The sequence below is a fragment of the Equus asinus genome, chromosome 26, assembly GCF_041296235.1.
Source record: "Equus asinus isolate D_3611 breed Donkey chromosome 26, EquAss-T2T_v2, whole genome shotgun sequence".
NCBI classification, from domain to species: Eukaryota; Metazoa; Chordata; class Mammalia; order Perissodactyla; family Equidae; genus Equus; species Equus asinus.
Window position 1 is genome coordinate 41,185,931 of NC_091815.1, and position 128,616 is coordinate 41,314,546.

The following is a 128,616-nucleotide window of genomic DNA, read 5'->3' on the forward strand; positions in this document are numbered from 1 at the left end:
TCCATAGCCATGTTCTACACCAAAAACCTGTGACAGATGATCACACCAGCTGAATCAGGAGGAATCAGAAATGGACATGGAGTTTCTTACCTACAGGCTCTCTTCAGAAGTCTAATTCATGCTTTAGAAAATATCCTTCCTCTTTGTGTGGAAGCTTATGTCAGTACCAGGACCAACTCTGCTAAGCAGAGTTACTTTTCCAGATGTTACACATTGCTTGTTATCCCAGTACAGAGCCCTTTTCTTCTGAGTCTCTCTCAGACTCAGTCATATAGAGAATCATCCAAAATATTGTCTTTTGTCAGGAGGATGGACAAGTGGTGACAGCCAGAACAATCAGAGAAGGGGTAGCAGGGGGGCAGCAAAACCCTAAGATATCATTTGAAATTCTCTGATCTCACCTCCCTCTACAGCTGTGGTTATCCAGTCACCTGGTGCAGTGATGGCAGTCCCTGCTTGGGGAGTTGAGAATAACACTGAAAAACTTTTGTTTCTTCTATCAATTAGCAGAAACAGTTACTAGTGATAAATAAGGCTCTCCCAAGGAGCAGAGAGAAACATTAGTCAGAGAAACTTTCCTGTGGTCCAGGGGGGCTGACAGTCCCTCTCTCACCTGGAAGGGAGCAGAAAAAGAGTGAGACCTGGGTCATGAAATCCTGCAAACCCAGGAGATGGTCTAAGTGGATTATGTGCTTCCGTGATAAGGTATTAACACACGATTCTCCAGATCCCAGAGAAACATCTTTAGTCATGATGTGGGCAGAGACATCACATCTTATTAAAAAGAAAATGAGCTGTTAATAGGTAAGGGGAAAAGGAAGAATGGGAGAGTATAGAAGCAATTTCAAGGAAAGAGAGAGTCTAAAATCATCAACAGATACTAGGATGCCTATTTTTAAATGGCTCAGAAGTGACCATTGCCTTTAGTGACCATAAACTTTTGTTGACAGGCTAACTGTACTTGTAAAGGAAGTGTAGGCAGAGCCCAGTGGCAGTGGAGCAGCCTGCAATGAGAAGGGGAATGGAGAGACAGGGTGCAGATAACTACTTTCAGTTATCAAAGGAAAAGACGTGAAAATCTCTTTCTCTCCCTCAGACCCTACCATACAACTAATTCAAGCGCGCAAGAAGTGAGGAGAGGAAAAAATGGGCAATTCTCAACCCACCAGCCAACATGGTTCTCAGTGTATGAGTCAGAAAATGACAATCTTTTGGTTAAAACCCTGCAATTTTTCTGAGAAAAGGCAAGATCCCTGCAACGTCCTATTGAGCCTTACAGGACTTGGCCCCATGTCGCCCCTCCAACCTTTCTCTGACAAGCTCCTTCTCCCTCCCCTGGTTCCACGTTCCCTGGCCGCCAGACTTTGCTGGAACATGGCCCTACCTGTTTCCATTGCTTCGACCATGTCTCGCCAACCACTCGCATGACCCTCTCCCTTCTCTATTGTCAAGTCTCACCTCACATATCTCATCAAGAAGGCCTCAGCTATTACCATACTTAATATCTCATCCCCAACCCTACGCTACTCTTTCCCCAAGTGGTTTGCTGCCAGTTTTGTTCCGTGGTCTTTCTCACGCACCAAGAATAACGGGTAACACATGAGGTGCTTAACATGTGTTCATTGAAACAGGGACTACAACTTTCTCCACTTTCTGCAAGTTTATTTCTAACATTCTGGCAAGTCTTTCTCGTTCTTCCTCCCTTCTTTTCCTCTTCAAGGCTGCTATTGTACATGGTTCTCAGAAATAAACATGATCATAGTTGGGAAACAAAACTCTCAGGTTGGCCAGAAACACAGCCCAGCCATGTTCTCAGCTTCCTTCTCTCCCCTTCTATACCTCACTGCACTCATCTCACCTGTCCTTTTCAGGTGTTACAAATATGCCTTGCCCTACCTCTTCCTGCCTCATCCCTCTCTTTGGATAAATTAGTCACTATTAATAGCATTTGTAATTTAAACACTTTGCAAGTGTTTTGTCTGAGATTGTCTTTAAGTCCTGATACAGACATGGTCATTACAGTTACAGATGAAATGGTCATCACTTCCCAGCAAGAACGTGACCTCATGGTGGTCCAAACCTTTATCTTATGGATAAAATGCCCGCTTTCCACATGTGTTTTGTGATCATGACAGCCACTGTCCCCACATGAAATGTAATTTGGTAGATGGACTTTCCTTTTTGGGCAAAACACAGATTTTTAGGTAAATAGAATATTTCTTAGAAAATCTAATTAAATATTCTAAGAATATTTCTTAGAAAATCTAATTAAATATTCTAAGAATATATCTTAGAAAATCTAAAATCTTGGGGTTGCAATATGAGCCCTGATAAATATCGGTGGGAAGCATATTTTCTGAGGGTTCTGAAATGTTCAATCCTTCTCACCTTCCTGTCCCAGAGGTGCCTGACCTCTAACCTCTGTCTTCTCTGCTCAGCTCTTAACTCCTGAGTGTGCACCTATTTTCTGAGGATAGCTTATGGTTCATAGTATGTACGTGTGTTGTAAATGGGGGAGTAAGTCTCCCTCGTGGGAACTTCAAGGATCATTCCAATAAGGCTGCAGAAATTACACTCATAGAGGCATATGAAATTAAAGGACTTATTAAACTCACATGTCCTAGAGGAGGGAGACACTGCACCCCACAAAGGGGGCCTTATGGGAGGAGCACCCAGAGATCTGGCTCAACCAAGCATGCGGGGAGCCCAGAGAGAAGTGAGGACCGAGGGCAAGTGCCTTTTTAGGGGGTCTGGAGGGAGTATGCAAGCAAAAGGTGTGAGGGGATTTTATTGGTGTATTTGGATGTCACTAGGTCACAGTCAGGGGGAGGACAGACAGGAAGGGGAACTTGTGGCAAGGACCAGCCTTATCACACTGGTGCATGTGGTCGTCTGGGTGGGGCGCTCACAGTCTGTTTGTGGGGATGTTGGAGCATCAGAAAAATTTGAAGTTTTACAAATTTGTAATACAATCTATCCTGTGATGCCTCAACAACATTAACAATATTAATTGGGATGGATACCACTTGTCACCTGGGTTGTGGTTAAAGGTGAATGGGCCAGAGTAGGCAAACTTTGATAAAGTTGACAACTAGGAAGAGTCCTATGAGCATATGACGAGGGTGTGGAACCCTGAGGATGAAGAACTATGGGAATCCTCAGTGTAACCACTGCACACGGGGCTGTGATTTCACTGGGCAAAACAGGTGGGGGAGGCGGCAAAGAACAATATACAAGGTGCTGTCCTGTGAGTTTGGGTCACAACAGGGCTCAAACATTATTAGAGCAGAATGTTCCTGTGACAATGTGGTGTTGTGTTTAAGCAGTGGGAAAGAGTGGTTGTGGTGGTCATGGTCGGAGATTGTGGTGGGAAGCTGGAGGGGGCAGTAGGAAAAGGCATCTGGGAGTGGGTGGTCCTCTCCCCAGGGAGTCAAAAGGGTTGACTGATACGAGGCAAGTGTCTCCTGAGGGAAGTAATCATTTCCATGAATTTTTGGAACGGCACAGACAGTAATAGCCTCTACCAGATTTCCTGTTAGGCATGGGAGTGTAGGGGTGGATGTTTTTGCAGAGAGTAAGGACTATACCAGGATGGAAAGCAGAAAGCAAGCTCAGGAACATACTAGGATCCCTAATCTCAGAGCAAGAAAAACAAACTGTCCTGTGTCCAGTTTATGCCTTAGGAGAGGCAGCCCACGGGTGTTGCTGGGGTGGAGGTTTTAGTGGCTAGGGTGTAGCCGCCTCTGGCACAGGGGGTGAAGTGATCTCCACTGCTGAGGACTTGGGGTAGGCCAATGTCATCTGAGGTGATGTCATCTCTAGCAGTGAGATTTTGGGTCAGTGGTGAGTCCCTGGTTTGAGGGACTGGGGTGTCCTTTTTAAGTGGGTAGCCACTTGAGCTGATGTTGGCCCCTGGATTGTAAACCAATGAAAGCCCTCAGACCTGTAGTAAGAGGATGCATAGTCTACAGAATGGTGTGCACTTGTACCTGGCAAGGTTTTGTTTTGTTTTTGTGGAAGTTTATTTTCCACTGGATACCATATCAGATGAGCAGCCGTCTGGCCTGTGGGGCAGGGAGAGTTTGGGCCCTCCCCACCTGGCCTCTGACATTATGGGATGGGGGTAAGATTGAAAATTTATAAAAATAGGTTAAGACTGTGGTAAGGTAGAGAACTTTAGGGGTTTATTTCTTGGACTGGAATTTGCAAAGGAGTTATTTGAGGAGACCATTATGTCTCTCAATTAAGCCAGTTGTCAGGGACCTAATCTCAAAAGGGACATGAAAGTTATATTGAATGTCTGTCCCAAGAGCCCAGCATTGTGTATTTTGAAAAGTGAAAATGAGTGTCTTGGTTTAGTAATGGTTTTTATTTAGGACTTTTAAATTTTTTTAATTGAGGTATAATTGACATATAACATTATATTAGTTTCAGAGGTACAACATAATGATTCAATATTTGTATACATTGCAAAATGATCACCACAATAAGTCTAGCTAACATCTGTCACCATACATAGTTATAGAATTTTTTTTCTTACAATAAGAACTTAGCAACTTCCAAATATGTAAAACAGTCTTAACTATTGTCGCCATGCTATACATTACATCCCATGTCTTACTTATTTTATAACTGGAAATTTGTACCTTTTGACTTCCTTCACGCACTTGGCCACCCCCTACCCCTGTCTCTGTTGTCTGTATCTATGAGCTTGGCTTATTTTTTTTTAATTCTGCATATAAGTGAGATAATACTATATTTGTCTTTCTCTATCTGACTTATTTCACTTAGCATAATGCTCCCAAGGTCCATCCATATTGTTGCAAATACGATTTCATTCTTTTTTTATGGCTGAATAGTGTTCCATTGTATTCATATACATACCACCTTCTCTCTAACATTCATCCGTCGATGGACACTTGGGTTGTTTCCATGTCTTGGCTGTTGTAAATAACACTGCAGTGAACAAGAGAGTGCAGATATCTTTTTAAATTAGTTTAGTAATGTTTTTAACTCTAAATGGAATAAGGAGAGTATCCTGGCAAGACTTTGTATTGTGGTGTTAGTATATGTAAAGACATGTGTGACTTTGATTCATATTTTTGGCATCTGTGGGGCAGCAGATCCCCAGAACTTTTTACCCTGAAGTGGACAATTATCAGGTAATGACCCAATAGTTTATAATAAATGTGAAGATGGGGTCATTTGTTGGCCAGGGCATCTGGCACTAAGAAGACTGCCTGAAGTCCGGTTGAGTGTCTTGTTTTTTGGGTCCCATCCTTTCTCAGGGACATCCTGGCTAAAGGATGGAGAGCAGCAACATTCCTCTGAGCTCCATCACCTATGATGGTTAGCAGTGCTGTGTGCATGATCCACAAACTCCCATAACTATTCACTCAGTTAATCCCAAGGGGCTCCGCAGGTAGCCAAGGGATCTAGAGGAGAGGTGACCTCCTCTGGCACCACGGCATCTGTCAGGAGACTGAGGACAGGGGAGGCCACCCCTGCTACAGGTGGAATACACCAAAGGGCCCAAATTGGGCTCCATCCTGCCTTAGAAGGCCTCTGAGTAACTGTGCCAAGCTTGTGGAGTACTGATTCCATGACCCGAAGCATAGTGGGGAGCTGGGTGTGGAGGGTCACAGCTCAAGGTCTGTGACAGCCTCTATTTCGGGGAAAGCCCAGTAGGCAGCCAGTCATTTGTTGTTTAATGGCGTATAGCACGAGGCTGAGAGGGGCAGTTTCTTGTATCAGAAGCCCTGAGGCACCTAATGGCCATCATAAGTGTCCAGACTCCAGGAAGCATGAGAAGAGGTTGCTAAAGGCTCTCCAGGAAAGGAGTCTCTGAGGACACTAGCAGGAGTGTGTGGATTTTAATTTGGAAGTAAAATTTGTAATGAGGAATATGTCACCACCAGAACCCTAAAAGGACTAAATGATGTTGGACAGATAGGGCCTTAATAAGTGTGTCAAATGAATCTCCTTGGAGGAGGATGTTATCAGTGTAATGTCACACATGCTTTTGGAGAAAGGTGGATGTGGTTGAGATTTGTCCGCACAGATCGTGTGTGATGGTAGAGCTGTTGCGGTAGCCCAGGGGTAGCCCAGTAAAGGTATATTGTGTCCCTTTGGAGGAGGAAGCAAACTGCAGTTGAGAGGCTGGTGAAAGAGGCGCTGAACAGAGCATGTTAGCTAAATCTATAGAAGATATTTACCAGTTGTTGATTGAACACATTTAATAATTTTAATAACATTGAGTATTGGCTATGGGGCCTTGATGGATGGGAGCACAGCATTAGTTTGTTAAAATCCATCATGAGTTTCTTTTTATTTTCTCCACGTTTAAAAACAGGTAAGATTGGGCTGTAAATGGAGAAGCAGTGGGGATAATCACCCCTTATTGACTAGGTTTCATATAGTAAGTTTTAATCCTGAAGCTCTGGTTTAACTCATATTGGGCCATAGTCAGTCTTTTAACTGGATGTTCATGGGGTCTCATTTATCAAGCCAATTTGCAAGTGTCAAAAACGTACTTTAATTCAATTTTATTATTACGTTAGAGCATATATACCTATCATGGAATCTTTTAAGGAAATGGGAACTGTGACTGTGGAAAATGTAGGAAAGGCAACAGTGAAAGTGAGGCATAACCATTCTTTCCATTTTCTCTTTACTTTCTTCAGGTTATGGGAGGCACAATGTTTAAACTGAATGGGCTCCGCAGGTAAAGCTATAATTTCAGTCCCAGTATTGATTAACTCCATAAAGTTTTGTCAATTAGTGCATTTTAGCAAATGTTCATTTCATTTTAGAACTAGGTTTTAGAGGCAGAAAAGCCAATCAGTGTCCTTTTAATCTTTTTTTGTTATGGAAATTCTTTGGTATATAAACTTTGGATTTCCGGTTGGATCCAATTATGGAACCTTGTTTTAACTTAGTCATGCATACATATATACGTACACGTACATAAATACACACACACCTCATTTGATTACCTTTCATCTGCTCCCCCTGTATGTGTTTTTCAGCCAATAGGTAATCTAGAGCTGGCATTATGTTGCTAGACCTGGCGTTTGCTCAGTACATAAGGTTTAAAGAAATTCCCTTTTTCACCCCGCCTTGGGTTCACAGCCGCTTAAAGCTGCAGACTTTTTTCTTTTCTTTCTTTCTTCTTTTTTTTTAAGCTTTTAGCCGCCTGAAGCGCCCTGTCTCTCCGGGCAGCAGCCTCTTCCTCCAAAGGCCCCAACCGGAGGAAAATCAGTTTCTTTCTGTTCTTCTTCTTTTTTTCTCTTCTTCAAAAGCTTTTAGAAACGTTTTATTCTCTAGGCGGCTAGTTGTTTTTTTCCCTTCTCCTTGGATGTCTACCTGACCGTCTCCGGGTGGTCCGAGTGGTCCACTGTGCGCAGTGGTCTCCCTCTCTGGTTTGTCCCCATCCGCCTCAGTGGAGCGGGGGACCAAGAATGACGGCAGGAGGGATGCGGCGCGGAGGAGGGCTGGGAAACCTAGACGCTTAGGAGGGCCCTGGAGGACTGTCGCGGGGGGAGAGCCAGTTACCCTCCTCCCAAGTGCTACGGGAGGACACGCTGAGCTGTGTGGGTCGCCCACTCCGCCGCCGCCCCCGGACCGTCAGCGCTCTAGGCGAGGCGCCGTGGTTTGCACCTGGGTGATGTGTGACCCAGCGTGACCCGGTCCTTCCTGAAATCGCTGTCACCAGAGGTGCGCGGAAAAGTATCGATTCACATGGCCCAGTGACTCAGCTCCCAGGATGTAAATAGAGAATAATTAGCCCCTATTGCCGATCATGGCTGGGAAGCGGCATTCTGGGTGCGTTGCTGGGATTGGACAGGATGTGGACCTTAGGACGCAGAGTCTTGGCAGCCCTTGGAAGGAAGTGGCAGCGCAGAGCAGGGCACAGAACGCCAACAAGGCAGGCAGCTGCCCCAGACGGTGAAGCCAATCGGGAGAGCCACTCAGTAAGCCCCGCGCAGTCGAGGGCGTCTCCCAGTGACCTTCCTCAGAGTTTAGAATGGTCCCATCCCCGTGGCCAATGGTGGTGTAAGTGAGAGAGCAAGTCGCCCTTGTGGGGTCTTTATGGATCACTCCAACACGGTGGCAGATATTACCCTTGCAGAGGCACATGAAATTAAAGAACTTATACTCACAGGTCCTAGAAGAGGGAGGCCTGGCCCATCTTGCCAGGTGGGAGAAGTGCCCAGGGAGCCCAGAGAGACGGCGAGAGAGAGACAGACAGACAGACAGACAAACAGAGACAGAGAGAACCCTGGGCAAGTGTCTTTATTGGAGGTCAACGTGGACAAGCAGAAGGCATGAGGAGATTTTATTGGTGTGTTTGGATGTCACTAGGTCATAGTCACAGGAGGACAAGAAGGGGAACTTGTGGCAGGGACCAGCCTTATCACACTGGTGCACCTGGTCATCTGGGCCAGGTGCTCACAGCCTGTTTGTAGGGGTGTTGAAGTGTCAGAAAAATATAGTTTTAAAAATGTAACATACAGTGTGCGTGTGTTTATGTGTGTGTGCATTGTTTGATTTTTTTATCCTAGAGATAAACCACACCACACTGTGCCGTGGGTGTCTATAATAGTTTGTCTCTAAAACAAAAGTCAATGATAAGCACAAGACTGAAAACCTCCTTCTTCTTTCTCTTTTGTTTATGGGTGCAGGGTTCCCTTTATTGTGTCCATAACATTATGTTTGTAGTGAATATCTCTGGCCAGTACAAAGAAGCTAAACTTGATCTCCTGTTTAGAGCAATAGAAGTCATGTTAAATAAAAAAAGTGATTAAAAGTTTGCAAGAGTTGGCGAGCAGGAATGACCAGGAACGTTAAGGTCTAAATGTGACCCTGTAACCAATTGGAAAAGTGTTTTGTTAGATCCTGAACTTAGTACCTGCTTTGAATCCTTTGGGTTTGTTGGGATTTCCAAAGCTATTGCATCCTCTCAGCTTTTGAGCAGTGATAATTTAGAGAGTTCTAACTGCTTAAATCCCTTCCAGAAGGACTGTGGGGTGGACATTTTTCTATCACTATCCCTGAAAGAAAGATTTACCTAACTTAGTCCCTAATTGTGCCTCCACAGTAACTACTCTAATCAAGAAAATGAGATGGGACTTGACTTGTTTGTGAATGACTGCCTTTCTTGAAGGCCATGTTCATCTATGATTCACAGAGACTCAAAGAGTTTTTATGGACTCAATTCGTCTTTTTATTTTTCAATTTTTTGATGTCTTTCATCTTACATAGATTGTACCTTTTTGCATACTCTGATTTGGTTAAATTATTTTTAGCTCCTATTTTTTACACTGCTTACTAAGTATTTGGCATAACTCGTTGTAAGAAATACAATTCTACATGGTTTCTTGATGTGCTCAGTGAACATTCGTTAGAGCAGTGAATAAACACGACATGTGAGATTCCCTGTTTGTGTCTACTCTTCTGGCTACTCTAAATGTCCTCGTTCACTCTCCCTCCAAGCTAGTATTGCTCAACGTGCTCATAAAAGAAAAAGAATCACATTTTGGAGACAATATCCTCAGAGTGACCAAGGTTCCAGCACAGTCACATGCTCAACTGGATTCTAGCTCTTCTTAGACTTCCATGACTTCTCAAATTCCACTGAGTTCTTACATTTTTTCACCCTTCACCCTTCCACAGAGCTTTCCACCACCGTCTTTAAAGAACTACATACATATTATTAATAACTTTCTGTAATTTCCATTTCACAACTGTCTTTCTGAGATAATCTGAATTTCCCATGATCATTATTTCCCAGCAAGGCGATGAGATCATGGGATTCAGATGCCTCCTTTGCACATATGCTGTGACTATGAATACTGCAGCCACTGTTCCATATGAAAATAGCGTTTGTTAATTCTCCATTTGGGATACTTGTCAGATTCCTGAAAGGAATTGAATATATCTTAGAATATGGAGAAGGAAATGGTATATGGATAAAACGGTGTTCCTCACTGAGTAGGAGAAAATCACTGAACCTACAGGAAGGAGAGATGTTTTCCGTAGGAACCAGAGGCAGAGCTTCACCCTTGGCCATCTGCTTCAGCGCAGCTCAACATCCCTCTTCTATCTTCCCATCATGGCCCTATCTAGTCTTTTCCTCCTGTTCTTGCCAGAACATAGAGATACTCACAAAGCTGACTCTAGTGCTTCAGGTTTCATATATATGAAGAACAATAAGATGATCTTTATTAGTTTACAGATAAAAATGTACATATTTTATGTCTGAATGAATTTATGGAATGATCTGTCCACTTGTATCTGTAGCCTCTGGGAGCGTCTAAAATATTTTTAGTTTCTGGGAGCTGCTGAGCTCCATGGGGCCTAAAATAATGATTCTAAAAACTTTTGCTGATCGCTTGCAGACAACGCTCCCCACACACGTGCGTGCAGCCCCTTGTTCAAGAAGTAGCGAAGGCCTCTCCCAACCTATCAGAACCCTCGCCGTGCTTCCGGGCCTTTGGGAAGGTCCAGTTGAGAGCTCTGGGAACTACACTACGCAGAGGACTCTGCGCCGAGAGACATCAGGATTAAGCCAATGAAGGATCAGGATAAAGACGGTTGTGTGCGTACGCATCGCGGGGGGGGGGGGGGGGGGGTGTGGGGTGGGACTTCCGGCATTCTGCTGGTGGTGCTCATTTTGGCTGCTCGCGGGTCTGTTTTCGCTGGAGCGCCGGGTCGGGGCTGAGGGGACGACGAGGAGGCGCGGGAGGAGGCGCCGTCCCCGCGGCCCAGGCGGCTCTGAGGCTCGGCGACGCCGCCCGGGGCCCCGCGCCAGGCCCGGGCCAGGGAGCGCCGCGCCCGGCGCCTCGTCTCCCGCCGCTCCCGGCTGCGCTCCGCCCCCGAGGCCGATGGCGGCGGCCGCGCGGAGGGAGCCGGCTCAGGTGAGCGCTCGGCTCCGGCCCGCCCCGCCCGCAGCGCAGCCCGAGCTCCAGCCCGAGGGCGGGCGCTGCTCCCGGGCCTGCAGCCCAGGCCCCGGGGCCGGGCCGGGGAGGCGCTCGTGGGGCCGGGCTGCGGGCGAGGGTCCCGGGCGGAGGGGCCCCGGGTCCACGTTGTGTCCGCAGGGAACAGTGTGAGGTGGGGTCCAGCCTGGACTGGCAGGGGAGGGGCTGCTCCTTCAGTCCGAGGGGCTTCAGCCGGGAGGGCTGTGAACAGAGAGGGACGCGGTGCGTGTTGGGGTTTAAAAAGTTCTCCAAGAGCTGCTCGGAGAGAACGGACAGGAAGGGGTCGTGAGGACGGTGAGGTTCAGGGAGTGGAGTCTTCGTCCATAATAGAACTTGGAAGAGGTAGCGCTGAGGAGTGAAACACAGAGTCTAGGCATTCAGCCCAAGGTCACTTTGTCTCCAGGGCTGGGCAGAGGTACAGGGGAGATTTGAGCTCACTGAAACACCCCGTGGTTCCAGCTTCTGTGGCTTGCTTCTGCCCACCAGTCCCTGTGGCTGAAGAAGCATTTGTGGAACCTACACAGGGAAGTGGAGAGTGTGCCAGGCCCTCACTGATTGAGACGCCACCTATATGAGCTTTGGGATTGTGGTGTCCTGGGGCTCTTTGCGTTCTCCTAGCCCTTGGTTTTGGGGACCTGGGAGAAATCCCCGAGACTCCTGCTGAGGGCTGTTTGGAGGAGTTCCTGTTTCTGGCCACCAGTGGAAAGAGTTAGAGAAGATCTTCCCAGGAACAGGTACCAACATATGCAAATACTTGGTACTGTGGCTGAGCTGGGAACAGGGTATAGTAGGTCTCCTTTCAGGTAGGAGCAAAGAGCAGGGGGACAGGAATCAGTCGTGTAATGTGGTTGCCTGAGAGGCTGAGCATCTATTTTGGAGGTAATGGGAGATTTGGAACAGAGGAGGGAGGTGATCTTACTCAGATGTGAACAGATTCCATCTGGTTGCAGAGTGGAAAACAGACTTTGGAGGTGAGGGAGGAGGCTACTGTAATAGTTCAGATGAGTGCTTATGGACCAGATTGGTGATCGTGGAGGTGGGAGAAATGGTTGGATTCTGGATCCATTTTTCTAAGGATAGTTACCCAGATTTCCTGATTTTAAAGGTAAGAAAGAGAAAGGCAAGAGTTAGAGATGACAGTAAAGTTTTGGTTCTAGCAGATAGAGGGATGGGGAAGCTTCAGGTGGGATAATCAGTAGTAGGAGTGATTTTCATGGGGATTATTGGGAGTTTTGTTTTTGGCCATATTAAGATTCTGAGGTATTTTGGAGAACAAATGAGTGGAGGCATTAAGTGGGCAGCTGGACCCAGAGGTCTGGAAATCTGAGGAGGGGTTCAGCATGGAGACATCCAAAAGTGGTGGCTATTGTATGTTCCAGGGTGGAGCTGTGATTCATATTTAGAAGAGGAATTCAGGTCATGGTGGTAATGCTATTAGTGGGTCATAAAGAAGAGTGTGAGTTGTGAGGACCAGGTCTATTGCTTGGGCACGTGGTTGGGGTTATCAGCATCATAAACACACATGGGAGAGAAGTAGCTGTGAAAGGAGTATGTGTGGGGAGGACAGTCTTGACAGGTGGCAAAGACTTCCAAGGGGAGAGTAAACATGAGGCAGGTTTGGAGGCACAGGACAAATTGAGATAAGATGGATTTACTAGAATTTTATGGTGAGCTTTGATGGGATTTGGGGAGTGTTTCAGTCTTGCTGGTGGATAAGGTCATGGGCAAATGTGCTCATCTGTGAGAATCACTATGCCTGGTGTGAGTACCAGTGTTGCTGGGCTTACAATGAAGGTTATGTGGAGAGAAGAGGATCGTGGCTGCTGAGGGGGCAGCAAATGCAGAGTAGAAGGGGAAGAGGGCCATGGGTATCTGAAATTCACATTTGGGTGTGTGTGACTAATGTTGAAACAAGGACTAGAGAGAGGCAGAGAGTCCTTCAAAGCAGCATCCAGGGTTCCCCCTGGTGTTGAGATCTGTTGGATGTCTTGGGTAGTGCTGGATCATGTTTGAATTTGCCAAGCTCTCTCAATGCCATGTGCTAAGTCCATGTGTGAGTCCAGGGAGATGACTCTGGTGTGGGGCAGGGAGTTGGCAGTGACTGTGGGAGGCAACTGTGGGGTCTGAAGATGTGAGAGAGGTGCTTGTAGAGAGAGAGCGAGCGTGAATTGATGGCCTCTGAGCCCTGGTACTGAAGACTTAAGGGTGATGTGTGACCCATATGGAAGACCCCAAGGAAATTGCCTGGAAGGAAGGTATGGGGCCCTGCAGTCCTGTCCCTGACCTTGGATGGCCTCTTTCTGCCTACCTGCCTGTAGTTCCTGAGGGCTGGGTACATTGATTAATGGAAGCATAAGGAGAGAGCAGCACCAGTCACATCAGTTCCTGGTATCTCCTCTAAGGTGAGGAGCTTGGGAGGAGGATGGGCATGGGGTAGATGTCAAGGGGATGGATTGTGTGTCCTCAGGAGAGAGGCTGTGGTTTCATCTGTCCTCATCATGACAGGGCAATGTGACTTGGGAGGATGTGGCTGTGTACTTCTCCTGGGAGGAATGGAGGCTCCTTGATGAGGCTCAGAGACACCTGTACCAGGATGTGATGCTGGAGAACTTGGCACTCATATCCTCACTAGGTAAGACTCCTTCCCCGTGACCTAAGATAGACTTTGCCTTTCTGCTTTTCCCTAGGGGCTGCTCTGTCCTTACATCCAGACCATGGCACTCCTTCCTTTCCTAGTTCTGTGGGTCATTGCTGTGTTGCTAGGGCTGGAGTGTTTGTACTGCCCTCTTCTCTCTCTGCAGCCCCAATACCTGCTACCCTGAGGCCTAATAGGGAAGGATTTTGGGTAATCCTTCTGCGTAGTCTTGCAATCAGCCAGATGGATCCCACCTCACTTGCCCCCTCCCCAGCTGGGTGACTTTCCAGATCCATGGTACCTACATAGTTCAGGTTTTGTTCTTTTCTTCCAACTAACAGTTCTTCATGCCTGCCTGTGCTGGAAATTGCCATCACTGACATGGTCACTACTTACATGCACCTCAGGCTGTTCAAATAATCTCATCTGAGGTTATTTTTGTAACATTTAGTTTTCTTTCCTGTGGTCTGTCATGTGGTAAGTTGCTCTGGGCTGGCACTAGGCACTTACCTGTCCTGCCTTTCTCTTAGGACTTACATTATCCAAGTCCTGTATAATTGCTCAACTCAGGTTGGGAGGGGAGAGAGTTCTGGGTGCTTCATAAAATGGATATCACTCCCACCATGGCAAGATGGGCTAGAGGGGGCCTGGCCCTGCTGAGTGGCAGCTGAGGGAGGACATGACATCAAGGGTTCTGTTCACGTTATACTAGGAACCTGTTCTAACTAGTGTTTTGGTGCCATTGCTGGTGGCCTCACCTCATTTCTAACTCTCTTTCCCCATTCTTTATACTTGGCCAACTTGTCATTTATATTCTACTTCTAGCCCCTGGCTGTTCCCAACTTGCCTGCCTTCACTGGTTACCCGTTCCTCTCCACTGCTGCCTCTGCAGTGTTCTCCAACATTGGCTCATGCATAACAGGTGGTGTGCATATATCCTTAATAGTCCTTGACCACCAGCTACTCATTTACAATCAGATTCTTCTGTTCCTGGACAAAAACTTCTGCACAATGCTCCCATGGCAGCAGCAACTAAGGCCCTGCTGAAGGTGATTCTCAGAGGAATAAGTTGGAAACTCTGCCTGCCTCTCCCTCACTTTATGCGTCCCTTGCTTAATGCCATTCGTATTGTGAGGCCTCCCTATTTCTGTGACCTTTTATTAGAGTCCTAGTACTGTAGAGCAGCCCTTTATCCTCACTCCAACTCCCTCATCCTGAAAACAACCTCATGCATTCATTCTTTAGTATGTCAGACACATATTTGTGATGTGGTTGCCACTTGTCCCCAAAGACAACGTGTATTTCACTGGCATTTCTCTGTTTTCAGGTTGTTTGTGTGGCATAGAGAATGAGGATGCACCTTCTGGACAGAGTGTTTCTCTGGAAAGAATGCCACAAATCAGGGCTTCGAAGCCAGATCAGTCAACTCAGAAGGCTCATCTTTGTGAGATGTGTGTTCCTGTCATGAAAGATATTTTGTACCTGACTGAGCATCAAGGAATATATATTGGACAGAAATCTTACACATGTGTGGTATGTGGGAAACAATTCTGTTTCCGTGTGGATCTTCACCAACACCAGAAGGAGCACAGTAGGAAAAAACCCTACAGCAAGGCCGTAGACAGGGCCTCCTTTGTGAAGAGCTATGGAAGCCATTCGTCACGGAATCCTTTCACCTGTCGAGAGGTTGGAAAGGACTTCTTGGTCAACGGGGGCCTTCTCCAGCACCAGGCTACTCCCAAAGCGATACTGAGTATACATAACAGTACTGAGCTTGAGGAGGCTCTTCACAGTGGAAAAAGTCCTTACAAGTGTGGTGAATGTGGGAAAGCCTTCCGCCGCAAATGTACGCTTATTCAGCACCAGAGAATCCACACTGGAGAAGGACTGTATGAGTGCAGTGAATGTGGGAAAACCTTCAGTTACAAGCACACGTTTGTTCAGCATAAGACAGTCCACACTGGAGAAAGGCCTTTTGGGTGTAGTGAATGTGAGAAGTCCTTCAGGTTCAAATATAAACTTGTTCAGCACCAGCGTATCCACACAGGAGAAAGACCTTATGAGTGCAGTGAATGTGGGAAAGCTTTTGGGTGCAAATCCAAACTTGTTCGGCACCAGAGAATTCACACTGGAGCAAGGCCTTATGAGTGTGCTGAATGTGGTAAATTCTTTAGACAAAGTTCCAGCCTTGTTCAACATCAGAGAATTCACACTGGAGCAAGGCCTTATGAATGTGGTGAATGTGGGAAATCTTTTAGCCAAAGCTCCATCCTCATTCAGCACCGGAGAGTTCACACTGGAGAAAGGCCATATGAGTGCAGTGAATGTGGGAAATCCTTTAGATAAAGCTCTAGCCTCATTCAACACAGAAGAGTTCATACAGGAGCAAGGCCTTATGAGTGCAGCGAATGTGGGAAATCCTTTAGCCAAAGCTTCAGCCTCATTCTACATCGGAGAATTCACACTGGAGAAAGGCCTTATGAGTGCAGTGAATGTGGAAAGTCCTTTAGCCAAAACTACAGCCTCATTCAACACCATAAACTTCACACTAGGTAAAGGCCTCAAGAGTGCAGCCAACATGAGAAAGCATACTGTTAACAGTCTCCTCTGATTCAATGCCAAAAACTTCACAACCAGGATAATTTTCTGAATTTGGCAAATGTGGGAAAGCCTTTAGCCAAAGATCTAAACTCATTGAGCATGAGAAATACTGCATAAGCTATTGGCCTTAGATCTTCGGGGAATGTGCTATCTCTTTGTTTAGTGTGATGTCACTAGAGAGCCTCTGTGAGGAGCTGTCCGCCATGAGTTCCAGGTATGTGAGAAGTTTTCAGGAGCTGCATTTCATATTTTAACCCGCTCAGGACCCTTGCCACTGCCAGGTGCTATGGTAGAAGTTGTCTCACCTCTACCACCTGGCAGGTCCTTGTGGCATGCATCATTCACCACAGCATGCTCAGAGAAGACAGATGTTTGTGTTCTCTCTGACAGGTTTTGGTGTGGACCTGACCTACTTTGGGCCCAAGGACCCAGTCTGGGAACTGCTGGTGGCTTGTAAAGTTTTACTTCCTTCATGGCATCGTTGGTCTTGTGTGATTTTTTTTTTTTTTTGATAGATTTTCTAGTCCCCAAGTCACTGACCTTTGATCTCTTTGCGTCACATTGCTCTAGTTTGTGCAATAATAAAAGTCTTATTGTTTAAGTCACCTTTAATCTGAAGAAGTTTATTCACTGTATGGGATGGGTTGAAAACAGAATTGAGCTCTGCCAGTGTGAAGGGGTAGATAACTTTCATGAGGGCCTGGGAGGAGACAGTATGATGTCAGAGAATACGTCTCTCTACAGTTGTTGCATAATCTGCATTTCCATCTGTGGTAGAATAAAAAAGTAAATATTTGGTATTTGTCCAAGTTCCTGGCACAGAGCTTCTAAAACCCTTGGAATTTCCTGAGTGATAAGAGTGTCTTTTGTATGATAATGAGATGACTCATGGTGGAGGCCAGTAAAGAGCTTCAGGATGAGAGCTGGTCACCAAACATTAGAAGGTTAGAACTTTAAGCTTCACCCCTGACATCTGGGGAGAAGGAGCTGAAGATGGAGTTCAGTCACCAATGGCTAATGATTTAGTCAACCATGCCGGTATAATGACACCTTGATAAAAATCCCTAAACAGTGGGGTTTGAGGAGCTTCCCTAGAGCCATGTAACTCCCTGGGCTCAGCAATCACTGCTGTAACATTTACTGCTCCTGTTGGCTAAAAAAAACTCAATATTTTGGTTAGTACTGGTTAGTCTACTAATTTCCACCACCTTCAAACCTCATGTCACTTAGTTGAGGAATGTCCAGATAATCTAGGACTTGTAGCCTGAGTTGTCCTAATTATCTCTAAATAGTTCAGTCCATCTACTCAAAGAGCTGTCATCACTGATCTATCCCTTAAAATCTTCCCAAATTCTGGTCAAGGACTTTACATGAATCCCTCAGCTGTCATCTGTTCTGGCACCCCCTTCCCCTCTTCTGTTCCTTGCCTGTGCAGTTTGGTATTCCTTGCTCATTATATTCACTAAAATCGTAAGAATGCCAAATAAATCTATCTATTACTTTATAAAGTTCCTCCAGGATTACTTCTGTCTATATTAACATTCTGCCACCTTTACACAGAATAGAAAATTATTTGATTCTTTTTTGACAACACCCTCTGCCTCCTAAATCTAAAATAAATCTCTTGTGGGCTCCATTCTGTTGAAATGGAAATGATGCCTCCCCTCAGTTTAGGGTCAATCCCTCCTTTAATGCCGCCTAAGGATGACTTCCCCATGTCTTAGCTTCTGAGGGGTTTTGTTCTTGGTTTATCAAATTTCTTGACTAATAAGCCACCCACCACTGATCTTTAGTCTCTTAATCTCTTTTACAAGTAACATTGATAGATTTCGTGTACTTCATGAAATAACTACCCTTCACTCTATGATCTAGTACATTTTCTGTTCTACCATTTCTCTCCCTCACTCTTTATGGTTAGACTTTTATGAACTTTTTCTCTCTGTTTCTGTTACCTCAACTCCTGTGTAGTCATATGCTGCATAATGATATTTCAGTCAATGATGGACTGTATTTCCCATGGTGGTCCCATAAGGTAGTACCATATAGCTTACTGTGTAGTAGACACATTTCTCAGAATGTAGCCCCATTGTTAAGTGACACACGACTAGTTCTCATTCAAATGAGAGTTTTTATCTTCACAACTTTGTCATTAATGAATTTCTAAACAATAATGAAAATCTAAGATTTTCCTTAAAGTTATTTTCATTGGCTTTTGACAACACTGATTTTTTTTGTGTATTCTTAACTGAATATAATGGCTTTAGAAAAAAAACGCATTCCCTTAATACTGTGAAGAACAAGAGCTCAATCCTCAGTCATTTCTCTCTTTGTGGTCTATACACATTCTCTTGGTGATCTTGTGCAATGACGTGGTTGTAAATATAAGCTCAAAACTTCCAAGTGTGTATCTCCTTCCAGAAATCCGGTGATAATTATCTAATGATCTATCTGCAACCTATTCCTGGACATCTAGTAGATACCACGGACTTAACACCTTCACACTTCTCCTGAGCTTTCTTTTTTAAAAAAAATTTTTGGTAGGGGCTGGCCGGGTGGCGCAGTGGTTAAGTTTGCACGTTCTTCTTGGCGGCCCGGGGTTCGCCGGTTCGGATCCTGGCTGCAGACATGGCACCACTTGGCAAAGGCCATGCTGTGGTAGGCGTTCCACGTATAAAGTAGAGGAAGATGGGCATGGATGTTAGCTCACGGCCTGTCTTCCTCAGCAAAAAGAGGAGGATTGGCAGTAGTTAGCTCAGGGCTAATCTTCCTCAAAAAAAAAAAAATTTAAACTTTATTTTTTTAGAGCAGTTTTAGGTTCACAGCAAAATTGATAGGAAGGTGCAGAGATTTCCCATATACCTCATGCCCGCACATGCATAGCCTCCCCCATTATCAACATCCCCCATTAGAGTGGTATATTTGTTACAACTGGTGAACCTCCAGTGACATCACCCAAAGACCCTGGTTTGCTTTAGGGTTCACTCTTGGTGTACATTTTATGGGTTTGAATAAAGGTATAGTGACATGTACCATTATAGTTCAATGCATACAGATTAGTTTCACTGCCCTAAGATTTCTCCATATCATTGCCCTAAAAATTCTCCACCTATTCATCCCTCCCTCCCTCTTAACCCCTCACAACCACTGATCTTTATACTGTCTCCATAGTTTCACCTTTTCCAGAATGTCATATAGTTGGAATCATACAGTATATAGCCTTTTCAGTTTGACTTAGTAATATGCAGTTAAGTTTCTTCTATGTCTTTTCATGGCTTGATAGCTCACTTCTTTTTAGTGCTGAATAATATTCTATTTTCTGGATGTACCACAGTTTGTTTATCCATTCACCTACTGAAGGACATCTTGGTTGCTTCCTAGTTTTGGCAATTTTGAATAAAGCCACTATAAATAGATATGTGCAGATTTTTGTGTGGACATAAATTTTCAGCTTCCTTGGGTAAATACCAAGGGATGCGATTGCTGGATTGTATGGTAAGTGTATGTTTAGATTTGTAAAAACCTGCCAGACTGTCTTCCAAAGTGGCTGTACCATTTTCCATCCCCACCAGCAATGATGAGAGTTCCTATTACTCCACATCCTCACCAGCAATTCCTGTTGTCAGTGTGAGCTTTCTTTTAACTCTGCTCTGGCCACAGCTTTCTAAAAATCTAAGGGTCATCCTTGACTCATTTTTCTCATACCTCAGAACCAGGCCTACAGAAAATCTGATTGGGTCTGCTTTCAATATACATCATGAATCTGACCACTTTTCATCACCATGCCTGCCCCCAGCCCAATTAGAGCCACCATCCTCTACCTCGGTTTCTGCATCTATCTGATCTTCTTTATCCCATGCTTATTCTTTTTCAGTCTATTCTCAACTCTCCAGCCAACATGACCCTTTCAAAGTATGAATCAGGTAATGTCCATCTTTTTTTTCCCCCTTGAGAAAGATTTGCTCTAAGCTAACATCTGTTACCAATCTTCCCCTCTCTTTTTTTTCCCCCAAAGCCCCAGTACATAGATGTATATTCTAGTTGTAAGTCGTTCTAGTTCTGTGTGAGCTGCTACCACAGTATGGCTACCGACAGATGAGTAATGTGGTTCCATTCCCAGGAACTGAACCCAGGCCGCCAAAGTGGAGCACACTGAGCTTTAACCACCAGGCCATCAAGGCTGGCTCAGGTAATGTCCATCCTTGATCAAAACCCTGGAAAGGCTCCTCATTTTACTTAGAGAAAATTCCAAATTTTTACAAGACCCTGAGGAGCTTCACAGGTCTCTAGCCCGTTTTCCTCTTGAACCTCTTTTAAACTCTGCCTTCCTCACTCATCTAGTTCCGTGGGCATCAGCACCTGGCTTTGCATGTGATATGACCCTGGCTGATCCCTGTGCTTGTATCATATGCACAAAAATGCCACATGGCTCAATTCTTCACCTTTTTTCAAGTCTTGCCTGAAGTATCCACTTGTCCATGAGGTCTCCTGTTACTACCCCATTTAATATTGCACCCTCTCGTTCCCTGCTCTTCCCCAAATCCAACTTTTGTCCCCCCAGGGCACCAATCATCATATAGCATGTTGTATACCTTATTCACTATTGTCTAATGTCTGCTTTTCTCAACTTCAATAGAACAAGTTCTTCCCCCCACACACCTCATACATCACATACACGGAGAATAATGTGTGATGTACTTTAGGTGCTTTTTATTGAAATTTTTATTGAACATTTCAATAAAAGTGTTTATTGAGGTATTTATTGAAGTAGGAAATAAAAGTTGCCTCACTTTCTTCATGTTCATTTGTAACACTTTGTCAATTATTACTTAATAGTTCTTTTCCTCTGCCTTCTAGGCTACAATTGGGCAGTGTCCTCAGAAATGAAAAAGAATTGTATTTGGGAGGCAAAATCCTCAGGTTGGCCAGAAACGCAGTGCAACCTTGGGCTAAGCTTCTTTCTCTTATTTCATATACCTTAGTGTCCTTGTCTCATCTGTCTTCTCCACCTGATACTTTTCAGACAACTTAACTTTGTTTTCCCCTAGATGTTCCTGCTTCTCTTTCTTTCTAAAGTAATTAATCACTACTAATAGCTTCTAGTAATTTGTACATTTTACAATTTTTTTTTCTAGAGATAATCTCCAGTCCCCATGCAGACACTGTCCCTGTACTTCCAGGTGAAATGATAATCACTCCCCAGAAGGGAGATGAGATCATGGAACCCACACCTTTATCTCAGAGATAAGATGCCCCCTTTACACACATGCTCCAAATCTGACCACGACGCCTGCTGTCCCAGCACGGAATGACATTTGGTAAGTAGAACTTACTTTTATATAAAAGAGAGATTCTTAGAGAAATATGATATTGCTTAGAAAACATTTTAAGAAGTATTATGTGTAAATATAATCTTATTTCCTGAGGTGAGAACATGGACACAAATATATGCAGAAGGGATATTTTCTGAGGGTTCCCAAAAAGTGGAGACCCAACATTCCTGTCCCTGGGCTCTCTGACGTCTGTCCTCTGCCTTCTCTGTCATAGCCCTCTCTGAATTTCTGGGGTTAGGGAGCAGGAATCATCAGATAATATTACCACATTAAATTCTACATGTGACCTTGTGATTTAACTGGTGGTAAAGGTTCTTTGATACTCCCCTGATATTAGCAGCTGCTTTGAATCCATTGTAGTTTCTAAAGTCATTACCCAAACTCAACTCACAAGCAGTAATAACTTGGTCTGTTCTAGCCACCAAGATCCCAGTCAGAGGAGCTGTTGGTAGGGATTATCCTGCCACTTTCCCAGGAAGTAAAATATGCTTCCTCATTGTGCCTTCACAGAAAGCAATTTGATCAAAGAAATGACATGGGACTTTATTTGTACATGAATGTCTGCATTTCTTAAAGGACATGTAGGACCAGAATTCACAGAATGTTTGTGTCCACGTTATTTACCCAAACTCTGTTGTTCTCCCTCCTGCTCAATTGAAATATGTAGTTGTTATTAAAATTCATTTTTATGATTTATCTTTATTATGATTATGATTCATGGGCAATCCTCATATCTCTTTCTCTTAGTTGAATTTGTTAATGAATTTTGTGTTTTTTTGAGGAAGATTAGCTCTGAGCTGACATCTGCCCCCAATCCTCCTCTTTTTGCTGAGGAAGACTGGCCCTGAGCTAACATCCATGCCCATGTGTGTTTTTTTAAAATTTTACCAGTTATTTCCTAAATTTTTCAATTGGTGTTATAAATCCTCTACTTTTTTTCCTAAGGAATAATTTAACAAAGTTATGTGCATATATATAAAATAAATGTTCTTTTCTCCTTCACTGTCCCACTTCCCTAAACTCACGACACTGGGTTAATGATCTGTTATCAATTATTGTATATCCTTCCAGAAATGTTTTGATTCATTAGCATTTACTTTTCTTAATTAATCTGTATTTTACCAAGATTCCAATGTTTCCCAAACTTTAATGCCATTACACAATTTATTATATTTTAATAATTTATTGCCTATTAATGTAAATAAGTGAAATATTTTTACAAAAATGAAGACAGTTCTTGTGTGATGAATCCTAATTTAATTGTCTGGAAAACATCTAACATTCAGGTGGTATTAGATATAAAAAATTGATATCAGGGCCAGCCGGTGGCAAAGTGATTAAGTTTGTGTGTTCCACTTTGGTGGCCCGGGTTCACAGGTTTGGATCCTGGGCACAGACCTATCATCACTCATCAAACCATACTGTGGCAGCACCCCACATAAAATAGAGGAAGGTTGGCACAGATGTTCACTCAACAACAATCTTCCTCAAGCAAAAAGAGGAAGATTGGCAATGGATGTTAGCTCAGGGCCAACCTTCCCCACAAAAAAATAAATAAAAATTGATATCTAATTAAATGTGGATAACGAAAAAAGACATTTTTATCTAATAATATTTTATAAACCAGAAAGATCCTACTCTTAAACCGTTATACACATTTTCCAACTGGGAAACCATAATTAATTCATTTTATGTTTCTCTAGATAAGGTCATGTGAGATTCCAATAAGACCATTTATTACTCAGAGTGAGGATGTGAACTTGAATTAAATATTTGGCAAATGAGTGTATTTTTACATATAAATGGTGTCTCCTTTTAAATTTATTATTCATTTGCCTGATAATTTCTAAGAAAAACCACATTTTATATTTGTTTTCTCTTCAGAAATGCTTATTTGTATAACTTTCAGTGTTAGAAAATATGTGATCATTTGGCTCATTGAGTAGGGTGAGCTCTTAGAATATAATTGATGGCCTCCCCTTTCCGTGGTTCTTATGTAAAGTATTTTCCATTATTTTGTGCATTTTTACATTGTAACTTTTTCATGCCTTTCATTTATATAAGTTGTATATTTTCACATATTCTAATAAGTTTAAAGTACTGTATGTCTTCTGTTTTATACATTGCTTAGTAAGTACTTAGCACAATCATGATTTCAAAGAATATATACACTCCCATAGGGTTTATTTGTTAGATTTAGATTTTTGTATTTATATACGTTTTTATTTTAAAAATTTTAAAGATTCTATTTTTTTCTGTTTTCTCCCCAAAGTTCCCCGGTACGTAGTTGTATATTCTTAGTTGTGGGTCCTTCTAGTTGTGGCATGTGGGACACTGCCTCAGTGTGGTTTGATGAGCAGTGCCATGTCCGCGCCCAGGATTCGAACTGACGAAACACTGGGCCGCCTGCAGCGGAGCGCGCAAACTTAACCACTCGGCCACGGGGCCAGCCCCTATTTTTAAAATTTTAAAACGTATATAAATGTTTTTGTCTGAATGGCATGCAGTAGAAATTTAGCTTTATTTTTCAAATGTATGTAAATATTTTAATAACATGTATTGAATAAACTTTCATTTTCCAACTAATTTTTAAGTTCATTTTTACTCACACTAAGTTCTTACTGTTTTTCATACCTGTAAATTTTTGTCTATCTTATATATAAAAAAATCTATCCAATTTTATCTCTCTCTTTCTATTTACCTGCATATCTCCCTACATATCAAATACTTTGCAACGTTTTGTACATCTGTTCATAATCTATTCCATCGCCTCAATTTGACTCTCTAATTATTGGCTAAAACAAGATATAATTGCATTTTTTTTAATAACTGATAGAATTAATCCTCGCATTAAACTCAATTTCATTTATTTCTTTTCTTTTTTACTAGCTCAGGAAACTTGTAAATATTATTATTTGGATATAAGTTACAGTATTTGAGCATACTTTTATTTATTTTGTGGATTTATTTACAATGTTAAAGCTTCCCATGTGGGACCATGGCTTGTTTCTGCTTTATTTAGATCTTTTTTTAAGTCATGCATTTTCTTTCAATGTTTCTTCTACATTTCTGTGATTTTATGGTTGAATCACATAATTAAGCATATCTTTCATAATATTTTTTGCTCGTCATATTTTTAAACACCATCTCTAGAAAAAATTCTAAATTACTACTTTTAAAAATTTTTATTTTTCCTTTTTCTCCCCAAAGCCCCTTGTTACAAAGTTGTATATTTTTAGTTGTGGGTCCTTCTAGTTGTGGCATGTGGGATGCCACCTCAGCGTGGCTTGATGAGGGGCACCATGTCCACGCCCAGGATCCAAACTGGCAAAACCCTGGGCCGCAGAAGCGGAGCGTGTGAACTTAACAACTCAGCCACCGGGGTGGCTCCAATTACTACTTGTTAAACATAGCATTTGTATATATATTAAATACTAGTATTAATAAGAATTCATTTTATTTATAGCGTTTAGCAATTATGCACCTGCATCCTTTCTGAATGTTAGGCATGTGATTTTGTGATTTCCATAAATACATCCAGGACTGTATTTCATCTTATTGATGGACTATGCCTGAAATATACTGAACAAAAATGGTGGCATGCAGCATTGCGATCTTATTTCTGACCAATTTTTAAGTGCTACTAATATTTAACCACTGTAATACAAAAAGAAAAAATAAAAGAAAGGCAAAACAACCAATACCCAGTAATTTTGGAAGAAATAAAAGTTGTGCATGAGGTGGTGTCCCCTTAGTAAACTGCATCTTTATTGCTAAGGCCTGTGACTGGGAGCCCAGGTATTACTCCTAAACAATAGATGTGTTTTGCCTGCCTGTATAGTGTTTTCATTGGAAGCTGATTTTTGTAAAAATTGAGAATATTGCAGAAACCAACCTGGATTTGTTGGTGTGATAATACAAGTAAAAAATTGCTCAGAGCAGAAAACACCAACCTACTTGGTTGGGTCTTGCGTTCTGTACTTTGCAACTCTACTTTTGTGGCTGGCTTTGCTTTTTTCACTTCCTTCTGATAATGAAGACATTTAAATTGTTAGTGCTGGCTTAGGAAAAATGGTGAGGAAAAGACTAAATATGAAGAGATTTCAGTGAACGCTTATCTGAAAATAACAGGGTTAAGTATGCAAAATAAAGTATGGTGCTGTAGAGAATAAAAGAACAAAGTTATAGCAAACGGTCAACAAACTCAGTATTTGTCAATTATTGCAACAAATACTTTCCAACTTTAATGCAGACCTTTTCAAACATCTACAAAAGAGAAGAGGGTAAAGGTACAAACCACATGAACCCATCACACAGATACAACAGAAATCACCCAGAGTCACAATCATTTTTAATCCATGAACCTCCCTCATCTCCCCTCCAGCAAATATTTGTAGGTTCTTGTATTTCCCTGTGGACCTCTGGACCCACCCATTAGGACATTCATCATGTACCTGTCACCTATGGGGTCCTACAGTCATATAATTATTGCCTCAATTTAGGTCATGTTCCACTTCTATTCCCCTTTTCTTTCATTATGTTTTTATTAGAAAGTTCATGGAGGAAAAGTTTAGATAGAAAAAAAGATCTTAATTCATTCCCCTTTATTTTCCCCTTTTTTAGTGTGTTGTTTTGGTCTTCTATCATCCTCCGAATGTAAGGTTATTTTTTAAAAATAGTGGTAGGGGCCGGCCCCGTGGCCGAGTGGTTAAGTTCTCACGCTCCACTTCGGCGGCCCAGGGTTTCACTGGTTTGAAGCCTGTGTGTGGACATGGCACCACTCATCAAGCCATGCTGAGGTGGCGTCCCACATGCCACAACTAGAAGGACCCACAACTAAAAAATACACAACTATGTACAGGGGGGCTTTGGGGAGAAAAAGAAAAAATAAAATCTTTAAAATAGTGATAAAAATGTATTTTTAAAACATGTTTATTTGTTTTAATTCTTTAATGAATTTAATTCTTTAATCACTATTTGATGCTGAAAATGTTATACGCTTTGCCACTGGGAATCCTTCATGTTAACTTTTGGGTCCTGTTTACATAACACCAGTGGTTTGGGGTGGCTCCTTTGTTTTCTTATACAGTAGGAATTCTGAGATCATTTTCTATACCTTCTACCCTAGATGTGAATTCATTCATTTCTTTAGCAAGCTCTGAAATATTTTAATAAAATGGTATGTGTACACTATATGTGTGTGTATATATATAATTACAGAATTAAGATACCAATTATTTTACTCAATATTATAACTGCAATAATTTGCTCTTATTTTGTTCACATATTTTTTAATATAGAATATATGTTCAAATTATGGTGTTTAAAACACAATAGAAGTAATTTCTTTTGGCTAAACCTGAATTTGGCACACATTTAGGTTTATTTATTTATTTTTTTGTTTTTATGTCTGAGTTGTTTTATAATATTTTTGTGACCATATTTAGTTAGAACGTGTAAAAAATTTCAAACCAAAGTCATAAACCAGATATATTGAGAGCAGTCTAACTTCATACTTTCTCTTCTACCCTGTCTCCACTGTCACCTACAGGTACTCATTTTTATAATTTTTAAATGCATTCTTCTATTTAAAAAATAGAACCATATACACATAGGAAAATGGATAATATATTAGTTATACTCCCTTTATTAGGAAAATAAGGCTAACTGCACACAATATTTTGACACTTTCTATTTTTCACTTAGTTGTATGTCCTGGAAATGCAGCAGTAGAGAGAACTTTACTCATCATGGCTGCCTAGTGCTCCATCGTGAAGATGTGCTATGATTCATTCAATCAGTCTCCCATTGTTTGACATTGGGTTCGTTCCAATCTTTGTTATTACAAATAATTCTGCAGGAAATTGTTTTGCACATATGAAACGTATGTGTAAATAGTCATATTGAGTTGAAAAATTATGTGATCAAAGAAATTTTCTTGTTATAGTGAGAGTAATCCAATTTTCTATTTAGGCTCCAAATTCCTGTGATTTGAATAAAATCAGCCACCAATATCCCCTTTAAATTGATGAAATGGTTTCTACTACCCTAAATTTGGAAATTATTTTCCTCACTCGGACTGGAGTTGGGATCTTTGGAAATTCCACACTTTTTTTGTCTTTGTATCTTTACTTTGCTCACTAGGCACATATTGAGACCCACAGACTTGATTCTCATCCAGCTAGTCATAGCTAACAACTTGGTTCTTTTTAATAAAGGCATTCCTTGGGCAATGGCAACATTTGAGTTGAAATATTTCCTGGATGATGTTGGATGTAAACTTGTCTTCTGTTTCCCACAGAGTGGCTAAAGGCATTTCCCTCAGCACCACCTGCCTCCTCAGTGGCTTCCAGACCATTAAGCTCAACCCCAATACCTCTAAGTGGATAGAGCTCAAGAGTAGAATCCCAAAGTGCATTGGCTTCTGCTGTTTCCTCTGCTGGATCCTGCCTCTCCTATTAAATATTTTTATTTCTATGAATGTTACTGGACCAAGAAAGAAAACATGTATGGAGAAAATTTGTGGATACTGTAATTCACCAATTCCAAACAAATTTGTAGTCTCACTACATTCAGTCATGTTCTCCTTCATTGATGTTACATGTTTGGGCTTCATGGCCTGGTCTAATAGCTCCATCGTCCTTGTCCTGCACAGGCACAAGCAGCGAGTCCAACCAATTCACAGCAACAGCCTTTCCCCAAGAACTTCCCATAAGGCCAGAGCCACGTTCACCATCCTGTTCTTGTGAGCATATTCGTCTCCTTTTATTTTCTTTCTTCCATTTTGTCTTTTTGGGTAACACTGATTGTGAAGCCAAGCCATGGGCTAATGAACACCTCTGCACTGATGTCTTCATGCTTCCAACATTTAGCCCCTTTGTGCTCCTTGGCAGTGACACCTTGCCTCTCAGTTCTGCTCTGCCTTCTGGGGAAGAAAAATAATTTTTCCAAGTATGGTTTCTGGACAGTAAGTTCCCTCTAGAACATCCTATCATTCATTTAATCAACGTTTGTATATTCGTAGGCTTGTGTTTTATGCCATATAATCTGTCACCACGTTGGGATTAAGTATGGGATAACAGCAAAAATAACCCTGGCCTCATACTGCTTTTAAAATTGCCAAAAAATGAACATGGCGTAAATAACAACTCAAAGAGGACTTTCCAAAATTGTGTAATGCTATTCACTAGAGAATATCAGGCAGTAATGATAATGACCGGGAGATTTTCAGGGTTTGGAAATTCTGGAGTAGAAACTCACTGTTGATTCAAACTTTGAAGTGACATCCAAAAGATTTATTTGCATTGTCAAAGCATGTTGAGTGAAAGGTGTTTCAAGTGAAAAGAAAATGACCTGGGAATACCCTGAATTGGTATGGCACAGGTGAACTTCAAAGAGTTAAAGAAAGTTCCTGGCATTTGGCAAAAAGTATCTCGTATTCAGTGTGGCAGGAAAGGAAAGTAGGAGATATCTTCTGGCAGGTGTTGGAGGTCATGTCAATAATCAAAACTTATCATAGGCAAGATCATGGATCTCTGAAAATTTTTGTCCAGTCAGTGAAATAATCAAAATTGCTCGTGATAAAATAATAAATGACTCAATTAAAATAAATTTATTTTGATACACGTTATAGTTTAGCACTCTTTTACCTTAGTTAACAATATTTTTTTCATTTAAAAAAATAAGGGGCTGGCCCGGTGGTGCAGCGGTTAAGTGCGCACGTTCCGCTTCTCAGCAGCCCAGGGTTCCCCGGTTCGGATGCCAGGTGCGGATATGGCACCGCTTGGCAAAAGCCATGCTGTGGTAGGCGTCCCACATATAAAGTGGAGGAGGATGAGCATGGATGTTAGCTCAGGGCCGATCTTCCTCAGCAGAAAGAGGAGGATTGGCAGTAGTTAGCTCAGAGCTAATCTTCCTCAAAAAAATAAAAATAAAAAAAATAAGTAGTAAAATAATTTCCGATTTACCGATATTTAGGAGTCAGATCTGACAAAGAGTCTCTTCTTGACCAAACTTTAGTCAGACTCCTCTGAATCCTCTTCCCAAATAGGTTTCAACTTTTGAACTTTGGTGACCAACTTTACATTGCTCAATTGTAGCAAGAATTCTATCAACTGAGTTTAGCCAGAATCCACCCCCCTTAATATCTGATCACCCTTGGTGTCTGATCAATTTCTTCCTCCCCACCATCCTCCAGGTGATAGCTGACCACCCTGTTCTACCTTCAGCAAGAGTCCTTTTAGGTCAGTTTAGCAAGAATCCTCCTTTACCCCTCAGATTTCCTCTTAGTAATTTTCCATCCACTCACCCCTACCCTGCTCCTTGGCTATAAATCCCTACTTGTTCACTCTGTATTTGGAATTGAGCAGGGTTCTATACTGAGGTCTATTTCCCCCCATTGCAGTTGTTCCTGATTAAAACCTGCTTTTACCACTTTAACTATTGTCCCGCTCTGGTTTTCTTTAACAAATATTGAAAACTATTATTTTTTACTAAATAAAATTAATTTTTAGGAAATTTTGTCAGTCATTGGTACTTAAAGGAAACTTTTGAAGAGTTTCATTTTCATTTCACCTGTATTTTTCCATTTTTAATAATCATTTGACTTTTATTAACACTAGCTTTACAAACATAATACTAGATCATTAAAAAGTATCTTATGTGGCTAAACATACAATTTTGCACTTCTATGATGTCTATTTAGTTGAAATTGTATTGAAAATTTGTTAGATTTTTGAAAATGTCTCATGTAAAATACAGTTTAACATATATAAATATAAAATCTGTACCTGAGTTATCTCAATATCATTTTAATACAATATATTTAGATAACATGGTTGTTATGAATGATAAATTATGATGAAATAAATTTCTGGCCTTTAATAACTTAAGAGAAACTCTGTGTCTCATAGAAAGAGCTATTTCTTTTTTTCTTTGGCCTGTGGTCCTCTAGTTGAAAATCTGCACATTTTCTTTAAGGAATTTAATTTGTATTAATATTTTTCATGGGCTCGAGGTTTTACATAAGCACTCAGTGGCTTACCTTGAATGGGGCTCTACTACTTAGTAAAGTAGAATCTTTAAATGCTTCCTGAACAAAACTGTGTGCTCTATATTGTCCCAGGGCGAAGTACCAGGCAAGTAGAGACCACTCCTATAACCCAAAACCCAGTGGAATTGTTGGAACTAGCCCATCCTCAACTGTTTACTTTGCCATGCCTTGCCTTTCCTGCAGAAGACACAATAAAGCCTCTGGCCTAGGCTTTCCCTTGGCTCCTGCCTCTGCCCCCTAACCAAAAACTGGTACTCCTTCTCTGGCTTTGCATGGTATGCTGTGCCTCTCGTTTCGAGGGGAAGTGTGAGTAACATTAGACTTTTCTTTCAATGACATCTACCTATCCATGTTGTCACTCAGTCACCTTTATAAATTAAGACCCAGGCACATATCAGCCTCCCTTGGCTGCATAATATTACATCTCACCCTCCCACTTCTCAGTGCCTTCACCTTCTCTCTTTTCTGTTGTGCCTACTGTAGGGGGGAAGAATATTCCTTTACCCTCTAGGTTATTCTGGCTGATCTAAGAATTAAATTGACATGAGACAGAATAACAGGAGAAAATCAAACAAACTTAATAACATGTATACATGGGAGAAACCCAGGAAAACTGAGTTACTCCACAAAATGGCTGAAGCCACCACCTTAAATACCATCTTCAGCTAAAGACAAAGGAGGATGTTGAGGGTAATGATTTGGGACTTTGAAGAGGAGGAAGGCAATTCACATGGAGATGGAAAAGTAAAAGTTTGGTAAACAAATATTTGCCATGCCTTGCAAAGACAATGTGACATGGGAGGACTTTGATCAAATGGGCCTTGCTAGGTTCCTCCTTATCTACTTTACCTAGGTTATTTTGTATTATAGGTATCTATGGCAATAGCTCCTTCCTAAAACAGGCCTTCAATCTTAAATTCTTTTAGGTAGTTAGGGGGAAGGTCAAAGTTTCTTCCTGAGTCTTTTGTTCTTAGAAATAAGCCAAAGAGACACATTTTGGGGTGGTAAATTCTGATCCCCCACTCTACCATATTCTAACATTGTATACAATTCAATACTTTTTTTTTTTTCGTGTTTCTTCCTCTGTCTTTCTTGATTACAGTGTAAGCTCCTTGATGGCTGGGATCTTTATTTCTTGTTTTCAAATTCGTTCCACATAGGATAGTGCCTGAAGTCCCGTAGGTGTTCATTGACTATTTGTTAGAGACGTGAATAAGCATGATTTACAGTATCCCTGTTCATCTTCACCATTCTGGGTACACTTTCTAAATGTTTTCTTTATTCTCTCTCAAAGCAGATATTCAGTGTTTTCAAGAATGAAAAGAAATTACATTTTGGAGACTGAACCCTGCTATCATCAAGGTTCCAGCACAGCCATGTGCTCAGCTTCATTCTCTCACTTCTCAGACTTCAGTGTCTCCAGCTCAAATTTTCCTGACATCTTAACTGTTTTTGCCTGTCACAGATATGTTCCCCAGAGCCGTTTTTGCATTTATCTGTGAATAACTACAGAGTTGTTAACTTTCAGCAATTTGAACAATTCACAAATGTTTTTCTTCCTTCCTTCCTTCTTTCTCTTCCCTCCTTCCTTCCTTCCTTTCTTTCTATCCCTCTCTCTTTCTTTCTTCTCCTTCTCTGCCTCCTCCTTCATCTTTTTCTCCTCTCTCTCTTTTTCTTTTACCATAAATAATCTCAACTCCCAATTCAGACACTGTCTCTGTAATTGCAAATGAAATGAGAATTACTTTGCAGCAAAGAAATGAGATCATAATATTCCAAATTTTTATTTCTGGGTTCAGATGTCGCCTTTGCACATTTCCTGTCACTAGGACCATGTCAGCCACTGTCCTGGCATACAAAAGCATTTATAATGGTTCTTTTCAGATAGGTGGAATGTTCCTAAAAGGAAATAAATATATCTCAGCTTTTAGGCTAAGAAATATCATTTGGATTAAAGAGTGCTGCTCCCTGGGTTGGACACCATCAGTGATTATACAGGTGTTGATGCAAATAATCAATAATCATTCTATAGTAGAGAGTTTTATTTGAGCCAAACTGAGGACTATAGCCTGGGAATGCAAAGTGCTCTGGAGCAGAGTGGTTTTCAGCACAACTATATCCAATTTTCAAAGAGACGTACATCAAGCATGACCAGGGGTGCATTCTTTCAAGGGTTCGTGGAGATATTTAGCTACAGATTAGCCCATACACAGCATACGCAGCGAGTCAACATGGCCTTGGTGCTGTGGGAAAGGAGGCATTCAGTCTTATCTTTAAAGAGTGCTGGCGTCAAGGGAAGGGAGGCATAAATTTTTAATCTGCAAAGAGTACATTCTTTACGTTAGGGTAACGATTAAAGCAGAGGTACAATGTATGTTTGATAGGCCATAAGTCAGGCTGCTCTGGTTAAAATAAAACTCAGGCCAAATCAGGTTCAAACCAGAATGGCTTCCCCATATACTTGAAAATGTAAAAATTGTTTTATATCAGAAGTAGGAAAGATGGCTTCCTTAACCTGTTTCAAAGTAGCCCAATAACCTTCCTCGTCTTCCTCCCAATGGCCCTGTCTGGAGTAGTTTCTGAGGAAACCAGAGGAAGAGCTCCAGTTAGTCCACTTGCTTCAAGGCGCTGGATATCACTCCTTCTTCCACTCCATACCCTCCTTGTCTGGAGGCAGTTCTCTCTTACACGGGACCCAACTGAAGTGCACAAAACTGACTTAAAGTTCTGTCTATATGTATTTTAAAAACAACAAAGAATATGAGTGGACTTAAAGCGACATTGGATGTGGTGTGTCCATTTGGTTTTGCAGCTTTGGGGGACATCTGAAAGAATGTTTCTAAACATTTCTTCAATCCCTGCAGTCTACACTGCACAGAATCTGGGTGTGGGCTCTTTCAGAGGGACGAGGCCCTGCCCCGTCCTCGGAGCCTTGAGGTACCCTTTCCCAGGGCCCCTTGCGGTGCCACTTGGCCTTAGCCCGGGCAGAGAGGGTGTCAGCGTGCTGCTAAAGCTGATTGCTCACGGGGAACTACATTACCCAGAAACTTCTGCGCCGCACAGGGCGGGGGGACACTGCTAAGGGAGTTTCCGTACGTGCGGAAGGCGTCTGGGCGGGACTTCCGGCATCTTGCTTGCGGCCGACATTTTGTTGGCTCTTAGAAGCATCCTAGAAAAATTTCGGGAGCTCTGGTTCCGTTCACAGGTGACTGAAGCGGGAAAGTGCGGGAGGAGAACCTGTCTCCACTGCAAACAGTCTCGGCAGTGGCATCGCCCGCGAAGACTCCGCCCCCGGGGCTGAGCAACGGCAGCGCCTGGGCCTCGACCTGGTACTCCTCAGGGCTCCGTGTGGTCCAGACTGTGACGGCGGCGGCCTCGGTGACGGAGCCGGCGTGGGTGAGCCGGCGTGGGTGGGTGCTGCGTTTCCCGACTCTTGGCGCGCGTCCCGACCCTCCCCTCCGAAGCATAAGGCCCCGACTGAGGGGTGCCTGTTAAGGTCATTGCGGCCCAGGCTCCAGGGCCTTCGTGGGTGGAACCCTCATCACTAACCGCCGGTGTGAGGAGGCGCGAGGGGTGGTCCTGGCCGAGCAACTCACAGGAGGGAAGCCTTGGAGGTGTGACTGAGCCGGGAGCATTTGGGAAACGGGGGTCTTCGTGTCTGCAGGGAACAGAGAGTGTGAGTGGTAGTCCTGCCTGGGATGGCCGAGTGAGGCGAGTACCTTTATTGCGAGGACGCTGGGAGCCGTGGAGGGACGTGATCTTGATGTGGGCTCTCGAGCCCAGGAGTGGAAAGAGTTCTTGGACTCTGGGGTCTGGCAGTAGTGCTCATTTGTTCAGAGAATAGCATGAGGACGGCCCCTTGGGCAGTGAAGAGATGCAATGGGTTGAGGGCAGGGCTAAACTTATGAGGCGTAGGTATCTGAGTTATTTCTTTACTAGACAAAGGAAAGATCATGTTAAAAAGTCGTTAAAATGGTATTAGTGCAGGTGGGGTGTGGTTATCGTGCTGTCCTATAACTTCAGATACGAATTAGGTCAGGACGTCCTATATTTCCCAGGGGATGATACAGATGGGCATGTAGGGCAGAATGCCTTGGGCTTCTCTCCTTGGGGCAGCGTTGATCCACATCATAAAATCCTCCCCAAACCCATTTGGCCCCGTAATCCTTTGGGGATATGGATGGTGGTCAATCTTCTGTAAGTTCTTCCTGCTGCACAGTGTTATAATGCTGTCCTTAAGTGGGGCCATAGGAGTACAAGCAGGAAGTTCAGTGGACTGGAAGGTTGTGCCCACAGAGTCCAAGGCTGACAAGGTACACAGATCCTCTGGAGATGAGAGAATCATTTGACGAGAAGTGACCCAGGAGGCAAAATTTTGTTGACATGTGGAAGGTAAACAGTGAAATAGACAACAAATTATAAGAAATATAAGCAATATGATTAACCCAATGAATAAGGCTTTGATAGTAATCCAGAGACGTGGACCTGACCAGTAGTCCAACCAATCATTTAGGGATAGGGAAGACTTAGACATGGGTTTAATTTGGTGACTCATATAGGATAGGAGACCAGAGATATTTTGATAATAGTCAAGAATGTAGACACAACATTTGGTTTTTATAATGACACAAGTGCCCCTTGTGCTGCTGTCAAGACATCCAGTGCCATTCGATTTTGGAGGACTGCCGTACGTACTTGGGATGCTTCTAAATCGAGCAGCAAAAGGCTGTGTTGTGTATTGTTTAATGCTTTCATGATAAGTTTGTTTAGGGCTTCCATGTGCTAGATGACACTTTCAGTTCCTAATTGGGGAAGGAAAATTGAGGCAAGGGGATCATACCAGTGAAAGAATGGGTCCAGCGTTTTTGTAAGTTGGGTAGGTTAGCAGGAGATAGAGTAAATGTAGTTCTACCTTGCATCCAGACAAAGCCTAGGGGTGCTTCATTCAGTCCATCCAGGCAGCAGCCAAGGCCATAAGTGGGAGCCACATAACCATTGAGTGCCCTTAGGGGCTAACCAGTGTGTTGCTCGGCCATCTCTCCCAGTCAGTCCCAAACCAATCAGTATTTTTTAAGGCTATGATATGAGAACACACATAACGGGGAGTTTGTCCCATAGGTCAGGTGCTATTAGGCCACATATCATAAGTGTGATTGGTTTGTTCCCAACATAGAGTGGCCTTTTGACTGAGTTGACCACTAGTAGGAGTGAGCCAAATACATTCGTCCCAAATTTGATATAGTCCATTCTGTGTGTATCAACAGGTTGGGGACTTTACCTTAGGAACTCATTGTTTATGATCCACCTGTGACAAGGCAAGTCTAGTTAGTATTTGGGCAGTAGAGTTGAAGGAAAAGGTTTGATTGTGGCCAGGGAGCTCCCAGGTATCAGAGACGGATGGCCACAAGGAGACATTATGATTAGTAATAGATGAATCTTGTAGAAGAGAAGAGCTAGAATCTAATATCCATGAATGTGTAGTATAGTTTCTACTGAAACACATTTTTTCTCGCTAAAATCAGCCTTATTTTTACAAAAGATACCCAAATTAAGATTAACTGTTTTGCAAAATGTGCATAGTGAAGAGAAGCATTGCACGCCAATCAGTACCCTGGAGGGGAGAGACCCACCAGGGGAGGCTACAAGTACTAGACAGAGGCAAGAGTCCGCAAACCCAACATGTGGTTTCATTATGAAGCTCATCATAATGTTGAGCCCATTTAAAAAAGGAATTGTCTGTAATTATAAAAGGAGATAAGAGGAAAATAATCAAGATAGGGCTCATTTTGTTCTAAAAGGTAGTTTTAAATCACCAGTTTGTTCACAAGAGTAGTCTAGTTGAACAGCAGGGTGTGGATCACCTTTATCCTGTAGAGAAATCATAGGTTTTATGGGAAATATGAGTCCAAGAAGTATTATCTTTTAACTTTACAGCTGTGGGAGTACTTAGAATGACTTGACAAGGTCCTTTCCATTTTGGGCTTAACCCACCAGAATTTGTCTTCCAATCCTTTAATTATACCGTGTCTCCGGGATTTATCTAGCAAGGTGTATCGACAGACAATGGTTCCAGCTTAGGTAAATGATTATCAACATACTCATTTAGTTCCTTTTGTATTAGGCCAGCCTCAACGGAATAGTGGTATAGTTGGTGGAAATCAGAGTCGAACACTATATCGGTGGATTTCCTTCCATACAGAAAGGGCCTTCCATACAGGATTTCATATGGGCTTAATCCTAAACTATTCTTAGGGGTAGTTCTCATCTGTAGAAGGCCAATGGGTAAGAGTGTAATCCAAGTTTCCCAGGTTTCGAGACTTAATTTGGAGAGATGTAGTTTTAGAGTAAGGTTTGCTTTTTCCACTTTCCCAGAGGATTGTGGGTGGCAGGCTGAATGCAAAGAGTATTTAATTTGTAAAGCTGAAGGGACCTGTTGTGTTATTTGAGCTATGAAAGAGGGATCGTTATCACTCTGTAAGGTTTGGGCAAGCCAAAACATGGGATAATCTCCCTTAAAAGGGCCTTTGTTACTTTGATTGCCCATTCACTTCAACAAGGAAAGACCTCAATCCAGCCTGTAAATGTATCAGTAAATACCAAAAGATATTTATAGCGATGACATGGAGGCATCTGAGTAAAATCCAGTTGCCAATCTTCCCCCGATAGGTGCCCCATTATCGTACAGGCCATAACAAAGGAGATTTACTTGAGCACAAGTGGCACAAGAACGGCAGATCTGCCTAATGATGGCCTGGAAATTATGTCCATCAAAGGATTTAGAAAGTATTTGAGTCAATGATTGTTTGCTGAAATGGGTAGCCTGATGAATGCCGTTGACTAATTTCCATTGAAGGCTTTTAGGTATGAAAATTTTTCCCTGATCTTTAATTAGCCAAGACTGTTTTGTTTCCTGGGTATATCCCTTTTCTTGAGCCAGGGTTATTTTTTGATTTGTATAAATAGGACTAATAAGGCCTAAAGCAGGGGGAATGGGGAGTAAGCTTAAAAGATTACTTTGTTTAGCTGCCCATTTAGCTTCCCGGTCAGCGAAGTTATTACCTCTTGTTCTCAAGGGATAAGATCCTTCTGATGTCCCTGGCAATGGACCACAGCCACTTGGTTTGGAAGAAGTACAGAGTTTAAAAGAGCCAAAATCTCTGTTCTGTGTTTGATAGGGGAGTTCTTTGTATTGAGTAATCCCCTTTCCTTCCATATGGCCCCATGTGCATGTAGCACCAAGAGGGCATATTTTGAGTCAGTGTAAATATCAATAACCATATCTTTTGCCAGATGAAGGGCTCGGGTAAGAGTGATGAGTTCAGTCTTTTGGGCAAACATATTGGCTGGAAGGGCTTGTGCCTCAATGATGTGCAAGGCGTTTACTATAGCATAGCCTGCCTTGCGTATCTCCTGTTCTATGAAGCCACTGCTGTCTATAAACCAGCTGTCATCCGCATTATCTGTGGGGGAATCCAGCATGTCAGACCTGTTAGAGTACACTTGTTCTATGACTTCAGAACGTGTATGCACCAAATCCTGGACTGGGTAGTCAGGACTTGGCATAAGGTCTGCCAGATTAATTGTTTGACAGACCTTAAGGATGATCTCAGGGGTGTTGAGGAGGATGGCCTGATATTTAGTTAGATGTCCTCCAGTCATCCATTGATGTCCCTTAGTTTGTAACACAGCTTGTACCTGATGGGGAGTCATGACTGTTAAAGGTTGCCCCATAGTTAATTTAGAGGCCTCCTCAACTAATGGAGCTGTAGCTGCTACAGCCCTTAAGCAGGCTGGGCATTCCAAAGCCACCAAGTCTAGAGTTTTTGAGAAATATTCAACAATTCAGGTCTTTGGGCATAGTCTTTGAGTAAGGGTACCAAGGGCTTGGCCCTGCTGTTCAGCAACATAAAGAATAAAAGGCTCGTTGACATTAGGCAGAGCCAGGGCTGGGGCAGAAGACAGTTGCTGTTGAATTGACTGAAAGGCCTTGTCCTCCTTTTGCGTCCATTCCAGAGGTTTTGTATCAGGTTCTCTGGTTGCGTCATATAAAGACTGTACTGTTACCCCAAACTCAGGAAGTCATAACGACAGAATCCTGCCATACCCAGGAAAGTGTGAAGTTGTTTTTTTGTCTTTGGTGGTCCAAGTTTGAGGATAGTCTTTTTCCTATTTATAGAAAGTGCCCGATGTCCTGGAGTTAAATCATAGCCCAAATAGGACACCTGCTTTTGTGAAATTTGTGCCTTTTGTGGGGCCACTCGATATCCCCGTTGGGCTAAGAAATTAAGGACAAGGACAGTATTGTGATCAGAATCCTCCTTTGTGGGACTACAAATAAGAATATCATCAACATATTATATTAAGCCACCAACAGGAAGTTTGACATCTTGTAGATCCTTGCCTAGGGCACTTCCAAACATGGGGACTATCCGGAAAACCTTGTGCGAGGACTGTCCAAGTCAACTGGGTAGGAAGAGCTTCATTAGGAAACTTCCATTCAAAGGCAAATACAGGTTGGGAGGTTTCATGCAGAGGAATACAAAGGAAAGCATCCTTTAAGTCAAGGACCATAAACCAGTTAGAGTTTTCTGGGATCTGGGAAAATATAGTATATGGGTTAGGCATGATAGCATGAATAGGAACAGTGGCTTCATTAATTATGCAGAGGTCCTGGACCAAACGATAATCTCCATTTGGCTTCTTTACAGGCAAGATAGGAGTATTATAGGGAGATTGACATCGTTTAAGGAGATTGACATCGTTTAAGCAGGCCGTGATTGAGGAATTTTAATATAAGGAGTTGTAATCCTTCAATTCCCTCTGGTTTTGAAGGATATTGCTTCTTATGGGGTACAAGAGAAGAGTCCCACAAGGTAATAGAGACTGGCTGTGCTGCTATAGCTCTTCCTGGAAGGGAGCAGTCCCAAACCTGGGGATCAACTGCTTCCCATATGTGGGGTGGAATATTAGAGGGTATCTGGGAAACAGGAGAGCTTGGAGAGAGTGTGGCAAACAGCTGTCCTCCTCATGTATTAGAATAAATTGGCTTCCTAATAATGGAGTAGGACAAGTAGGTAGGACTAGAAAAGTATGGAAAAACGTCCGAGTCTGATATTGGCAAGATAAAGGAAGAGTTTGATAACAAAACTTAGAGTTTTCCTCTATTCCGACAATTTTTTGATGGGACTTATGAGTTGGGCCAAAGTGTCAAACAAGTACAGAGTAAGTGGCTCCCATATCAATAAGAAAATTGATTTGCTTACCTTCTACATCCAGAGGAACCCAGGGCTGAATCTGTTCTATGGTGATGGGAGCCGTACTGCCCTCTGGGCCCATTCAGGCGGAGTCCTCAGGACCGCATCTCCGGGCAGGGAAGTGTGTTCTTGGCCCCTCCTAGCTCTGGAGACAAGGGCAATCACGCTTCCAACGTCCCTCTCGCTTGCAGAGAGGACAAGGCCCAGGAGGAAGGTCCTTTCTTGGGCACTGTCTGCTCCAGTGTCCAGATTGAAGGCAACAGTAACAAGGGGACTTACCTGGGCCTTTGGCATTGGTAATTTGAGACTTGGATCCCTGGTTAGCCCTTTTCTGTGGCATATCCACAATGGCGGCTGCTAAAATGTGAGCTTGTAGCTTACCCAGTAATTTTGCCCTTTTGTCCTTATCCTATTTAAGAGTCAAGTCCCGATCATTAAACACCTGGGTAGCAACCTCCAAAAGTCTCTGTACAGGTGTTTGAGGACCCAAGGCCAATTTAGTCAATTTTCAGCGTGTGTCTGGGGCAGGCTGACTAATGAAGTGCATGTTTAGAATAGTCATCCCTTCTGGAGAAGTAGAGTCTAGATTAGTGTATTTCAAATAGCTTCAGCTAATCTTCCTTGAAAAAGGGCTGGGTTTTCATCTGTTCCCTGAGTTATTTCCCAGAGTTTGCCAAAATTGACTGGCTTTGTAAATCCCTTCTTCATTCCCTCTATTAAACAAGTAATCATGATTCCCTTGTCTTCAATCTTCTTCATTCCTATAATCCCATTTGGGGTCTGTATTTGGTACTGCAGTGCCTCCTCCTGGATATTTATGTCTGTTTCTAGTATGTAAATCCTCTGCAAATTCATGTGCTCCTGCCCAAATACAATTTTTTCATCTGTAGTGCAGCAATGAGTAAGAATAATATAAATATCGTACCAGGTCAATTCAAACATCATGATGAGCTGTTGAAAGCCACCAATACGTTGGGAAGGGTTTTCTGAATATCTACCCAGTTGTGTCTTTAGTTGAGCCGTATCAGACGTGAAAATGGCACATGGACTCAAATGGTCCCCATTTCTCCCATTTGCTACCTCGTGGAGAAGGAAATGTCTGGGATTCTAAGAGGTCCCACTCCTCGTATGACCTGCAGGACTCGTGAGGGTTGAGGACTCGATTTTAGGTTCCTCCTCATAGGGAGGGAGTATTCTGGTCTTTGAGTCCTCAGGGGAGGTTAATTTGATAGGAGCTGCAGGGGTCTTAGGAAGAGGTCTAACAAGGCAGTCACCATCTAATATATCAGGCGTAGGTTTTTCTTTTTTCTTTTCTTTTCTTTTCTTTTTTTTTTTTGAGGAAGATTAGCCCTGAGCTAACTGCTTCCAATCTTCCTCTTTTTGCTGAGGAAGACTGGCCCTGAGCTAACATCCATACCCATCTTCCTCTACTTTGTACACGGGACGCCTGCCACAGCATGGCTTGCCAAGCGGTGCCATGTCCACACCTGGGATCTGAACCTGTGAACCCCAGGCCGCAAAAGCAGAACATGCTCACTTAACCACTGCGCCACCAGGCCAGCCCCTCAGGTGTAGCTTTTTCTACTTTAGTAGGGGAAGCTAGACATGTGTGACAAACCGCTCTGAGTTCAGGATCTTGATCTAGGGCCACAAATGCTTGACTAGAAGGAATTTCAGACCATTTTCCCAGGCAGCGGCAAAATAATTCTAATTGAAAAGTAGTATTAAAATTTAGGATGCCTGGGCTGGCCCCATGGCCGAGTGGTTAAGTTTGTGTGCTCCACTGCAGGTGGCCCAGTGTTTCATTGGTTCGAATCCTGGTCGTGGACATGGCACTGTTCATCAGGTCACGTTGAGGTGGCATCCCACATGCCACAACTAGAAGGACCCACAACGAAGAATATACAACTATGTACTGGGGGGGGTTGGGGAGAAAAAGGAAAAAAATTGTAAAAAAATCTTTAAAAAAATTTAGGATGCCATTCATGGGCCATTTTTCCTCATTCAGAGTAGATTGAGGCCAAACAGTATTACAGTAAAAGATAGGTCTCTTTTTCGTTAGATCTTGTGGTTCAAATTTTCTCTGGTTATTTTAAAAGGCAACCCAAAGCTGAGTCCTTAGGAATGGAATTAGAAACTCCCATGGTCCTAGGAAGCAAAAAGACAAGAGAAGAGAGATTAAAGAAAAGGATCCATTACCTTGAAATTCCCCCCTGAACCTAGGGCAGCATCCTATCTGTGTTCTGCCTTTGAGGTATAGCAAGGGGTGAGGGGGGCGTCCCCCTGCATTGCATCCCTTGTATATCTTCCCTATTATGCCTGGCAGTAAGAGGTGCCTCATGAATGGTCCCAGAGATAAAAGAATAGAGGAAGACAGTGAAGAATTTTCTGCCTGTCTGGGGGACAGTCTATGCAATTGCATCCTGGAGCCGTTCTCCCTAGAAGGGGTTCCCATACTCAACTGAAGGTTATAGTTTGGTACTTTCTTTGAACCGGAGGCTGGATTGGGACTTTCCCATGGTTCCGAGTGTGGTCAGGAGCCATAGGGAGGGATTCCAGTCCAGCCTTAATAAAAGAAACCTGCCACAGCAATCTTGGAGATTGGCAACCGTCCTAATGACTTAAGTGGTCAACCTGCACTCATGTAGAATTTATATATTAGAGATAGAATTAGGAAGGAATGGATTAATGCATTCTTCATCACCCTCAGACTTAAGGTACTGATTCTCTTTGAGCTGAATGCTATGGTTTGCCCCATAGAGTAGCCATGGGCAGCAAACGTGGATTCATACAGCTGTCCGAGAAGGTTCCAGATGAATAAGTGAATTTAGATCCATCCTTGGAAAAGAGGAAGGCACAAGGAAGAAAAGTGCACTTACCAGAACTTAAGCTCACAAGCCAGTGAAGCAAGATCCCCATAAAGGCCACCAGAAGAAATGATGTGGGCTCAGTGAGCCGAGGAGTCAAAAGAAAGATTTCTTGGACTCTTAAGGGCTGGCAGTAGTGCTCTTTTATTCAGAGAATAGCATGGGGACAGGACCCATGGGCAGTGAAGAGCTGCAGTGGGTTGAGGGTAGGGCTAAATTTATAAGATGTAGGTATGTGAGTTATTTCTTTACAAGACAAAGGAAAGATCATGTAAAAAAGTTGTTAAAATGATAGAAGTGCAGGGGGGGTTCTGGTTATCAGGTGGTCATATAACTTTGGATACGAATTAGGTTAGGACGTCCTATACCTCCCAGAGGATGATACAGATAGGCATGTAGGCCAGAATGCCTTTGGCTTCTCTCCCTGGGGCATCCTTGATCCACATCAATCTGATTAAGAATTTTAAAAGTATCCCAACATTCGCTCAGGGAAAACACACTAGGGTGGTGTGGTGGTGATGAGGATGGAGGCAGGGAGACTGGTGAGCAAGTCACAAACTTCTGGGCTTTTGTGGTGGTGGCTGTCCCAGAGCAGTAGCAGGAGGGTTAGGGGTAGAGAAGTCATTAAATTCTGCAGAGATTTTAAAGATAAAACAACAGGATTTCTTATTGCATCAGATATGACAGTGAAAGTAGAGAGCGAATGGCTATTCAAGTTTTCTTTTTTTTTTCTGTGAACATCTGAAGGGGTGGAAATTCGTAGGTTGGTACAGGGAGCACCTTTCAGGGGAATGAGGAGTTGGATTTTGGACATGGTAAATCTAAGATGTCTCACAGGCCTCTGGACATGCAGGTCTGGAGTTCTGTGGAATGAGCTGTGCTGGAGACCTCTGAGGGATGAGGCCTCAGGTCAAAGCCTGGAGATCAGATTTAGGGGAAGAATATTAAGGATATTATTTTCATGTGGTCCCTGAGGTGAGAAATTGGGGGTCAAGGAAGAAGGAGTGGACATCCCCGAGATTACCTCCAGAAAGGAAGGGTCCTGGCATGTGAAGGGTTCTGACTGGTGTCAGCAAGAGGAGAGGGCTGTAGCATGTTAGGAGCCTGGCCTGAAATGGAGAGCAAGGTGTGAAGTGCTATAGTTTTGCCACCCTGTGGACTCAGCATGCCCCCATAGGCACTGCCTGTGGAGCAGTGGGAAAGTCAACCAGGCCAGTAGAGCAGCCCCAGCCCAATCCAGGGCGCTGGTACATCAGTTCCCCAATTCCTCAGGTAAGGAGAGATAATGAACATTTCTAATGAGGGCCACCAGCAGGCTCACCTTCAGAGTATATGTACCAGGTAGGCTGGTTTGCTGAAAGGACTAGTGTACACCTGGCAAGTATACATAAGCAGGTCATTAAAAATAAAAATACATAGATATGATAATATCTTGGTATATAGATTATACCAATGCTTAATAAGTTGATTGAAGTGCTTGCCTGTAAGTATTTGGTCACAATGAAAAGTCTTAAATATCACGTCTTCTTAAAAGCTTAAACACAAACCCAGAATTTCAAAAACCTTTCACTTCATTTGCACCAAAAATACTTGTGATAATATTAAGTTCATGGACAGTAAAAGATAATTCCAAGTTACTTGACATGTACTAACATGACTAATACAAACAGCAGGCCTGTGAGGTGGGTACTACTATTATCCCTGCTTCACAGATGAGGACACTGAGACACAGATCTTTGTACATAGTCACACCGTGGTTCTGGATTGCTGAAGTTGAATCAAGGAATAGGGCCAGGAGGGGAGGATTTAACAGCTGAGATACTCATGGCAATAGGGACCCTTGACTGGGGCAGAGTGTGATCCTGGATGCATTAACTAAGCATTCTCTGGGTGCTGTGTGCAGGTTTGCATGTGGGAGATACCTGCGTTGTTGGTGTCCTTAGATACGAGGGAGATGTAGTCTAAAGAGTGACGTGTACATAAGGATGGAATCTGAATTCGCAGCCTGAGGGCTCTGGTACTGAGAGCTTTAGGGAGACTGCAAAACTCAAATTTGTTTATGAGAGACATAATCTCTGGACTCCAAGGAAACTACCTGGCAGGAGAACAGAACATTTGGGCCCTGCATGCCAGGCCCAGACCATACAGTGTCTGTCTGTCCACCTGCCTGTTGTTCTAGGCTGGACAAAATGATTAACAAGAAATGAGGAAAGAGCAGGCACCAATCACACAAGGGCCTGCTACCTTGTCTAAGTTACAGAGCTGGGGAGGAAAGTGAATGTGTGGTGTTAGACCAGGAGTCTGGGGGAAAGCGGCTGCCCCTGTGCTCAGTTGTCCATTTCATGCAGGGTCATGTGACTTTTGAGGATGCGTTTATGTATTTCTTCTGGGAGGAGTAGAGGCTACTTGGTAAGTGTCAGAGGTTCTCATATCACAACGTAATGCTTTCTATGCTTTGTGCTTAATGGTCTTCCTGGGTAAAGCCCCATGTATCCCACTTTTCTGGGCTGTGCTCTGCTTTTGGTTTTTTCCCCCAGAGTGCCATTTTCTTCCCATGGCTGGGCGACAGGCACTGCTGTTTGCCCTCATTCCCACACATTGGTCCCTCGGGTGCCAGGGCTCAGCTGTGTATACTGCCTCCTCCACTACCTATGCTCCCAAACTTCTGCTGCCCCAAATCTTTGTCAGAAAGGGTTTGAGGGTCGGGAGTCTTGTGGTAAGCCCAAAGGATGCTGCTCTGCTTGGCCTCTCCTGGGTTGGTCGCTCCATCTGCATTCATGATAGCTCTGTGCTCCAGATTGTGCCCCTTTCATTGACATTTCCTTCATCTATCTGTGTCATGAATTGCAGTCATGGTCTTTGCTTATGGGGCCCACTGGGCTGTTCCTGCAAGACATTTCTGATGTTTATTTTATGATGTTTAGTTTTCTTTTAATGTCTCATAGGTGGGCTGCTCTGGGTCAGTGCTTTCCCACTCACTTGCCCTGTCTTTCCCCTGTGACTTGTATCTTACAGACCCTCTGTGATTGCTGAACTGTAGCAGGGGAAAGAAGTCTGAGTGCCTGACCGAGAGGTCATGACTCTAGCCACAGCAGGAGGGGCTTGGACGGGCTTTGGTGAGTGGGAGCTTGGGGAGGGGTGTGACTTCAGGGCTGGGTTCAAATAGCAGCAGAAACCTGTCCTGTGCCCAATACTGTTTAGTGCCCAGGCTGTAAGCCATACTTTATTTCTGTCTTTTTGTCCCCATTCTGAACTTACATACTCATCATTTCTATTCTGACCTACCATCCAGGCCAAGTTGACCCCCACTCACCAGTGCCCTCTCCTGCTCCCTCTGCAGTGCTCTCCTATATTGGACAATGCTAATATGTCACGAGACAGACACATTTCCTTAAATAGTTCTTCAATACCAGTTACTCATTTCAAATCAGAAATTACCTGGGCATGGACTTACATTTCTATATAGCACTCAGCTATTGCCAGTAGCCAAGGCCCTTCTAAAAGTCATTTGCAGAGTAAGTTGGAGATCCTGCCTGCCTCTTCTCCCTCAACTCACTCCATCCTCATGTCTTTATCCCTTGTGAGCCCTTCCCCATTCTGTGATTCTTAGAGCCCAGTACTACACAGCACTTCTTTCTTTAACCTGATCCCAAATCTGTCATCCTGCCAGCAACCCTATGGACTCAGTCCTCTGTGTGCTAGACACACATTTGTGACGGGGTTGCCCCCTCTCACCAAAATCAACATGCACTTCAACAGCATTTTTTGCCTTTAGATTGTTGGCGTGGAGTGGCAGATGAAGAGGCACCTTCTGAGCAGAGCATTTCTGTAGGAGTGTCACATGTTAGTACTTCCAAGGCAGATTCATCAACCCAGATGCCTCACCCTTGTGACATATGTGGCCCCATCTTGAAAGATATTTTGCACCTAGGTGAACACCAGGAAACACACCATGGACTGAAACCTTATACATGTGGGGCATGTGGGAGACAATTCTGCTTCAGTGAAAACTTTCACCAGCACCAGAAACAGTACAACGTAGAGAAACCCTTAAGAAGAGACAAAGGCAAGGCCTCGTGTGTGAAGAACTGTAGAGTTTGTGAGGACCCTCACTTGTCAGAGAAGCCCTTTACATGTGAGGAGGAGCAGAAGAACTTCCAGGCCACTTTGGGTAGTCACCAGCAAAAGGCTACCCACAGCAAGAGAAAGAAAAGGAGCACTGAGAGTGGAGAGGCCTTTCACATTGGACAAATGCATTATAAGTGCAGTGAATGTGGGAAGGCCTTCAACCGCAAAGACACACTTGTCCAGCACCAGAGAATCCATACTGGAGAAAAGCCTTATGAGTGCAGTGAATGTGGGAAAGCCTTCAGTCGAAAAGCCACACTTGTCCAGCACCAGAGAATCCACACTGGAGAAAGGCCGTATGAGTGCAGCGAGTGTGGGAAAGCCTTTAGTCGTAAAGACAACCTCACTCAGCATAAAAGAATTCACACTGGAGAAATGCCTTATAAGTGTGGCGAATGTGGAAAATACTTTAGCCATCACTCCAACCTAATCGTACACCAGAGAGTTCACAATGGAGCAAGGCCTTATAAGTGCAACGATTGTGGGAAAGTCTTCAGACACAAATCCACACTTGTTCAGCATGAGAGTATCCACACTGGAGAAAATCCTTATGTTTGCAGTGATTGTGGGAAATCCTTTGGTCACAAATACACCCTTATTAAACACCAGAGAATTCACACTGAGGTGAGACCTTTTGAGTGTGTGGAATGTGGGAAATTCTTTAGTCGAAGCTCTGACTTTATTGCACACCAAAGAGTTCACACAGGGGAAAGGCCTTTTGTGTGCAGCAAGTGTGGGAAGGATTTCATCAGAACCTCCCACCTTGTTCGGCACCAAAAAGTTCACACTGGAGAAAGGCCGTATGAGTGCAATGAATGTGGGAAAGCCTATAGCCTAAGCTCCCACCTTATTCGGCACCAGAAAGTTCACACTGCAGGAAGGCTTTAGGGCTGCTTTCAACACAACAGGACTCATAGGTAGAGGAGCACTGTGATTACCCTTTGAGAGGGAGATGTCAATCAGATGTTGATGTTCATATATCTGAACTTTGACACTAGAGAGATACCTTATGAATGCCAGGTACAAGGGAAGCTTTCAAGGCCTGCGTTGCACTTTGAGACCTGCTCAGGTTCCTTGCCAGATTTGTCAGTGTCAATGCCTGTGGCTAAAACCATCTCAACTCTACCATCTAAGTTACCTTAATATCCTCAGGAAAGGCAGAACTTTGTTTCTCTTTTCTGTCCCTGGAGGAAATTATAAGAAATCTGAGTTAAATATGGTCCTCATTGCATCCCAACTGACTGGGAAAGGTGTGGACATGACCCATTTTTAGCCAAGAGGGCCTGAGCTATGTTCTGATAGCAGAAAAGGTTTACTTTCTTCATGGACATTTTTGGTCTTGTATGATACTTGTGACAGATTTTTCCAGCCTTCAAGTCACCGAATCTGGAGAACTCCTTGCCTCGTTACTCTAATTTGTGCGATAATAAAGACATTATTTAAGCCTCTTTTAATCTTGGAAGTTCTTTTTACCGTTTGGAGTGGTTTGAAAACAACTAGGCACTGCCAAATTGAAGAGGTAAACACTGGCGGGGGGCGGGGGTGGGCCTCCGACTTTGTGTCCCTCAAATGGAACAGCATGTTGACAGAAAACTCAGTCCAGTTTTGTTGTTAATTTCCATTGCTGACAAAAGCTCCTTAGGTGAAAATTCAGGGCTTTGTGGGCCTGATTTTGTCTAAATTTCAGTTATCACAGGGCCCAGATCTCACATTGAGGAGGGTGCTGTTGTAATAACCTAGAGTGTATTTGGGAGTAGCACACATTGAGTGTCTTGTTTCCAGCTTATGTTTCATATTCCCCAGCAGTGTTGAGGGGAAGCTATTCCTCGGGACCTGCCATGTGCCATATGCCCTGAAGGCCCGAATCTGGTACAGAAGCCACTGGCTATAAGCCCTGCCATGTCCAGGAAGGAAACAAAATTGATACAGAAACACTTGGTATGTATAATTGGGATTGGAGAGAGTGCAGCAAACAAGATTGGATGTGTACATTGTAAAAAACACATCCACAAACACTCTGGTCACTGTGGTTGTATGAGATTAGGATGTATGGAAATTCTCAGGGTCTCCAGGGCTGTCACTCCTAGGACTAAGGTCAGTGACAGAGCAAGAAATGTGAAGTTTTCCTCGATTCCTATGCCTCCCTGTGCTCTTTACCTGATGTCTTTGCTGTGTGGGCAAGGATTCTAGGACTGAGAGTAGAGAGAGACTCTGGTCCAAGGGTATAGATTTTGTGACCACCCAGAATTCCTGGTGACTTACTTGGAAACAGCTTTCATTGTTTGCCAGTTTTTCTTGCTACTGAGGAAGAGGTTCTCTTCGCAAGGCTTTTGGAGTGAGAGGGTAGTCACTATAGTCATTGCTTAACAATGAGGAAACTTTCTGAGAAATGTGTCATTAAGCAATTTTGTCATTGTGTAAACATCATAGAGTGTACTTAAACCTAGATGGTATACTACACACCTAGGCTATATGGTATTGATCTTATTGGACCACTGCAGTATATGAGGTCTGTTGTTGACAGAAATATTGTTACGTGGTACGTGACTATATTGATGCTCAAGCTTCTGGTTTTCCAATGGCAGTAGGAAACTCAGACTTTTAGGTGGAATCGTCTTTTATAGTTTCAGAGTAGTCAACATGCAACATACTGCACATCCTTAAAGTGTACAATTTGGTAAGCCTTAATATATATATATACATATGAAATCATCACCCTAGCCATGATGTTGGACATATCCGTCACCCCCAAAGTTACCGCCTTCATAATCCCTCTCTCAATGCCCTTCCTAATAGTTCCCCACCAATCCCTAGGCAACCATCGATTTACTTTGAATATAGATAAATTTGCCTTTTCTGGAATTTAAATGGAACCTTAAAAGTTTATTTTTGTTTCCTGTCTTCTATGTAACATAATTATTTTAAGAATCATACATGTTGTGTGTATGAATAGCTCATTCTCTGTATTGCAGAGTAATATTCTGTATGGATATACCACAATTTATCACTTTATCTTAATTGACATTTGGGGTTTTTTTTTTTTCTAGATTCTAAATATTAAAAATAAAGCTGCTGCAAATATTCATGTACTAGTCTTATGGACATTTAGCTTAGGGATTTTCTAATCAAAAGTGTTGAAAGCATGGGCTTGTCTTTTCTTACTGATTATTATAAAGTGTGACAGAGAAGAGATGAATATAGGGAAAACTGTTAAACAGAAAAGACCCAAGACTTGATGATTTGGGAAATTCTCAGCCCATCTTAATTCAAAAGACATTGAAATTAAGAGATTCATGGTCAAGAAAGCATCTTCTAGAGAAAAAGCTGAGGGTGTGGCTGCACAACGTTTTTAAATATCTCGTCAAGATCAGTAGATCAGAATATTGAGTCACAGAAATCTCAGGGCCAGTCTTCCTCAGCAAAAAGAGGAGGATTGGCAGTAGTTAGCTCAGGGCTAATCTTCCTTAAAAAAAAAAGAATATCCATTCCAAGTGAAGGCTGTCTCATAGTAAAGGCTGGAGAAGCCCAGTAGCACCAGTTGTCCTGCCTCTGTAAGTTCCTCTGCACGACAAATTTCTCTCAGGTTAGAAACCAGCAACATGTAGACAACACCTCAGAACCAGGGACCCAAATGAAGTTTATCCTCTTTGGTCATGGGGACGTGTTCCCTCTGTGCAGTCAGCCTCAACAGCAGAGTCCCTGGGGCGCTCACTGGGACCAAGTGCAAGTCATCAGTGTAATAAGTATCAATGAACTTGTACAAACTGCCCAACAATCATCTTGAATGTATAGGTACAAAACAATACCAATAATCAGTGTGTGGCTTTGCCCATGAGTCACTGTTGTGCAAGTACTTCAGCAAAACAGCTCAGGCTTGTTCCAGGCCTGCGGACTCAACTCTCACAGAACATTCTACCCCTGTGACCAATGGCCTTCTTATGTCAAGACAATCAAGTTTAATTGGACAGCAAGCACTTGCCCAATATCATATAATCTGATAGACGATTAAACTCACAGACTATGCATTATGTAATAAACAGTGAGTGATCAGTATGGATTTAAAGAGACAGCTGAAGCATGAAATATTACCAGCAAAAGTGTTTTCCATATTTTGTTCTAATTTTACAATTACTTTGCCTCCTTGATCTACATCTATCTATACTTTATGGTATATACATGTTGAGCTATTAAGAATGTAACTAATTTATTATTGATCAACTTAAATCTTCTACAGGTCAAGTCTCCTACATAGAGATAGCATCCTGTGAAACGAGAACCGAAAACCAGAGCCACATTAGTATTATTCCATGTAGTCATAGTCCAATCAAACAAATGCTGTCCTATGAGTTTTGAAAGATACTATTAAGCATGAGAACAAGGGAATCATAGAAGTAAAGGATGGAATAATCTATGCCAGGAAAATATTTATGAGAATATAGATGTAATATATCAAAAAAGAAAAATCCTTCTTTCAAAACCATGTCATAATTTGGGATAGAGATGATCACTCTCAGGTGATTCAATTTGCTGTGAAAACATGGTAATGCAATACCTGCACCAAAATAGCTTTGCATAGGAAGGGCACAAGGGATAAAACTTCCTGGAGGAAATGACCAATCCGAATCTGACCCTGTGCTTGGTCAAATCTCATGTTGATTTGAGCCATCGATGATCTATTTTTGCTTTTACAAACTGGATTGTAAATACTGTCTTCTCCATAAGTAATAGTGTCCCACTCACTCCTTGGCCGAAAATGCTCCCTGCCTCTTCCCTGTCTCTTACTTTTGTGCAACAGCATCTCAAGGGTATTTTCTGTGCTCCCTGTTTTCATCTCCTGAACTCTGATTTCATTTCTGTGGAATCTCACCCTGTCTTATGACTGATATACCATCTATGATCTAACAGTTCTCAAAGTATGTATTCAGCCTTGCTTCTACTCCCAAATTTCGGACTGATAGCTAATTCCCTAGTTGGCATTATCCTTAGATGTCTAGTAGGCACCTGAGACTGAACAGGTTCATAACCAAACTCCTGATCTTCCCTAAAAACCTATGCCAACTCCAGCCTTCCCTATCCCTTTTGATAGCAACTCAGATTCCACTTGCCCAGGCAAAAAAATCCCAGACTCATCCTTGAATCCTCTGTTTCTCTTCACACTTCACATCTATCCCATAGAATTCCTGTTGGCTTCACTTTCAGAATTTACCAGGGTTTTGACCACTTTTTATCTTCAACCCTGCTCCCTCCAAGTCATCTCGCACCCAGAATCTTCCCTTCCATGGTGTATTCTCAACAGAACAGCTGCGTACCACTTCTGGGCTCTGGGCTCTGCCTGCCTATAAAACTAAGCCCTAACTGTTACAGGAGCCCATGGTGCCTGCAAGATTTACCAGTTCTTGCCCCCTGACTCTGTCTCTCAACCCTCTCCTTCTAACTGCCCTTAGATGCATCACGCTGCTTGCTCTTGCCTGGGCATTCCAGGCAGGCTCTTGGGCCTCTGGGCCTCTATACTGGCTATTTCTTCTGCCTGAAAACAAGATGTACACACAGCTCAACCCCTCCCCTTCTTCAGTTCTTTACTCAAATATCCTCTAATTCATGAGACCTCTCTCCTTACTATTCTAGCTACCATTGTCACACATCCTACCACAGCACACACCACTCACTATGCTCGTTGTCCATAGTGGCATTCCTTTTTAGCAGAGTATCAAAATTATCTATGTTTCTGTTTGTCATCCTCAACTAGAAAATAAGTTACTTGAGGACAAGCTTCTTTACCTGGTTGGTTTCCTGATGTAACCCATTCACTTACAAAGTCCCTGGCACAGAGGACTTGCTTACCACGTGTGTGCTAGAGCAAAACTTGAGTGGTTTTTACCCTCTGGCAACTTTTTCCTGTCTTTCTCTCTCCCTCTCTCTCTCACGCACACACACACCCCCCAAGGCTGTTATTGTGTAGGTTTCTTGGGAGTCAAAAAATAATTTTGAGGAAAGGAATGAAGCCACTCAGGATGGGCAGGAATCAGCATGCATTCTCTGCTTCATTCTCTTGCTCCTTAGACCTGTGTCATCTGCTGGCCTTCCCATGACACCGTATCATTTTTTAGACACCCAAAATAAAACTTTCTTGTAGTTATTTCTGTTCACTTCATCTCTTGGATAATTTTACTAACAAACATTAACTGCTGTCAGTGTTGTGCACAAATCACAGTTGTTTTTCAGACATAATCTCAAATCCCTATGCAGATACCATGAGCTCTAAGCATAGTTACAGGTGAAATGATAATCACTCCCCAGCAGGGGGATGAGCTCACTGAGTCTCAAACCCTTATCTTAGTGTCCAGTGACCCCTTTCCAACCAGCATGGATGCTGCCCCTGCAGTCACTGCCCTGGCATCAAACATCAATTCGGTAAGTAGGTATTTTTTTTCAAATAACTGTTAGGCTCTTAGAAGGAAGAGAATCCATCTCATCGTCTTATATTTCCAGTGGGAAATAGTATATGGATGAAACAGTTCTGCTTCATCCAACAGTTTATGATGAAACATGAACACAAATAAACAGAGGCGGGAGGGAGGTGTTCTGAGGGATTCAGAGGAATGCTGTTGACCATGCCTCACTCCTCTGGGGCTGCCTGGCGTCCCCCCTCCATCTTTCTGTGGCCTGAAATCTCTTCTACCATGTCCCTGACAAACCCACTGACATTGAAACTATTTCCTCTAAACCTCTTCTCTATAGGGACATGAAGCGCAATAAGATAACATAGCCAGTGGCTAGTGCTGGCATTTGGTTTCTTCTCCTCTGGGAGCCAGTTGCACTTAATTGGTCTGTAGTAGAGCGTCTCCAAATTTCCACCCTCCGTGGACAATAGTATGCTTTCATCTCTGCTATACAGAAATAAGTCTCATTGAAGGAAAAGTGACTAAAAGACTACAGTTTTTAAATGTGCTTTGATATTCCTATTCATTTAGTAATATAGTAACGTATCAGCGCTCAGACACCTCAGCTTCTCTGCATCAGCGGGGACTCTGAGAGTCACCACAGCTGTCCACCCACAATTAATAAGATGGTTTGTTATTCTGGCATTCAAAATTCTAACCAGCTATGTGCTTTACCCTTTTCCCGTGAGCAGGATGCTCTTAATGAGGCTATCCAGAGAATACCTGTGAGCAGGGGAGCGCTGAGTCCTTAGTGGACAGATGGGATCAGTAACCACAGTAATTTGGGGATTCTCAGTTGAAGTCTGGATAATGCAAACTTTGTTAATTTTCACACCAAGTCGATTGACCTACCCATTTATTATGTAAACTTATCTTTAATTTAATTTGACTCTTTCCCTTTTCCCTTCACTTAGTTTGCTTCATTGATCTAATTCTATTTGTCATTTTTATCCTAAATGTGATTCCCCATGTTTTCTTTTTAAGGACTGCTATGTCAATATCTGCCACGAAAGTTCTGAAGGAGCCATATGTTTGTAACCTTAGAGTAGACGTTCCTCTCTGATGTGCTCTGCCACTCCTCTGTGTCCTGCTCTCCATCCGGAGGGTGAGCACTGCCGTCATTGCTGTGGATTCTTTCAGAAACATTTGATTTATTTCGAAATATGCAATACCTTCTCTCTTACTTGCTCTTCTGTCTTAATCATTCTCTCTATTCCCTCTACAAAATACACTCACTGAAGTCCTCAGAGCATACATCATTGTTGTTTGGAGGATGTGTTCTTTCACTCCTATTTCTACCCAGAGGGTCTTATGTTTATCAAGAGTCAGTTGATTTCTTCCCCAAATTCTTAATTCTAGTTTTTGCTTTTAAATTTTAATTATGTGATTTATTTAACAAAATGTACACCAGTGGAATAGGATTGCAAATAAAAGTTTTATTTAAAATATTCCTCATTTCGAACATTTGAAAACTGTATAAAAATCTAGATCTTTACAGTAACATTCCATATGAGTTAAAAGTGGCTGTTAAAACTGTAAGTGATTAGGCTGTGATATATATCAATAACATTCTGTACTCCGAAGGTTCCTGAAACATTTTGATATTTTTAGTCCACTTAAAGAACTCTAAAATAGTAATTGCATTTAATCATTTTTTTTATAGATACAAAGGATGACACAAAATATTTATCAGGGGATCCATATTAAAATTTCAATATATAAGAAATTATGGAAAATTATATACCTTAATGGTGAAAAATCAAAGCTCATTTAATATTTAATGAATATTTTCATAATCACATGAGATGAACATTTAATGTTTTTATGATTATTTTTCTCCTAGAATACTTGTTTATAACATTTTTTAGAATTTTTGTCTTTTATCAAACTTATTAATATGGGCACTGAGAATTGTCAGGATAGCTTCCTCTGTTAATATAATTTATTTATTAAATGTTTTAATTGAGTTGCATGAAAAAGTCTCTTTTGTTATCCTTTTTTAACAATATGTATTTTTTTAATGATCTTAGATCTTTCAAAATTATTTCATGGGAAGACTGGGCTCAGGAAGCCATCAGATAGAATTTGTCTATGAAAAAAGACATTCTCTCATCAGCATATTAGTTGCCCAGAAAGGGAGTCTGTGCAGAAAAGGCAAAATAAATGCTTGATATCATCCCCCTTATCTATGAGTCTTCAGAACTGTTTTCCTTGAAATACTCTTAAGGTTATGCAATGTTGGATTATTATTTTTATAATATCATTGGGGCATATGGGTTTTTAACTTAATGATGTGTTTCAGTTCATTCGTAATCATCTTTGGCAGTGAGAGCCCTTTCAAATTGGCACCAGGGCCCTTTACACATAATCACATTTTGTTATCTTTGTTATCTTCCCTGCTGTCTTGTTTGAAAAAGTGTTTCACCTTCATCTTGTAAATTTTCTGTCCCAGACTTGAGATCAAGCTTCTTGTTCAAAAAACTCTGGTTCCTTTTATGAAGAAGTTGTATATAGAATTGACAATATAGGTGATAGAGGTGCTCATTGCAACTAGAACCTTTCCCTGGAAATGGAGTGGAAAAAATAGGTTTAAAAAATATGGTGTTATGGCTGCATACTGATTCTTCAAAACAAAATTAATGATATAGAGGTTTTACAGGACTTCATGGTTTTATATTTATATTTTATTTCTTGTTGCTGGAAACCTTATTTCCCAGTGATGCTGTTATTATTATTTAATTATATCTGTTTAAAAACAATAACCAAATTAGAAAAAGAACAAACAAAGCCCAAAGTCAGTAGAAGAAGGGAAATAATAAAAATTAGGGCAGAAATAAACGATATTGAAACAAAAAAGACAGTAGAAAGAATCAATGAAACAAAGAGTTGGTTCTTCAAAAAAATAAACAAAATTGACAAACCCTTAGCCAGACTCACTAAGAAAAAAATAGAGAAGACTCAAATAAATAAAATTAGAAATCAGAAAGGAGAAATCACAATGGATACCACAGAAATACAAAGGATCATAAGAGAATACTATGAAAAACTATATTCCAACAAATTGGACAACCTAGAAGAAATGGATAAATTCTTAGACTCTTACAACCTCACAAAACTGAAGCAGGAAGAAATAAAGAATCTGAATAGACCAATCACAAGTAAAGAAATCGAAACAGTGATCAAAAACCTCCCCAAAAATAAAAGTCCAGGATCAAACAGCTTCTCTAGAGAATTCTACCAAACATTCAAAGATTTAATACCTATCCTTCTCAAACTATTCCAGAAAATTGAGGAAGATAGAGCACTCCCTAACACATTCTATGAAGCCAACATCACCCTGATCCCAAAACCTGACATGGACAACACAAAGAAGGAAAACTACAGGCCAATATCACTGATGAACATAGATGCAAAAATCCTCACCAAAATTTTGGCAACCCAAATACAGCAATACATTAAAAAGATTATATACCATGATCAAGTGGGATCTATACCAGGGACACAGGGATGGTTCAACATCCACAAGTCAATCAACGTGATACACCACATTAACAAAATGAAAGCAAAAACCACATGATCATCTCAATAGATGCAGAGAAAGCATTTGACAAGATCCAACATCCATTTATGATAAAAACTCTCAATAAAATGGGTATAGAAGGAAAGTACCTCAACATAATAAAGGCCATATATGACACACCCACAGCCAACATCATACTCAATGGGCAAAAACTGAAAACCATCCCTCTGAGAACAGGAACAAGACAAGGGTGTCCAGTTTCACCACTCTTATTCAACATAGTACTGGAGGTTTTGACCAGAGCAATTCAGCGGGAAAAAGAAATAAAAGGAATCCAAATAGGCAATGAAGAAGTGAAACTCTCACTGTTTGCAGATGACATGATCTTATATATAGAAAACCCCAAAGAATCCATAGGAAAACTATTAGAAATAATCAACAGCTACAGCAAGTTTCAGGGTATAAAATCAACATACATAAATCAGTAGCATTTCTATACTCTAACAATGAACTAACAGAAAAAGGACCCAAGAACTCAACCCATTCACAAGTGCAACAAAAAGAATAAAATACCTTGGGGTAAATTTAACCAAGAAAGTGAAAGACCTATACAACGAAAACTACAAGACTTTCCTGAAAGTAATTGATGACGACATAAAGAGATGGAAAGACATTCCATGCACATGGATTGGATGAATAAGCATAGTTAAAATGTCCATACTACCTAAAGCAATCTACAGATTCAACACAATCCCAATCAGAATCCCAATGACATTCTTTACAGAAATAGAACAAAGAGTCCTAAAATTGATATGGGGCAACAAAAGACCCCAAATTGCTAAAGCAATCCTGAGAAAAAAGAACAAAGCTGGAGGCATCACAATCCCTGACTTCAAAGCATGCTACAAAGCTACAGTAATCAAAACAGCATGGTACTGGTACAAAAACAGGTGCACAGATCAATGGAACAGAATTGAAAGCCCAGAAAAAAAACCACACATCTATGGACAGCTAATCTTCGACAAAGGAGCTGAGGGCATACAATGGAGAAAAGAAAGTCTCTTCAACAAATGGTGCTGGACAAACTGGACACCCACATGTGAAAGAATGAAAATTGACCATTCTTTTTCACCATTCACAAAAATAAACTCAAAATGGATCAAAGACCTAAAGGTAAGAGCTGAAACCATAGGCTTCTAGAAGACAATATAGGCAGTACACTCTTCGACATCAGTATTAAAAGGATCTTTTCGGACACCATGTCTTCTCAGATGAGGGAAACAATAGAAAGAATAAACAAATGGGACTTCATCAGACTAAAGAGCTTCTTCAAGGCAAGGGAAAACAGGATTGAAACAAAAAAACAACCCACTAATTGGGAAAAAATATTTACAAGTTATTCATCTGACAAAGGGTTAATCTCCATAATTTATAAAGAACTCACACAGCTCAACAACAAAAAATCAAACAACCCGATCAAAAAATGGGCAGGGGACATGAACAGACATTTCCCCAAAGAAGATATACGGATGACCAATAGACACATGAAAAGATGCTCACCATCACTAATCATCAGGGAAATGCAAATCAAAGCTACACTAAGATATCACCTTACACCTGATACAATGGCAAAAATATCCAAAACAAAAAGTGACAAATGTTGGAGAGGTTGTGGAGAAAAAGGACCCCTCATACACTGCTGGTGGGAATGCAAACTGGTGCAGCCACTATGGAAAACGGTATGGAGATTTCTCAAAAACTTAAAAATAGAAATACCTTATGACCCAGCCATCCCACTACTGGGTATCTATCCAAAGAACTTGAAATCAGCAATTCCAAAAGTCCCATGCACCCGTATGTTCATTGCAGCATTATTTACAATAGCTAAAATGTGGAAGCAGCCTAAGTGCCCATCAACTGATGATTGGATAAAGAAAATATGGTGTATATATATATACAGTGGAATACTACTCAGCAATAAAATAGGATACAATCGTCCCATTCACAGCAACATGGATGGACCTTGAAGGTATTATGTTAAGTGAAATAAGCCAGATAGAGAAAGACGAACTCTGTATGACTCCACTCATAGGTGGAAGTTAAACATAGAGACAAAGAAAACTGATTGGTGGTTACCAGGGGAGAGGGGGGTTGGGGGGAGGGCACAAAGGGTGAAGTGGTGCACCTACAACGGGACTAACAATAATGTACAACTGAAATTTCACAAGGTTGTAAACTATCATAATCTTAATAAAAACTTTTAAAAAACCCCAATAACCATATTTTTACTAACTACATGACAAAAGACCACAGTTAAAGAATGTTTTTTTTTTTTTTTGTCAGAATGTTGTCTTTAATCTATATCTGACTTAGGAGATTTGTTTAAAACTCTTGTGTTTAAAAGTAACTTAAAAACAATTTCTCTCTGCATGATTACACCGCCAACTCTCTATACAGTCAACTTCGTGTTTCTTTATCTCCTCTTTTGGTTCTGTGGATACTTTAAATGTTTATTTAATATAGTGTTGTAGTTGTTCCAGAGTCAAGACTTTAGTGTGAGATGATTCAGAAAAAGTCACCTGTTTGTCAGTTGCCATACTGTGGTCATGGCTCACATAAAAGAACTAGAAGGACGTACAACTAGGATATACAACCATGCACTGTGCAGCTTGGGGAGGAAAAATATAGATATATATATTGAATCCTACTTATCAATAAAAGGGATAAACTACTGATACGTCATCTTGGATGACTCTCTGAGGAGTTAGAAAAGCCAGAATACAAAATGGTTGTGATTCCTCTTCTATGAATTTACAGAACAAATAAAACCTAAAGTGTGTTTTTAAACTATCAGAAAAACAGTTGCCTCTCTAACAGGCAATTGGGAATTTTCTGGTGTCATGGAATTGATCTATACTTTTTGGGGGACTTGAATTACATGGATAAATGCATTTGCCAAACTCTTCAAATTGTACAGTTAAGGTTTGTGCATTTTCCTTAGTATAAACATTACTTAACATAAACATTACTAAAACTATATATTTCTTGAACTCAGGCTAATGATTTTGCTTGTGCCATTGGCTGGATAGCATTTGTGAACCTAATTTCATTGATTCTGAGAGAATCTAGAAGCTATGGCTCACCAGTAGCATTAAACCCATCTAATGCCTAGAACCTAGTTTCTCAATACCATTCTCCACAAAAAGGAAGTAAAACTCCGTGGAGAAAAGGATGATTCCTGAGCAGGGCAAGGAATTTACAAGATGACTCTGGAATTTCTTGTTGCACCAGAAAGAAGTGCCCAAAGAACAATGATGACCTGACCCAAGGGCAAAGAAGCCAGCTTGAGGGAGCTCTCATTGGCCCAATCTGAGAACACCTGAGCATCAAAGTAAATAATGACAGTCATGTATTATAACACAATGAAGTATTTAAGAATCCATGTGGATATGAGTAAATGAACGAATAATAAGGGGAATGGAAAGTCTATCCCAAGTAGAATATCAATTAATAAGTATGGACTGAGAGAGTTAGAAAATCATCAGTGTGGGGCTGGCCCCGTGGCCGAGTGGTTAAGTTCGCGCGCTCTGCTGCAGGCGGCCTATTGTTTCATTAGTTCGAATCCTGGGCGTGGACATGGCACTGCTCATCAAATCACACTGAGGCAGCGTCCCACATGCCACAATTAGAAGGACCCACAACGAACAATATACAGCTATGTACCGGGGGGCTTTGGAGAGAAAAAGGAAAAAATAAAATCTTAAAAAAAAAAAAATCATCAGTGGCTTTTAAAACTAGGGGTGAAAGACTGATATGGATCAGGATATTTACATAGTTTAAAAATATCTCCTACTAGATATTTACTAAATATAGTGGGAAAAATAGTAGATTTAAAGTTGAGAGGCCTGACAGAATTAAAGTACCAAAAACTAACATCATCAATATTGAAAAACAGGAACATCATGTGTGCCTCTTGATATGATGCCACGAGAACAACACACTATTCCTTTTGTTGTTTCTCTGCAAAATATTCAAAAACTTGTTCTAAAAAATTGAAAACATTAAAGAAATAGAGGAAAAATTTCAAAACTAGTGGGCCTGTAATCTCAAAGTGTAAGTCCAGAGAATTCAGCTGAAGGCTGGGGAACTGTTTTATCAAAGGAATCTAAAGAGACATGAAAACTAAATGATATACATGAATTTGAATTTGGTTCTGCACAAAGGAAAATACTTAAGAAGGACAATATTGGAACAAATGATGGAAATGTATTATGTGTTGTTTAAATAATAGTATTGTGCCAATATTGAAATTCCTAATTTTGTTATAGTACTCCGATTATATATAAGGAAATTTCTGGGCTTTCAAGAATTATGCACTGAAATATTCACTTGTAAACGGGAAAAAATCTTTCCAAATTATACACCAATTATTCAGAAAAATATATATATGTATGTGTATGTATAAACACACATGTAGGAAATGTATTTATGTAGAGAAAGAGAGACAAAAAAGGATAAAGTAAATGGAGCAAAAGATAAACAATTGGTAAATTTGGATAAAGGGCCTACAAGTGTATCTTTTAAAATTCTTGCAGCTTTCCTATAAGTTTGAAATTATATCAAAATTTTCAAAATGCAAAAATTATTTCATGTGTTTCACGCTTAGTAGGAAACAGGATCTATCATATAATCAACTCAAATGAATCAAATAGTTTGACATAATTTTGAATCTTCTTGACATTTTAAAAATAAACTAGAACTAGAAGGGATCCTCCTTAAACTTCTAATAAGTATCAAGAACAACAAAAACCTCGCCACAAACACCAAACATAGGATCCATTCTTAAAGTATTTCACCTAAGTTCAGGGATGAAAGAAGAACCATCGCGGTATCTATTGTTCTTGAACTTTAGGCTGTAAGGACTATTTCACAGATAACAACGAGAAAAAATATACATCGACATGGATTGGAAAAGAAGAAATAAATCTGTTTTTCCTCATCTTGTTAAAGCATTTTCTAAGATAGTATCATCATTTTGAGTCTTCCTTTGATCTTCCTCTTCAGTTTTGTAAATCACGCCTACTCTCATGTTTGATTATACCTATGTCCTATTCTTTTCCCTTTCCCATGGAGCCCAGCAGCTTCTAATAATGTGCTGCATAATAATAATATGTAATAACTTGGGTGCATCATTTATTGTCTGTTTCCCTCAACCAGAATAAAAGTTCCATGAGGGCAAAATTATTTTAATGTTCTATGTACTGATATATCCCCTGTACCCGGAAAAGTCTATGACCCACATAAAGTTGAAAATAAATATTTCTGGAAGCCCTGAATAAACATGTCGCTGTAATCCTCCTATCTCTTTGAACCACTCTGGCTAATCCTCCTAACTGTTCAGGTACAGTCCTCGCTTCAGTCTCAGTGCCTCAGAGTCTCAGGAACAAAAAAAGAATCATATTTTGAAGACAAAACCACCAAGATGATTTCAAATCCAGCAGAGCCCTGTGCTCGATGTCTCTCACTTATTCGATCTCAGGGTCCTCTACTTAATTTCCACCGGGATTATTGTTTATTTCAAATGTGTGGTCCCACTCACCTTTCCGCCACTTCTGTTGGATATGTTTATTCACTTTAATAGCTTTCAATAATTTGCGCAATTCATAAATGTTTTTCAGAGATAATCTCCAGTCCCCATGCAGACATTGTCCCTGTGCTTACAGGTGAAATAATAATCACTTTCCAACAGGGAGATGAGATCGTGGAACCCAAACCTTTATTTATCTCAGGGTTGAGCTGCTCCTTGCTACCTCTGCACCGGTGCTGCCGGGCATCCACTTCCCCAACAGCAAATGCCGATCAGGTAAATAGCGATTGTTTTCAGATACGTGTCAGATTCTGAGACGGACTTCATCAGGAAAATTCAGTCATACATAGGAAAAAGTAATTCTGTTTTTTGGGATTGGAACATAAAACCATAAACACAGAAACAGACACACACACACACAGAGGTATATTCAGGACAGATTTTTTTTTAGGAAACCCTTGGCATATTGCCGCCCTCATTCGCTTGTATTGAGCCTGCTTGACATCTCTCTTCTCTCTCTCTCCTGTTGCAGCCGTCTCTGAAATTTCCTCTCCCTTGTCCTGACTAAACACAGAGACCCTCGTTGTTTTCACTCTCAAGGCTTTGTGCTACAGGCATGAGAGGAGCAATAAGATAGAGAAGATGACTCCTGGCTGCTGAGCCGACATCTGGTGTCTGAGTGACAGGAGCTGGTATGTGCATTTTGTTTTGTGTGGAGAGAGTATGTTGGGCTAAACGGAGTCGGTAATAATATGCCTTTAAAATTCTGTCTTAATTAGAAGGATGTTAACATTTATTTAGAGAAAAGGAACGCTCATTCTATCTCCCACATCAGGAAAAATTAAAAGCTTAAAGAAACATGTGGCTAACTATTATGCTTGACAAGAAGTTTTAGGGACATCTTAGACATTTTCTGCCCCAAACCCAGAAGCATCACTTATCTTCAAGCTACTTTGCTTTCTATGACTGAGAAGTGGCATTCAGACATCATAACTTGGTACTTTAGGTGGTCACTCCTATGGACTTGTTTATGATGTTTAGACTCTTTCAATGAAAAGAAATAGGGAATGCATATGTGTTTTAACTTGTACACTACATGCATTATTTCTCCCAAAATTTATAGGGTTTTGAGGGGTTTTTTGTTTGTTTGTTTTAAAGATTTTATTTTTTCCTTTTTCTCCCCAAAGCCCTCCAGTACATAGTTGCATACTCTTCGTTGTGGGTCCCTCCAGCCGTGGCATGCAGGACGCTGCCCCAGCATGGCTCGATGAGCAGTGCCATGTCCGCACCCAGGATCCAAACCAACGAAACACTGGGCCGCCTGCAGCGGAGCGTGTGAACCCAACCACTCGGCCACGGGGCCAGCCCTGGGTTTTGAGTTTTTATTTTAAAATTTGTATGTATTATTTTGTCTTATGCTGAAAGTCATGTTTACTAATTATGTTAATAGACTTTATATGTTTCTAATAGCTTATGTCAGTATAATTTGCAAAATATGAGTATGGACAACAGTTTAATATATCTGTTAGGTATTTTTGCTTTCATATGTACCTCTGTGTAATACGAAATGTTTTTTACAAGTACACATGGAACACTATGCTGGTAGACAGTAAGGGTAATTTTTTCAATTAACTTTGAATTTTATGGATTTTGATATCTGATTTTGATTAATATTTTTCAACAGTTATGTGATATGTGTATATTTGAATAAGTCAAAATGTAACACAGACTACTTCATGAAGCCTAGTTTACGTTTCTATCCTTCCATCCTGTTCAATCTCTGCCCCTGTATTTATAGTCCTCTACTTTCTTAAAAAAAAGAAAAGGAAACATACTCTACTCATGTCTGTATCTTGCCTTTTTCATGTAAGAACATATAGTGGGGAAAATCCGTCTCTGTGCACAGAGCTCTCCTTCCCTCATCGCCACAGCTGGGGAGAAGCCCGTGCTGCAGTGCTGCCACCTGCATCTACGTGGTAGGTGGATGCTGAGCCTTTTTACAGTCCTAATCTTCACTGCGTTGCCTTTGCACACGTGGGCAAAAATTCTAAATACCCACTTAAAGTGAGGCTATATGAGATGTAGGCTAAGTATTGAAAATTGAGGGACATGGTGATGGTGACATATTTATTTTCATTTATTTAATTGTTCATTCAATACGTGTCCTCTAGGTACTGATGTGGTGTTTTCTGCCAGTTTGGAAACGAGGATTATCTTCCTCACTCAGACAGGAGTTGGCCTTGTGGGAAATATCTCTGTTTTTTGTCTTTATAACTTCACTTTGCTCTCTAGACATAATTTGAGACCCACGGATGTGATTCTCATGCAGCTGGTTTTGGCCAACACCATGGTTCTTTTCTCTAAAAGTGTACCTCAGACACTGGCAGCTTTTGGATGGCGATATTTCCTGGATGATACTGGATGTGAACTTGCCTTTTATCTTCACAGAGTGGACACAGGAGTTTCCTTTAGCACTATCTGCCTCTTCCATGGATTTGTTACCGAACCTGACGTGAGTTCGCTCACCCGTTGCGCAGCAAGCCAATCTCTGACACTGGGTGTGTGGAAGAAAGTAGGAATTTTATTTTTTTGCACAGTGCTGAGCAAGGAGAGAGGGCAGCTAACGCTCAAATCCCAAACTCCCCAAAAAGCTAAAAGGAAGGGTTTTTATTTGGGGCTTTAGGTAGGGGAGGGGGAGCATATGGCCTTGCTGGTCGGAGCTTTCCCACCAGCCTGTCTTTGGCCTTGAGACACTTGCAGAGAAGAGAAAGCCTGTGACCTTGCTGGTCAGCAGCTTTCCCACCAGCCCATATCTCTTTGCGGGAGGAGATAGTCCAGGTGCTTGTCCTTGACAGTGTCTGTCTCCATGGAGGATAGTGGATTCTGGAGCCAGGAAGCCAGAGAGTAAGCAGGGAATGAGTGTTTTGGTTTTAACCCCATATATGCTGGGTTTAATGTGGGGAAACTGATATCCAGGTCGGTATCAGATTCCAGGCCATTAAGCTGAACCCTAGTATTTGGAGATGGATGGAGCTCAAGATTAGATCTCTAAAATTCATTGGCTTCTGCTGTTTCCTCTGCTGGATCCTGCATCTCTTGATAAATTCATGTATTCCTGTAATATTAAATGGTCCATTGAACACGAAGAACTTTAATGTGAAAAATGATTATGGATTTTGCTCTTGGCGTATGCAAGAGGGTTTTATAGGCACAATATACACAATGATATATTTTTCCCCTGACATTATGAGTTTAGGCATTATGGTCTGGGCCAGTGGCTCTGTAATTGTTGTCCTGCACACATACAAGCAGCAGGTCCAACACATTTGCAGCAACAGACTCTCCACCATACCCTCCCATGAGGTCAGAGCCACACGCACCATCGTGATCCTCGTGAGCTCTTTGTTACATTGTATTCACTCTACATTGTTTTGACAATTTGGATGACTCTAGCTGCATATCGAGGCCAGTGGATGACGAACTTCTCTGTGCTCGTGGCCTCATGTTTTCCAACACTCAGCCCCTTTGTGCTAATTCTCAACGACATGCGTATCTCTCAGTCTGCTTTGCCTGCAGGACAAGGAAGACTATTTTCTAAACTGCCTGCAGTGCTATGAGTCTGTTCTCTTCATTGCATTCAAATATTGATTTCAACTTTAGTTAATATTGAGGACCTCTTAAATGTCAGGAGTGTGTGACACTATTGCATATAAGGGCAGTAATGTCCCTGTTTGCATCAATCTTAATGTGGAGCTAAAAATGAACATCATGTACATAATGAAACAAAGATTCCTCAGTCTAACTGTTAGGTTCTTCTATGGAGAAGTTTCGGACATTTTTAAATAGTGGAAGGGAGAGAAATTGCTGAGCTTAACATCCGAGGGAAGTCTTTCACTTTGGGCCTTGTAGAGATTTCAGGAAAGTTTTTTGTTAGTTTTGTTTTGTTTTATTTAAATGTGTTTTTGAAGTATTATTGAATTCATCTTTTTGACTGGAGGAAAATCACCTGGAATGACCCATGTAAGGAAGGCGTGCAGCCATACCGGAGTGGGGCGAATCTCCTACATGTGGAGTATGAGAGATGGGACAGCAGCAGGAAATGAGGAGGGTGGTTGTTCTGGGAAGTCACTTAGGACAGGCCAAGAAATCTGAACTTTTATTTTTTTAACTTTTTATCGCGATTACGATAGTTTACAACCTTGTGAAGTTTCAGTTGTACATTATTGTTTGTCAGTCATGTTGTAGGTGCACCCCTTCACCCTTTGTGCCCACCCTCAACTCCCCTTTCCCCTGGTAGCCACTAATCTGTTCTCTTTGTCTACATGTTTAACTTCCACATATGAGCAGAGTCATACAGAGACTGTCTTTCTCTTTCTGGCTTATTTCACTTAACATAATACCCTCAAGGTCCATCCATGTTGTTATGAATGAGATGATTTTATCCTTTTTTATGGCTGAGTAGTATTCCATTGTATATATCTATACCATATCTTCTTTATCCAGTCATCAGTTGATGGGCACTTAGGTTGCTTCCACGTCTTAGCTATTGTAAATAATGCTGCAATGAACATACAGGTGCATGGGACTTTTGGAATTGCTGATTTCAAGTTCTTTGGGTAGATACCCAGTAGTGGGATGGCTGGGTCATATGGTATTTCTATTTTTAATTTTTTGAGGACTCTCCATACTGTTTTCCATAGTGGCTGCACCAGTTTGCATTCCCACCAGCAGTGTATGAGGGTTCCTTTTTCTCCACAACCTCTCCAACATTTGTTACTTTTTGTTTTAGTTATTTTTGCCATTCTAATGGGTGTAAGATGATATCTTAATGTAGTTTTTTTTAACTTTTTATTAAGATTATGATAGCTTACAACCTTGTGAAATTTCAGTTGTACATTATTGTTAGTCCTGTTGTGGGTGCACCGCTTCACCCTTTGTGCCCTCCTCCCAGCCCCCCTCTCCCCTGGTAACCACCAATCAGTTCTCTTTGTCTCTATGTTTGACTTCCACCTATGAGTGGAGTCATACAGAGTTCGTCTTTCTCTATCTGGCTTATTTCACTTAACATAATACCCTCAAGGTCCATCCATGTTGCTGTGAATGGGACGATTATATTCTATTTTATGGCTGAGTAGTATTCCATTGTATATATATACCATATTTTCTTTTTTTTTTTTTTAACAATTTTATTTTTTTCCTTTTTCTCCCCAAACCCCCCCGGTACATAGTTGTATATTCTTCGTTGTGGGTCCTTCTAGTTGTGGCATGTGGGACGCTGCCTCAGTGTGGTTTGATGAGCAGTGCCATGTCCGCACCCAGGATTCGAACCAACGAAACACTGGGCAGCCTGCAGCAGAGCGCGCGAACTTAACCACTCGGCCACGGGGCCAGCCCCATATGCCATATTTTCTTTATCCAATCATCAGTTGATGGGCACTTAGGTTGCTTCCACATCTTAGCTATTGTAAATAATGCTACAATGAACATAGGGGTGCATGGGACTTTTGGAATTGCTGATTTCAAGTTCTTTGGATAGATACCCAGTAGTGGGATGGCTGGGTCATAAGGTATTTCTATTTTTAAGTTTTTGAGAAATCTCCATACTGTTTTCCATAGTGGCTGCACCAGTTTGCATTCCCACCAGCAGTGTATGAGGGGTCCTTTTTCTCCACAACCTCTCCAACATTTGTCACTTTTTGTTTTGGATATTTTTGCCATTGTATCAGGTGTAAGGTGATATCTTAGTGTAGCTTTGATTTGCATTTCCCTAATGATTAGTGATGGTGAGCATCTTTTCATGTGTCTATTGGCCATCCGTATATCTTCTTTGGAGAAATGTCTGTTTATGTCCCCTGCCCGTTTTTTGATCGGGTTGTTTGATTTTTTGTTATTGAGCTGTGTGAGTTCTTTATAAATTATGGAGATTAACCCTTTGTCAGATGAATAACTTGTAAATATTTTTTCCCAATTAGTGGGTTGTTTTTTTGTTTCAATCCTGTTTTCCCTTGCCTTGAAGAAGCTCTTTAGTCTGATGAAGTCCCACTTGTTTATTCTTTCTATTGTTTCCCTCATCTGAGAAGACATGGTGTCCGAAAAGATCCTTTTAATACTGATGTCAAAGAGTGTACTGCCTGTATTGTCTTCTAGAAGCCTTATGGTTTCAGCTCTTACCTTTAGGTCTTTGATCCATTTTGAGTTTATTTTTGTGAATGGTGAAAAAGAATGGTCAATTTTCATTCTTTCACATGTGGGTGTCCAGTTTGTCCAGCACCATTTGTTGAAGAGACTTTCTTTTCTCCATTGTATGCCCTCAGCTCCTTTGTCGAAGATTAGCTGTCCATAGATGTGTGGTTTTATTTCTGGGCTTTCAATTCTGTTCCACTGATCTGTGCACCTGTTTTTGTACCAGTACCATGCTGTTTTGATTACTGTAGCTTTGTAGTATGCTTTGAAGTCAGGGATTGTGATGCCTCCAGCTTTGTTCTTTTTTCTCAGGATTGCTTTAGCAATTCGCGGTCTTTTGTTGCCCCATACGAATTTTAGGACTCTTTGTTCCATTTCTGTAAAGAATGTCATTGGGATTCTAATTGGGATTGTGTTGAATCTGTAGATTGCTTTAGGTAGTATAGACATTTTAGCTATGTTTATTCTTCCAATCCATGTACATGGAATGTCTTTCCATGTCTTTATGTTGTCATCAATTTCTTTCAGGAAAGTCTTGTAGTTTTCGTTGTATAGGTCTTTCACTTCCTTAGTTAAATTCACCCCAAGGTATTTTATTCATTTTGTTGCAATCATGAATGATATTGTCTTCTTGAGTTCTTTTTCTGTTAGTTCGTTATTAGAGTATAGAAATGCTACTGATTTATGTAAGTTGATTTTATACCCTGCAACTTTGCTGTAGTTGTTAATTATTTCTAATAGTTTTCCAAGAAATATGAACTTTTGTTTAAGAAAAATGACAGGACAGTGAAAGGATTCAATCAGGTGGGTGAAAATAGCAGAATTCCTTATTACAAATTTTTTTATAAAATATTTAATTAAAGTAGTTTTATTTGGTTTTGCTAATAATACTGTAACACTTTGTTGTTATTTAAATTTTTTAAAAAGAGAAAGAATGACTGAATACTCAGTCTAAAAAAAAAATCATGTGAAACAGAACAATAAAAATCAGAACATCTGAGTAATATAGGGGTGTGATAAATTCGTTGAAAACATCAATGACCTTCTGAAGTTTGGGGTGGTTGCTCTGTTTTATGCTTCAATTTTCCTATGCAGATGCAGTCTATGAGTCAGAATCATTAAAATAAAGGCGTTGGATATTAATTGACCCTCAAAGAAAACACATTATCAGTTTCTAATGGCCTAAATTAAGTATCTAAATAATTTACAAATTGTTTTTCTCAGCTATTTTCACCTAAATTGAAAATTTCAAGACTGGAATTCCAGACACCAATAGCTGATTTTTTTAAAGTTCTAACTGTTTCTCTCTAGAAAACAGAGTGTTGTTCTTCTATGCTTTAAAAAGTCTTACTCAATTTTTTATAATCTGAAATTCCAGCAACTTTAGTCAAGTCTAGACATTATGTACAAACAACTGTAATTGTGTGTATTGAAATGCCAATAGAGTTTACTTAATAACAAAATTTTTATTATATCTTTATCTTAATTCCAAAATTATCAAATCTATTTTTATTTACCTCCTTTGTTGTTTAAGTATCTATATCATATTTTATGAATATTTTTTGCTTACTTTAAAGAACCAGTCCATCATTTATCAGAAAATTATCTTAATTTTCAACAGATTGAAAATCAGTATAAGGATTATTAATTTGTACATCACAGGTCCAAAGTATAAACAATGATCTCCATTAAATATTAATCTGGTAAAAAATTGTTACTGACTTGACCATTCTTTTATTTTTAATGCAACTTCCTTTAAGCTTGTATTGATAACTCAGAAGAGATTCTACCTCTTGTGGTCAATTAGCTTGCAACAGAAATCTTTACCACCTTAAAAAATACTTTTCTTTTTCCTGAGGAAGATTAGCCCTGAGCTAACATATGCACCATCCTCCTCTATTTTGTATGTGGGTCACTGCCACAGCATGGTTAATGAATGGTATAGGTCTGCACCTGGGATCCAAGCGCATGAACCTAGGCTGCTGAACCAGAGTATGCTGAACCAGTAGGCCACAGGGCCAGCCCCTAAGAGTATACCTTTTCAAAAATATTTTAAAAGCTACCTCACGGGGGCCAACCCAGTGGTGTACTGGTTAAATTCACATGCTCCCCTTTGGTGGCCCGGGGTTCACAGGTTTGGATCCCAGGTATGGACCTACACTCTGCTCATCAAGCCATGCTGTGGTGGTGTCCCACATATTAAAAAAAGGAAGATTGGCAACAGATGTTAGCTCAGGGCCAGTCTCCTCACTAGAAAAAAAAAAAGTTACCTCACAAATCCCACACCACCTACCTACTGTATCCTCCTTTGCACCAGATTATGCAGTTAACAGAAAATTTGAAGCATTCATAACAGCCTTGACACTCATGTAATTACTAATATTGTGCCCCACAGTGATTTAAATATCCCTCTTCATTTCTGCTCATTTGGTCCTTTCCATCCCTGTAATATTTTATTGGCACGTTACAGACCGAAGGTTAAACTATCACTTTAGCCCCTGAAATAACATACCTTGAACATATCTCTGTATCTGATGACCGGGGTGGGCAGGAGGAGAAGTAGAAGGAAGGGGCAAGCCTAGGACACAGCCTCTATCAGGGTTTCTGTGGGGAAGGCAAGGCAGGATACACAGCTTAGGTTTGGCTAGTTTGAATAATTTCCACAGGCTTTGGGGCATATGGGCTGTCCCTAGTTGTCTGGTCCTGGGATGATTTAAGGCAGAGGAAACATTCACTTGGCATGGGAGAGTTAGATAAAGGAGGCGGTGGGGGCACAGCCGTGGGTCGGCTGGGCTGCACTTGAACGGTTTGCGCCAGGCAAGCTGACCTGAGGGAGAGAGGTCAATGACGTTAATTAACTCTTGCTTTGGCCCTGTGATTAGTGGCTGCCAACTTGACAAATGCAGAATCTAAGAAAATACAGTTAGAACAAGTGGACTTGTGACTATTTGGCATTATTTTAATAAGACTTTGAGGTGATAATAGTGGTGACTTTTAGAGAGTAGGGTATAGTTGCCCTAACCAGCATAGAAAATATTTATTCTGAGAGAAGAAAAAGAAGGACCATAAGTGAAAGTAAAAGGACTTCTTACAGGCTAGAAGTTATGGGTTTTCTATTTTATGGCATTAGCCAAGAAAATAGATCTGAAATTTTGGGGGTCTCTAACAATATCTTGGTGGAGATGTAAAATATGCTATAAGTATGAGATATATGATAATATCTTGGTGTATTTCTCAGGGGAAGGAGGAAGGTCTGGCAGTGATGTTGTGAGAGGATAAAAGATGACAATCTAGTAAAGAACATGTTAAGGTTAGTGGTATTTGTGTATAACTAAGGGGAAGGAGTAGTCATGGTCAGAGATGCAGGTCAGGAAGTTGTTATGGTAGGAGAAGGCACTGGGGCGTGAGGGGTCCTGTCCCCAGGAGGTGGAGGGACTGACTGATGTGAGGCAGGTGCCTCCTGGGGAAATCACTAATCTCCATTAATATTTAGAATGGCGGAGATGATGTTAACCATTATTGGATTCCACATTAGGCCTTAAGTATAGGAGTATGTGTTTGGCAAAGAGTCATGAATACACAAGGATCGTGAGCTAAGCAGACAGCAAGCTCAGAAACACAATAGAACCCCTAATATTAAAGGAAAAAAGTAAAGAAATTACCTGTGTCCAGTTTATGCCTTAGGAGATGTAGTCCTTGGGTATCACTGTGATACAGGTTTTAGTGTCCAGGATGAAGTTGTCTCTGGTGCAGGAAACAAAGTCATCTTCAATGGTGAGGCCTTGGACTGGGACAATGTGGACTAGGGTGTCCCTTCCAAGTGGATACCCATCCAGGTTCGTGTGGGTCTCAGCATTTGGCATGTTTGATTGAAACAAGGGCTTACCTGGGGCTTTGGGCCTCCAGATTGTAAACCAATGAAAGCATCTAGTTGAGTAGAAAGAAGATCAACAGTCAACAGAATGGTGTGCAGCTGCACTTGACAGGTTTTATTTTTTTAATAGAATTTTAGGTTCAAATGGGTCCCATATCAGATGAGCAGCTTCTTGGCCAGTGGGACACTCTGTGGTTAATTAGTCCCAAAATAGTAGGCTCCCTTGGTCTGGCCTCCACCCCTTATAAGATTGGGGCATAACCAAAAATCTGTTAAGATAAGTTAAGGCCTAGAGCAAGATAGAAACTCATTTAGGACTGTATTTGGTGGACTGGAATTTTAAAAGTAATTGAGATCATTATTTTTCTCAGTTAAATCAGCTATTTGGGACCATTTAGGGATATGATAGTTCCATTGAATGTTTCTTTCAAGAGTCCAGTATTGTGTGTTTTAAGAAGTGAAATGTGCACCTTGGTTATTATTAGTAATGTTTGTAATGCTAAAGGGAATAGGAGTGTTCCGGCAGGGCCTTGTGTTCTGGTCTTATTATATGCAGAGACTTGTGTGATTTTGATTTATATTTTGAGTGTCTGTGAGGCAAGAGATCCCCAGAGCCCTTTACCTTGAAGGGGACAATTTTTAGGTAATGGTCCATCCATTTATAATAAATGTGAAGATGAGGCCATTTTTTGGCCAGGGCAGTCAGTCCTACTGCCTGTCTGATGGTTGGCCAAGTATTTTGTTTCTTGGATCCTGTTTATGATCAGAGACATCCTGGCTAAGAGATGGAATGTAGCAAGAGGCTATCAAGCTCCATCATGTATGATGGTTGTAGTGTTATTTATAGTCCACAAATTCTCATTGCTGTTCACTCAGTTAACCTCAAGGGATTTTGCAGGTAGCCAAGGGTTCTTAGAGGAGAGGTGACCTTCTCCAGCACCATGGCATGCTATCCGGATGAAGGACAGGAGAGGTCACACCCTCCTGCAGGTGAAACATGCCAGAATGCCCAGATTTAGCTCTATTCTGTCTTAAGGAGGCCTCGGTAGCCATGCCAAGCTTATCAGGTGCTGTTTCCCTGACCAAAAGCATTATGGGTGGTTGTATGGAGAGTCACAGGCTCAGGTCTGTGGGAGCCTCTATTTTTAGGGGAGCCAAGTATTGTAGCCAGCAATTGCTGTTTTAATGAAGTATAGCAAGAAGTTGAGAGGGAAGTTTCTTCCATCAGAAGCCCTTGAGTAACCAATGGCATCAGAGGTGGTCCAGAGACTCCAGAAGATGCGAGAAGAGGTTGTCAAAGCCTCTACAGTGAACAAGTCTCTGAAGCACTCATGGGAGAGCTTGTTGATTTTAATTTGGACAGATTTTAGAGTCATTTGTTGGAAGGAGCCCCATTTAAGGTGGGCTGATATGTAAATGGCAGCATCAGTGAGATTAAATAAAATTTATAAATGAGGAATATGTTGCCACAAGAACCCAAAGAAGACTATAAAATGTTGGACCTGTATGTCACGTGAATCTCCTTGGAGGAGGGTGTCATCAATGTACTGTCATAACTGTGCTCCTGGAGAAAGGTGGATCCAGTTCTGATCTTGTCCTCTGAGACTGTGTGTGATAGCAAAGTTGTTGAGGTACCTGATGGGTAGCCTGTAACAGGTATATTGTGTCCCTTCAGCAGTGATGTCAGACTACAGCCAAGAGGCTGTTAAACAGGCACTGAACAGACCACATTTGCCAAATCTATAAGAGCAAAATATTTACTGGTTGTGGACAAATGGAGTGAGCAATTCTAATATTATTGGATGTAGGGGAGTGGGTCCTAACAGATGGAACCACAGCATTAGGGTTGTAGGAATTCATCAGACACATCCTTTGTTTTTTCTTAGTTTAAAAACAGGCAAAATTGGGCTTTCAAATGAAAAGCAATGGGAATAATCACCTCTTTGTTAGGTTTTATATGTTTTAATCCTTGAAGGTCTTGTTTGAACTTCCATTGGGCCATATTAATTAGTTTAATTGGGAGTCCATGAGGTCCCATTGATTATGCTAACTTGTAAGTGCCAAAGACTTATTTAGAATTTTAATTTATTATTTATTATGTCAGGCCGTCTGTCCTTGCCCAATATGGGATATTTTAGGGCAAGAGATACTATGAATGTGGGAAATTTAGGTACACTACAACTATGCTACAACTAAAGTAAGGCATACCTATTTTTTGTCTAATTTATATTTAGTTCTATTTTTAGGATTATATGGGATACAATGATTACTTTGAGTGGGATACCCTGGTATGAGTATAATTAGAGCCCCAGGATTGATTAAATTGATGAAATCCTGTCAATTGGTGCATTTTAGCAAATGTTAAAGTTAATTTAGAACTTTTGTTGTAGAGACATGAAAGCCAATAGGCACATTTTAAAAACTTTTTGTTATATAAGTTTTTAAAATATATAAATTTTAGTATATAGATTTTGGATTTCCTTTTGGGTCGTATTATGGACCTTTGTTATAATTTAATTATATGATATATATAATTCATCTATTATTAAAATATTATATATAGCTTAATTGGTTATTTTTATATTTCCCCCTGTATCTAGGGGATTTTGTTTAGATAGGTTGTTGTCTTTTTTACATCAACAAACTAATTAAGTAACCTAATGTAAACTAATTAGTAACCTAGGACTAACTGGTATCACGTTGGCTAGAGCTGGCATTTACTGGCTACGAAAGATTTAAAGTTACCTTTTTTTTTCCCCTTAAGCTTATAGCTGCCTAAAGTCACAGGCTTACCCTTTTTTTTTTTTCCTGTGTTAAACATATAGCCACTGGAAGCTGTGGTTTGTAGTTTCTGTCTCTGGCTGATAAGAGGAAGCGGGTGGGAAAGGGGTCTGGGGCCTCCGGTCAGCAGCCTCTCCTTGGGATGGCCCCAAGGTGGCATCATCAGTCTTCCCCTCCCACTTTTTTTTTTCTCTTAAATTTTTCTAGAACGGCCTGTATCTCTAGGCAAGTCAAATTTTTCCTTTTTTTTTTCCTTTTGTCTCCTGTCTGTCCCTGACCACTTTTTTTTTTTTTTTTTTTTTCCATCTTTGGGTCTGTCTTTACCTGGTAAGATCCTGGCAGTCCCCATTGGTCTCTGCTGTGAGTGGCGGCCTCCGTTTCTAGCGTGTCCCTGTCTACCTCTCGTGGCCAGTTGGCTTGCAACAAAAATCTTTACAACCTTAAATTAGGTGTGTACCTTAAAAAAATATTTTGAAAGCTACCTCAAGAATCCCATAACACTGATAATAGTGTATCCTCCTTTGCATGGGTTTATGCAGTCATCAAAAAAGTTTGAAGAATTCAAACCAGCCTTGAAGCATGTGTAATTACTAACGCTGGGCCCTGCAGTATTTAAAATAGCCCCCATTCATTTGGTCCTTTCGATACCTAATATTTTATTGACATTATATAGACTGAATATTAAAATCTCACTTTACTCCCTGAAATTATATACCTTGGACATATCTCCATATTTTGGTGCATGTGGCTTCTCTAGATGCATATTTCTAACTTTTTACCTGACCTCCCAATTTGACTCTCTGGTGGACATCTTAGTGTACCCAAAACTGAGCTGTTTTTCCAGCCCCTGACCCTCCCTCAGTCTTTTCCATCTATGTAAATAAAATCATCATATTCCCAGTTGCTTTTGGCCAAAATTTAGCCATTTCTGAACTTTGAATCATCTTCTCTGTGACTATTTACCCCATGCCTTATCAAGTCCTGTGCAAAAATTTAACTCAAAATTAGTCACAGTCTTAAATGTAAAATCTCAAACAACGGAACTTCTAGAAGAAAATATGTAGAAAAATTGTTGTGTCCATGTTAATTAAATATTTTTTAAATATACCACCCAAAACAAGATGGTCACAGAAAGTGTGATAAGTTAGATTTCATTAAAATTAAGACATTTGAGTATTTAGAAGATTTTTTAAAGGTGTGAGACATTTTGTGTGCTGATAAACAGCAGCACTTACAAGAGCCCATTCACGATGATTAGGTATTATAAATGTTTATATTAATTTGAACCACTTCTTTGGGAAATTTAGGGGGAGCCAGAGCCAAATGTTCTTTCTCTTTCCCCTTTTTCATTAAATAATAAGCCACTGGTCAGCAGAGGTGGAACTGCTTATATTCCATTGATTTGATAGAGAAATTGGGACATGACTATTTACTGTGCTTGGATATTATACACAATATATCCACATGGCTTATTCCTTCATTTTTTTTCAAGTATTGACTGAAATAGCCACTTGTCAATGAGCTCTCCCATTACTGTTCAGTTCATGTTGCATCCTCCTCTTTTCCCTGTTCACACCTCTGTGAAAGGTGACATGAGTGGAGCCATATTAAAACAGAGCCAGAGCAGCTATTTTAAAGGAATTGCCTTGCATATCTTTTTTCTTTATCTTCCAAACTGAACCAAACCGCCAACATTCCAAGAAGTGAGTAAGGACAAGAATATCATGTTTGTAAAGACTGATGACATTGGACTTTGCTGATGACCTAATTGTTAACCAATCAATGAAGTACAAGTCTAGCTTTTTGCCTGATGACCGAACTCAAGGCAATCTATGAAGTACACACCTAGCCTCACCTCATCTAGCACCAATGAACTCTTCTTTAACACAACTCACCTCATCTTCCTCCCTTTTTCCCATAAAAACTCTGAGCCCCTCTCCTGTAATTGGGACACTATTTGTGTTTCTACCTTAATCTGTGCTCCCCACATTGCAATTGTTTGATCCCCAAATAAATGCCTCTCTGCCTCTCATTTTGGGTCTTTCTTTTTAGTTTAACAGACGTAGTGTCAGAAAGCAAAAGCTGAAGCAACCTCATCTTCATGGACCGGCATCCCCTGGAACTGGATTTGGTACCTACAAGAGCGCCTTGGGCTCATCATTTCCATGAATCACTGACTCTTCTGATTGTGGATCCTCTCGGATTCTGACCTCCCTCCATTTGGTTGAGATCAGTGCCTTCTTTTGGGATTGGGGGTGGCTGCCCAGGAGATGATTGTCTCAGTGCTGGTGCAGCCTTTTTGACTGGCAGTCATTGCTGCAGGAGGGGATTCCCTGAGCAGGAGTTTTCCTTGGTCACTGAGTACTCTAACTAAATTGAGGGATTTCCTATTGTCATTCTTGTTTGCAAGCTTTTCTTTACCATGGGACTTTCATTTTCTAAAGTTTCCTGAGAAGTTCCTCCCTCAGGAACTCCAGCTGGTTTTATGTTTAAGAACTATGGTCCTTTTTCTTGTAAATTTTTGTCTTGAGGGACTGATAATGCAGAAGATGATTTAAAATTACAGGGGCCACTCTGGGGCTATTTTGAGCTTCCAAAACTTGTCTTTTTTGCACACTACACTTGGGAACTGTGTATTTATGATGAGAATAAGATTTTTAATTCCTAAAGAGTCACGTATGCCACCTTCTAGCGCACCTGCTTAAAAACTGTGGTCTCAGAAGCCGGAAATATTTACAAAGAACAGCAAAATCTTATTAAGCTTCTTTCATGTTCTGAGAGCTTGGCTTGGTAACCATTAGATTGGGGGCCCCAAAATATGGTCTGGCAGAAAGTGGGTTGTACCCCATTTTCAGCCAGATGTAGCTGGGCAGAAATGGAGATTAAACTCTGTCTGTGGCTAGGGTTCCTACCAAACTGCCACCACCCTCAGGGGAATTACATTGGTCATTAGAAGGAAACTTCTAGTTAGATATGATCATTTAAAAAGTGCACTTAAAAGCAAAGCCTTCAAAATGCTCAAATAGCTTCACTGAGAGTTTCATTGCAAAAAAACTAATGAAAAATTATAGATATGAGGTTCCTAAAAGAAAAGACTATACTACCATAAACAAAAGTCCATTAAGTTAATGTCTTTACCCACATCCCCTTATCTACCTTTGAAGGAGGGGCCCCATATGGGCCCTTCCCAGAGTTAACAAAACTCTGGGAGATGTTCCTGGTAAACTTCCTGGTAGCCAAGGGGAAACTAAAATTAAAAATCAGTGCAGTTGTTTAATACTGCCAGAAATATTTACTATTTGTCCCAGCTAAAAACTGGCAAGATACTTAGAAGGACTTTTTTCAGTAGCTCTAAGGTCAAAAATTTGCCAGAGTAAAAGCTGACATTCAGAGTCTAATAGGAATTTTTACAGGCCTTTTTTCCTAAGTTAAAATAAAACTATGTACTCAGAGGGAAAGAAGCAAATTAGGGATGATGTAGTTGGATGGGTAGATCAACCTATGATGTCATTTAAGTTACAACCCAATTTTTGAGGAATTGAGAGCAACTGTCCTTATCTTACAAATCTTTGCAAAACGGAAATGCAGCTCTAGAGGCAGTTCAGATTCCACCCATTCACTTTCACCAATCCCAAAAACCTCCCCTATTTATCTCAAAAGGCTATAACATTTCCAGAAACTTATCTAGACTATCCCCAATTCCTAAGACTTAAGGAAAAAAAGAGGTAAATGGCTATAGATACACCCTTGCCTAAAATCTAGCATTTAAAAAATCTTCTCTACAAATATTAGGGGAAAAAAAACTTTAGCCGTCTAAGTGAGTAACCCTAATTTATTCCATCTGCCAGAAACAAAATTTGGATTCAACTATTCTTTTATAACTAGTGAGCTTTGAATTACTGTACCTGATTCATGGGAATAATTTTAAAACAGTAGCTGTGGGATCTCTATGTATGTGTGTCTCTATATATGTATGTTATAAATGTGTGATATTTTTTACCTCCAGATGATATTATCAAATTTAATTTGTGGAGAGCTCTATTTAATTGGCTTAAAAACAAACAAGCACTATATAATTTGAGTATACTCTCAAAAATATAATAGAAACTAACTCAAATGAATTTCAGAATCATGTTATCTAGGAAAATATTCAATACTAAAGCTAATTTGTTTGTTGGTTTAATTAAAGTTTTTTTTTTTATTTTTCCTTTTTCTCCCCAAAGCTCCCCAGTACCTAGTTGTATATTTTTAGTTGTGGGTCCTTCCAGTTGTGGCATGTGGGATGCCACCTCAGCATGGCTTGATGAGTGGTGCCATGTCCGTGCCCAGGATCCGAACTGGTGAAACCCTGGGCTGCCAAAGCACAGCGCACGAACTTAACCACTCAGCCATGGGGCTGGCCCCTGTTGGTTTGATTAACATAGGCATGCCTTTAGAGTTATTGGCATTAAATATAAAACTTTTGTTCTACCTAGGTTTACCAAAAGCCAAACAAATTCACGTTACCTCTGTTACAAAATTTGGCAGCAAAAAAATTGATGGCTGATTTTGTCTAGTGTCTCATGAAGTTTTTGCAGGTAATCTAAATATAATTGTTGGAAACAAGTAAACTAAATAGATGTAAGTAAGACAAAAAAGTTTTAGGTGAACTTTTTAACAATAATTATGTGTTATAGCATATATATTTAAAAATAACTTCAAAGTCTCCCAGCAACTTGAAACCTTAGGATTTTGCTAAATTAAGTTAAAATGATAAAAAAATTATTTAATATCCAGATCATTTCCAAATAAGATAAAATATTAGGCATTAATTACTAAACATAGGTTTATCTACTTTTGGCTTCTTATTATGGTAAAATTAAAAGATGTTTGAGTCTATTAATAAACATGTCTTCTGCCACATTAAAAAATTTTATGCTATGAGAACATGCATGTTTTTGGTAAAAGAAGGTATAAGGAATGGAGATGTTTTTGTTAGCAAAAGTACATTTGTCCTAAGGTAAAAATAATTGTGAAAAAGAGGAAAGGACAAATTCTAAATGTAAGAAAAGAAAGTTTGTGGAAAAAGAACCCTGAGAAAAAAGTTTTCTGCATGGTAAAGCCGGCTAACATTGGAATTAATTTAATTAAGTGAATGAGTTCTAATATCAAAAGTAAGCTGGTGCAAAATTAGAGCTTGGTTTTCTCTCTATTGAAAGGACAAGTTTTCTTGGGCTTTTAGTCTGCTCTTGATAAAGACATTATGAAAGGTTTTTTCCTTTACTTTTGAGTAGTCTACCTAAAGGGCAGGGATTTTATGTTTTATCAAAATAATCTGGGGCTGGCCTGGTGGTGCGGTGGTTAACTTTGCACGTTCCGCTTCTCAGCGGCCCAGGGTTTGCCAGTTCAGATCCTGGGTGCGGACCTGGCACTGCTTGGCAAAAGCCATGCTGTGGTAGGCGTCCCACATATAAAGTAGAGGAAGATGGGCAAGGATGTTAGCTCAGGGCCAGTCTTCCTCAGCAAAAAGAGGAGGATTGGCAGTAGTTAGCTCAGGTCTAATCGTCCTCAAAAAAAAAAAATCTCCTATGTTGTTTTTATCAGATCATTCATTACAAGAGCTAAGATTTTTCTTACAACCATTTCATTCTCTGTATTTGCCTGAAAGTCTTTAATTGTAACCATGGTTAAATGGATAACTAAGCATTGTTTCACAGTGACCTATGATCCTATTTGACCAAGTATTTTAAAATCTTTTGATATTTTTTACAAACTTCCCCAAATCAAATTCTAAATAAAATCTTTTTGACCTGGAAATAACTTTCAGGCTTTCCAGAGGTCCCCTATAACACCTCACCTCGAAAGATTTGTTTTCTTTCCTTATAAAAAAAAGGGATGTTAAACTAATTAGGCTTATTTAGTACATTGAATTACATGGGAAGCATTGCCACCTTAATGAATTTTTATTAACAATTACCTCTTTAAAGAGCCTATCTCCAAATAGACACATTCTGAGGTACTGAGGGTTAAGACTTCAACATATGAATTTTGGGAGGACACAGTTTAGCCTATAACACACTCTAAGTTGATGAAATGGTTTCTGCTAGTATAAGTTTGGGTCTTATTGTCCTCACTCAGATTGGAGCTGGGATCCTTGGAAATTCTTCACTCCTTTGTCTTTATATCTTTACTTTGGTCACTGGGAACACGTTGAGAACACTGGCTTGATCCTTAATCAGCTTGTCTTAGCCAACATCTTGGTTGTTTTCCACAAAGGGGTCCCGCAGTCAATGGCAGCTTTTGGATGGAAATATTTCCTTAGTGATGCTGGATGTAAATGTGTCTTCTCCTTTCACAGAGTTTCCAGAGGGGTTTCCCTAACCACTACCTGCCTCCTCAGTGTTTTCCAGGCGTTTAAGCTTTGCCCCAGCATCTCTAGGTGGATGGAACTCAGAATGAGACCCCCGAAGTGCATTGGATTCTGTTGTTTCCTCTGTTGGATCCTGCCTCTTGTGTTAAATAGTTTTATTGCTACCAGTGTCACTGGCCCAAGGAAGAGCCAAAACATGAGTATGGAGAAAACTTATGGATACTGTGTATTGCCCATTCCAGACAGATTTTTAGTGTCACTACATGTAGGCATATTCTTCTCTATTGATGTAATATGTTTGGGACTCGTGGTCTTGGCAAGTGGCTCCATGGTCCTCGTCCTGCACAGGCACAAACAGTGAGTCCAAGACATTCACAGCAACAGCCTTTCCCCCAGAACTTCCATGAGGCCAGAGCCACACACACCATCCTGGTCCTCGTGAGCACATTTGTCTCCTTTTACTCTCTCTCTTCCATTTTGACACTTTGTTCATCCCTGATCATAAACCCAAGCCAGTGGCTGGTGCACACTTCCATGCTGGCGTCTTCATGTGTCAGCATTCAGCACCTTTGTGCTCATCACCAGTGAAACATGTGCCTCTGGGTTCTGCTGTGGCAGCTTGGCAAGGAAAACTGTTTTAACAATCTGGTTAAACATCTATATATCTTCTAACTGTGCAGTTGGATCAGTTATCAATCATTTTTCAAAAATTTCTAGTGAAACTTAGGTGTCTGAAATCAGGCTAGAACTTTGTTGTTCTGTGATAAATAAGAGCAGTTATGTCCCTGCTCTTCCACAGCTCAGAGTGGAACTGTTAATGATCCCTCTACACTATTAGGTAACATTAATCAGCCTCATTGCACTGTGCTATGGAATCTGGACATATTTAAGATAACGGAAAGTAGAGAAATGTTAATTGGGGAGAAAGAATTGGGTTCCACTGTGCATGTGCTTTTCTTTTTTTCGTATTGTTACATGAAATATACATACATATTTGCATATATTTACATATGTATATGTATATATGTGTGTGTGTGTGTGTGTGTATATATATATATATATATATATATATATATATATGTAATTTTTTTAACCAGAGTGGAGTCTAGCTGTTTTAGGCAGATGGAAAATTGCCTGAATTGACTCCTGGATGGGAAAGCATGTAGAGCCCCCAAAGAAGTTTAGAAATCCAGTATTTTAGGAGTATTGACAGTGAGGGGAGAGTGGCAGGCAGAGAATGAGGAAGGTGCTTCTGTCAGACACTGTAGTACAGGCGAAGAACTGGAAACTGCATCCTGAGAATAATGACAGGCTAGTGGCTGGGTTCAGTCAGGAGGGTGACATCATCAGCTCTGCTTCTTGTAAGTGATTTAGAGAGTCATTTGGAATGAATTAAATTATTTTATAACAACTCATATTTTCTAAATGTTTAAATTGTGTATCATATGTTTTAATATTAGTTTACAATTTGAAGATGAAATATCTTCATTTTGCAATGATCAATTTACATTAAATTTAATGTATTTACTCCTCATCCCCTAACAATGAAGACGAAACATTGATGAACTTAAATTCCATTTTCCTATTATGCTTCATGTTTAAATCCACAGTAAAAGCTGGTTGTATTCAGTAATCTCTTATGTTCTAGTTGAGGGTTTCTTACCCTCAGCATGAGCAAGCAGTCTACAAGCAGCACGCTGTGTTGGCTTTCCACTCTACCACATATTTTGCTGGTAGGGAGACAACAAAGCAAATGGATATAGAGACCTTATTACTTATGCAGACAGCATAAGAAAGGCCAGCATGATGTCACTTCCCCATGACCCTTGTACCACAGGATGACACCTAACCAGAGGGACTAGATGATGGTGGTCTGATGAACAAATGAGCAATGGAGTGATCTGTCATTGAGGAGTCCATTCTAGACTACAGCTAAGTGGTTTTCCAGGCTGCAGCTCTAAATAAGGGAAGGCACCCAGGGAGGCAGAGAAGGAACTGCCCCATGGCATCCACAAGAAAGGGACGTGGATGAGAAATAGCCTGTGACAGCTCCTTCCAAGAATGCTGATCTTGCCATGTTCCTGGAAGGGTCACAAGGTTTTCCACTGATACTTAGATCAGACTGCAATTGAGTCTCTCATGCATGACCCAAGTGGATCTGTACAAGGTTGTCAGAACCCCATGGCAGAACCATCCCCTGCAGACTCTATAGACATTTGGGGCTGCATCATTCTTTGTTTAGAGAAGCTCTCCTGGCCTCTCCTGTTGAGCAGCATCCCTGGCCTCTACCCACTAGATCCCAGAAACACCATCACTCAATTGTGGCAGTGAAAGTTATCTCTAGGTGTTGCCAAATGGCCCCTGGGAAGGCAAGACTGCCTCAGGTTGAGAACACCTGCTCAAGTTATTTAAGGTTACTCATGTTTTCTGGTGGATTTTTAATAGGATGTAATTTTCATGAAATAGTTATTTTCTGCTAGTGTTTTGTAGTTCATTGACATAGCCCTGGAATTGGATTCCACAACCTCATAATGTTCAGAGTGCATTTATTGCACCCAAAGTTTGAGCATAATAATTTACTTAAGTTTAACAATTCTATTTTAATAAAAAAGCTCACATATTCTGTAAAGATGTAAATGCTCATGTTTACACACTCTTTTCTAAGGGGATCTTATTTGCATTACCCCACTTCTCTTAAGATTTGCAAGGATAAACTTTTTCCTAAGTGTAGGAGCAGGCCCAAAATGAAGCCAAGTCAGGTGAAGAAAATGATCAGCTCTGAATGATTGGATAAAGATGTGGTCTGTATATACAATGAATTACTACTCAGCCATAAAAAGACCAAATCATCCCATTCACAACAATATAGATGGAACTTGAGGATATTATGTTAAGCAAATCAAGCCAGACAGAGAGAGACTAAGACTGTATGATTTCACTCATATATGGAAGACAAACTAACATGGACAAAGAGAACAGAGTAGTGGTTACCAGAGGGGAAGGGGGTGGGGGGATGTGCATAAGGGGTAAAGGGGCACATTTATATGGTGAGTGACAAATGATAATGTACAACTGTAATTTCACAATGTTATAAACTATTATGACCTCAATAAAATAAAAATAAAAAATGAACTCTGGCTATTATAAATAATTTAGTGAATTTCTAATTTCAATGCATAATTTATTTGATAAAATTAGATTTCCAAATTTTTCGTTTTAGTTTGTTAAAATAATTAACAGCTAACAGTTCTCCAAGAGAATTCATTCTTATTTTGTAATGATTAACCTTTATTAACTAAATTTAAAAATGTTTCACCTTTGTCACTTAGCTGCAAACTTAGGAATGACTTTAAATTCCATCTTTCTCCTATTTCCATTTTCCTCTCAAAGCAAGCATTATTTATCTTCACTTATCCAACTACAATCCTTTTTACTTTAAGAATGTTACTATAATTTTATAATTTTCAGGAGAGAGCAGTATTTTATGGAAGTGGCATGTAATTTATCTACATAACTCCTTGAATTGCATTTTATTTCCAGAGAAAGTAAAACCTTATTTGTTGCACTAAACTCTTATCTTTCCAGATCCCTGGCCTCATGCCCCATCTTTCTCAGTTAATTTTACCATATCTGAATCTCTGATCCATTGACTCACTATGATCCCATCCTCAGTGACCCAAATCCTTCCAAAGAAAGCTGAGATCCAAGGTTTCCTCGTTATAATGAATCTCTTGAAAAGAGATCCGAGGGTCTTGCTCCCTCACTTTCTGGAATTTGGCTAATCATATCTCAAGTCTGTTGAATATAAGCTCCCACCATGCTAGACCACTGGAATAATTATAATTTAAAAACTCAGAAGCAGGCCTGAGCTGATGGAGGAGGACCTTTATAATTAAACAATATGATTTTGTAATAATTCACTGGACATATGAGTAGCTAAACTGGACTTGAGCAGGATTGGTGACCGAAACTTACAGAATACAATTTTTTTGGCAAATGGATGACACAACAGCCAAGTGTTTTCCATTAATTTCATCCAAAGATGGTTAGGTTTGGGGTGGCTATTTCCAGAAGTGGTTTAAAAGGGCACTGTGGAGAAAAGAAGAGCCCTGTGCGGAGCTGAGGTATGAATGTGTGAGGTATGAAAAGTGTGAATGCTGGTAGGTTATCTGGGATGCATTAGTGAGCTGGTTTCCACTTGGAAAATTGGGGCTGAATCCCACTGAGAACATACAGGTTGCCATATAGAATCGGCCCAAGTCATAGAAAGCGGGATTCTGCAGTGTAAATTGTGAAGCTTCTCTGATTCCCTCCATGCATCCATAGAAGGGAGAATTATGGGGCTGCGGAAAAATCTACAGTGTGTGGAGACGCCCATTTTTCCATCCTCTTTCTTGGCCTGTATTCCAGGTGTTTTGCTATTGTCGACATTCTTGTATATGTCATCTTGTACATATGAAGGTGAGGGTGAGCTTCTTGGAAAGACCTTTAAGGCAGGTACAAACGTCTTAAGTGGTCTTCGTAATTACTACACCATCAGTAAGCAATGTAAAAGATCTCTAATATGCGTGCCTTCTCCAACAGTCGGTGTGGTGACTGGCCTGACTTTAATACTCGGACCTTGGGTACAGTTTATTGCAGTCAGCTGGTAAGATAAAGGGGTTAATAAGCTCTTTCCCTTCCCACCCCTGCATAGCCAGTAGGCTTGGATTTTGCAGGTTAAATAGGCGCTTTACAGTTCTACCTGACACATCAAATGCCCGACAACTTAAAAAGTAAATTGACCAGTTTGACCAGCAAAACAGGTTTACTCTTTTGGGGAATAACCAGAAAAATTGCAACTCCACATACACACGCTACTGCCGACCATAGGCAAATCCAGAGTAACAAAGGAAGGGGCTTACTTTTATAAAGGAAAAGGGTGGTGTCGGGAAGGGGGCTGTAATAAAACAAGGAGTCCATTGGAGCAAACTGGGAGTCCAAAGTGTAGAGGTTTCTCATTGGTTGGGTTCCTCCAATCTCCTACTGGCTAAGCTGTTGCCAGGCCGGGGAGAGAAATCTTCCTTCCTCCTGCTGGGCGGTAAAGTAGGAAAGCCCTCCTGTCAGAGATGCAAGGCTACCTGTCTCCTTGTTTACAGAGAGCTCCCCTACAGGCCTTCCGAACTCCAACTTAGTGGAGGTTTCTCTTATTAATTTCACATGCCTGTCAGAAGGTCCCTGACATGGTACACTATAAAAATTCTAAATATGCGAAAGGAGCGTCTGGCTTCTGCTTAGCTCCGGATGTCAGTGATCAAATCCAGAGTTCACGGATACACAGCGTTTCTGGCGAAGCTCCTTGCGCATAAGTCTTCGTACTCGTAGTGACACCGGGCTCAGGGTTAAACGCCCAGGACTGAAAAGGTTAGAGCTAAGCATTCTGGGAATTGCAGTCCGGCTGACGGCGCACGGAGCTCTCTGAGAGTGAAAGGTGGAGGTGTGCTGTGCGCAGGTGCACTGTGACGTCTTTTGACGCCGAATGAGATGGTGTCCGCGGAAGAGGTGAGCCCGCCCACAGCAGAAGGTAGAAGCCTGGCCTGAGACGGAGGTGGCTAGGCACAGGGGATCCCGGAAACTAAAAGTTTTCCACTTGCGTTGATTCTGCTCTGCTTCGCGGGCTTTTGTCTGCCCACAATAACTACCTTCTCGTCTTCTCTTGTGGCTGGGCCTGGTGGTTATATTATGCATAGAGTGAAATCCCACGTGACATCCACCAGTGCCCGTCCATGAGTCTTAAGACTAGACTTGCCTCCTCCAAATATTCAGCTGGAGAACGGAGAGAACATGAAAATTTTAGAACTGCTGTTGGAGGTGCTCACGCCGTTTGCTAATTAACCACAGTAAAATGCATCATGAAAAAGACGGAATGTAAACGTGAACATTTTAACAAAGGTCAGTGTGTCTGGTGGGGGAAAGGCGAGCACCGGCGGTACTATTCCGTTCCATCTCAATTTCTTTTTCTTTTATTTTTAAATTATTTTTTATTGAGTTAATGATATGTTACAGTCTTGTGAAATTCAGTTGTACATTATTGTCTGTCAGTACAACCCCTTCCCCCTTTGTGCCCATCCCCCACCCCACCTTTCCCCTGGTAGCCACTAATCTGTTCTCTTTGCATTTTTAAATTCCTCATATGCGTGGAGTCATACAGAGATTGTCCTTCTCTATCTGGCTTATTTCACTTAACATATTTCCCTCGAGGTCCATCCATGTTGTTGCAAATGGGATGATTTTGTTCTTTTTTATGGCTGAGTAGTATTCCATTGTATATATATACCACATCTTCTTTATCCAGTCATCTGTTGATGGGCACTTGGGTTGCTTCCACGTCTTTGCCATTGTAAATAATGCTGCAGTGAACATAGGGGTGCATGGGACTTTTGGAATTGCTGATTTCAGGTTCTTTGGATAGATACCCAGTAGTGGGATAGCTGGATCTATGGTAGTTCTATTTTTAATTTTCTGAGGAATCTCCATACTGTTTTCCATAGTGGCTGCACCAGTTTGCATTCCCACCAGCAGTGTATGAGGGTTCCTTTTTCTCCACAACCTCTCCAACATTTGTTACTATTTGTTTTAGTTATTTTTGTCATTCTAATGGGTGTAAGATGATATCTTAGTGTAGTTTTGATTTGCATTTCCCTGATGCACAGCAATGATGAACATCTTTTCATGTGTCTATTGGCCATCCATATAGCTTCTTTGGAGAAATGTCTGTTCATGTCTCCTGCCCATTTTTTGATTGGGTTGTTTGATTTTTTGTTGTTGAGTTTTGTGCGTTCTTTATATATTATGGATATTAAGCCTTTGTCAGATGTATTACTTCCAAATATTTTTCCCCAATTAGTGGGCTGTTTTTTTGTTTCAATCCTGTTTTCCCTTGCCTTGAAGAAGCTCTTTAGTCTGAAGAAGTCCCATTTGTTTGTTCTTTCTATTGTTTCCCTCGTCTGAGGAGTTATGGTGTCCGAAAAGATTCTTTTGAAACTGATGTCAAAGAGTGTACTGCCTATATTCTCTTCTGGAAGACTTATTGTTTCAGGCCTAATCTTTAGGTCTTTGATCCATTTTGAGTTTACTTTTGTGAATGGTGAAAAAGAATGGTCAATTTTCATTCTTTTACATGTGGCTGTCCAGTTTATCCAGCACCATTTGTTGAAGAGACTTTCTTTTCTCCATCGTATGCCCTCAGCTCCTTTGTCGAAGATTAGCTGTCCATAGATGTGTGGTTTTATTTCTGGGCTTTCAATTCTGTTCCATTGATCTGTGCACCTGTTTTTGTACCAGTACCATGCTGTTTTGATTACTGTAGCTTTGTAGTATGTTTTGAAGTCAGGGATTGTGATGCCTCCGACTTTGTTCTTCTTACTCAGGATTGCTTTAGTAATTCGGGAACTTTTGTTGCCCCATATGAATTTTAGGATTCTTCAATTTCTGTAAAGAATGTCATTGGGATTCTGATTGGGATAGCGTTGAATCTGTAGATTGCTTTAGGTAGTATGGACATTTTAACTATGTTTATTCTTCCAATCCACGTGCATGGAATGTCTTTCCATCTCTTTATGTTGTCATCAATTTCTTTCAAGAAAGTCTTGTAGTTTTCATTGTATAGATCTTTCACTTCCTTAGTTAAATTTATCCCAAGGTATTTTATTCTTTTCGTTGCTATTGTGTATGGGATTGAGTTCTTGAGTTCTTTTTCTGTTAGTTCATTGTTAGCGTGTAGAAACGCTACTGATTTATGTATGTTGATTTTATACCCTGCAACTTTGCTGTAGCTGTTGATTGTTTCTAATAGTTTTCCTATGGATTCGTTGGGGTTTTCTATATATAAGATCATGTCATCTGCAAACAGCGAGAGTTTTACTTCTTCATTGCCTATTTGGATTCCTTTTATTTCTTTTTCCTCCCAAATTGCTCTGGCCAACACCTCCAGTACTATGTTGAATAGGAGTGGTAAAAGTGGACACCCTTGTCTTGTTCCTGTTCTCAGAGGGATGGCTTTCAGTTTTTGTCCATTGAGTATGATGTTGGCTGTGGGTTTGTCATATATGGCCTTTATTATGTTGAGGTACTTTCCTTCTATACCCATTTTATTGAGAGTTTTTATCATAAATGGATGTTGGATCTTGTCAAATGCTTTCTCTGCATCTATTGAGATGATCATGTGGTTTTTGCTTTTCATTTTGTTAATGTAGTGTATCACGTTGATTGACTTGTGGATGTTGAACCATCCCTGTGTCCCTGGTATAGATCCCACTTGATCATGGTGTATAATCTTTTTGATGTATTGCTGTATTCAGTTTGCCAGAATTTTGTTGAGGATTTTTGCATCTATGTTCCTCAGTGATATTGGCCTGTAGGTTTCCTTCTTTGTGTTGTCCTTGTCAGGTTTTGGGATCAGAGTGATGTTGGCTTCATAGAATGTGTTAGGGAGTGCTCCATCTTCCTCAGTTTTCTGGAATAGTTTGAGAAGGATAGGTATTAAATCTTCTTTGAATGTTTGGTAGAATTCTCCAGAGAAGCCGTCTGGTCCTGGACTCTTATTTTGGGGGAAGTTTTTGATTACTGTTTCTATTTCTTTACTTGTGATTGGTCTATTCAGATTCTTTATTTCTTCCTGCTTCAGTTTGGGGAGGTTGTAAGAGTCTAGGAATTTATCCATTTCTTCTAGGTTGTTCGATTTGTTGGCATATAGTTTTTCATAGTATTCTCCTTTGATCCCTTGTATTTCTTTGGTATCTGTTGTGATCAATTTTAGATTTTTTAATGGTATTAATTGGTTTGAAAAGATAAGTAATTTTCATTTTGGAAGTTCAGATTTTGTTAAATGACATTGAAGTATAAACTTTCTTTTGCTCAGTCATTGCCAATACGTGGAAAAATTTTGAAATAACTCAATGTTTTCCTTTTTTCTATTATTTATCAGCAAAAAAGTTGTTTCTTTTCAACGATCTTATATTATCTCCTTTTTTTTGAAGTCTTCTCATGTTTTCTAAAAGACTTTTAATATACCTACTTTTCACAATAGGTCAGATATGTATGCAATTTTTTGTTTATTTATATAACACCTACAGTTTCATTTCATTTCTTGGGAATGAACAATCTTTAATTTACTGCACCAATATTATGAGCTTAAACAATTTCCTTAATCCAGAACTCTTACATTAATGTTGCCTTGTCTATTCTACTCATTTTCTTTTTTTTAATCTATTTTCTTCTTCTTCTTCTTCTTCTTCTTCTTCTTCTTCTTCTTCTTCTTCTCCCCAAAGCCCCCCAGTACATAATTGTATATTCTAGTTGTGAGTGCTTCTGGTTGTGCTATGTGGGATGCCACCTCAGCATGGCTCGATGAGCAGTGCCATCTCTGTGCCCAGGATCCTACCTGGTGAAACCTTGGGCCACTGTAGCAGAGTGTGTGAACTTAAGCTCTCAGCCACAGGGCCGGCCCCTATTCCAGTCCTTTTCAAATACATTAGAGTCACCTGGAAAGCCTTTAGAATCTGATTGCTGGCCTCAGCTCCAGAGTTTCTGATTGAGTGAGTTAGTGTTAGCGTGCATAATTTGCATTTCTAACAATTCCCAGGGATTGCTGATTCACCTGCTCTGGGAACTGTATTTGTGAAATACATACTGGATCTATCTCAATTTATCAAAGCCCACACAACTTATGAACATTTCTGTGCCCATGTTTATGCTTCATTCTGAGAAGTTTTTTTTCATTTCATTGACTCAGTTTATCCAAGAGTTTCAGCCAGGAAATGGTTCTGTATGTTTTGTATCTAACTGATTTCAAAACTTTACAATTAACCAACAAAAGTTATGAAAAAATAGTTCAAAACTGTAGTCCTTTGGTCATTTTTAAATCTAATTCCTACCTGATAACTATCTATCAGTAATCCTGTTACCAGCTCTTAGTTAATACCAGCCCTGATATCAGTTCCCCTATGGTGATCCCAGCATATATGGGGTTAAAACCAAAAGCACACATTCCCAGTTCCCTGCTTCTTTAGTTACACTCATATGTAAATGTTTGTTTCTTTAACCTAGGACTCCCTGAACTTTACAACCAAATAGAAGGTACAAATTGTTAGAGCCCAGATGGCCTCAAGCTGGCCTCCTACTAATATTGTAGCTAATCACAGGACCTTTAAGTTCTTTTACAGAATAACTAATGTCCAGAGAATATCAAGAAACTGAAGCTTCCCAGAGGAATCCAGAGTCCACCACGGAGACAGACAGCCAAAGACATCACGGGATCCCTTATGTCTCTGCTCCCTGCAGGCAGCTGAAGGCTGGTGGGAAAACTCCCACCAAAGCTACATGCGCCCCTCCCCTACCTAAAACCCTAAATAAAAACACCTACCCATTTCTAGGGGCTGGCCCCTGGCCGAGTGGTTAGGTTCAGGTGCTCTGCTTCAGTGGCCCAGGGTTTCACTGGTTCAGATCCTGGGTGTGGACATGGCAGCGCTCATAAAGGCATGCTGAGGTGGAGTCCCACATAGCACAACCAGAAGGACCCACAACTAGAATATACAACTGTGTACTGGGGGTCTTTAGGGAGAAGAAGAAGAAGAAAAAGATTGGCAACAGATGTTAGCTCCAGTGCCAATCTTTAAAAAGAAAAACCTACCCATTTCTTAATAGAGACCTAGCAATTCTTGAGGCACTAGCCCTTGCTTTGCTCCCTCTGCCTGGCAAAGGAAAGCCTTTCCTTTCCACTCAGGACTCAGTTCTTATTATTTGGATTGGCATCAGGTTCAGACTGAGCTTTTGGTTACATTACTACTCTAGTTTAAGCTGAGTAAATTCAGATTTTAATGGAAAACATGTAGGACTGTATAGACTGTGGTTAGTTTCACTCTGAAGACTTCACAGAACTGTACGTTATCTCACACGGAATTGTAGACTTTCTGCTTTGCTATTGTTCTGTTAGAATCAAATTGGAAAGAATGAGCAGCACAGTGCTGTATTATGTTAGGTTTCAAAACTCTCAGAATCACTTTTTCTCAAATACATTCTTAAACGATGTATGAGGAGTACAGCAGAGCAAGACACACTTCCACATTCTAGCACCGACTATCAGCAAATATTTGTTTGGAGTGGGAAAATAATGATTAAATTCAGGAAGTAAAACAAGTTGAGTGAAGTGTAAAGAGTTCTTCTAGACTTACTCTTCTGACTCAAATACTTTATTAGTGCCTTCGATGCTGGCCATAAGTGTAGTAAAAACTCTTCTGACTTTAGCATTGAATACTTGTATACTTGAATACTTCCCTTCTAAAATAACATGCTGGCTACATACAAAAAGATCTCAGTTTAAAGGTCATTGTCTCTTCAATTATTTAAAAGCCTTACCACTTTCTACTCTTGCACCTGCCAATATTATTGAAAAGTCTGAACTCAATTTCATTATTCTTCATGGGTGATCCATTTTTTCATACTATAAGTTTGTAAAACTTTGTCTTTAAAGTTCTTTTAGTTTTATAATAATTTTTATTTGGGTGTGGATCTTCCCTTTTGAACTCTTTCCTCCTCTTGGGAATATTTCCTCTTTTATTTGTATTATCATCTAGAGATAGATGACTTGCATGCATGAGATAGTAGGAAACACAACTAAACCATGGCACTGGAAAAGGATGGTACACGGAGAGCTAAATGAGCAATGAAGTGAGACAGAATTCTGACAGGCAGACCTGGTGTATGAGGGAGCGTTACACAAGATGTACATCACTTCAGAAATCAGTGATATACTGCGTGATGTTTAGTAGCCTGTGTCACTGCTCCTTTATTTATTTAGTTATTTATTTATTTTTGAGGACGATTAGCCCTGAGCTAACATCTGCCACCAACTGTCCTCTTTTTGCTGAGGAAGATTGGCCCTGAGCTAACATCTGTGCCCATCTTCCTCTACTTTATATGTGGGACACCTGCCTCAGCATGCCTTGATAAGCAGTGTGTAGGTTCACGCCCAGGATCCGAGCCGGCAAACCCCAGGCCGCTGAAGCTGAGCGTGCAAACTTAACCGCTACGCCACCAGGCCAGCCTCTCACTGTTTGTTTAAATGGCCCCATGAGGCGAGCTGCCTTCAGTGTTTCCCATCAGGCAGAAAACCACAGAGTTAGTTCTCTCTGGACTCACTTTGCTACAGAATCACTGGCTTACTGATGCTTCTGAGAAATGCGAAACACAAGCCTGTGTTAGAGCTTTACCTTCATTATTTCTACTCTCTGTAAGCTCGTCCTCCCATCCCTTTGTGTCACATTCCTGCTGATACCTTCCCAGAACCTTCTTGCTTTGCACAGACCAAGAATGAAAGGATGGCCTCTCATTTCCCAGAGACCCCTCACCCATTTCACCACACACATGCACACTGCATCAAGGACCACCTGATAAATGACAAAAGTGGAATTGCAATGGTTTCAAGCATATTAAGAATTTATTAGCAGAGGGGCCGGCCCAGTGGTGCAGTGGTTAAGTGCACACGTTCTGTTTCTCGGCAGCGTGGGGTTCGCCAGTTCGGATCCCGGGTGCGGACATGGCACTGCTTGGCAAAAGCCATGCTATGGTAGGTGTCCCACGTATAAAAGTAGAGGAAGATGGGCATGGATGTTAGCTCAGGGCCAGTCTTCTGCAGCAAAAAGAGGAAGATTGGCAGTAGTTAGCTCAGGGCTAATCTTCCTCAAAAAAAAAAAAAGAATTTATTAGCAGAGTCAAGATACATATTACCTTGAGAAAAATGTGTATCCATCATAGATGCATAATATTAAACAACATCCATGATGGATACACATCCATGTGTCAGTAAGAGTAAACATTGTCCATAACGGCCAAGTCCACCCTTTTCACTGCTGTGGCCATCGCTCTCATGCCAGAAGTTGGGCACACCGCCAGACAGCCAACATCAAGTCCCCACAATTCCAGGCCCAGAGGAAGTCCTCCCTGCACTGACCAAGTCCTCCTAGCAGGGCAAGGCCGCATTTCTACCTTCACATGTTGCTACCAGGAGGTGCCCAAGGAACCTGCCAGCCCTTGAGCCAGGTCTTCCCAGCCAGTCCCTTTGCCAGCCAGTTTCCAGCCTGGAGATCTGAGAGTGCAGGAGTGGTCCCACACTCAAGAGGGGACCTTCAGGGATCGAGGGGCAATGGTAGTCCCCATCTGGAGTCCCTGGTGTAAAAAGATAGTTGAATGCAAGGCAACCTCTAAAAGAAGGAGGCAGCTTTGTGCGTCTAACTGGTTGAGATAAGGACGTACCCGGTGTAAAATGAGGAAGCAGATTTAGGTTTTGCAAGATGTACTGTTAAGTCAGCAAAGCAAACTACAGATCTGTATACAAAGGATGACTTCCTTTTTACTAAGCAAAAAACAACTTGTTTTTATATAGGAATACATATGAATGCACAGGCACACAGGTGGTGGCCTAGTTAAGATTCTGGCTCTCACCACTGGGGCTGGTTTGTCTCCTGGTCAGGGAACCACATCACCCAAATATCAGATGTCATACTGTGGTGGCTGCATGTTGCTGTGATGCTGGAACCTGGGCCACAATATTTAAAATGCCAAGAGTGTCACCCATGTTGGACAGCAGAGCTTCCAGACTAGACAGACTAGGAAGAAGGACCTGGCCACCCACTTCCCAAAAAATTAGTCATGAAAACCCTGTGAATAGCAGTGGAGCATTGTCTGATCTAGCACGGGAATCGACTGGAGGGAATTAACAAAAAAACAGTTACACACAGTTATGCATGAAACTGAGAATGAAGGAGTTAAAAAATCTTCCTTGGGCTAGAAGAGAAAAAAAAAGCTTTGAGATAAGCTTTGCTAACTGCAGCTGTGCACACTCAGCACAGTCAACTATTGTTCAAAACTAACCAGGTCTTTCTGTCCCTCCTTAGTCTATGAGTGAACTGTCTTTCCCAGGAAGTCAAGGTCCAGACGTCTAGATTCAGCCTCACAAGGCCAAACTCAGGCTCAAGATGAAAACTAATCAGAAAAGTCCAGACAGTCAAGGGAAAAGAAATTCAGTCTTCAAGGCCAAACGCAGGCTGGTGGGGAGGTGCCACTCACCAAGGCCACATGCTCCCCCTCCCCTACCAAAAACCCCTACCTTTCTCCCTTTGAGGAGGTGGATCTGAGTTTTAATTTCCATCTCCTTGTCTGGCTTCCTTTTTTGTTTTTTGAGGAAGACTAGCCCTGAGCTAACATCTGCCAATCCTCCTCTTTTTGCTGAGGAAGACTGGCCCTGAGCTAACATCTGTGCCTATCTTCCCCTACTTTCTATGTGGGACGCCTACCACAGCATGGCTTGCCAAGTGGTGCCATGTCCACACCTGGGATTCAAACTGGTGAACGCCAGGCTGCTGAAGTGGGAACAGGCGCACTTAACCACTGTGCCACCGGGCCAGCCCCTGGCTTCCTTTTGACAATAAAGCTCTTTCCTTGCCACAAGCCTGGCATTCCAGTTATTGGCTCTCCTGTGCAGCGAGTAAACAAACCTGTGTTTGTGTTTGGTAACATGCATCCATGTGCAGACAGAATTCTAAAAAGATACCATGCTGCAAACATCAGTTTTCTCCAGTAGAATAATCAGAAACTTTTGACTTTCAGTTTTATAAATGTACATAGTAGAGTACTTCTTAATAAACAACAGTAAATTTGATATTTTATACATTAAAAACTTTCCATGTATGTTGGAAAAAAGAGTGTGCATGTATAAAACAGTTATAACTATGTTATATGGATTTTTAAAATTCTATGTTTTATGGATACGGCAGTGTTTCTCTCTGACTTGGGCATAATCAGTGACTATACAGCAGGAGAGATGTTTTCTCTGGAGACTGGAGGCCCAGATCCCACCTTGTCCATCTGCTTCAGAGCCACCCAGTATCTCCTCCTCCTGTATCTTCTCCATCATGGCCCTCTTGGTGTCTTTTCTTATCACAGGCAGAATCTACTAAAGTTCACAAAAATAACTTTAATACTTCAGGCTGCATGCAATTGAAGTACAATAAGATAATGTTTATTTACGTCTAGCTACCAGTGGATGACCACTATAGTCCGCTTCATGGAGTCTGAAATAATGTCTAAACACTTAAGTGGTCAGTAGCGCTGAAGACTCTTAAGAACACTTAAGGGACCATCCCCGTGTCCCAGTGGTGAAGTTCTAGCGCTCTGCTTCCGTGGCCCAGGGTTTCGCTGGTTTGGATCCTGGTCGCGGACATGGCGCCGCTCATCAAGCCACGCTGAGGCGGCGTCGCACATGCCACAACTACAAGGACCCACAACTAAAAATACACAACTATGTCCCCACATTGCTTTGGGGAGAAAAAAGGAAAAACAAAATCTTTTTTTTAAAAAAAACAAAACACTTAAGACTCCCCAGAAATCGGCCTGCCGCCCCCTAAAGAGGAGCAAAGCCGCTTCCCAGCTCTGCAAGTAGAGCGAGGTCATTTCCCGACAGCCTCGCGCTGCTGCTTGCCCATTTCCCTGGCAGAGAACTATGCGCAGCTTCCTGGTCTGAGCGGCTGTGGGAACTACATTACCCAGAAAGCTATGCGTGGAGCGGCAGCGGCATTCGCCCAATGAAATTCCAGAGAGGGGGCAGTTCCGGGAGGACGAACCGCCTTGAGGCGGCAATTCTGGCGTTTTGGTGGCGGCTTTCGGGTCTATTCACCTGGTCAGACGCTCCGCCTCCGAATCGCCAGGTCCGGACCGAGGTGGCGGCAGAGGAGGCGCCGTCCCCACGGCCCAGGCGGCTCTGAGGCTCGGCGACGCCGCCCGGGGCCCCGCGCCAGGCCCGGGCCAGGGAGCGCCGCGCCCGGCGCCTCGTCTCCCGCCGCTCCCGGCCCCGCTCCGCCCCCGAGGCCGATGGCGGCGGCCGCGCGGAGGGAGCCGGCTCAGGTGAGCGCTCGGCTCCGGCCGGCCCCGCCCGCAGCGCAGCCCTAGCTCCAGCCCTCGGGCGGGCGCTGCTCCCGGGCCTGCAGCCCAGGCCCCGGGGCCGGGCCGGGGAGGCGCTCGTGGGGCCTGTGGCTGCGGGCGGGGGTCCCGGGCGGAGGGGGCGGAGGGGACCGGGTCCACGTTGTGTCCGCAGGGAACAGTGTGAGGACGGGTCCCGCCTGGACCGGCAGGGGAGGGGCTGCTCCTTCAGTCCGAGGGCCCGGAGCCGGGAGGGCTGTGACCAGAGAGGGACGCGGTGCGTGTTGGGGTTTCAGAAGTTGTCCCGGAGCTGCTCGGAGAGAACGGACGGGAAGGGGTGAGGAGGCCGGGGAGGCGCAGGGAGCGGAGTCCTGGTCCGAGGGCGCAGAGCTGGTCCGAGGCAGCTCTGAGGACTGAGGCCCGGAGGCCAGTGAGTGAAGCCGAGGTCACCGGGTCGCAGGGCGGGGCGGGGTCCGGCCGTGGTGGCCTGCCTCTCTCCTGCGACAGAAAAAGCACTTACGGAACCTGCACAGGGAAGGAGAGGGTGTGGCAGCCCCTCAGTGGTACTAACACCAGCCGTGTGGTGTCTGGAATTGTGGCGTCCTGAAACTCACCCTTTCTCCCAGCTGTTGGGTCTGCGACCCTTGGCATACTGCATGTCCAGGCTCCTGAGTGAGGCCAAGGGTAACATGGAGGTGTTCCCATTTCTTTCTTTCTTTCTTTCTTTCTTTCTTTCTTTCTTTCTTTCTTTCTTTCTTTCTTTCTTTCTTTCTTTCCTTTCTTTCTTTCTTTCTTTCTTTCTTTCTTTCTTTCTTTTCTTTCTCTCTCTCTCTCTCTCTCTCTCTCTCTCTCTTTCTTCTTTCTTTCTTTCTTTCTTCTTTCTTTCTTTTCTTTCCTTTTCTTTTCTTTTCTTTTTAAGATTTTATTTTTCCTTTTTCTCCCTAAAGCTCCCCAGTACATAGTTGTGTATTTTAGTTGTGGGTACTTCTAGTTGTGGCATGTGGGACGCAGCCTCAGCATGGCCTGATAAGCGGTGCCATGTCCGCGCCCATGATTCCAACCGGTGAAACCCAGGGCCCCGGAAGCGGAGCCGGCGAACTTAACCAGCGGGCCCCAGGAGGTGTTCCTATTTCTGACACCCAGTATAAACAGCTGTGGAAGGTTACCCCAGGAACGGACACCAGCGTGTGCAAATGCTTGGAGGTGTGACTGACCTGGAGACAGGGGACAGCAGGTCTCCATTCTTTCTGTGAAGAACGAAGAGCAGGGAGTCAGGAATCAGTCCTGCAGTGTGGCCGTCTGAGCAGTTGGGCATCTGTTAGGGAGGTAACGGGAGGCTCGGATACGAGGAAGGAGTTGGTCTTGCCTGGATTTAACAGGCTCCGTCTGGCTGCACAGTGGAGACTAGACTATGGGGTTAAGGGAGGAGGCAGGGAGCACGGAGGACACAGCTGCTATAACCACATGAGTGTTGATGGACCGGAGTGGTGGCCATGGAGGTGGGAAAAAAGTTGGACACTCCGTCCATTTTTTTTTAAGAAGGGTCAAGTAGATTTTTGGACGTTATAGCTGAGGGAGAGGAAGTCAGGGATGACTGCAGTTTTTCTGGTCCTAGCAGCTGAAGGAATCGAAGCTCCCACTGGGATGTGGAAGTTCATGATAGATTAATTTTCCTTGAGAGTATCACAAGATTTTTTTGACCCTGTTAAGTGTCTGAGATGTTTCAGAGAACAGTGGCGGCATCAAGTGGGCAGCTGGACACACAGGTCTGGAAATCTCAGGAAGGGTTCAGGACGGAGATAATGAAAACTGGTGGCTGTTGTGTGGAGCAGGAAGGAGCTGTACTCCCCATTAGGTGGGGGAATGCAGGTCGTCTTGGCAATGCTCTTAGCTGGTCTGAAGGAGGAGCATGCATGATGAGGAGTGGTTTTCTTGCTGTGCGCCTAGTGAGGTGCAGTGGTGCACGCAAACCCAGGTGAAGGGGAGAAGTGACCATGGTAACCATATGGGAGACAGCATGGTCTGGCAGGTGACTAAGGCTTCTGTGGGATGAGTGGACATGAGATGGCTGTGGAGGCAGAGGAGTAACTGAGACAGGATGATGCTGAGCCAGGGCTCCTGCTCATTCACTGATGTACACCTTCACCAGAGTTGTGTGATAAGCTTTGGTGGGGTCTGGGGTGTTCAGTGTTGATGGGGGGTAAGGTGTGGGGCACGTGTGGTCATTTGTGAGAGTCACTGTGCCTAGCACAGAGACCATCAGGGCTGGGGTTCTAAGGAAGGTTGGAGACGGGAGGTTGTGTATCTGAGAAGCACAGAAGTGGAAGTAGGCTAGGGGCATCTGTAGCTCACATGTGCTTCTGAGGGGCTGATGTTGAGAAGGATCAGAGGTGTAGAGGAGGCCTTCAGAGCAGCACTTGGGGATTTCCCTAAATGCAGAGCTGGGAGTGCAACTGTGGGCACTGAAGATGTGAGAGGTACAATCTACGGAATGACATGCACATCGACAGGAAGCGTGAGCCGATGGCCCTCGGGCCCTGGTATTGGAGACTGAAGGGCGAAGCACGAGCCCACGTTTGGCTGCGTCTTGGAGTCCAAGTCTAGAGTCTCCAGGGGAATGGACTGACAGAGTGGATGGGACCCTACAGGCCAGGACCAGAGCTTGGATGACATCTCTGTGCCCCACTACCTGATGTTTCTGAGGCCTGAACACAGTGAATAAGGGGATCCTGAGGATAGGGTGGGCCTCAGTGGCACCTGGCCTGGAATTCCTCTGAGGTGGGGAGCTGGGGGGGAGGATGAGTGTGGGGTAGATGTGTGGTGAGATGGATTGTGGGATCTCAGAGAGAGTGTTGATGGTTTCATCTGTCCCTGTCATTACAGGACAGTGTGATCTTTCACGATGTGGCTGTGTACTTCTCCTGGGGGGAATGGAGGCTCCTGGATGAGGCTCAGAGACGCCTGTACCTGGATGTGATGCTGGAGAACTTTGTGCTCATATCCTGTCTGGGTGAGACTTGCAACAGCCTCACCAGTGACCTGGACTAAGCTGTATTCCCTCCCCACAGTGCTTCTCAGTCGTTTTTCTCATGGACTGTGGACACCGCTTGCTCCCCCAGCTTTCTGGGTGGTGGTGTGTTGCTAGGGCTGGGTATGTGTACCACCCTGTTCTCTCCCCTGCAGCCCCAGTACCTGCTGTACGGAGCCCTCTTAGGAAAGGCATCCAGGCTGGGGGTATTGCAGTGAGCTTCGCGGATTCCACCGAGCTTGCCCTCTCTGGGTCATTGTGTCCAGATCCATATCACTTCTGTATCCCAGGCTTTGTTCCTTCTTTTCCCTGACATTTCCTCATGGCCACTTGTGCCAGGCATGAGACATTGTCATGGTCATTACTTACCTGAACCATGGGATGCTTTTCAGTGCCCTCCTACATGGTTTGTAGTGTTTAGATCTGTTTTCTCTGTTTCTTTTTTTTTTGTCAGGCTTGTCTAGATGTAAAATTGTATACAGTCATCTCTTGGTATCCATGGGAGGATTGGTTCCAGGACCCTCCCCCCCCCATACTAAAATCCAAGGGTGCTCAAGTTTCTTAAATAAAATGGCATGGTCTTTGCATATAACCTACACACATCCTCCTGTGCTCTTTAAATCATCTCTAGATTACTCATGATACCTAATACAATGTAAATGCCATGTCCATAGTTGCCTACACATCACTTTATTCACGTGGATTCAGCATAGTGCTTGGTGCATGGCAAATTCAAGGTTTGCTTTTTGGAACTTTCTGGAATTTTCTTTTTTCAAATTTTTTTGATCCTTGTTTTATTTTTTTCATGGATATGGAACTCATGGTTATGGAGGCTGACTGTATATTAACATATACAACATGTTGATTTGATATGTGTATACATTTTGAAATAATTGCCACAATGAAGTTAATTAAACATCCATCACCTCATAACTTACCTTATTATTATTGTGGTGTTGTTAAGAGTGCTTAAGATCTCGAAATAAGTTTCAAGTGTACAATACAGTAATTATTAACTGTAGTTTCCGTGCTGTATATTACATCCTTAAAACTTACTCATCTTGTGACTGAACATTTGTACCTTTTGACCAGTGTCTCCCCATTTTCCCCATGGCCCAGATGATGGCAATTTATACTCTGTGTCTATGATTTCAATTTTTTTTTTTTTTTTTTTTTTTTTTTACATTCCAACCCCCAGTGAGTAAGGGTTCCCTTACATCTACATCCTCACCAAAAATTCTCTATGCTCTTTTTGATGGTAGCCGTTTTATCAGGTGTGAGGTGGTATCTGCCTGTGGTTTAGATTTGTATTATTTGCCTGATGATTAGGGGGGAGGGGCATTTTTTTCATATACCTGCTGGCCATTTGTCGATCTTCTTTCATAGAACATCTGTTCATGTCCTTTGCCCATTCATTTTTATTTATTGTTTATTTTTTTAAGGAAGTTTAGCACTGAGCTAACATCCTCCACCAATCCTCCTCTTTTTGCTGAGGAAGATTGACCTTGAGCTAACATCTGTGCCCATCTTCCTCTATTTTATATGTGGGACGCCTGCCACAGCATGGCTCCATGAGCAGTGCGTAGGTCAGTGCCGGGATCCGACTTGGTGAACCCCAGGCCGCCGAAGTGGATCACCCGAACATAACCGCTACACCACCCGGCTGGCCCTAGTTTGCCCATTTTTAATTGGAGTGTTCTGCTGCTCTTGAGTTGTATGAGTACTTTATATTTTTTATATATTAACTTCTTACAAGATACAGTGTTTTCAAATATTTTCTCCGTTTTCATTTTGTTGATTGCTTCCTTTGCTATTAAGAAGCTTTTTAAATTTGATGTAACCCAACTCGTTTGTTTTTGCCTTTGTTGCCTGTATTTTGGTGTCATATCCCAAAAAATGGTTGTGAAAATCAACATCAAGGAGCTTTCTATCCGTTTTTTTCAAAGCGTTTTACATTTTCATGTCTTACATTTAAGTCTTTAATCCATTTCAAGTTAATTTTTGTGAGTGGTGTAAGGATCCCAGTTTCTTTTTTTGGCATATGCATACCCATTTTCCCAACACCATTTATTGAAGTGACTATCCTTTCTCCATTGTGTATTCTTGGCACCATTGGCAAGGAGTAGTTGATCATATATGCGTGGCTTTATTTCTGGGCTCTATATTTCATAGATCTGTGTGTCTCTTTTTTCAGTACCATACTATTTTGATTACTGTTGTTTTGTAATGTAGTTTGAAGTCATGAAGTGTGATGCCTCTAACTTTGATCTTGATCAAGATTGCTTTGGATTGTTGAGGTCATTTGTGGTTTGAATTTTAGGATTCTTTTTCTATTTCTAGTAAAAATGCTGTTGGAATTTTGGTAGAGATTGCATTGAATTTGTAGATTGCTTTGGGTAGTAGAGACATTTTATCAATCATAATTCCTCCAATCCAAAAGCATGGAATATCTTTCCATTTATTTGTGTCTTCAGTTTCTTTCATCAGAGCCTTACAGATCTTTTGCCTCCTTGATTAAACTTATTCCTAAGTATTTTATTGGTTTTAATGTTGTTATAAATGGAATTGATTTCCTAATTTCTTATTGAGATATTTGTTTGTTAGTGTATAGATGCAACTGATTTCTGTATATTGATTTTATGTTCTGCAAGTTTACTGAGTTCATTCATTCATCGTGATAGTTTTTTAGTGGAGTTTTTATGGTTTTCTTTATATAAGATCATGTCATCTGCAAACACAGTGTAACTTTTTTCTGATTTGAATACCTTTCATTTGTTTTTCCTACCTTACTGCGCTGGCTAGGACTTGAAGTATTGTTTTAAAAAGCAGTGGTGAGGGTGGGTATCCTTGTCTTGTTTCAGTGATGTGGTGTATCACATTCATTGACTTGCTTATGATGAACATCCTTGCATCCCAAGGAGAAATCCCACTGGGTCACAGTTTAGTGTCCTTGTCTGGTTTTGGTATCAGGTGAATGCTGGCCTCCTAAAATGAGTTTATAAATGTTCCTTCCTCTTCACATTTTTGAGAGTTTGAGAAAAATTGATGTTAATCCTTCTTAAAAATGTCAATAGAATTCATCAGTGAATCTGTTTGTGACCTTTTCATTTGGAGATATTTGGTTACTGATTAAATTTCCTTACTTGTTATTGGTCTATGCAGATTTTTTATTTTTCATGATTCGGTGTTGGTAGGTTGTATGTTTCTAGGAATTTATCTCTTTCTTCTAGGTTATCTAATTTGTTGGTACATAACAGTCCGTAGTAGTCTTAGGATCTTTTGTGTTTCTATGCTGTCAGTTGTGATTCCTCCTCTTTTATTTCTGAGTTAATTTGTTCGTGTTTTCTCTCTATTATAAGTTAATCTACCTAAAAATTTGTCAATTTTTCTTTTCAAAAAACTAGCTTTAGTATTAGTGATCTTTTTGATGTTTTTATAGTTTCTTTTTTATTTCTGTTCTTATCTTTGTTTCATTGTTTGTTCTGCTAACTTTGGTCTTAGTTTGTTCTTTTTCTACTTCCTTGAACTATAAACTTAGGTTGCTTATTTGAGACCTTTCTTTTTTCTTAATGCCAGCATTTATCACTCTAAACTTTCCTCTTAGAACTGCTTTTGCACATTCCACATGTTTTGTTGTTGTTTTCATTTGGTTTGTCTCAAGGTATTTTTTTATTTTCCTTTTGATTTTTCCTTTGACCGATTGATTGGTCAGGATTGTGTTGTTTAATGTCCACATATTTGTGAATTTTTCAGCTTTCATCCTGTTACTGATTTCTAGCTTTATCCGTTGTGTTAGGAAAAGATACTTGATGTGATTTCAGTCTTCCAAAATTTAAGACTTGTTTGACATAACATATGATCTGTCCTAGAGAATATTCTGTGTGCACTTGAGAAGAATGTGTATTCCTCTATAGTAGGATGGAATGTTCTCTGTATCTCTGTTAGATCCATTGGGACTAAAGTGTCATTTAATTCAAATATATCCATATTTATTTGTTTGGATATCCACCCATCGTTGAAAGGGGGATACGGAAGTTCCCTATTAATATTCCATTGCCATCTTTTCTGCCTTCAGATCTGGTTGTATTTGCTTAATAATTTAGATGCTGTGATGTGTGGTGCATATATACATACAGTTTTTACATTCTCTCGATGAATTGACTCCTTTATCATTATATAATGACCTTCTTTGTCTCTTGTGACAACTTTTGACTTAAAGTCTTTTATCTCATGTAAGTATAGCTGCCCCTGCTCTTTGGTTTCCATTTGCATGGAATATCTCTTTCAATCCCTTCACTTTCTCCTGGGTGTGTCCTTAAAACTGAAGTTACTCTATTGTAGGCAGCATATCGTTGGATCTTGTTTTTCTTTTTCTGTTCAGCCACTGTATGTTTTTGACTGGAGAATCTTATTAGGACTTACTGTTGCCATTTTGTTAAATATTGTCTGCTGTTTTGTAGTTCCTTGGTTCCTTTCTTCCTCTCTTGCTGTCTTCCTCTGTGATTTTCCATGATGGTATGCTTTCATCCCTTTCTCTTTTGTATATCTACTATAGGTTTTTCCTTTGTGGTTACCATGAGACATATAGAATATCTTATATTTATAGCATCCTGTTTTAGGCTGATAACAACTTAACTTTGGTCACATACAAAAACTCTACTCTTACACTCCCCCCCATACATTCTGTGTTTTTGATGTCACAATTTACATCTTTTATATTGCGTAACCATTAACAAATTATTGCAGGTGTAGTTATTTTTCATACTCTTTACCTTTTATCCTTCATAGTAGATTTGAATGATTAACACGCTATTACAGTATTAGAGTGTTCTGAATTTGACTATATACTTACTTTTGCCAGTGTGTTTTATATTTTTGTGTTACTAATTACTGTACTTTCGGTTCAGCTTGAAAAACTCCCTTTAGCGTGTCTTGGAGGGTAGGTCAGGTGGTGATGAATCCCTCCACTTCTGTTGGTCTGGGAAAGTCTTTTTCTCTCCTTCATTTCTGAAGGGCACCTTTGCTGGTAAAGTATTCTTAGGTTGCAGTTTTTTTCTTTCAGCATTTAGAACATCATCCAGCTCTCTCCCAGTATGCAGTATTTCAGCAAAGAAAACCGCACATATCCTTATGAGGGTTCCCTTGTATAAGATGAGTTTCTTTTCTCTTGCAGTTTTCAGCATTCTCTTTATCATTACTGCTTGAGTTTTATTATATGTCTTGGTGAAGTCTTCTTTGGGTTGAATTTTTGGGGGGACTTATGGGCATCATGTGCCTGGATGTCCACTTCTCTCCCCAGATTTGAGGAATTTTCATCCATTATGTCTCTCAATAAGCTTTCTCCCCCTTCCCCTCTCCCTTCTCCTTCTTGGGCTCCCATAATGCAAATATTGTTTTGTTTCATAATGTCCCATAATTCAAGTAGGTTTTCTTCACTCTTTAGTTCTTTCGTCTCTTTTCTTCTTTGGATGATTTCAGTTTCAGATTCATTCTTTGGATTGATCAAGTTGGCTATTGATGCTCTCTATTGCATTTTTTCATTCATTATAGTCTTCAGCACCATCATTTATGTTGGGTTCTTTTTTATATTTTCTATCTTTCTGTTGAAAATCTCATTTTGTTTGCATGTTGTTTTCTTTATTTTCTTGAATTGTCTGTTTCTGTTTTCTTGTAGCTCGCAGAGCTTCCTTAAAACAATTACTTTGTATTCTTTGTCTGATGGTTCATAGATCTACATTTCTTTGGTGTGACTGATGGTTTACCGTGTTCTTTTGGGGGTGTCATGTTTTCTGGATTTTTGTATTTCTTGCAGCCTTGTGCTCATGTCTATGCAATACATGGAGCAGTCACGTCTTCCAGATTTGACTGAAAGGTTTTGCTTAGGAAGCTTTTCACCTGTGTGAGGGTGTATCTGTACCATCTCAGTGGGTTCTGGCAATTCCTACTACAAGAAAGCCCAGCAGCTTAGTGTCTGTGCAGGTCTGTCACCTGAGGTCAGCATCAGCAAAGATTGCAGGGGTCCTCAACAGCTAAGGCTGTGGGTGTCCTCAGCAGTGGAGAATTCTGCTAGGGATTTCCTGATCTTTTTCCCATGGGAAATATTTTGACTGAGGGGTCCCTCTTGATGCCAAGTCTGGCTTTTGGGTGCCTTCATGGTGGTGGTGGCATTGGTGTCTGATGAGCAGGCACCTGTGGTGCAGGTATGGATCTGGGTTCTAGGGTATGAACAGATGCAGAGCAGTAGCAGTTCTAGGGTCCCAGGTGCTGAATAGCCTGCAGTGACATTGAGTTGACTCTGTAAGATGTAGTCACACACTGAGCAGTGATGGAGCCTGTAACCAGAACATGGGTGAATACAGAGAGACAGTGTCTCTGGGGTCTGAGTAGCTAGCTAGCCCACAGCAGCCATGACTCTGGTGTCTGGGGTACAGGTGCTTGAGTGACAGCCATGCAGTCAGGTTATGGAGTATGGGCAACCATGGAGCAGTTATGGCCCCAGTGTCTGGGATGTGTGCAAGGTTGAGAGGGGTAACAGCTGTGGTCCTGAAACAGAGCAATATCTCCTTTGGGTGGGGGCACCTCAGCATATTATCCTCAGGCAGGTCTCCTGTGGCAATAGCTTTTGGTTGCCATAATGGGAAACCTGCCACTGTTCTCTGCAGAGCAGGCAACTGGCATCTGTGGCTATAAACACTCGGCCTCCTCTGCTCTGCACACTATGGGTTCCGCAGCTCTAGTGGGGGCTGAGGAGGTTCTCTGCAGCAGAGGCTGCTGGGGTCCTCTGCAGAGCAGGCCATTGGGGACCATGATGGCATCTGCCTTTTGGCTGATACACACAGCCCTACCCTTCTTCCTGTTCCTTTTCATCTCCAGATCCACTAAGTAGATGTCCCCAGTAATCCTTTTTGAGTGGTTATTTACTTTTTTTCTTCCATTGTGTTGCTGTGGTATCTTAATTGGGCTCTTGAGCCCTCCAAAGGCCAGTGTTATGCATAGATAGCTGTCTAATTGTGTTTTGCTGGAAGCAAAGGCTGACTTTCTCTGACATCACGATGACATCACTCAGCTAGATCTGTTTTCTGTGGTCTGTTGTGGGCTGTGTTGCTCTAGGACAGTGCTGGCCATTCACCTCTCCTGTCATTCCCTTAGGACTTGTATTCTCCATGTCCCACATAGTTGCTCAACTAAGGCTTAGGAGGAAGAGTTCTATGTGTGGGACAGGATGGACATCACTGCAGCCATGGCAGGTTGGGCTCAGAGGGGGCCTGCCCTGCTGAATGGCAGCTGGGGAGGGTATGATATCAGGCCTATGTTTAGAACATAGCAGGAGCCTGTCCTGTTCAACCAGATTTGGTGCCATTGCCCGTGGCCACACCCCATTTCTACCTTTCCTTTCCCATATTGACACTTTGCCAATTCATCAATTCTAGTACTCATCACTTCCTCTGTGACTTCCAGACCAGACATAACTCCACCTCTCTGGATTCCACATGTGACCCTTTTCTCTCAACACCTTCTGCAGTGCTCTCGACGGTTGGCCCTCACATGTTGGGCCATGAGTTGTGAACATATCCTTAAATTGACCTTGTGCAGCAGCTAATCTATTGTGAGTGGATTTCCGTAGGCTTGGCTGCACTTTCTACTAAACCTCACATCAGCAGCAGAAAAGGTCCTGCAGGAAGCTGTGGGCAGAGAACAAGTTGTAGACCCTGCTTCTCTTCCTTATGTTTTTGTATCCTTGCACTGGTAAGGTCTCCACCAGTCAGGGACCTTAGAGGCCCAGTAATGCGCAGCAACCAGCTTCCCCCTCAACTGGATTCCAACTCCCTTGCCTTGAAAAGCATCCCATAGATTCACTGTGAGATGAGACAGATGCTCGTTTGTGCTGGGGTTGCCCCTCCCTGTGGTCAACATGTATTTCACCAGGGTTTCTTTGCCTTCAGGTTGCTGTTGTGGAGCAGAGGATTTGGAGGCTCCCTTTGAACAGAGCATTTCTGTAGAAGTTTCAACTGCCAGGGCTCCCACGGCAGCCCCATCTTCCCAGAAGACCCACCCCTGTCAGATGTGTGGTCCAGTCTTGAGAGACATTTTCCACTTGGCTGAGCAGCAGGGAACACAACACAGCCTGAAACTGTTGAGGTGCGGGGCTTGTACAAAACAGTTTTATTTCAGTGCAAAGTTTCAACAGCACCAGGAGCAGCACATGGGAGACAAACCCTTCAGAAGCAGTGTGGACACGGCCTCGTTTGTGAAGAGCTGCAGATTCCATGTGTCAGGGAAGCCCGTTCCCTGTGGGGAGGTTGGGAAGGACTTCCTGGCAAGGTTGGGACATCAACAGCAGCAGACCACTCATACTGGGGAGAAGCCAGACAAAATCACCCAATGCAGGGCCACTTTACCGGGCAAAAATAGTCGTTATACCTGGGGAGAATGCAAGAAGGCCTTTGGTCCCAAACATATACTTGTTCAGGACCAGGGTGTTCACACTGGAAGACAGTATTTTGTGTACCATGAATGTGGTAGGACATTCAGGTACAAATCCTCATTTATTGTGCACCAGAGAGTCCACCCTGGAGGAAGCCTTCATGTGTGTGGAGAATGTGGCAGATCTTTTATCCGAAGTTCAACCCTCAGTCAACACCAAAGAATTCATACTGGGGCAAGACTGTGCAAGTGCAGCAAATGTGGGAAATCCTTAAGCTACCAATCTTTCCTCAGTCATCCCCAGAGGGGGCACAATCGAGAGAACAGCTATGTCTGCAGTGAATGTGAGAAATCTTTTAGACATAGCTCAATATTCATCAGGTACAAGAGAGTTCAAATTGGAGAAAAGGCTTATAAGTGTAGTGACTGTGCAAAATCTTTTACCTCTAGTGCTGCCCTCAGTTATCATCGAAGAGCTCACACAGGAGAAAGGCCTTATGAGTGCAGTGATTGTGGGAAATCTTTTTTCTCTAGGTCCATCCTCCATTATCATCAGAGAGTTCATTCTGGAGACAGACCTCACAAGTGCAATGAATGTGGGAAATCCTTTAAGGACAGATCACAATTCAATAAACATCAGAGAGTTCACACTGGAGACAGGCCTTATGAGTGTAATGAATGTGGGAAATCCTTTAGCCAAAAATCTTCCCTCTCAATACACCAGAAAATTCATAATAGAGAAAGGCCTTATGAGTGCAGAGAATGTGGGAAATCTTTTACCTCTACCTCTGGTCTTAGTTATCATCAGAGAGTTCACTCAGGAGAAAGACCTTATGAGTGCAGTGAGTGTGGGAAATCTTTTACCTCTAGTTCCACCCTCCGTTATCATCAGAGAGTTCACACAGGAGAAAGACCTTATGAGTGCAGTGAATGTGGGAAATTTTTTATCTCCAGCTCCAACCTCCGTTATCATCAGAGAGTTCACACTGGAGAAAGGCCTTATGAGTGCAGTGAATGTGGGAAATCTTTTATCTCTGGATCCAAACTCCGTTATCATCAGAAAGGTCACACAGGAGAAAGGCCTTATGACTGCAGTGAATGTGGGAAATTTTTTATGCGAAAATCCACCCTCTCTAGACATCGGAGAGTTCACACTAGAGAAATGCCTTAGATGGGCAGGGAATGTGCAGTTTCCTGTTTAGTGGAATTAGACTAGTGGAAACTCTGTGAGGAGCCATCTGTTCGAATTGGTTCTCATGCATCTGAACATGCACGGTGGGGAGATTTCCTATAGGTGTCAGTTACGTGGGAAGCTTCTGTAATATGTTGCTCTTTCTAACTTGTCCAAGGATCCTTTCAGATTTATGTCACTCCTAGTTTCTGTGACCAAAGCCATTTCACCTGTGCCATCTGACAGGTCACAGTGTGCATAAGTCACCACCCCAGTGTGCTCAGGGAAGCTGACCTCTGTTCTCCCATGAATTAGAGCAAGTTAGGAGTCACCTGAGCCCTCAGGGGTCAGCTTTCCCTCTGCCTTGACTACCTTGCACATGGACCTGAGTCACTGTTGGCCCAGAAAATACCACAAGTAGGGCTGGCAGTTTGCACAGAATGACTAACTTCTTCAGGACATGTGATGTCACATGATACTTGGGATGAATTGTTCCAGCTGCCAAGTCACAAACTAGAACTACCTGCTGCATGTTGCTTTGTCTTGTACAACAATGATGGCCTTATAATTTAAATCCTCTTTAATCTTAGGTGTTCTATTTACTGTGTGGGGTAGTTCATAAACAGATTCAGGCTCTACAAGCATGAAGGGGTGAACAACTTTTTATGGTTCTCAAACTTAGCGTGCCTGAGGAGAGACAGTATGATGACAGAAAATAACTTCTCAGTTTTGAGCAAATTTCCATTGCTCCCAAAGCCTCCCAGGAAAGACTGCAGGGTTTTCTGGTCCTCATCTGAGGCCTGGATGCTGTGATTCAGGAGGCTCAGTGATGACCCTGAGGAGAGGGTGTGAGAACCTCAAGTGGATCTGAGGGCAGCATGACCTTTTTCCCTTCACGGGAGGTCTCACAGGGGACGTCAGCACTGTGGAGGGGATATCTTCCCATCTACAAAGAGCCATGTGGCCTGGTGTCCACAGTTCATTGGGAAAAAGTCACTAGTTGTAAGACTGTTGGGTCTAGGGGAAACCATAATTGGTGGAGAAACACTGGCTTAAGAGAGTGGAGGAGACTTCAGCCAAATAGATGGAATGTGCCTCTTCTAAAAGTGCATCCAGGAATAGTTCTGTGACAGTGACTGTGCAGGATCAGTTTGTACACAAATCTAAGGATTGCCAGGCATGTTTATCTTGTGTAGCTGAAGTCACTGTCTGAGAATGTAATAAAAATAATTGAAAGGTTTTGTGGATTTCTGTATCCTCTCAGTGATGTTCACCTCAAGGCCATTACTGCACAAGGAGGAAAAAAAGAGAAAAAGGGTATTTGTGGTTGACAGAAGGGGCTCTTGTGACCCAGGCAGCGTTCCTGTTGAGTGAGGTGGCAGTGTCCTTCATTGATTCCCATATTTGCTACCACTGAAGGAAGACTGCCCCCTGAGGGCATGAGGAGAGAGTTGGTGGAGTCGGTATAGTGCTAATGCCATTCAGCAGTTCAATTCCCACTTCTAGAGATCCTGTGAACAGCAGAGTGGAACCCTGCCCAGTGTTTTCGCCCCTTCTCTCACTTTTTGCACCATATCAAACAAAGCTCCTCTGCTATTTATAGGGTTTTCATGGCCAGTTCTTTTGGAAGTGTGTTCACGTACTTCTTCCCAGTCTGTCTTTGTCAGAAAGCTCCGCTGGAGACCTATCCACCGTGGGTGATGCTGCTGGTATTTGAAATACTGGTGGGAAAGCCTTCAGTATCACAGCAACACCAGCCACCACATTATGACAACTGACAAATAGGTGATAGGGTTCCTTGAGTGGAAATGAACCCAGCCCAGCAGTGACAGTGCTGAATTTTAACTGCTAGACCACCGCAGTGTTGGGTTGTAAGCTTATTTTCCAAAAAGAGTGGGATGTACAGATATTTCTTCTCTAGAGCCTATTTTTAAGACTTTATTACAGTGTAATTTACATGTACTAAACTGCATGTAAAGTGTAAAATTCGACAAGTTTTGACATAGGTATGAACCTCTGAAACTATCATAGCCCTAATGTATCTTGATATCTTTACCTCATGTACTTTTATAATCTCCTCACCCTTCCCACCTCTCCAGCTAACAATTTACTTTCTTACAATAGATATCTTCCCATTTTCTTGAATTTATGAGTACTTTTTTTCTGATTTCCTTTTGAATTAGAGATTCACCAATGATAGGTGAGTAGCTCATCTTTTGCTGAGTAATATTTTTTGGATATATCACTGTTAGTTTATCTGTTCATCTGTTTATGAGCTTTTAGGTTATTTCTAGATTTTATAATAAAGCTGTTACAAACATTTGTGTCAGTTCTTATACAATGTGTTTCTTTTATCTTTTGTCAATAAGTAGAGGGCAATGTCTGAGTCACAGGGTAGATGAATGTTTAACTTGAAGAAACTGCCAGACTGTGATCTAACAGGATTTCTCCCTTTTGCTCTCCCACCAGCAGTGTGTGAAAGTTCCATTTCCTCCAAATCACTGCCAGTATTTGATGTGGTCCTTCTTCAGTTTCAGCCATTGATAAGTGTGTGGTGCTGTCTCAGTGTCATTTTAATTGCATTGCCCAAAGGATTCCTGACTTTGGGCATTTTTCGTGTCATTTCCCAGTTGTTTGTCTTTTGTACAATTTCTGGTCATCCCATTTGTCTGTTTTCTTTCATATGAGTTAGGCTATTTCCCTTTTCATTTTCAAGTAAGACACTGAAACAACAAAGACATTGGAATTTTTCTCCTAAATGGCGTGAGTGACATTTTTCTGTATGGAGTCATTGTTTCTAAATACTGGAAGGATATTTCCTCATTGTTTTCCTCAGACTGTCTGTGTCACACATAATGTCATGGCCAGAAACACCCTACATAGTTAAGTTTCGTTCGCATTATGACCTTAACGTCCATCGCTTGAGTCCCGGCATTCAGTAATACAGGAAATCTAGCCCCGGTTCGTAGTGTTTGCCAATTCCCCAAGTGTCAGTGCTCCCACCGTGGAAGCGGGATGTGCTCAGAGAAGGAGCGCAAGATTCCACTCGGGTCCGCGGGCTTTGGCGGGAAACCAGCCTTGGCGTGTGCGGGACACTCCCCCAGGCCGGGCAGCAGCTGCGGGAAGGCGGGAAGGCGGGAGGCTGCAGATGCCTCACACGCGGATCAGCGGCGAGGGTCCTCCCCGAACGTCAGGGGTCTCGGAGACCCGAGTGGCCTCGCCTTAGCGACGAGGGCACAGAGCTGACACCTGCGGTTCCGGTGGCGCCTCCGACCCCACCCGGGACCTTGTGAGCGGGTCCCCTCGGACCACTGTCCGTCTCGCCATTGGCCCCCTTCCCTCCGTCCTCACTGCCGGGTGGTCTCCCAGCGGGGTCCCCTGCCGGGCGTTCCCCGCGCTGTGGGCCGCTTCTCCCGGCGCCCCGACTCCGGGAGGACTCCCGCCTTCCCGCTGGGGCGGCGGCCCCCGCGCCCCCGGGACCTTGGGCAGGCCTTTCCTCCGCGGCGCCACCGCTTCGAGACCCGGGCCGCGTGGGACCCGAAGGGACGCCCGCCCACGGCTCCCTGCGCTGCTGCCCGGGAGGCCCCTGAGGCCGCGGCCCGGCGCCTACCCCGCTCCCGCCCGCCCGGCAGCGCCCCGCCCTCCGCCCCGCGGCCCGGGACGCGCGGAGCCGCCGGTCCCGCCGCTCGGGCGCCCCCTGGCGGCGCGGGGACGTCGGCGCTCGACTCGGCGACTCGGCGTCCGAGGTCTGTCGTCGAGGGAGAGACTGCCGTCAGCCGGCGAGCCCCAGACGCAGACGCCCAGAGACCGCTCAGCAGGGAAGATGCCGAGACCCCCGGGTAGCATGTCGTTTGCAAACGACGGGAGATCGAAGTCAGGGGACCTTCGTGAAAGAAGCCCGAGGGGAAACCCCTCCCCTCTAGGGGACCGAGAGCGACCGCCGCCGTCTCCTCAGACGCCGCGAGCGAGGAGAGGAACGAAGCCCGGACAGTGTTGAGAGCAAACTGACCTTCCTAGAGCTGCGTGCCCACAAAATTACCCTCCATCGGTGCAGGGAGACGGAGCCTCCGTCAGCCAAGCAAAAAGTGAGGGCTTGGTGGCCCGTAAACCTGCCAGCTCGGTCCGTTCGGGGCGCTGTGCCGAAATGCCCCAGGCGGGGTGGCGTGTGGGAGTCAGCGTTTGTTTCTCCCAGCGCTGGAGGCTGGGCAGCCCGGGTCAAGGCGCCAGCCTGGGCGAGTTCTGCGGAGAGGACCCTCTTCCCGGTGCGGAGTCAGCCCTTCTTGCTGCGTCCTCACGTGGGGGGAGGAGCTGGGCGTCTCTGAGGCTCTTCCTAAGGGCACTGGTCCCGTTCACGCGGGCCCCAACCTGGTGCCCTGAGCACCTCCCAAGGGCCCGGCTCCAACGCTATCATCTTTAGGAGTTAGGGTTTCAACCTTTTTTTCTTCTTTTCTTTTGAGGAAGATTAGCCCTGAGCTAACATCTGCCACCAATCTTCCTCTTTTTACTGAGGAAGACTGGCCCTGAGCTAACATCCATACCCATCTTCCTCCACTTTATATGTGGGACGCTTGCCGCAGCTTGGCTTGCCAAGCGGTGCCGTGTCCTCACCGGGGAGCCCAACCAGCAAACCCGGGCGGCGGAAATGGTACATGGGCATTTAACCGCTGCGCCACCAGGCCGGCCCCTCAACATAAGAATTTTGGGGAGACACAAACATTCAGACCATAGCGCCTGCCTTGCAAGAAATTTTAAAAATACTTGTGTAGAGACAAGGAAAATGATCTGGGTCAGAAACTGGGATCTACACAAAGAAAGAAAGAGCATCCAAGAAGGAATAAGTGAAGGTAAAATAAAAAGTATTTTTCTTATTCTTAATTGATCTAACAGAGAACACTTTGTTCAAAATAGTAATACCAACAATGTATTCTATCTGCATATGTTATGTGTATGTGTGTGTATATATGTTTATTATGCTTTTACATGAGTAGGATGAATGACCTCAATGGTACAAGTGACTGGAGCGAGGAATTGGGGTAATTTTGTTAGTATAAGGTACTCACACTACCCAGGAGGTGGTATAGTGTTATTTCAAAGTGGACTTGGATTAGTTGTCCGTGTTGATTTCAAACTCTAGGGCAACAACTTAAAAAAAGAAGTATAACTGATATGCTAAGAAATGAGAGAAATGCAATCCTATAAAATGCTCAGTTAAAAATCACACAAACCAGGAAAAGAGTGGAAGACAAAAATTGGAACAAAGTAGAAATTAGTAACAACTATGGTAGATATTACTCCAACTATATCAATAATCTCTTTGAATGGCAAAAGACTAATTTGTAGACCAATTCAAAGAAATTTTCAGAGTGGTCAAAAACCAAGATCCTGCTATAGGTCGTTTAGGGAAATTGTGGGATAATATATTTGCAGTGTTTTAAGCCTCTAAGTTTGCAGTAATTTGTTACAGGGGCAATAGATAATGAACAGAGGGACAAACATGGAAAGAAATGAAACAATTGAGAAAGACAAGGTTAGAGCACATCAGCGAGTGCTCATTTCTTTATGAAGGTTCTGAATGTGAGTGACCCGTGGGGTCAGTGTGGGTAAGGAAACTGCTTTATCTGCTATGGCTTCATTGCTTAACAGCATCCGTTAACTGTCATCAGGCAAAAGTATAATTTTATATTGATGTTTCCTCCTAAAATTATTCAGGATGATTGGGTTACAAATGACCTTAGGACACAGGGGCCAAAAGTTAGTTGGTGACCTATTTAACCAATTGGAAAGCATTCGAGTCCTTCTGGTTTACCAAAACCCACCCTTGACCTGATCGTGAAGGGTCTGTGAATGGAGGTATGGGAAGGGTAGGGCCTCCTCACTGTCTATTACATGAACTTAAGCCCAATAACTATTCACAGAGTGCATGCAAGTTTATAAATATGAAATCATACTCTAAGAATAATATGACAGTATGAAATTGAACAAGCTTTTAAATGTCATCATTGGCCTAGAAACAGACACATAGATCAATGGAACAGAATAGAGAGCCCAGAAATAAACCCATGCATATATAGTGAATTTCTTTTTGACAAAAAAGCCATGAATACACAATGGGGAAAGGATAGTCTCTTCAATAAGTGGTGTTGGGAAAACTGGACACCTATCTTACACCATAAGCAAAAATCAACTCAAAATGGATGAAAGACTTGAATGTAAGACCTGAAACCATCAAACTCCTAGAAGACAATAGGGGTAAGCTCCTTGCCATTGGTCTTGGTGATGGTTTGGTTTTTTTAATTTGATGCCAAAAGCAAAAGTAAACAAGTGGGACTACATCAAACTGAAAAGCTTCTGCACAGCAAAGGAAACCGGCAACAAAATGAAAAGAGAACCTACCGAATGGGAGAAAATATTTGCAAATTAAATACCTCATAAGAGGTTAATATCCAAAATGTATAAAGAACTCATACAACTCAATAAGAAAAAAAAGTTAATTAAAAAGTGGGGACGGGCCAGCCTGGTGGCGCAGCAGTTAAGTTTGCGTGTTCCACTTTGGCGGCCCAGGGTTCACAGGTTCGTATCCCTGGTGCGGACCTATGCACCGCTTATCAAGCCATGCTGTGGTAGACGTCCCACATAAAATAGAGAAAGATGGTCATGGATGTTAGCTCAGGGCCAGTCTTCCTCAGCAAAAAGAGGAGGATTGGCAGCAGATGTTAGCTTAGAGCTGATCTTCCTCAAAAAAAAAAATTCCATGCTACACAGCAATTCCAATTATGGGTATAATTCCAAAGGAAATGAACACAGGACATCGAGGCAGTATCAGCACTTCCATGTTCCTTGCAACATTATCCACAAAACCAAGATATGGAAACAACCTAAGTACCCGTCAGTGGATGAATGGATAAAGAAGACACTGTGCATAAATATGTACAACACAATATTATGCAGCCATGAGAAAGAAGGAAAGCTTGCCACTTGTGACAACATTGATGGATCTTGAGGACATTATGCTAAGTGAAATAAGTCACACAGAAAGACAAATACTACATGGTATCACTTATACGTAGATTCTTTTTTAAAAAAAGTCAAAGTCATACTCATAGAAACAGCGTAGAAAAGTGTTTCCTTGGGGCTGGTGGATAGGAGAAAGGGCACAAACTCTCAGCTATAACAGGAACAAGGTCGGAGGATCTAATGTAAGACGCGGTGAGAATAGTTGATAACACTGTATTGTAAAATGGAAATTTGCTAAGGGAATAGAACTTAAATGTTTTCACACACAAAAGATAAATAGGTGATGGATGTGTTAATTAACTTTTTCTGGGAATCCTTTTATGATGTACACAGGTATCAAATCACCAGCATACCATGTACACTCTAATATCTTACAATTTTATGTCAATTTAACCCAATAAAGCTGAGATTAGAAAATAAAATAAAATAAAAATTTTAATGTAAATAAAATAAAAACAAAAAAGTCAACCCCCCCAACATGCCTTTCTTGATCAAACTAACAAATATCAAATCTATTTGATACTTCCTATTTTTAAATAATCTGCAAGAGAAAACTCCAGACCCTGATGGACTTACAGAAAGAGTTCCTGAATCATTCAGTGAAAGGATGTATCCAAACTTATTCAGAATCTTTCAGAAATTCCAGCTCATTTTATGGTGCTAGAATAGTGTTGTTCTAAAACTTGTTAATTAAATTCAGGTATGCTTACAGAATGTAATACAAGTTGAAAACATCTCAGGAATTCAAAAATGTTTTATTATTGGAAAGTACATTAAGAGAATTCAGCATATTAAGGGATTGTAAACATCATGTGATTATCTTAATGCAGAAAAAATAAAATACAAATCCATTCACTTTAGAAACACCACACTATGCATAGGAATATATACCCTTAATTAGTTGAAATTTATCAATGAAAGCACTACAATAAACCTAAATTTTAGTGAGAAAATATCAGAAATTTTAGCTTTCAAATTAGCAACCAAACAAGTTTGTTATTATTAGTGTTTAAATTAAATATCATGCCAGACATTCTCGCTGGGGCTATGACACAGACAAAAAAGAATTAAAATAATACAAATACCATTTACAGACGTATAATTTCTCTCAAATTGTATGATTATCTACATAGAAAATTTTCAAAAACTAACATGTTGTAAATATCTGGTGCACTTATGACAGTTCATCAAGATTGCCGCATATGAAACTAGTATCCCAAAATAAATCACTTCCACAAATGAGAATCATAAGGCCAAAAAGGAAATTCTAAAAAATTATTTAACTTATCACCAAAATAAATACTCATACCCAAAAAATTAACAAAATGTTTGTGTGGTGGAGACTGCAAATTTTCTGCTAACGTTGCTTCTCCCCTTCCTGGGCCTGAGCCTGCCCGCTCACATTCCCGTCTTTCCTTCTGGCTGAGTCGTGAGATTTCCACTGTGGGTGGAGTAGAATTAAAGGGAACGTGCCTCTACCCATCCCTGGATCTCAGGGTGTTGGCCTGGCCTCCTCCACATTCTCAGCTGAGAGCCATCTGACACGCTGCCCAGCACCCTGCCCCAGAGTCCAGCCGAGCAGCAGCACCAAAATGCCCGTCAAGCGAGTGCCCTGTCTTGAAAGTGGATTCTTTATCAGCCATCAGTCTTTCCCAGCTCATGCCACTTGGACTGGCCAGAGTCACCCCAAGGCAACATTTGCAAAACACAGGAAATCCTCATTATTGGTAAACACAGAGCCAGTGAAAATTGTCACTGATCCAAGGGGTTGGGGACTCCTGTCCAGGATTAGCAATCACTAGTTCTGTGTCCTGATGTGCACAGATCACTGTTGTCGTCTAGTGTCTCCATATATGTGACTAGGAACTGGTCAACGCATAGTATTTAACCATTCATTCATCTCTTGAATAAATGTGATCACTGCCTGGCAGCTTTATTCTATACTAGTCAAATCTGGACACACACCCAATTTTCTGAAATACATAAATGGATAAACAAAATGTGTTATGTCCAGAGAACAAGATACTACTCAGCAACAATAAGCAGTTAACTATTGCTAAATGCCACAGAATGGAGGAATCTCAGGAACATCATGCTGAGTAAAATAAGCCAAACACACGGTATGTATTCCATGTATATAGCATGTTTGAAAAGGTAACAGAAACCTATTGACAGAAATCAAATCAGTGGTCATCTGGGCTGGGGGAGACTGACAGCAGCGGGATACGAGGAATGTTGAGGGAGACGGGAAGGTTCTGTGTTTTGATTATGGTGGTGGCTGCGCAAGTGCAAACATTTATCGCAACTCAGTGAACTGTGTGCTTCAAATGGGTGCACTTTATTGTTTCTAAATCTTGCTTCAATGAAGTGGGAGAAAACTCTTAGTTTGTTTAAATGGTCACTAGGATTACCAGCCCAACCCTTTCATTGTCCAAAATAGGACTCAGTCACGGAGAGGGCTACCTCTGTGTGGGAGAGAGGAGAAGGGACTTGTCCAAAGTCACACAAATTGGAAGTGTCAGGCCTGAGACCAGAATGCAGATCTCTTGACACCCAAGCAGGGTTTCTCTCACACTTCTGCCTCCCAGGTGAAGGCCTTGTCTGCCTTCCCTGAGCAAACATGGGCACATCCTCCAAAGACAGGCCCTGGGTCAGGGGCCACAGGGCACGGTTCACTCTCACCTCCAGATGACCATAATGCCTGATCTGCTGGTTGGCTTGTCCAGTAGTTTGCATCGTGAGGATAAGCTCGGCCTGCCAGGGCGGGGACAGGAGGAGAGTCGTCCCCCAGGGCTGGTCTCTGCAGGAGCTGAGAGACAGAGACTCCTGAATGTCTTCAAGGATGTTGAGGTCTAAGGGGCACTGAAAAAGAGTCAGGAGAGTTCTGATGTCTTCATTTCTCCAAGTTAGAATTTTTATTTGCTTTTGAATTCTCAAGGAGAGAACCTCACCTGTCAGGTAAGTTCTCCATTTTCTATGAGTGCCATGACAGGTCCCCAGAGGGAAAATTTAGTCTGTTAAAGGACTTACAAAGAAGACAGTGGGATGTCCACTTGTCCTTGGAGGAGGCTAGGAATTAGGTGGGTGAAAAAGATTCTTTACTTTTGCAGTTGTCTATTGTTGCGTGAAAACATGACACCAAACATAGGTGCAAACAATGCATTAACTCCCACATTTTTGGAGTCAGAAAATCGAACAGGGCTCAGCTGGGTGAGTCTACTCTTCCATGTGGCATAATGGTAATCACTTGGCGATACTCAGGTGCTGTGTGAGTTCATTTAGAGTGTCTGGGATGACTTCACTCACGTTGCTGTGCCTTCTTATAGATGGCTGGAAGGCTGGGACCAGCAGGAACTTTCAACCAGGGCGCTTACACATGGGTAGACTTCTTACATGGCAGCCTAGGGTGTACCAAGAGACCCATGTAGAGGTTGCAAACTATTTGTATCTTGTTCTCAGAAATTTAAAAGGAAATTACATCCACCAATTCTTATGGTCAAGCAAGTCATCGAGTTTCAGGGTGAGATGAAATAGACTCACTTTTCAATGGGAGGAATAGCAAAGAATTTGCTGTCTTCCTTCATATACCACAAACACCTCCTGGGAGCTCTGTAGCAACAGGGACGCTGTGATTCACGGCCCAAGGACCAGTTGGGTAGAAAGACCAAAGTAATCATAACATGGTGCTGCACTAAATGATGGAGATTGGAATGTTATGGGGAAATTGAGGGCAGAGCAAGACTTAGCTAAGCCTTTGTTACTGAGCTCTAAGGGACTGGTGACCCCCAATGGGGTCCTTTTGCCTGGAGCCACTCTGCCAATAGAACAAGACTGGGTTCAGAATAGCAGAGTGGAAACTGTATTCATTGATCAATGAATGGAGGCAGAGTTTGTGCTCTAAAATACCTTCTCCCTGAAGGGAAGGTGAGCAGGGTTCTTATGGATTTGAAGGGGAGGGGTGTCCATGTCATTGCTCAGGGTTTGAGGGCTTTTGGGACATGCACAGATCTTCTCTTCTCGTACAAGGCACCTTTTGCACACATTTCCTTTTGTGCAAAGCACCCCATCGCCATCTTGGACCTTTCTGCTTTGGTCTGGTTCTGCCGCTTGGCCATCTGTCATTGTTCTGTCTTGGTTCCTGTAAGCAAACACAACTTAAAAACAAAGCATTAGACATGGAAAATGTTTTAGGGACTTCCCTGGGTGACAAAATCCCTCCTCTATGTCCTGCTCCTCATTCTTGAGGGGCAATGGATAAAGTTCTGTCTTCCATAACTACTTCCAGCTGACCAGGGCGTCATCATAGGGGCCCATAGAGGAGCAGAACTTATCCCCAGCTACTTTTAAATATGTTTGGTTGTCATCCGGTTAGACTCCCAACCTCTCATATCCCTGGTTAATACCATTAGGAATTTAATTAGTCTTTTGCTAGGAAAGGAAACCAGACAGTTTAGAATACAAGGCCCAAAGAATAGAAGAAGCAGAATAGCCCCCAAAAAGTGATAGAAACCAAGTCAGGCTGGGGAGAGACTGTTTAACCCCATTCCAGATCTGTTTTGTTAGGTCTGGTTGGCCTTTTTCATTTAACCAATTAGTCTCTTTTTGTAGCCTGATGACACTGTAGATATAGGTACTCCAGGGGGAGCACAAATCAGAGTGAAGATTAGTTATGAGAGATGACAGAAAAGGAGTCCCAGCACCTCCATGAGAGTGGGATGCCAGCCCAACAAGGACTTATCTTTGTGTCTCCAGAATAAGAGCTTCAGGTCTTCACAACTTGAAGGACCCACAACTAAAATATATAACTATATACTGAGGGGATTTGGGGGAGAAAAAGCAAGGGGGGGAAAGTTTTCCTTAGATTTCTGGACAAGGGTGCTTTCATAGCAGTCTGCATCTCCAAAAGCTTCTTGTCCCATTTGTTTTTCTTTCAGTCTTAGGAATCTGGGATAGTCTAGATAATAGCTCCCAGAGAGGTCACAAGTTTTTGAGATTATCAGGGGAGATTAGTTACTTATCAAAGGACTGACATGCCCATCCAGTTACATTATCCTTAATTTGCTTCTTTCCCTCTGGGTACTTAGTTTTATCTTAATTTAGGGAAGAAGGCCTAAAAAAATTCCTATCAGGTATTACATATCACCTTCTGATTTGGCCAAACTTCTGATCATAAGTTACCAAATCTTGTCAAGTTTCAGTGGGAACAAATAGTAATTATTCCTGACAGCACTAAACAGTTCCATTAATTTTTTTATTTTGTTTTCCCTTGACTTTTTTAGGGTAGCAGTTTCCCAGAAAATCTCTCTGAGTCTTGTTAACCCTGGGAGGGGCTCATATTGGGTCCTCCCTCAAAGGTAGATTACGAGGGTATTTGTAAAGCCATGACTTAAAAAGTATACTTCCTGACTGATGTTGCATGATTGGAACATTCCTTCTAACAGCTAGTGTACAAGTTTTGGAGGCTGAAAGAAGCCCCAAAGTGGCCACTGTAATTTTAAATTATCCTGGGTTATCTTGATCCAAAGATTCTTTTCTTTCTGCAGTAAGGATCCTTTTTATAGCTGTTTTTGGAATCAATTTGGCCACTTAAAGTGAGATGTCCTTTACCATGCTTAATTAACATTGCCTGAAGGCTGGATTTATATGCCCTCACAAAATCAAGCAAAGGAAATGTTTCCCAGTGAGACACAATATTTATCCCCACAATATAATTTAAAATACAATCAGGCATAAGACATGTAATTACTTTTATATAAAACCCATAATTCCCAGCTGGTCCTGTTGGAAGAAGATTAGTGCAAAGACAAAAACAAAACAAAAACCCTGAACAACTGTTGTTACCTCCTTCTGTTGCTGCCTCAAAACCTCCCACTTAGATGTCTTGCCCATGAGGGTTGGGCACCCCCAAGTGTGACCTGGGTTGATCAGGCATCCCTGATCCCATGCCTAGTCTGTCCCTCATGGACTGGTACCTGTCCTTTGGAGAGGGGCTCCCTTAAGGGACCGACAAAACCGTTCCCTCCTCAGTCCTTTTCTGGGCTCCCTCAGTCCATTCCTAGGGAGAAGGCACTCTTGTGCCTCAGTCCTGCCTGCAGGCACACCTCCTGTTCTGATGTTAAACCAAAGGGAAACTTTATGTTGGCTTGTAAGAGATCCCCCTTGACTCAAACCAAGCAGCAGAAGACAAAAGTCTAAGTGCAGCAGCAGGTGCTGGTTTAGTAAAAGTCCGTGGGGAGAGATCAGTGGACAAGCACCAGGCAGGACAGTCCTGGTTTCTCTCCCATTCATGAGCCTCCAACAAGGTAGGTGAGTCAGCCCAGTATGTGCTTCCGTAGCCCATTGCTTCACCTGCTGAGAGCTGAGAGGCCAGAATCAAGGAGAGGAGCCAGCAACTATTCCATTCTCTTAGGGGTTACGATATTTTGTTACCAAGCCCTAAGGGACAGGTGACTAAAAGTGGGTCCTTTTGCCCAGCGGTGCTCTCACCAATAGAATGAACTGGGGTTCAGAATAGCAGAGCAGAAACTTTATTCATTGATCAATGAATAGAGGAGGCAGAGCTCATGCTCTAAAACATGTCCCCAAAAGGAAGATTAGCAGGGTTCTTATGGGATGTGAAGGGGAAAGGGTCTCCACATCATTGCTCGGGGTGGGGGGTGGGGGCATTTGGGGCATGCACAGATCTTCCCTTCTTGCACATGGCACCTTCTGCACACATTTCCTTTTGCACACAGTACCCCATCGCCATCTTGGACCTTTCTGGTTTGAACTGGTTCTGCCATTTGGCTATCTGGCATTGTTCTGCCTTGGTTACTATAAGTAAGCACAACTTAAAAACAAAGTGTTACACGTGAAAAATGTTTTAGGGACTTCCCTGGGTAACACCTTGGGTAATAGAGAAGAGTTCTCAGCCGTAACCTGGAGGAGAGGTGAGATGTCCTCAGGGGAGAATCGAGGGCAGGTCCCGTTTCATCACACTTGCCTCTTTCTCCAGCATGTGAGGTCCATAGGAGCAAAGGTTCTGAGTCTGTTCTCTCCACAACTGCAGCCACAGAACTTCACATGGGGTGTCATTTGTTCACTAAGAGTTAATGGGAAGAGATGAGCAGATATGAAAATGCAGGCAAGTGCAAATATATAGTGTCAAGAGATTTTCACATATTGAAGTATATGGGGTAACTATTCGGGTTCAAAACTGATTCTGCTTGAAATGAAAAGCCTGACTTAAGGCCTATCAAATGTACATTGTACATCTGCTTTAACCAATAAAGTAAAGAACGCACTCTCTTACTTATCTTAAGTATCCTTCCCCTCCTACGCTAGTATAGGTAATGGCTATTGGTAACGCCCTTATTAGTCCCTTTCCTGACATCAGGACCATGTTCACTTGCTAATTTGCAACTGAATGCCACTTTGAAACTTTGATAAAAATGTGTCCTGGGTGTGTTTAATATATGTTCTTTGTTCTAAAAAGATATGACTGTACTGAAAACCATGCTTCTCTGGAATGCTTTCTTCCTTTCTGGAAAAGCCCTTCCTGGGTCATAATCCTCACTCTGGCTCACCTTATTTCTCTTATCTATAGAGTGGTTATTGGTAATTTTGCATTGACACTTCTTGGTGTAGTGTGGCAGTATTTCAGAGAAACCCATCGGAGACCAGCTGGAATCTACTTTGAACCGGTGTTTGGTACCACACAGGCCCTTTGAGCTCCTCTGGCTTCCTGACAGTCTTCAGGTGCCCCTGGTGAGTTGTTCTGAAACCTGGAGCTCCTTGTTTAAGTCATAGGTCCCGACTTTTACTTGAGCTGTTTCAAGTCTTTTAAGACTAGGTGTCTTAAGGGGGTACGAGTGTTACTGCCTACAACATAGGTTCTTTACCCTCCACACAAAAGGGGCCAAATAAAAACTGGAACACCAGGCTTATGGCAAGGAAAGGGTTTTTATTTGGGGTGATATCAGCTGGGAGACGAGAGTGAGCCCTCAAATTTGTCTTGTTTCATCTTGTCTCCCTGAAAGAGGGGAGGCAAGAGGTTTTAAAGGTTTGTGAGGAATGTGCTTGTTTGTAGAGAGGTGGGGAGAGTCAGTGGCCTTGCTGGCTGGAGCTTTCCCACCAGCCTGCATTTGGCTTTGGGATGCTGTTTGTGGGAGGAGGAGAGGATGATAAGGAATCCAGGTGGGCAACCTTGGCTGTTTGTCTCCATGGCAGATAGTGGGTTCTGGAAGCAGGGAACCAGGGAGTAAGCAGGGAAAGAGTGCTTTGGTTCTAACCTCATACATGGTGGGTTTAATGTAGGGGAACTGATATTGAGGCCAGCATCACCAGTACACTTCCTAGTTAAGAGAAACCTAGCGGTAATTTCCTAGGCCTGGGAGCCTAGGGGGAACTTTGAAGTGAATGGGTCAGGCTGACCATTAATTTGGCTTCAAACTGGAAAGAATTGTGTCTATAAACTCTGAGAAGATTGTTTAATAGCAAAATGAGAGACTGAAAACTCATTCAACTCCAAAGAGAAGAGACATCAGCTCCTCCCAGCCATAGCACATCCTCAGGTGACTGAGAACCTAGTGGGAGTGTCTAAGGTTGAGCCTTGAGATGTACAGCAGTCCTATAGGGAATTCCATCATGATTGTTCACTTTAAGTAATCAGTTGCTCTTCTGGGGTGTGCATCTGAGGGTTGGTGGTCCACTGCTCTGAGCCCCCAGAGTAGTTTTAGACTGCTGGCAGGAGGAATCAAGACAAGTAAGAGAATGCTCACAACTTTTTTAGGGAGTGATACTCCCAAGCAGCACACTTCTGCTCCACTACACTGTCCTTAGAAATTGTTTAGACTTTGTAGTAAAATGAAACTTAAAGAAAGTGGGAAATCAAGCTTCTAAAAGCCAACCAATTCCTGAATGGGCAGCCTCCCCTTGGAACTCTGGCTGGCTTCATATATAATACATATGGTGGAGTGGATACTTGCAAGTGCTTAACAAAGTGGGGATAGCTATAAATGATTGGATCTTTGAATCAAGATAACCCAGGATAATTTAAAATTGCAGTGGCCACTCTGGGGCTCCTTTGAGCCTCCAAGACATGTACATTGGCTATTAGAAGGAATGTTCTAATTAGATAAGATCTTTTAAGAAGTACACTTATTAAATCATGGCTTTATGAACACTTCTGTAATCTACCTTCAGAGGAGGACCCAATATGAGCCCCTCCCATGGTTAACAAGACTCTGAAACTTACAATGATAGCTGATTTTGTCTAATGCCTCATGATGTTTTTGTAGGCAATCTAAACATAATTATTGGAAACAAGTAGACTAAATAGATGTGAAAAGACATAAGTTTTTGGATGAAGCTTTTAACAATAATTCTGTGTTATGGTGTATGTACATAAAAGAATTTCAAAACTTTTGGTGACTTCAAACCTTAGAGTTTTGTTAAATTAAGTTAAATGATAGAAATTTATTGAATATCTAGGTCATTTCCACATAGGATAAAATATTAGACATTAATTACTAAATATAGATTTATCTACTTTTGGCTTCTTGTTACAGAGAAACTAAAAAATTTCAGGGTCTATTAGTAAACATGTCTTGTATTTTATTAAAAGATTGTACTATGAAGTAGCATTTTTCTAGAAATTATAAAAAGTATTTATAAATTTGCCAAGCCACAGAATGCTAAGGTAAAGACAGTTTATAATTGCTTACTTCTTAGTTTTTACTAAAAATTAAGGTCTTAAGGGTTAAGAAGTCTAATTAATATACGTGATTAAAACTACTAAAAATTAGTAATGAAAACATCTTTGTACTCCAGAAAAGTAAGATGTAGGTTTTTGGTAAGGAAGGTATAAGGAAAGGAAATATGTTTGTTTGTCTTGTTAAGAAATATAAATTTGTCCTAAAGTACTAGGAAAAACAAAAGAAGGCATGGGACAAATTCTGAATGTACAAAGAAAGTTATAGAAAGTTTGTGAAAAAGGAACCTTGACAAAAGAGTTTTATGCATGACCAAGCTGGCTAAGATTGGAACAAATTTAAGTAAGTAAATAAGTTTTAATATCAGAAATAAGCTGGTGGCTGGTGCAAAATTAGAATTTGATTTTCTCTTTCTTAAAAGGATAATTTTCCTGGACTTTTAGGCTGCTCTTGATAAAGAGATTATAAAAGGTTTTCTTTACTTTTGAGTGAGTCTCACTTTGGTTAAATGGATAACTAAGCATTGTTTCACAGTGACCATGGTTTCACAGTGACTCAAGATCAGCAAACACTTGATCTTGTTTGACCAAATGTTTTAAAACCTTTTGATATTTTTGGCAAGCTCCCCAAAATTGAAATCCTAAATGAAGTCTTTCTTTTGACTTGAAAATTTCTCTGAGAATTTTCAGAGTGCCCCTGGGATTTCTCAAAGAAATTTGTTCTCTCTTCCTATAAAGAGGGAAATACTAAACTAATTAGACTTGTTTGGTATACTAAATTGTATGGGAAGCATTGTCAAGTAAATGATGATAAACCTTCTTAGGTTATATGGTGTAGGTAAATATTATTCACCATCTTAATCCTGCTGCCTTGCTTCCAGCACCAGAGGAGGAAAACGACCTTGACTGCATTCTATTATCTAATTTGGTCTACAGATGGATTTTACTTAAAGAATAAGCAAGGACATTAAAAATCTGGATATGCTGTCCAGCCTCGAGAATGCCCACTACTTTCTATTAACTCTGCTAACCCAGTGAAAGATTTCTTTCTTTCATAGGCTCAAGAAATCACCATGGAAGAAGAGAAACAAGGGTGGCAATAAAAAGGAGGGAATTTTTGACGTTACCACGCAGATGTGGTTTGGGCCTGATAACAAACTATAGTACCTATTGGAGCACAATTGCCACTGCTCCAGTATAATACATCAATTAACCCATTGGGCACATTAAAAAGATGATTTTATGGGGAAAACAATAAATTTGGAAACTTTCTCCTATAGTGGCCCAAAGCATATGCTTGTTGTACTATGTGTCCTAAATATAATCCCAGGAAAATACGTGTCACAAGGTCACTTTCTCCTTCCTAAGGGACCCTTTGAGGTATGTTGATTGAACTTCGTCCAAATTCCACTATCTCAAGTATATAAATATCTTAGTAATGATCTGTGTGTTCTCACATTGGGTTGAGGCCTTTCCTTGTGGAAGAGCAATGGTTTTAGTAGTAGGTAAATTATTAGAAAGGATAATTCCTGCTTAGGGAATTCCTGCTGAGTTACACAGTAACTGGAGAACTCATTTTACTGGACAAATAATTAAATATATTTGTGACATTTGGCCTATAATGCAAGATTTTAACTAATGGGAGAATCAACCCAATTGGCCAAGATTTCAGAAGCTCTAATCTCTCATGGCCAAATGAGAATACTCATGCTAGTACTTCTCAATCTTAGATCTACACGTTTTGGTAAATATTGACT

General features: G+C 41.9%; 2 protein-coding genes and 3 pseudogenes across 9 annotated transcripts; all 5 read left to right on the top strand.

The window, feature by feature from the left end:
- The first annotated feature begins 10,648 nt into the window (after positions 1 to 10,648).
- On the top strand, positions 10,649 to 32,184 carry LOC123281214 (zinc finger protein 211-like; annotated as a pseudogene).
- Positions 32,185 to 33,691: 1,507 nt separating this feature from the next.
- On the top strand, positions 33,692 to 56,306 carry LOC106825605 (zinc finger protein 134). 5 transcript variants are annotated; one of them, XR_011498736.1, is made up of 4 exons: positions 33,692 to 33,993; positions 45,734 to 45,834; positions 46,494 to 48,365; positions 48,650 to 56,306. XR_011498736.1 is itself a non-coding variant. In XM_044759820.2 (4 exons), the coding sequence occupies exons 3-4, from the start codon at positions 45,795 to 45,797 to the stop codon at positions 47,732 to 47,734; spliced, it is 1,281 nt and encodes a 426-aa protein (XP_044615755.1). In that variant the 5' UTR covers positions 33,692 to 34,007; positions 45,067 to 45,127; positions 45,734 to 45,794; the 3' UTR covers positions 47,735 to 48,294. The 5 variants fall into 5 exon arrangements, 4 of the variants coding, with proteins under 4 accessions (XP_044615755.1, XP_044615754.1, XP_014687970.2 ...); XM_044759820.2 differs by lacking the exon at positions 48,650 to 56,306 and adding an exon at positions 45,067 to 45,127 and having other exon boundaries at positions 33,692 to 34,007; positions 46,494 to 48,294; XM_044759819.2 differs by lacking the exon at positions 48,650 to 56,306 and adding an exon at positions 45,067 to 45,127 and having other exon boundaries at positions 46,494 to 48,294.
- Positions 56,307 to 65,348: 9,042 nt separating this feature from the next.
- LOC106825594 (vomeronasal type-1 receptor 1-like) lies at positions 65,349 to 74,849 on the top strand (annotated as a pseudogene).
- On the top strand, positions 73,408 to 84,575 carry LOC139042158 (vomeronasal type-1 receptor 1-like; annotated as a pseudogene).
- A 2,508-nt stretch (positions 84,576 to 87,083) lies between these two features.
- LOC106825604 (zinc finger protein 256-like) lies at positions 87,084 to 111,470 on the top strand. 4 transcript variants are annotated; one of them, XM_044759816.2, is made up of 3 exons: positions 97,220 to 97,516; positions 100,415 to 100,541; positions 108,503 to 111,470. In XM_044759816.2, exons 1-3 carry the CDS (start codon positions 97,484 to 97,486, stop codon positions 110,152 to 110,154), a joined length of 1,812 nt encoding a protein of 603 aa, XP_044615751.2. In that variant the 5' UTR covers positions 97,220 to 97,483; the 3' UTR covers positions 110,155 to 111,470. The 4 variants fall into 4 exon arrangements, with proteins under 4 accessions (XP_014687967.1, XP_044615750.2, XP_044615751.2 ...); XM_014832481.3 differs by lacking the exons at positions 97,220 to 97,516; positions 100,415 to 100,541 and adding an exon at positions 87,084 to 87,511; XM_044759815.2 differs by lacking the exon at positions 100,415 to 100,541 and having other exon boundaries at positions 97,217 to 97,516.
- Positions 111,471 to 128,616: the final 17,146 nt, after the last annotated feature.

Excerpts from the sequence above, each read along its gene's own strand:
- LOC106825605 (XM_044759820.2), top strand. The coding sequence starts at position 45,795 with ATGACTCTAGCCACAGCAGGAGGGGCTTGGACGGGCTTTG. Across the intron at positions 45,835-46,493 it reads AGGGGCTTGGACGGGCTTTG|ATTGTTGGCGTGGAGTGGCA; the intron begins GTGAGTGGGAGC and ends TTTTGCCTTTAG.
- LOC106825604 (XM_044759816.2), top strand. The coding sequence starts at position 97,484 with ATGGCGGCGGCCGCGCGGAGGGAGCCGGCTCAG. Across the intron at positions 97,517-100,414 it reads CGCGGAGGGAGCCGGCTCAG|GACAGTGTGATCTTTCACGA; the intron begins GTGAGCGCTCGG and ends CTGTCATTACAG. Across the intron at positions 100,542-108,502 it reads TGTGCTCATATCCTGTCTGG|GTTGCTGTTGTGGAGCAGAG; the intron begins GTGAGACTTGCA and ends CTTTGCCTTCAG.